The 144179-nt window shown below is 42.2% G+C and overlaps 1 protein-coding gene across 4 annotated transcripts; it reads left to right on the top strand.

Annotated features, from left to right (window-relative positions):
- The first annotated feature begins 24014 nt into the window (after nt 1-24014).
- On the top strand, nt 24015-143168 carry WASF3 (WASP family member 3). 4 transcript variants are annotated; one of them, XM_058277031.1, is made up of 10 exons: nt 24015-24156; nt 79219-79298; nt 108112-108254; nt 119657-119791; nt 121928-122081; nt 125513-125630; nt 130095-130270; nt 134276-134506; nt 136486-136853; nt 140026-143168. In XM_058277031.1, exons 3-10 carry the CDS (start codon nt 108122-108124, stop codon nt 140181-140183), a joined length of 1473 nt encoding a protein of 490 aa, XP_058133014.1. In that variant the 5' UTR covers nt 24015-24156; nt 79219-79298; nt 108112-108121; the 3' UTR covers nt 140184-143168. The 4 variants fall into 4 exon arrangements, with proteins under 4 accessions (XP_058133014.1, XP_058133017.1, XP_058133018.1 ...); XM_058277034.1 differs by lacking the exon at nt 130095-130270 and adding an exon at nt 133284-133450 and having other exon boundaries at nt 24030-24156; XM_058277035.1 differs by lacking the exon at nt 130095-130270 and adding an exon at nt 133284-133450 and having other exon boundaries at nt 24031-24156; nt 79219-79279.
- Nucleotides 143169-144179: the final 1011 nt, after the last annotated feature.

Here is a 144179-nt window from a genome sequence, read left to right as displayed (position 1 = left end):
GCCGCGATCGCATTATTACCCCAAACACAAACCCTCCTACAGCTAAAGACATGCAACCTAGGAAATACTTTTCTTCCAACAGACTTCGCATGCCCTAGTCTCAGAAAATGTGAATAGACTGCGAGGAGATTTCTTGGTTATTCAGTGGACTCTCACTCTCTTTTCTTTAACTATGAAGTCACAGGCTTAACCTGTCACACCCAATGAGTCATCAGGAACTATGCCTGCTTTACTTCAACTGCTCCCCATCCGCTTCTGAATTTGGACCAGCCCTTCACAGTACCACCCAACCGCCTTTTCTGCCTCAGCGCCTGTAGTTTCCCTGTGTTTTCTTTCCCGCTTCACCTGCTGTTTCCCCTGCCTTGCCATTGGGCCCGGCTGGGTGGTACGGAGGTATCCACCTCAGAAGAATGCCCCCGGGGCCGAGGATGTGAGCCTGTTTGCAAGCAGGACCTTTGCCGATGCTGTGATTATTTAAGATGTGCTCTCATTGGTGAACAGGATCTTCTAATTTGGATGAGGCCGTAATGAGTTCACACGAAGGAGGCCTCCTGAGCAGAGGAAGGCAGGCTTAGTCAGAAGAAACCAGAAACCAGGAGAAGCTGGAAGTCAAGGCAGCCCGAGAGGAGAGAGAGATCGCCGGGTGGCAGAGGTCTGTGTCCACCACGTGCTACCAGACCTGGGAGAAAGCATGGCCTTATCGAGCCTTCAGAGCTCGGAGATGATAAATGCTTGTTTAAGGCAACCACTGAGCGGTCTTTGTCAGAGCAGTCCTGGCAAACTGAGACGAGAGGACATGAGCCGGGACTGAGAGCTGCAGCGAGGTTCCCCACGGAAGGGCTTGGCCCAGGTAGGTGGGGAGGGAAATCCCCTGGGGCAGGATGTGCGCCTGCAGAGCCGGGAGCAGACCTGCCTGTCCAGGTGGGGGGAGTGGTGCACAGAGATTGAAGGAGGTGGGACCTCAGTAGGGAGCTGTGGTCCAGGCACCACGACCCTAGAAGGACCGATAATAAGTAAACCTCCTCGGGCAGTGGGGACGAGGGAGAACCGCCGCGTCCCTGCCCAAGTCCTGCGCCACTGCAGTTTAGGGCTCCCCGGTCCCGGGGCAGGAGGCTCAGCCTGGGAGTGGTGGAGCAGCCCTGGTGTAGGCACAGGTCCTGGCCGCCTCGCCCTCCACCCTGCTGGCCCACGGGGGAGGCAAGGCCACCCGTCTGCACCGGCTGCCACCCCATCTCGTGAGGCTCGGGCCTGGTGCTGCTTTCCCGCACCCCACTTCCTCACTCCCGGGGTTCCCTCGGATGGCCTTGGCCTTGGCCCTGCCGCCCCCCACACTGTGCGCCCCCACACTGTGCACCGTTCTTCTATCCCAGGGTCAGCCCTTGGCCCAGCCCTCCTCGGCTCCTGCCGTCAGCTTGGCATTGGAGGGGCTTTGCCACGCACCCTCCCACCCCCTCTGCACCAGGCTGCCCCCGTCAGCCCCTGGCCGAGGCCCCTGTTTCTGCTCCTCCTTGATCCTCTCAGTTCCGGGTCCTCCCTCCTTGGTTCAAACCCCAAACACATCCTTCCTCACAACCGCCCCCACCTGCTGGCCTCTGGCCTCTTGTCACCACTGCCTATCAGCAGGGACACAATTTAAAACCAGGCCAGAGATAAATATTTATTACCATGGAAAGATGTGTGCGTTAGTGCTAAGTGAAAAAAGAAAAGCCGATTGCAGAATAGTTGGTAGGTGTTAATCCCATTTTTATTTAGAAATGCGTGCAAAATCTGCACAGAAAAGGGCTGGTAGGATACTCAGCAGTAGGTTTCGTGGTTGTCTCGGTTCTTCTTTTTGCTTATATCTATCTCATGATTCTTCTATAGCAAACGTAGAATTTTTGAAATAATGAAAACGATAAAAAGATATTGCTATGTTTTACAACTGAAAGAAACGGGCCTGTCTTCATTTCCTAGGGCTGCTGTACCAAATCACCACAAATTGGGTAGCTTCAAACAACAGCAATTTATTGCCTCCTAGTTCTGCAGGCAGGCAGTCCAAGGTCATGGTGTGGGCAGGCCATGCTGGGGGGGAGGGTCTCTTCCTTGCCTTTTCCAGGGCTGCGGCCCCAGGAGTTCCTTGACTTACGGAGGGTCCCTCCAGCCTCTGCCTCCACCTCCATGTGGCCTTCTTCTCGAGGTGTCCCTCAGGGTTGAATGCTCCTCTCCTTTCTCTGATGAAGACACCACTCACCGACTGAGGACCAGCCTACATCAGAGTCATTTCTTTAAAGGCAGGATTCCTCTTGCATTTTTTGAATGTAACATTTAAAAAAAAAATAAAGAGAGAAACAAATAAAAAAAATAAAGACAGGAAGATTTCCTCTCATGGTCCTTACTGAATTGCATCTGCCAAGACCCTATTTCCAAATAAGGTGACATTGGGAGGTTCTGGGTGGACCTGAACTTTGGTGGGGGAGGGGAGCTACCGTGCAACACGCTGCACACGTGAGATAACTCCAAGGGTCCGGTTCTCCAAAAATAAGGCAGAAGGCCAAAGGACAGTGCTGGTTCAAGGGCAGTCTGATCAGCAGCAAGATGACGCAACCTAGGCAGGCCCAAGGCGTCGGGCCAAGCCCCAAGAGAGGGCAAGGAAGTACTGAAGACTGCAACTGGAAGCGGCTTCCCTGGGATGGCATCCTGGCCTGCCTCTCAGTAGCGTGAAGCTCTGGCCAGGTGCCTTACCCTCCTGTGCCTTGTTTTTCTGATCTGAAAAAAATGGGGTTAGATTATTGATGGATAACCTCATGGGAATATTTTGAGGGTAGGTGTGGCTCGACTGGTTGGGTGCCTGCCTACCACGTAGCAGTTCCTGGGTTTGGGTCCCAGTGCCTCCTGGGGAAGATAAGCAGGCACCACACCTGCTGCAATGAGCAGATGCTACAAGCCAGCAGACGCCACAAGCCAACAGACACCGCAACCCGCAGGGAGTGGATGTGGCTCAGGCCATTGGGCACTTGCCTCCTACATGGGAGGTCCTGGGTTCAGTTCTTCCTGGAGAAGGCAAGCAAACAATGAGCTGATAGATGAGAGAACCATCTGGGGGAATGGGGGGGGGGTAAATAAATAGTAATAAAGTAAATAAACCTTTTTTTAAAAACTGGTATATTATGTAACAAGCCCTTCAAATGATACCCAGTACACAGTAGGTGTTCAGTAAATAAATATTAGCTATTATGGGAAAGAAGGCAGGCAGAGCTGGGTAGAACCCCACCTGCTTCCTTTAATAATATCCTTAGCCCCCGTTTGTGCCACTTCTTTCTCTATCCCTGAAGTCTCTTCGGCTCCATCTCAGATGCTGCATCCTATCTCAAGCCTTCCTCTTCCAGCCGGAAGAAAGGGCGTCCTCTCTCTCCTCTGAATCCACCTGCCCCTCTGCACGATTTCCCCAGCCCCGCCTGGACCCCGCCGCTCTAACAGCTTTATTCTCCCCTTGGCAGTGCACACGGAGGGACATGGAGGGAGGCCTTACACACTAACTACACGTTCATGATTTGAGTTGAATTGCATGGGTCAAAGATGACGCATTGACCTTGCAGAAATGCTAACCAAAATCTTCACCTGGGCACCTGTAAAGTCCCGAGACTGACAGAATTGTATTTAAGTCGTCACTTCACACATCCAAGGAAGTTTCATTGCATGCTTCCAATTATGATCTTCGGTCACAAAAGGCTTAATGTGGCCAAGAACATTTGCACCTTTGTTATTTGCAAACTGCGTTATCTGTCAGATGGCAGGTTGTTTGAGTAAGCGGGTCCCTGGCCACAGGCTGGCAAATACCTCTAATGGCCTCTAAATGCCAGCCAGTGAGGGCACCTCATTCCCAACCAGTTCTAAGGGGAGAAATTGCACAAGGCACTGCTGTTGGACTGGAGTCAGCAGCACTATTTTTGGCGAAGGAAAAATGCTAAACTTGCTAGAGTTTTGTTTTATATTTACTCCTACATGTCTTGGCAAATAAGCTATAAATCGTTTGTTATTCTCCATCCAGACCATACTTCCTTTTCAAATGTTTTTGTATTACATTTGCCAGAGAGCCACAGAATCTTAATTGTGGTACTGCATCAAAATCTGTCAGGAAGAGGTGGCTACGGGACTGAGCATCTATTTGCATCTGGCTATGTGTTAGCCACATACTGTGAAGTGACATATCTAAGAAGTAGATTTCTATGTCACAAACCTAACAGATTCAGTTGGGACTAAGCAGCACTCTGAGTCACCCTGTGCCCAATGCCCACTGTAAATTCAGTAGCACCTGTTGTTCCGGGCATAAATAGATGCTCAAGAAATACTGATGGATTGCATTGTGACATTCTTCAATGTCATGCTTTGAAAGGCAGTGAATGAGCACACGGAATTAGCGCCTGCTTGTAAGGAGCTGACAGTTTTAAAGGAACAAAGGATTCATGGGCAGAGTAGAGAAGCTGGGTTGGAAAAGCTGAGAAAATGAAAACATGACGGAGAGTAGTGCAGGGTTTGGACCGTGGTGTCCTGTCAGCGTCCTGTGGCCATGACCTGAGCCCGACTTTCTTTAAGGCATTGCTGAGCCCAGGGTGGGGGGATGTGGCGGAGGTAGTGGGAGTGTCTGCCCTAGCTTTGACCCCGGATCTTTGATTCTCTGGAAACATTCCTGCTTTTCTCCTGGCTCTTGGAACTTCCTCTCCCTGTGGGAGGTAGCTAAGCCTAGAGGGATGGAGAGCGGTCTGCTTAAATTGAAAACAAACTAACATCTGGGGAACAAGAGGGGCCAAAATGGGCAAAGTTATTGGAAATGGAAGTTTATTGTTTCTTGATTCAGAAAGACTTTTGGCTTTCATTTATAACTTTTAAGATACAGTAGACGTTGGGATAATTCTAAAAGGGGAAGTGAATTCGTTTTGAATAATTGGAAGAGAACTATTGCTATTCCTGCTGTGGCATGTGGGGAGGGGATGGCAGGGTCGTCAGTCACGTCTACCTTGAATTTCAGAACTAACTCTAGGGGCCAGTTCTAGGGGAAGGAAGAGAGGAGGAAGGATGGACAAACAGCCGGAAGATGAGACACAGCTAAATAAGCGTAATTCCTCGGCTGCCCCGAGCCCAAAAGCCTCCATTGCCTTTTCAGGTCTTGGAGAACAGATTCTTGTTTGCTCCTGGATGCCTGTGGCTGGCACATTTATGACACCTGCCTGAAGGTTCTCTCTTTACCTTTCAAACAACGAGAATTACAGAATGACTGCAGCACTGTTAGTGAAGAAGTGTCTTCTTCCCAGCCTAGCTGAGCTCGACCCCCTCCCCTGATCTCCACTCGCTTTAGCAGGACGTCACTGCAGTCATCAATAAGTCATTAGCTGCAGCTATATTTAAACCTGCAAGAATCAATCTCTGCCATCCCAGCGATGGTTATTGAGATGGAGGGGGTTCCTCAAAAAATCCTTAAAAAGCAACGATTCTAGGACCCGAGGGTGGGGACTTGCACTCCCCTCAACCCCAAGTCTGATGGGGTCCCCGGGGCAGGGATGTGCTCTCCCCCCCACCCTCGTCTTAGGCTGCCTGTCGTGGTGAGGGTTTTACAAGCAGGGCTGTGTCATATCCTTCATGTGTACTGGGGCAGATCCAAGATTAGGAACCACTACAAATGCAATAGAAGCCCAAGTCAGTGGCTTCAAGGCCAGGTCGACTTTATTAATGATGCTATAGCTTCTGGGTGTGTTTGTAGCTAAGTATTGGCCATGACTTCAAGGCACTCATTTTGGGTGTTTCAGAAAGGTCCTGTTAGAGAGAGATGGCACCTGCAAGGGTGGAACAGAAGAGCGTGTAACGAAGGAATGATTGACAGAGGTGTGGGCCAGCTGAAGGGAGCCGAGGGGGCCGGTGAAAATCGGGGGCTAGCAATGGTGGGGAGCCTTTCACTCACCTGCACTAAGGGACAAGGGGAGAGGACAGAGGACTGCCCCTTGGAGAATGGTGGCTGGACAGGAACTCCGCCATAGGGACCGGGTTGGCGTCTCCCTCGCCTCCTGCCCACTTCACTCCTGCCGGTGCCTCCCATTGCCTGAAGCCATCAGGAAACTGGGGATAAGGGCCCCAGCATGGAGTCCCAGGCTACAGGCAGAGGGTAGGCTGGGGATGGGGTGGGGGAGCAAGGAGAATGATGGGCGCAGGGAAGCTCGTGCAGAGTGGTCGCTGCCCCCCGGAAGGCCCACCCAGAGCGCCAACACACACAGGCTCTCCCCACCCACACCGCCTCTGTTTCTCTGCTTTCCACTTCTCTCACTTTAGCTACTTTAAAGCATTCTCAACCGCTCAGATTTTCTTGTTTCTTCAGTGTGACTTTGGGGTTTTTCATTACTGCAGTTTCTTCATTGTTTTTTTTAAATGAAACAACCACTTAAAGCCCCTGGTACTTATTCTTGGGTGCTCTTGCCCCTAACTTGGGCCCCCAATCTTCTCCATGCTCCTCTTTAGCCTTGATTTAAGTCCATGCCAGGCTGCTCCGGGGCAGTGCAATTCCAGGTCAGTCTGCTCTACGTACATAAGACAGGAAGAGGAAAAGAAGGGGGAGAAAGAAGTTTCCTATGGAGACCAAGATGGAGAAATGAAGGGTCCATTAAAGAATAGCAGGTTAATAGGGAGGAGGAGGCCAAAGTTGGCAGAAAAAATTGATCAGTCACCAAAGCAGAAAGCAGTGCTGCCTGGACCAGTTTTTCCATATGGCACAAAATCTCACTCATTGGGAAGGATGGATGGAAGGATGGAAGGATGGAAGGATAGAAGGAAGGAAGGATGAATGGAAGGATAGATGGAAGGAAGGATAGGTGATGGGTGGAAGAATGGATGGATGGTTAGACAGATGGAAGGTAGGAAGGATGGATGGACAGATGGACAGATGGAAGGAGACTTTTATGCTCATTCATGCTTTCACATAATAGCTCTGCTCCAGTAACAACATTATGATTTCAGAGGCACTGAAAGAATTTGTAAGAAACCTAAGTTAAGTTTAGGGAAGAAATCCTCACAGGAGCACCTGGGAACTGTTCTTCCAAATAATCTAGTTGTCAAGCCTGCATGGGAGGATGCAAGAAGGGGGTGCATAATATTAAGTATGGATACATGGGAAGGGGATGTAGCTCAAGCAATTGGGCTCCCATCTAACATATGGGAGGGCCAGGGTTCAATTCCCGGGACCTCATGGTAAAGGAAAGCTGATCCTTGCAGTGAGCTGGCCTGAGCAGAGAGCTGGCCCTTGTGGAAAGCTGGCCCACACGGTGAGCTGGCTTGAGCAGACTGCTGGCCCGAATGAAGTGCTGGCCCAAGCAGAGTGCAGATCCGTGCTGGCCCATGCAGGAGTGCTGGCCCACATGGCAAGCTGGCCTGATCAGAGAGCTGGCACAGCAAGATGATGCAACAAAAAGAGGCACAGAGGAGAGACAATAAGAGATGCAGCAGACTAGGGAGCTGAGGTGGCACAAGAGATGGAGCAACTCTCTCCCACTCTGGACGGTCCCAGGATCAGTTACTGGTGCTGCCTAAAGAAAAGACAAGCAGACACAGAAGAATGCACAGTGAATGGACACAGAGAGCAAACAACAGTGGGGAGAGAAAGGAGTAAATAAATAAATAAACCTTAATAAATAAATCAATCTTAAAAAAAGAATGGATATAAAAATATAAGGTGAATTTTAGCTCTTGATATTCCTTTCAAAATGAGAACCATAAATAGTCTTACCCATTCTTAAGCCTTTGACTTTCATAAAGAACTCTTATCTAAGTTCATAAGATGCATAGTAAGATCCAAGCCTTGAATGGGTATTTTGCCCAGAATTAGGAGCAATTTTAAAAATGGTCTTGATGAAGAGGCTTCCCAGTCATTGTCACACAAAATCTCACTCACTGGGAAGGTGTCCAAGGGGCCGGGAACCACAGGCATGCCTCCTCGTATTATTAAGAGTCAGGCAAAGCTCAGTCTCATCCACGACACCAAAACATGACCACTAATAATAGAAACTGAGTCACGATCCTATTAGTTTTAACATGAGCAAGGAAGTATCATAATACAATTTGTTGTTTTTCCCTTCATGGACTATAAAAAAAGAATTGAAGAGTAAGAATCTGCCAGTGTTTACACTACCTTTTAGTGTTCAGCCAATGAGGAAACTGAATCTATTTGGCAAAGATGTCATGATGGGGGCTGTGGACTCTGTCGGACTGAGCAGGCGAATGAGGTCTCCTAAGCCTGCCAAGGTGAGGAACAGGCTCTGGGTCAGCGGCTTCCCACCACACTGTAGACACCCAGTGAAGCTGCACATGCCCTGCCTGTTTTCCTTTCTCAAGGATGACCCTGACTATGCACGAATGCCACCCAGGATCTGCTTAGTAGTATGCCTTCCACTGACAGGTGTGCATAACTGAAGGACATTTTCTGAGGCTGAAGCTGGCTTACTTGAATTCAAGAGCTGAGCCACCTCTCATTTCAGCTACCAGCCAAAAAGGGTAGTGATTGTCACGGGCAGGAGATACCAAGTAGGAGACAAAGGGCATCTGGCTGTTTGGAGAACCAGGTTGTTCTTTGCTTCCTTGACTATCCACCAAGCATGATGGGATCAACAGTGTGGGAACTCAGATGCAGCCCAGGATTTTGTTAAGATCTCCACTTGCTGCCAATTTTCTTTCATTTGCTTCCATTTTAACGAAGAAGTTGGTGCACCTCAAAATTATTTTAAGGCATGTTATGGCTTTGACTTATGTGGTTTTCATTGTCCCTTTTCATATTTTTAATTTGCCTTCTCTTTCTCTAATTTTCAGAATGCTTAGATTAATTTTCTTTAAAATTGTTTTACTTGCAATTCTTACTTTTCAATTTTGTTTTTACTTTTGACTTGCTAGTCTCTATAGTGCCTTCTAATTTTATATTTTCATTTTGGTTTCTATAATTTTACCTTTTATATTCCTGTACTTAATCGTTTATCCCTTTTATTTTTGTTCTAATTTTCATCTGTTTCTGGATTTTTATCCCTTTTAGCCTAAATTGTACTTATCCTTTTTCTATTTTATCATTTAAAATTTTTGAAATTTTTGTAACTTTCAATCTTGATGTGCTTTAATACATTCTCATACTTAAAATGTTTAATTGCTACTTTAAGTAATTTAATTGGTTAGTCTTCACTTTTAAGATTTGTTTTCCTCTCAAGTGACTACCCTCCCTTTTCTTTCTTTTCTCCTAGATTTTATTTGTGATTTAATTTTAGGGATACTTCATAGTTTAGGATTTTATCTGGGGGCCAGGTAGGAAATGCACATATGTGACTTGGGCCAGATAGAAGGCAATAAGGGAATGGGTGTCCAGGGCCACCTGGAGACAGCGTGACCTGCCTAGAAGATCCAATTAAGAAAAAAACAAAGTGAAATAAACCCTTGAAGCAGAAACCTAGGATATAAAGTGGGTGTTACCAGGGATAATTTCTGGGTAGGATTATAGTTTGTTTTTCCCTGTGCTCTTCCATAGTTTCAAAATCTTGTACAAATGTATTGCTTTTGTAATAAGGGGGAGAGAGGGCAAAAACCAAAATTGAACAAGAGAACGACAAAAGCACTGTGCCAGGCAGACAACACACATCTGCTGGCTGGATATGGCCTGAAGGCTTTCAGTAAACCTCAATTTATTTTCATAATGGGGGGAAAGAAGCTTATGTCGCAAAGAGAAGTTGAGGCATTGCTCTCCACTGCTCTCCCTGCAGTCACCCTCTCCATCAAGCTTCTTCATTTCCTTTCAAGGCCAGCTCTTCCCAAAGCTTCACTTGTCAGGTTTCAATGCTCTATTAGCAAAACTACTCATCAGCTAACCTTAATAAGCACTTACTACATGCCAGATGCCTCTCTTTCTTCTGAGCAACTGAATTCTTCCTATTTATTGGACACTGTGAGTCATGTTGCTGATTCTTTCCATCCTAGGGTTGGCAGCTAAGAGGCTCAAAGCCAAATAGGGGAATCTACCTTAAGCACCACTCCTGATCTCAGCACTAGCTCCCATTTGTTCAACCCACATTCGTTCCTTCTCTGATTTCCTCCATAATTTGCCATCCTCTCTTATTGAATATATTTTATGAGAAACTTTAAATCTTTTTTGGCATAACAAAGGGAATAATTAAATTGTCTAAATCCATCTGCTTTGTTTTGGCTCCCCTCTTCTGGCTCATTTCAGTATAACTCCACACCTCTCTCCTGCCCCCACCAAAACACACACACGTGGACAAACACACCATATAGATCCTTTTCCTGGAGCTATCCAGAGCTAATGGTGATAGTTATACTTACCTAAATTCACCCGGCCTTCTCAGGACTTTGCATTTGCTCTGAACTCTGTCCAGAGTTGACTCTTTGCTTGACTTTACTGATTCCTACCCATTCAGAGATAACTTTCTTAAAAAATCTTTTATTGTAAGAACATGTATCAACTCAAAATTTCCTATTCTAACCATTTCCGGTGTAAAACTCAGTGATATTACTTATATTCACAATATTGTGCTACCATCACCACCACCCATTACCCACCCTTTTTCATCACAGAAACTCCGCCCCTAGTAAGCAATAACTCCACATTCCCCCACTGCCAGACTCTTGATAACCTTTGATCTACTTTCTGTCTCCATGACTTTACTTATTCTAGGTATTTCATATAAGTAAGATAATGTAATCTGTGTCTTTTTGTGTCTGGCTTATACACTCACTTTGATGTCTTAAAGTTTATCCGTGTTGTTGCATGCATGAGAACTTCATCTATTTTTAAGGATGAACATTATTCCCTTGTGTGGTGTAGTAGTTTGAGTCTTTTATGGTTCCTAGGAAATTATGTTCTTAAGGTAATCCATTCCCGTGGGTGTGAACCTAGTGTGGAAGGGACCTTTAGATTAGACTCAGTAAGGGCACTGCTCTTGTGATGAGATTGTTTCAGTAGGACACGGCCCAGAGTGGGGCTTAATCCTCTTACTGGAATCCTTTATAAACTGGAGTTACAGGAAGAGAGGAGGCGGCAGGGAAAGAGAGAAAGCCATCGGAGCAGAGAGCATGCCATGCGAGCAGGAAATCAACGGAACCAGGAGAGAGGAAGCCAGAAGCTGGAAGCAACGAGGCCTGGAGGAGAAAGCAGAGACCGGCAGATGTCACCACGTGCCTGATGGCCCACAGTGACAGCTGGGGGAGAAAGCGTCTCCTGATGATGCCTTGATCTGAACACTTTCACGGCCTCAGAGCATAAGCTTTTAAACTAATAAATCCCCATCGTAAAAGCCAGTCTATTTCTAGTATTTTGCCTGGCAGCCTTTAGCAAACTAAAACATATGGATATATCACATTTTGTTTACCAAGTCACCTAAGGGACAGTCGGGTTGCTTCCACCTTTTGGCTATTGTGAAGAGTGCTGCTATGAACACAGTGTACACGTTACTTTTGAGTCACCGCCTTGAGACACCTTCCTTTCCTACCTTTCTACTTAAGATGCTTCTCTCTGCTCTCATTAGCCTTCGTAGTAGTGTATCCTAATTGTCATAGTCTGTTTCACTTGCTCTTCTCCACTAAATTGTGAGTTCTTTGGTGGCTGGGACTTTTTATTTTTTGACTGTGCCTATTAAGTATTAGTAAAATGCTCCCTGGGTACTTGTGTGTACTGAAGTGAGGGACAAGCATAGAATAGAAACCAGTGAGAGCCCACTGAGAGACAGGAACCTTTGTTTGGGTGAATTAGCATATTCTATGTAGATTTTTATCTGATCATCTAATTATGCACCACTGCCAACTTAGATAATTTGGTTTCCCCTGGAGAGCAAGTTTTCATTCTATTAATATCTGTGTTTTAGATTTTTAGGCTTGATACGGTTTGGCCCTTAATGATTTCTATAGAGAGATACAGTTCATGGTTTCAGATTTTAATAGCAAACTTTTGCACAAATGCAGTTTTGACTTGACACGTCTATCTTTTCATTTATACAACATCCAATACATTTCCTTAGCATTCACCATCAAACTCAGGATGTTTTCCTTCAAATTTGCTCTTCCCCACACTCTGCCCATCTGAAATAACATCCTCCTCCTCCCCAGAAGCCTGAAACCTTGAAATAATCTCAGTTTAATCACTGTCCCCTGTTCTGGTCAATGGCCAAATCCACGGACCTCTGTCCCAAGGACAGGTCCCACACCTGCCCTTTTCTTTCCGCGCTCTTGGCTACTTTTTCAACGTGGGTCTTCATTTCTTGTCACTTATCATGAGAACGCATCTTCTTGTTTCCTATCACTTTTCTCCAAACCAGCCTACACACAGAGCACTTCATTTCACTCTTCTTCATGGAGCTGGATCCAACTGAAGGGCTTACATGCACTTGGTAGAGTGGACTCACCGTCTTTGATGGCCCCTCACTGTCTATGCAATAAAGTCAGAATTTTCTAGCAAGACACTAATGGCCCTGCACAGTTAAGTCCTAACCTTGTTCTCTAGTTTCTCCCCAACTTCCCAACTTCTCCCCACCTATTTCTCGTGCTGGACTGCCCTTCTCCAGCTAGCTCTACTTGTCAAAATCACATCACTCCTAACCTAAATGTTACCTCTGCCATTCTTCCGCGTGGGTATCTGTTATGACAGATCACTTGGCATGATACTATTTAGTCTTCTATGAATTTCCATAGAGGGAGACAGTTCATGTTGTTTCTCTCTCTGTGATGCTCCAATGGAATTTAATTTATTATCAACCTGTCTGCTAGAAGTTGCCTAACAATCACCGCATTTGAATAGATGTGTGAGCTTCCCCTCTCATGCTGCATGATGGCAGGAGAAACTGCACACAGGTGGGAATCCTAGCAGCGAGCAGTCTGTCTCTCCTTCAATAAATGCTTATTGAATACAGTTAGTGCTTCGTAACAACTAAGAAATCTTTATTTTCTCTTATGGGTAGTGAAAGCTAGTTGGTGTGACATGGGAACCACAGGAACGAATTCAGCACAGTCTTTTCCAATGTGAATGACTGTGTCTGGGAATTAAGGCAATGAGGAAGGGTTTTGGGATCTGTTCAACTAAAAATCCTCTGTGACCCCAGATGAATCATTTACCTTCCTGTGTGTTAGACCACTCATCTGTCAAATATCCTGTCTTCAGCGGCTTTTCAATGGGCTTATCCTTTTTTTGTAAGGAAAAGGCAATATTTTAAAACATCCAAATCTGTTAAAATCTTTAAATCTTACCGAAAAAAAGCCATTGCAGAAATAACCTATATATAAAAGGGCTTGCAATGGTTAACTAGTGAAAACCCCAGGCCCTCATGGTCAAGGTGAGGTCTGATAATGAAGGCATGTTTTCTAGGTAGCATCCATCTGGGAGGTATTTTCTTCTTGCCAGAAGCCCAGGTGGCTCATATAACTGCACCTCACCACAGAGCAGAGATAACAGCCAAGCCTGGGCAACTGCAGCAGGTAATTTTGCAGACTATGCATTGCAAGAGAGTATTGTACATTTCTTTCAGGAGCAAATTAGGAGCAGTAATCACCCAAGCAATGAAATGAAGCTCCGTAGTTTTAATATCTGAATGTGGAGCTCTTGCTCTCCAATTTTTGTAATAATATGAAAACCAGGTTCAAGTGGCTCTAAAACCAGCTTAGGTCCAAGATGAGGATGAACAAATTTGAGGAAGGTCTATATGGAACCAGGAAAAGGTCTTTGCCCTCAGAGTAAAAAGCTTGATTTTTAAAAAACAATTCCTTATTGGAATACGTAGGACCATCCTATACTCTGTTCACTGTTTCAATATGTATAGTGAACTTCAGTTCACTTTCGAGCTTTAATTCGGTTATTTCCAGGTAACCCTTTTGTGTCATTTAACTTAAAAAAAAATTTCTTCAGCTGGCAAGGGGAATGCATCCAGTGGATCAACAAGTGCCATCTGGGGAGAAAGAGGAGTAAAGAAGAAGCATTAATTTTCACTGAATGCTGGCAATTGTACAGCTATTTTTATGCTCATTTTGAGTTAGGGAACTGGGGTCTCCGAGACATGGTTACTTTCCCAAGCAAGCAGTGGATCTGGAGTTTAAACCCTGATTGGTTTAACTCAAGACCTTGTGTTCTGTTTGTCCCATCCCCCTGCCTCCCAAGGTTCTGGGGCCCAGGGTAGGCAGGAAACAAATAATATCTAATTATGGCCTCTGCTTCTCTTGCTATTACACATTCAGCAGCCAGGTAATTTCATATCTAGGCATTCTCCAGTCCCCCACCTCAGCCAGGTAGAAATGTGCCTTTGTTGGATAATGATCAAGAGATGCTGATAAGGTTGGTGGAGCTAGGGCTGGTGAGGGCATAGGTGGCTTACACAGTCCAATGGACACAGAGCTACCCACGCTGGTAGGTTAAGAGCCACCTGCAACACTTCAGTCTTTCTGATGCTGTCACCATCAGTTTCATGGCCTTCGTGGGGCATGGAAGTCTCTTTTCCATGTATTCACTGCTGATATTTCTAGGACTGATGCCGCGGAGCCTGGCTTAGTTTCCCGGCTGGGATGACAAACACTACACAATGGGTTGGGGTAACAGCAGGAAGTGATTGGCCCACAGTTTCAGAGTCCAGAAGGCTAGCTTCCTCCCGCGGTTGCTAGCATCCTGGCTGGCCAGCAGTCCTTGGATTCCATGGCCTTCCTGTCACATCGTGATATCTTTCTCTTCTGGTTCTGCCAACTTCCAGCTTCTCCTCCATGTGGCTTTCTCTTCACAAAGTCTCTGGTAATAGGATTAAGGTCCTAACCTCATTCAGTTGGGCCATACCTAATTAAAAAGGACATTTCAAAAGATCCTATTTACAACGGACTCACACCCATAGGCATGGATTAAGATTAAGAACGTGGTTTTTTTTTGCGGGGGGGGGGGGGGGTGTACATAATTCAACCTACCACAGAGCCCTCCTGTTTCTGAGTTCTATTTGGATTGCTCAGATATTAGTTATTTCTATGACATTGTGAAAATTTATTCCACACATATTATATGTGTTAGGGGCTTGGGATTCATGATGAATAAGAAATAGTCTGTGCCCTCAAGGAATTCCCTATTTGGTGGGGGACAAGGAAATAAATACAGTAGAAAGACATATGAAGACAAACTGGGAAGTGAAACTATCTCTATTTGCAGATGATATGATCTTATATAGAGAAAGCCCACAATTGTGTTCCTATACACCAGTAATGAAAAATTCAGAGAGGAAATTAAGAAAAAATTCCATTTACAATAACAACTAAAGAATAAAATGGCAAGGAATAAGTTTAACTTAGGATACAAAAGACTTGTATACATAAAACTATAAAACACTGCTAAAAGAAATTAAAGTAGACCAAAATAAGGGCAAGACTACCCATGTTCATAGACTAGACGAGTTAGTGTTGTTAATATGTCAAAATTACCTAAAGCAATATGCAAATTCAATGCAATCCCTATTAAAGTTCCAGTAGCTTTTTTGGGCCAAAATGGAAAAATCAATCCTCAAATTTATACGGAACTGCAAGGGACCCAAGTAGCCAAAAACAATCTTGAAATAAGAATAGGGTTGGAGGACTCACACTTCCTAATTTCAAATAGTATCACAAGGCAACAGTAATCAAATCAATGTGTTACTGGCACAAAAATAGACAAATGGGTAAGTGTACGAGAATTGAAAACCGAGAAATAGACCCACATGTCTATGGTCAATTGATTTTAGGCAAGTGTGCTAAGTACATGCAATAGGGAAAGAATAGTCTTCAACAAATGGTATTGGGCAAACTGAATATCCGCACACAGAATAATGAAGTTTGACCTGTACCTCACACCATATGGATCCAGGACTTAAATATAAGAGCTAAAACTGTAAAACTCTTGGAAGATAACAGAGGGGCATATGTTCAGGACCTGGGATTCAACTATGGATTTTTAGATATGACACCAAAAGCATGAGCAACAAAAGAAACAATTGATCCATTTGATTTCACCAAAATTAAACTCTCATGCATCAAAGGAAATTATTAAGAAAGAGAAAAGACAATCTACACAAAGGAAGAAAATAATTTCAAATCATATATTGACTAAAGGTTTAATATCCAGAATATATATGTATATATGTATATATATATAGCTCCTAAAAAAAAAACCTCCTACAACTCAACAACAAAAAGACAAACAACCTAATTACAAAAACTGGCAAAAGACTTGAACAGATATTTATTCAAAGAAGAGATACAAATGGCCAATGAGTACATGAAAAGATCCTCTACATCGTTAGCCATTAGAGAAATGCTAATTACAACCACAATAGATACCACTTCACACCTTCAAGGATAACTATTATTAAAAGAACAGAAAATTCTTTTAATTTTCCAGAAATTCTCTGGTGAGGATGCAGAGAAATTGGAACTCGAGTGCATTATTGGTGGGAATGTAAAATGTTGTAGTCACTGTGGAAAGCAATATGTTGGTTCCTCAAAAAGTTAAATATTGGCAATTCCATTTCCAAGTATACACCCAAAGAGAGTGAAAATATGGTTATAAACAGATACTTGTATAGCAATGTTCATAGCAGCATTATCCACAACAATAAAAGCTGGAAACAACCCAATGCCCATCGATAGATGAATAAATGAACAAAATGTGGTACATACATACAATAGAGTATTATTTGGCCATAAGAAAAAAATAAAGTAGTGAGACATGCTGCAATATGGAAGAACCTTGAAACAAGCAAGACACATGACAAAAATTGTATGATATCACTTATAAGAAATGACTAGAAATTAGTAAATCACAGAGATAAAAGGTAGATTAGAAGTTACCGGTAGACTAAGGGGAGAAGGAGAAGAGAGAATGTGTGTTTGTTTGTTTTGTTGTTATTGTTGTTGTTGTTGCTAAAGGCATGTAAAGGCATACAAGGAGAGAAAAGAGGTTGTCACAAAAAATCTGTGCCCAGGAAGGCTCCAGAGAGAGATGACATTTGAGCTGGAGTTTGAAAGTTGAGTTTCCCCGGTAAGGAAGGGCAGGAAGGGAGAGTGGTCAGTGGTGCTTTAGGAAATCTGGGTGGAGCTGGCTTATTATGAGCTTTATTCGATTTATCCTGTAGATAGTGGGAGCTTCAGAAGACTTTTGAGCAGGCAAGAGTTGCATTCAGAAGTATATTTTTAAAATTGCTCATAGCAATACAATGATGAAGGACTAAAGGGTAACGAAAGCAAGGGAAATGGATAGGAATATCATCACAGCACAGCTAAATGATGATAGTGACCTCAACTTGGTTGGTGGCAATGGGAAAGGAGGGGAGGGGATGGATTTGGAGGAAGTATCATATGTGGGTTTCCCTTAATATTGGCTCTATCTCACTTTCAAGAATAGCAATTTTTATGGCAATAGTGATTCATGGGAGAAAGAGTTTGCTCATGAAAATACTGCTGGCCTTGATTTGGTAACTTTGGGTAAATAACATAATTTCTCTGAGCCTTATCTGCAAAATGGGTATAACACCACATATTCAGAAAATGCTATAAAGTTTTAATAATGTATCAAGTACAACATACTGCACATAGTGAATTCTCAATACATGTTATTTTCACCTTCCTGTAATTTTCTTCACCTAAAAACAAGCTTAAGGGAAACGGACTTGGCCCAGTGGTTAGGGCGTCCGTCTACCACATGGGAGGTCTGCGGTTCAAACCCCAGGCCTCCTTGACCTGTGTGGAGCTGGTCCATGCACAGTGCTGATGCACGCAAGGAGTGTCCTGCCACGCAGGGGTGTCCCCTCATAGGGGAGCCCCACGCGCAAGGAGTGCACCCCGTAAGGAGAGCTGTCCAGTGCGAAAGAAAGTGCAGCCTGCCCAGGAATGGCGCCGCACACACTTCCCGTGCCGCTGATGACAACAGAAGCGGACAAAGAAACAAGATGCAGCAAACAGACACAGAGAACAGAGAACCGGGGGAGGGGGGGAATTAAATAAATAAATAAATCTTTAAACAACAACAACAACAACAAAAAAAACAAGCTTAAGATCATTATACTGCCCTGCTCTTATAAGAAAATTGAGATAATATTCACATTTAAGAAATGGTTCTTTTATTTTAAGATTTTTTTTCCCTCCCTACCCCCACCCTGCTGTTTTTGCTATCTGTGTCCATTCGCTGTGTGATCTTCTGTATCTGTTTCTCCTTTTTGTCTTCTCTTCTCATCTTTTCCCTCTAGGAGTCACCAGGATTTGATCCTGGGGTCCTCTGACATGGAGAGAGGTTCGTTCCCTGTCAATTGCGCCACCTCAGTTTCTGGTCTCTGCTATGCTTCACTTTGACTCTCCCCTTTGTCTCTCTTTTATTGCATCATCATCTTGCTGCATGACTCACTTGCATGGGCACTGACTCACTGCATGGGCACTGGCTCACCACACGGGCATTCATGTGGGCACTTGGCTCACTGCATGGGCCCTCGGCTCACCATGTGGGCACTGACTCACCATGCAGGCATGCTTTCTCTTCTTTTTCACCAGCAGGTCCCAGGGATCGAACCTGCGTCCTCCCATATGGTAGGTGGAGGCCTTATCACTTGAGCCACAGCTGCTTCCCAGAAATGGTTCTTCATGTTTCTGGGGAAAATTTTATTCTTGTGAGATGTGGGTATGTGTTTGTGTGTGCTTATTTCAACCCTAATGTCAAGATAAAATTAGATGCTATCCTTCAAAAGAGTAAATGAAGTGTGTTTACAAAGATTTATCCATGTGCTAAATTAGTTCTTGAGAACTGAGATGGTTGTAGTCATTATTTCACTTCATTCTGAGAACAAGTACAAATGAACGCGTCAAAAGTGATGGCAATTATTATGCTTTTATAATTTGATTTCTTGCATATTCTAATTATATCCTTTTAATTAGTAACCACTCTTTGTTCTTTAGCTTCCCCAAAGTGAGACTGAACTCAGTTCCTAATGCAAACCAGTTTGTATTTTTTATGTGAGATGACATGCTATTAAGTGAAAAGAATGACAATTGTTTTTCCACTAATGACTTAGTAATGACAAAAGAGAACTTGAGCAAATCACTGAGCAAATATCTCATTTATAAAGTCTCTTGAAAAAGTCACTGTGTGATCACTATCAGTTTTAAAGTAAAGATGACACTAAATCTGCCTATGTGTTAACTTTGGAAATTTACCCAAGATTTTTACCAAGCCAGGGAAAAGAAAAACAAAAATGGTATTTTTCATAAAGTTGTGAAGATTTTTTTTTTTTAAGAGGTACTGGGGATTGAACCAGGACCTAGTACTTGGAAGCAGGTGCTCAACCACTGAGCTACAGCCACTCTCCAGTGAGAGTTGGTTTTTCCCTCTGTTTATTTTGTTTTTAGGAGTTACCAGGGATTGAACCCAGGACCTATTACATGGGAAGTGGGTGCTCAACCACTTGAGCTACATCTGCTGCCTGAAGATCTTATTTAGGAATGTGCTTGAGAGTTCACTCAGTTGTGATGGTAACACTAGACAGTGTAGATTTAACTCACTCAGGCACCCAGGACCAGCTACCCCCACGCCCGGTGCTTTAGACATGGGATTTCATAGAACACTGATGATCACCTTGTGTCTTCAGCATTCCCTTTAGTGTGATGCCCTATCACCACCCCCTCTGCTCCCCAGTTCAATTTCACTAATTCAATATGATATCAGTTCAGGAGCTAAGGGCACTGTATGTCAGAATGGTAACTATTTACATGAAAAAAAAAATAGGGAGTAATGAGGTAGCTAGTAGTTGGAGGTAGCTAATCTCCATATTTCCATGTTATAGGCTCTGCAAGTTTCATATACTAGAAAAATCAAGAAAGTTTTGCTCTTGGAGCACAAAGTGAGGGTAAAGTGTCTTGGGATCTGCAATTTGCTTTCAAGTGGTTCAGTAAGGAAAAAGTATGTGTATACAGATAGAGAGAGGGAGACTGTGATGGAGCAAATATGGCAGTATGTAGACAGTTGGTGAATTTGGGTAAAAGGCAAATAGGTGTTTATTGTACTATTCCTTCAACTTTTACAAAAGTCCCCCTCCCCATGGCTCTCTCTTCTGTCTGCTCATTGTTTCTGCTATTTGCACTCATTGCCTGCTAATTGTGTCCACTTGTCTTCTTTAGGAGTCACCAGGAACTGAAACTGGGACCTCCCACGTGGGAGGTGGGCGCCCAATCGCTTGAGCCACTTCCGCTCCCTGCTATATGAGTCTGTTCATTGCTCATTGTCTGCTTGTCTTTGTGTCTGCTCATCTTCTGTAGGAGGTACCAGGAACGGAATCCAGGTATTACCATGTGGGAGGCGGGCACCCAACTGCTTGAGCCACATTCGCTCCCTCAACTTTTCTTTATATTTGAAATTCTTCATTGTAAAAAGTTGAGGGAAAAACTCCCTAAAACAACAACAACAAAAGTATATGAGATAAATAACATTTCAAGCTTTACCATTAGTTTAAGGGCAATTGAATTTGTGGATGATTGTATTACAGGTCCATAAATAAAGCAAAGTGACCCCTATCAAAAATAAAAGGAAAATTTTCTCTTCTTTATGTTAACTATGATTCTTGTTGGTTTTTAAAAATGATTAATATACTTTTTAGTACAGTTTTAGTTCATAGAATAATTGAACAGATAATACATAGAGTTTCATATACCCACCCAGCACCTGTCCATAGTTTCTCCTATAACTTATTGCATCAATGTTGTACATTTGTTACAAAGAATGGACCACTATTGACACATTACTATTAACTAAAGCACGGGGTTTACATTAAGTTTCATTTTTTGTGTTTTACAGTTCTACAGGTTTTGTAAAAATGTATAATGTCATGTATCCACCATTACAATATCATATCACACAGACTAGTTTCACTGTCCTAAAATTGCCCTGTGCTCCACCTACTCATCCCATCACCACAACCCTTTCCACCCCAGCTGAACTCCCGACAACCAGTCATGTCTTTATTGTCTCTACAGTTTTGCTTTTTCCAGAATGTCATATACTTGGAATTGTACAGTATGTAGCGTTTTTAGACCAGCTTCATCCATTTAGCAATATACATTTAAGGTTCCTCCATGTCTTTTTGCAGCTTGATAGCTCTTATCTTTCTGTTACGGAATAATACTCCATTGTATGGCTATACCACAGTTTGTTTATCCATTCACCTATCAAAGGACATCTTGGTTACCTCTGGTTTGGGGAAACTATGAGTATACCTGCTATGAATACTTACATGCAGGTTTTTGAGGGGACATTTGTTTTCAACTCGTTTTGATTGCTGGGCTGAATGTTAAAGCTACATTTAGCTTTGTAAGATGCTGCCAGCGCATCTTCTGGAGTGACTGTACCATTTTGCATTCCCACCGGCAGCAAATGAGTGTTCCTGTTTCTCCGCATCTGTTTGGTATTGTCAGGTTTTGGGATTTTTAGTTATGCTAAAAGATGTTGTTTTAATTTGCAATTCCCAAATGAACAGGATATTGAGCATCTTAAATGATCTTTATATATTCCTTGGTGAAGTATCTGTTCAGATGATTTGCCCATCTTTTTATTGGAGTTGTTTGTTTCCTGGTTGTTTAATTTTAAGAGTGACTTTTTAAAAAGTGGATCTTCTCCTGAATAGAGGACTCAATCATGTGTTCATTTATTCTGCAGCTCTTGCAGACCCTGCTACCGTCACATGCAATATCTGCATTTCCCTTCTTCTCCCTTCCTAAGGGAACTTTGACCTTGTTCAAAACAACTTCCCAGCTCAACATACTATTTCAGACTCCTTTGCACTTAGGGGTGGGCATGTGACAGTTCTAGCCAAAAAGAAGCAAATAGAGGTGCTGGTTGGGGTTTCCCAGAAAGACTGATAAAGGGGCAGACTCCCTTGGCCTTCACCTCTTTGATCTTTTGCCCTTTACCCAGCCCCTACCCCTTTCCCAAAAGTGATGCAATGTCCAGAAGGACATCTTCTAGGGACGAAGACAGTCACATGTGAAGACCAGTAGCGCCAATGGACAGAAGGTGCCTGAGACACGATGACGTCATGGAGATCCTGCAGAACCCCTGGGGCGGTCTCCAGACTTCCTGTTATGTGATAGGAGCTCCGATCTGGTAAGCCACCATAATCGAGTTTCTGTTAGAGGCATCCAGTTCACACCCTGATTCAGCAACATTTTTCAGGCATCTCTTAAGCGTGAGGTATCCTGGTGGGCTCTAGCCACTTAAGAAGACTGCCCTGGGCAATTTTTATTTAAAGGACTGATTAACAGAAACACTCTATTTGAAAGAACCTCTTTAGATTATGGACACAAAACTACGGGTCCAGTTATATTTACTACAAATTCATGGACTAGGCATTGTGGGGGGAGAATACAGGGATATAAAATAAGGACCTTAATCTCATGGAACCTGCAACCTACTCAGAGAGCTATGATGACCTATCTGACACCACCCTGAACACTCCAGGACAGCGCAATTAAGGGACAAGAGTGGGTATAATTTAAGTGTAGCCAAGTAGGAGATTGTAGAAGGCAGGGGCCAGTGAAGATGGAGGAGCCAGGGAAATGTGATCAGCAATGCTGCAAACACATTCTGGGTATCCTGCACTTCCATACCACTGAGTTCTAAATCAATGACCTAAATATAGACATGCACTCTGTTCCCCTGGGTAAGTGAAGTCTATGCGAAGGAAAGTGATTTTCATTTGACTGTCAGTTCAGTTTTAGATTAAGCTGAACTTAATCACTCTAGTATCCATACTTGAAATACAGGGAAACGGTGGTCATTCACTAAACCCCTGTTTATCTCACTAAATACATATGCTATAATTATAATATAATTACAATATAACATGTTGACATGATATGGAAAATGAGTGCATTATGGCAAATGAGTACATGGCATCTTAAAATAGAGCTTTTAAAATCCTTTGGAAGTTATGCAGGTTAATAGATTTAACACTTCATGAAGAAGGATGTATGATTTTTAGTTTGAATTTCTGTTGCTGTAAACTTCACTAGCATTGATAACTGCTACTCACTTTTCTTAGCTTTTAATTGCTAACGATTACTACTTGGACCAGATGTTATCACACATCTGGAAATTCAAGAGCAAGGTAAGCCTGAATTAGTTTGTCTTAGACTCTTTATTGGGATTTGAACTTTTTTTTCCCTAAAATTTTTCTACCGTAAAGATAAAATTCAGTGCTCTTATTTGCAAATCAAAAAGAATAATCCTTTTTAAACCCCTTTCTTTCAAGACCTAAGAGCACGTATTTCGTTTCTTTTCTCTTTCATTTTTCTGTTCCTTAACCTTTCTTTTTCTTTTCTCGGGTTTATTCAAACCTGACTTAACGACTACTCCCCTGCTGCGTTCCATTGTGAAAGGTCTTAGGTAGGGAGTTTCAGTGACAGCCTATCTTTAACAGGCATTGTGTGGATTTTCTTACATCTGGAGGGGAGAGAGATTGGAGACAGGTTGAAGGCAAAGGGATGATTCTGGAGAGGGAGAAGATAAGATTTTGTTGGCAGAATGTTAACGGATTTGAGAGGAGAGGAAAACCGACCCATGATGTGGGTATAACTGTCTCAGGGTGGCCTCGACCCTCGTCCCTGCACGCCTGACACTGTCCAGCCAGGAAGACCGCTCTCTCCAAGACCCTTCAAAACCCAGGTAAGATCAGTGCAAACTCAAGGCGTCGGCAGGAGGGACACGGCAACCCAAGGCGACCCTAGGACCCTGGATAAACTCGGCACAAGTGTCCCTCCCGCGCACTCAGCAAGTCTCCGGCCACAGCCTCCTGCCCAACCGGGGGCGGGTGACCCGGCGCGAGGGCCGCCTCCTCCGCAGTCCCCGCCCCCTCGGGCCGACGCCGGGCGCCTCTGCCCGGCGCCCCATTGGCCGACGCGCTCGCCAATCGTAGGGAGGCGGCCCGACGACTGGGCTCCGGTTGGCGGAGCCGGCCCCGCGCCCCTTCCCCCGCCGGCCCCGCCCACCCGGGTGGGGGCGTGGCCGCGGCCGAGACCCGGCCGGGGGCGGCGTCGCGGGCGCCGCTGCGTGCGGTGCGGGCGGGCGCCGCTGACCATGAGCTCCTGGAGCGGCGGGGCGCGGCGCGGCGCGGGCAGCCGAGCCCGGGGCCGGTGAGTGCGCGCTGCGGGCGGCCGGCGGGCGCGCTGGGCCTGTCGCGCTCCCCTGCGGGGCTCCGCGCCCGGCGGCCGCGGGGAGGGCGCGAGCGGTCCCGGCTCCCCGCCCGCCCCGCGGCCAAGTGAAGTTGCCGCATCGGGCCGGGCGCGCGCGCCCCGGGGCGCGGGGCCCACGCGGGCCGCCTCCTCGCGCCGAGCCCTGCAGCGCGGCCGCCGCCTTTCCCGGCCCCCCGCGCCCCTGGGGCTGCCCGCGGCCGCCCGGCCGGCCCTTCTCCCCACAGGGTTCCCGCCTTCCGGGCCCCCGCTCCCCGGCCCCCGGGCCCCCGATCCCCGCGCTCTCGGGCCCGCTCCTCGCGTCGACCGTCCGCCAGCCCGGCCAGTGGCGCGGGGCCTCCGCGCGCCCCATGCTCGGCAGACCCGAGCCCCCCGCGTCGGGACCTTCACCTTCCCCCGGGACCCTCGTGCCCTCCTCCCCTCCTTCTGGCCGCTCGCTCGGCGGCGCCGCTGATCCCCGCCTCGGGTCCGGCCCTCTCCGCGCCCTGCGTCCCCGCTCCGCGCCCCTCGCCCCGGCCCCGTGCGGCCCCCGCCCCCGGGCTGCGGGGCTGAGCGCAGGGAAGGGGGTTGGGGCCGCCGCAAGTCGCGCGTCGCGGGGTGGGAGGCGAGGGCTGCGCGCCGGGCTGCTGCGCGTGGATGGTTAATCCCCGGGAGACTTTCTCTGCGGGGCGAGGGACCCGCAACCTCCACGCGGGGTCTCCACCGGATGAAATCTTTCCTCTCCGTCTGTGGTACCTGCGGGCAATGGCGCTTTCTCCTCTCTGCTAGGCAGAGTTCCTCATCCAGAGTAGAGTTCTTGATTATTAAGAAACTATGCGATAGATTTAGGTGAATGCGAACATCTCATTTTCTTAGCTATTATTGGGTGGAATAGGAATGCTGTCTGCTTGGGGATTGATTTTAAATTGGTAGTTTACTACCAGCAATCATTTTTGAGTTTTTAAAAACTGAAAATTAGAAAGGCCAGTTTTTGCTTTGATGCTCTCAGAATCAAATGCATCATGGGTCATGAAATTTAACTTTTAATATTCGTAATCCGTGTTTGGTAAGAGGAGGAGTTAAGGTTTTTGAAATATCTCTGCATCCTTAGGTTTGTCCAAAGCTAGGTTTAAAAATGTCAATTTTCTATATGAAAACCAAGCTCAACATGTTATAATTGACTTATTTTTCTGTTACTTATAGGACATTCTACCGAACGTTGGTTGCTTCTTTTTGTATGTGTGCTAGTAATGAAACACTGCAGTATTACTTAAAAGCTAGTCCTTTTATCTATTTGAGAGGTCACACACAAGAAAGAAACTTGACCTTTCCCATAGGCAGTTCTTATTGTGTCTTGTCCTTTCTCCCATGATTCTAGTATCTTCAGCAAAGTACTCATTTTTCTTCATTTTTAAAGATCTCAGTTTATACTCACATCATTTGTGTCTTTTTAGATGTTTAAAGCTCTCTAGCTTGAAAAGTTTGGCTGACTTCATATATTTGTGGTCTGATCTGTATTTGTTTTTACTGAAAACAGTGGAAAGAATTCTAGAACTACCTATGTACCAAAATTGTTCTTGCACTTTCACTTGCTGACATGAAATTGCTTTATAGAATTGTTTTACCTATTTGCTAAAAATTTATGACCTCGGAGTCAATGATGTGCTACGCCAAGTAGACCCTTTTTTTAAGAGTCTGAAAATAGAGGTGGAGAACCCTTTGCTAAGTGGTCATGCCATCGTTCTAGCCCTCATCTATTGTCAGAGTGTCTTTGTAGAAATACTTTACAGTTCCCATGGAAACCTGCATGCGGCAAATATGGTATATAATTCTTATTGGAATGTTGTGATTAAAATGATTGCATCTTATAAGTATTAGAAGAATTGTCCCTGCCGGTGGGCCAGTACTAGTGGTCTTCTAGAGATCCAAAACTTTCTTTGAAGGATTTTCACAGGTTATGTTTTCCACTTAGTTTGCTTTGGGAGTGGCCCTGTATTGCTATGCAGACCTCCAAATACCAACTTCTTTTTGCAGTCCTTCTTTCCTTAGTACTTCATGTGCCTTTTTAGTGTCAGGTCTTTCTTCATCATTTCCTAGGCAGTTGTCTCCTTTCTTGAGATCTGCTTTTGGTCATTTGGAACCAAATGTGGCTTGCATTTTGCAGCATTGTGCTTTACCTGTGGCTTAACTTTATTTACACCAGAGCATTTTACACTAGTACTTCAGGAGTATTTTTTATCAGTACCATATAAATAATGTACATTATAAAGCAAATTTAATATCAACATAGATAGAAGTCTTAAGTCTTATTTCCCTCCCATATTCCCACCCTAGTCCTGTTTTTCTCTCCAGAGGGAACTACACCTAATAATATAGGATATAGTATTACAGATTTTTTAAAAATGCCTTTTTATTCAGAAACCATTTACCGAATGTCTCCTAGCTACTGGGCACTACTGGGGTTGTAGAAGTAGGAGATGCGAGCTTTCAAGATGTTGGTAATCTACTGAGACAGCCAATTCCTGTGCAGTGTGATAAGCAGGAGGATCGAGGCAGTGATGGGTGTGGGACATCGCAGACTGCTGCGACTGGAGACCTCATGCCGACATTGACTTTGGTCCTTCAGGGTGTTCTGGAGGTGGTACTAGGTGGATGTGTGCTGGGGGTCCAGAGCGCCTGTCAGCCGGGATGAGCTGCCTGTTCAGGCTGGTCTCAGCAGTGCTCGCCACTGGTTACCGGGCAGTGCGGCCAGTGCGTTCAAGGCGGCCAGCCCCAAGGCGTGGAAGGACCACAGAACCCGAGCTGTGGACGCTTCAGAGCTGTAACAGGTCCCCCAGAGGAACTCCGTAAGAAGGAACTGGTCAAAGTCTGGGTTGAGGAGAGTGTGCAGAGGCTTGTAAGGGGAGTTCATCATAGGAACTGAAAGCAAAATCGAGAGCAAGTGCAGCTTAAGTGGCTAAAAATGACACCAGAGACCTGGAGGCCATGCCGTGTACGGGCTTGTGATTCCTCTTACAAGACATTTGTACTTAACTCTGGGGCTCTAGGAAACCGGTGGAGAATGCTGAGCAGAAGAGTGACATGATCGGCCCTTTGAGAATGGAATAAGATGGGGCAAGGCTGCAAGGAGGGAAGTTTTGGGGTAAAACTGATAGGAGGTGGTCATTGGCTAGGTGGGGGAGGGGAGACAGGAAAGGGAGGGGTTCAGCAGTTCAGGCCCTGGTGACTCAAGGGGTCATCACCTAGAAAACAGCAGCAGCCACCTGAGGGGAAATACCATGGGCTCTGCCTGGACTTGTTAAGCTGTAGGCGCCTGTGGGGCGCCGTGTCCAGTTGGATGTGTTAGGGCTGGATATCTCGCGACCCTGGGGTAGAACAAGTCTGAGAGTTCTTGGTACCACAGCTCCCAAACTGTGACTGAGGCACTGCCAAGAACTCCAAGGGGGTGCTACAGGATGTTTTAGCTTGTTGAGGGAACCTGGCAATGCTTACCAGCTGTGAGCCCTTCAGTAGCTGTACCCTTAGACTGTGTAGGCTCCTCTAAGGGACATTATCTCATAAAGGTGGCTTCTTGGTGGTTGCACTAGGTGAAGATCAGAGGAACAGGACCGAGGGAGCTGGGGTCCGGTCTGATTCCAGGGTTTGAGAAGCTGTGGTGCTCAACTGGTGCACACATACTCTTCGTGTGAGGGGCAAGATCGTCTTCCCTCAACTTCGGTGTACTTTCTTCAGAACGATACTAAGTTGTAAGGACCAAACACTTGAGTCCTTTGAATTTAGCGAAATTTCTCTTGGCCTGAAACACCAAGGATGCCTTGAACAGATTAAGTTTGGGAACCTTTACCTTTGCTTACAGCTGTTCATGGGAAGCTGTGGGAGTAGATATGGCTATTCAAGAAACAGCTACAGAGCTAGAAGAGGGTGGGTGCAGAGGAGAGGTCGCTGGAATTACAAGGAAAAATAGGCTGAAGCTGGTGCTGGTGGGGATGTGGGACAGACGCCCACCACACACGGTGCCTCAGGAGCCACGGTGCAGGAGCCGTGGTGCAGGAGAGGAAAGGGTCAGCAGCGCCAAGTGCAGCCGACCCGGCCGGAAGAAATGCAGGAACTGCGCCAGGTGCAGAGGTGCGGCGGGAGCGAGAGGGCCTCCTTTCTCAAGGCATGCTTTTCTTAGAACTGGGTTCCTCCTGGGGTGGCTTCTGCTCTGTTCACGCATTGCCTTCTAGGTCCTGTGTCCCCTTCTAGATCACATTCTGTCTTTGATCAAGACCAGGTTTGTGGCCTGCCCTCTCCAGGGGGTCTCAAGTTAGGGTCTTAGTGGTTGTCTTGAGGTTAGAACAATTCCTTCCTCGGATCTCACTCTTAATCTTTGGAACCTACCTTGTGTGTTTCCTCTCCTGACCTAGCCTGTTCTTTCTCAGGTTATTAGCTCTCTTCTTCCCTTGCCTGCCAACACCCCTTTAAAAATTTTTTTATTTTCAACATCCCAAGGTGAATTCTCGTCTTTCAGGTCACGGGAGCTTCTATGGCCCTGGCGGAGCTCAGCATCTGGGGTCAGTTCTCAGGTTTTTGCTTTTTAAAATTTTCCATTGGGCCTCTGCTAGGGTGCCCTTGACCTCCTGGAGCAGCGGCCTTGAGATTCATCTTCCGTTGCGTTGTATTTTCTTGGGCTTTTTCAGTATTTTATTTTATGTTAATTTTCTTGTTTGCTTTTCTGTTTTGCTTTGTTGTTGCTTTTCATGTGCTTTGTACACAGTGGGTGCTTGGTGCTTCGCATGCATGTTCCAGCTGTGTAAAATGGCCTCTTAAGCCTCGTGGGCATGTGAAGACTGGTGTCGGTTGTGACCTCAGCTGCCAGTGCTCACACCCCCACTTGGTCATTGAGTCCTTCTGGCAAGTGAAAGCTAGTTGGTTTTTAAAAGTTGTGCTTTGATCTGGACATGCTGAGAGTTCTGTTATTTGTTTGCCATTGTTGCGTTTTGGAACGTCTCCTGGCATCCTTTCGTTGTAGTGCTGCACATGAACAGCTCAGTGAAATTATATTGCAGTATCAAAGTATTGATGTGATCGAATGTGAATTAGAATCCATGGGGTCATATTTCATCAGCTAAATGGATGAGATGGTACATTTTTTGTACAAGGCAGATATGCTAATATTTTTTCATTGACTGAAAATGTCATGTGTTGTTTCACAACCATATATTGAGTAGGATGCTTCACTACTGTGTAGTGTTAAAAATGTGGTATGAGTCATTTTTGCCCTACTAATATCACATATTTCTCAGCCATCTATCTATCTATCTATCTATCTATCTGTCTGTCTGTCTGTCTGTCTGTCTGTCTGTCTGTCTGTCTATCTATCTATCTATCTATCTATGTGCCTGACTGGTTTGTGACTTTTGCCTGTTTTATTCAGTTCTGCATTAGGTAGGTTATTACCTTGGCAGATTTCGGCTCTGAATTGACCTAGTAACTCTTTGCTGGGCCACATTTTATTGAAAGTTGAATATTAATGCTTATGGAGATACTCACGGATTTAAATTGCTTCCTGTGGTGCATGGTAGGAACAATGTCTAAAATCTTTGTCAGGGAAGCGGACTTGGCTCAGTGGTTAGGGCGTCTGTCTACCATATGGGAGGTCCGCAGTTCAAACCCCGGGCCTCCTTGACCCTGTGGAACTGGCCCACGCACAGTGCTGATGAGCGCAAGGAGTGCCCTGCCATGCAGGGGTGTCCCCTCGTAGGGGAGCCCCATGTGCAAGGAGTGTGCCCCATAAGGAGAGCTGCCCAGCGCGAAAGAAAGTGCAGCCTGCCCAGGAATGGCCCTGCACACATGGAGAACTGACGCAGCAAGATGATGCAACAAAAAGAAACAGATTCCCGTGTTGCTGACAACAACAGAAGCAGTCAAAGAAGAACATGCAGCAAAATGGACACAGAGAATAGACAACTGGGGCTGGGGTGGGGGGTGGAAGGGGAGAGAAATAAATAAAATAAATCTTTAAAAAAAAAAAAAACTTAGGCCGTAAAGTATCTAGTCCATATCAAGGAACAACATTAACCAGAAAGGTGGCCAGTAGGGAGGGAGCAATTTATGCTTGTATTTGCATCATACTCAGCTCAAAATCATTGCACAGCTCAGAATAAGAAAGAAAGCTTACACTACAGATAACACTGTTTCCAAAGACTACTGAAATGTGAATTGTTCAAGATATTCCATGGCAAAAAGAGGATTATTAAAATGTCACTCCTTTTTAAAAGTTGGCATTGCAATATAGAATGGTTACAAGGCTTATCAATGATGAAGAAGTTCTTACTTGAGCCATAATTAAAATTTTCATAGCTTCTGTGTTTATTTGTCCATTGACTCATGTAGGCTAATTAAAAAGTTCTTACATTTCTGACATGTCCAGATCATTTCATATCTCCCCTCAAAAAAAAAGAAAAATCATCTTCTGGAAGCTGTGAAACCTCAAGATAGTATTCGAACGAATTGTAGAGTATAAGGATTAGGCATTGAACAGTCTCAAACAGAATTTTTCTTTTAAGTTATGTTTGTGGTTACTTCTTACCAGACAGAAACTCAGAAATTTGTGCTTTTATTTCTTAGGTTATCTAATGATTGTCAAATTTTATTTGAGACAAAATATATTGCCTTGCCTTTTAATATTTGCTCAGCATTCTTTCTCTTTTTGGACCTTAATATAACAGATCAGCTTGTATTAATATATAAATGAAAGTTAAAATTAGAGTTTTGGTTTAAAAGGAATATGTACTTTATCCAAATTTTAACTGTCTGATAGGCTTATGGTTTTATTTAACAAAAACAGTTGATGTTTATCTCGTTTAACATTAAAGATTTGAATGAACTTATAGGAAATACTCGTAACAGTAAAGCTAAATCTAACTAATGAGAATCAAAATTAGGAAAATTACTTGTCAGGGTAATATGAGGATCAGGAAGTAAAAAAAAAAATAGAATGTATACTTTCAATACTATTCAAGTCATCAAGGTCAGACAAAATTTTGGTGACTCAACATAATTAACATTTATTTTCTTGCTTAGGCCAAAATCTAGTGTCATTGGTCATGGTGGGGTGGCCTTCCCCATGGTAATTCAGGGAGTCAGGCTTTTTTCCACCTGTGACTCAGCCATCCTCTAGATCCTTGGCACCTGCTTAGTTCAGGGAGGGGGGGGTGAGGGAGGGGAGGGAGGGGGGGGAAGAGAGTGAAATGGAAGGTTTTTGGGGGCCTGCACACTTTTCATTGCTCTGGCTGTATGCCGTCATGGTGCCGCTTACTGTAACTTTAGGCTAGGAAATGTAGTCCACCTCTGGATCCAGGAGGAAGAGCAGGCTGTCTAGGAATTTAGCTGAGCATCCTAGTGGCCAAAGTGAAAGGGAGGCAGCATCCTCAAATCTGTACTGCAATTTTCATCATCCATAAAAAATATACCAGTTTCCTTTCCTTAATATGTTCCCTGATTTTGCACTTAAAGCTTTGTTTAGTCTACATTCAAAGATGTAGTAGGTGACAGTGATACCCTTGAAGCACATAAAATAATGTTTCCTTTTAAAGCTGATTATGGTAATATCCTTAGATGAAGTGAAATGCAACTTAATAAAAGCAGTTCTGCAGATGGTTATACAAACATGGGTTAATGTGCTTTCTGATGGTGAGAATGAGCACATTGTGTATCCTTCAAATGATAATTCAAGAATATAACTTATCTCAAATGGACTTTTGATAAATGCTATATAGAAAATAGTTTGAAGCTATCATTTCTAAATAGCTTGGAGTGCCAGCATTTTATGTTGTTAATTAAAGGTAGCTCAGTATACTTTGGAGTTCAAGAACAGAGAGATGGTTGATTAATGAATAGTCAATATAGTGCATGCCAACTGTGTTTTAAAACAGGGTTGGTATACTGCAGCCTGTGGACCAAATCTCACCTGTTGCCTGACTTTGTAAAGACAATTTTATTGGAACACAGACATACCCATTCATTGATGTCTCATCTGTGGCTGCTTTCGTGCTCCAAGGCAGAATTGAATTAAGTAGTTGGGACTGAGACTGTCTAGCTTACAAAAGTATAAAATATTTACTACCTGGTCCTCACAATAAAAGTTTCCTGATCCCTGTTCTAGAGGACGAATACTGTTATGGAGCTTACACTCTAATGGTGGAAAAGGATAATAAAAAACCAACATGTATCTATCTAATATACAGTGATAATGATTATTAAGAAAAATAAAGTATGTAAGGGGTTAGAGTTCCAGGGACTGCTATTTTGCTGGGATGGTAAGGAAGGTCTCTCTGAGAAGGTGACTTTTGAGTGGGGATTGAATGAAGGTGAAGGAATGAGCCAGCCAGCAAATATTTTGGGAAAGAGCCTTACAAGGGGAGGAACAGCAAGTGCAAAGTCCCTTGGCATGCTCAAGTATCAGCATGGGGGGACAGTGTTGTTTGTGTGTTAGTGTGAGTGTGTGTCACAGACCTAATTAGGGGCACTTTGGATTTCATTCTGAGTTAGATGAAAACTGATGCATGATTTTGATCAGGAGAATATCATTTGACCTCAATTTTTTTTTTTTAATTAAAATTATTGTGGTAAAGTTTTATAATTTGTCATTTTAACCATTTTTCATTGTATTGGTCAGTGGCATTAATTACATTTGCAATATTGTGCAGCCATCATCACTATTTCCAAAACCGTTTTTCACCACTCCAGACAGCTCTGTACCATTTAATCAGTAACTCCGTACCCACCCTCTGACCCCCTAATCCCTGATACCCTGCAGTCTTGTCTCATTGAATTTGCCTATTCTAGATATTTCATGTAAGTCTAATCATACAATATTTGTCCTTTTGTGACTAGCTTATTTCACTCAGCTTAATGTTTTCAAAGTTCGTTCATGTTGTGACATGTATTGAAACAAAGATTATTGATTTTTGTATGTTAATTCTGTCATGGTTTGAATTGTTTTTTATCATTAATTCTTGGGATTGTTCAGATTTTCTATGATGTCATCAACCAAGAGATAATTTTCTTTATTCTTTTCCATTGCTTGTGCTTTTGTTTTCTTTTGTTTGATTGCATTGATGAATACCTCCAGAACAGTAGTACGTAGTACAGCAATAGTGAGCATCCTTGCCTTCCTTATTCCTGACTTGAGTTTTTTCCTTCTAGTTGATTTTTTTTGTTTTGTTTTTTTGTTTTTGCATTGTGGTCAGAGGGTATTATTTGTAGTGCTTCTATTCTATGAACATCTTAATGATTTATTTGTGTCTTATATATGATACATTTTAGCTAATGTTTAATATGCTCTTGAGATGAAGGTATATTCTCTACTATCAGTGTGTAATATTCAATATATATCCAACAAAACCTACCTTATGGATTATATTGTTCAGATCACATATCTTTTTTTCTTTTTATATCTAAATATTTGTTCTAGTGATTACTTTTGAATTACTAACCTTTTAAACTGCCCTTAACTCCTTCCCATTTTTACCTTATCCTTTTAGTATCTTGTATGTGAGTTTTAAATGGTATCCTTTGATTTTCATCTCTTGCCCATATGATAGTAAGTGATCTTTTTCTATTTTCTCTGTGATCTTGTTTTCTCCTTCCTTCTCCTCCCATTATTTGAGTTGCATTTTTTGTTTATGTTCCATTCTTCTATCCATGACTCCAGTCCTTAGTCATAGTTTTACAATTTAAATACATAGAATGTTCACCTCTCCATCAGTCCTTTTAAGATTCTTCAGTCATCCTTTAATTAGAAACAGTTTAAGCCCTAATATATCTATTGAATGTAATGAGTTAATGTCTTCCTATGTACCTTACAAAAGGAATTTTCAGAGCTTTTTTGGTTTTGGAATTACAGATAAAGGACTTTATTACTGTTCCCATTTGGAAGATGAGGAAACAAGGACCCACAGTAGCAGGGGACAAGGCCAGGACTTGACCTGGCACTCTGACCTCAGGACCCGTTATCCTGTGCTGCCTCCTAGGGGAGTCTCCACAGCTGAGACAGTTTCCTGTGTGTTTTAAATGGTATAAGTTGTGTGCCATCCTTGGAAGAATTAAGAAGTAGTCATTCAGATAATTTTATGTGTCCATGGTTCAGATGATGACCTTCATTAAAAAGGTGATCGGAATGCTCAGGAAGAACATATATGTGTTCTGAGATCTTGTATAGTCACGTTTTTTCTTATGGTCTTAAGAGTTGAATGGCTGGATAAAAAAAATCCTTGGATTTACTTTTCTCAAGTTTCTTTTTTTTTTTTTTTAAAGATTTATTTATTTATTTATTTAATTCACCCCCCCCCCCCCCCCCCCCCCGGTTGTCTGTTCTTGGTGTCTATTTTGCTGCGTCTTGTTTCTTTGTCCGCTTCTGTTGTCGTCAGCGGCACGGGAAGTGTGGGCGGCGCCATTCCTGGGCAGGCTGCTCTTTCTTTTCACGCTGGGCGGCTTTCCTCACGGGCGCACTCCTTGCGCGTGGGGCTCCCCCACGCGGGGGACACCCTTGCGTGGCACTGCACTCCTTGCGCGCATCAGCGCTGCGCATGGCCAGCTCCACACGGGTCAAGGAGGCCCGGGGTTTGAACCGCGGACCTCCCATATGGTAGACGGACGCCCTAACCACTGGGCCAAAGTCCGTTTCCCATTTCTCAAGTTTCTTGAAAATGATTTTCAACTTTTTTCTTGCTTTGTATATTGTTTTGAGAAGTCTGATGCCAATCTGATTTTCTTTTCTTTGTAGGTTATCTCATCTTTTAGCCCAGAGGCCCTGAAGGTATTTTCTGTCTGATATTTTCACTAGGCTCCATCTTGGAATTTTTGTTCTTGGCCAGGTTTTCCTGATTGACTCTTTCAATGTGTAGATTCAGGTCCTTTATTTTCAGAAAGTTTTCTTGGATTATAATTTAAATATTCTATTTCAGTGTTTTGAATATCTTCTTCAAGAGTTTTAAATAAATGCCTTGAACAAACATGTATCTCCAGTTATACATGTTTGACCTTCTTTGTCTGTTTTCTGTTTCAATCACTTCCTCTCTATCCCTTCATACTACTACTTTCATTCTCTCTCTCTCTTTTGCTTGTTCTTCTGCTTGAGGTGTGGCATGGGCTTTGAAATTTTTAAATGAACTCCAGGTGACTCTAATAGTAGACAAGGTTGGGAACTTTACTGGGAGTTTGGACAAATGTTAGAGAGGTCCTGTGTACTCTTTGTCTATCTTCCCCCAATGGTAGCATCTTACAAGACTAATACAATATCAAAACCAGGAAGTTGACCTTGAAACCATCTCTAGACCTAATTCGTATTTCACTGGTTTTACGAGCACTCACTTTTGGTTGCTTTAATTGATTTTTGTATGTTGATTTATACCATTGACCTTGTTGAACTTGGCTTTTAGTTATAGGAGTTTTGTTGTGGATTCCTTAGGATTTTCTACCTATAGGATCATGACGTGTACTCGTCATGAAATTGATCAGCAAGACAGTTTTATTTCTTTCTTTACATCTGGATGCCTTTAATTTTCCTACTTACCACTTACATCCCTCCCTTCCTTCTTTCAATGGGTGGAACCTCCAGTACAGTGTTGAATAGAAGAGGTGAGAGGGGGCATTCTTGTCTTATTCCTGATTTTAGGGGGAAAGTCATTCAGTCTTTCATAATTAAGTATGTTAGTTGTTTCTTATGCCCTTTGTCAGTCTGAAGAAATTTCCTTCTACTCTTAATTTGTTAGTTTTTAATCACAAATGGATGTTGAATTTTATGAAATGTGTTTCTGAATATTGAGAATGTAATGTGGATTTGTCTTTTGTTCTAGTAACATGATACATTAATTGATTTTTGGAGATTAAGCCAGTAAAATCCCACTAGTTCATGGTGTATAATCCTTTTTATATGTTGCTTGACTTGGTTTGTTAATATTTTTTCGAGGATTTTTGCATTTATATTCATAATGGATATTGTTCTATAGTTTTATTAGGATGTTTTTGTCTGACTTTGGTATAATCCTATGCAAATAATTCTACGTAGAATTATTTGGAAAGTGTTTCCTTTGTTTTCTGAAAGTGTTTGTAAAGGATTGGTATTATTTCTTCTTTAACTATTTTACGGAGTTCACCTGTGAAGCCTTTTGGGCCTAGGCTGCCTTTGTGAGAAGATTTTAAATTTCTTAAGATGTGACAGGTTTATCTAGCTTTTTTCTTTCTTTAGTAAGTTTTGCTTATATGTGTCTTTCTAGGAATTTATCCCTTTCATCTCTTGTTTGATTTTTTATTGCCATAAATTTGTTCATTGTATTTCCTTATTACCCTTTTAAAATATTTTTAGGGTTGGTTGGTGATTGGTCTCACTTTCAATTCCTCGTTGTGCTAATTTGTGTCGTCTTTCTTTTTTTCCTTGGTTAGTTTAGCTAAAAGTTTGTCAATATTGTGGATATCCTACCATCTGGGTAGGATTTAAGCTCAAAATTGTTTAAAAAAGAAAGAGAGAGAAAAAAAAGACAATGTCTTCGGGTGCCTTTTAAACTGTAGAATTTTAGACTGATAATTGTCTGTCTAGGACAGGCTTTTGAATGTGAAACTGATATTTAGTCCCTTTCGAGACAACAAGAGGGAAAGGAGCTAGATAAAACACAGAAGTAAATAATCAAGCCAGAGAAGGGGAAGAGTGGTGATGAGGAATTATAAGCAAACTATTTAATTATAATATGTTTTTAGCTTGCCTTTAACTGAGTAGTTATTTCAGATGCTAGCTCAATAAAACTCAAATATTTTAGTGTTCCATGGATTATATAGGTGGGTTGTCTGGTCCAAACAAATGTTAAATCGAGGTGCCAAGATAGGAAATAAGGCAGAAAATAACAATTCTCTTTTACTGACGGGATATTTACATTTTGGGTTGTTTTGTAGATATGACAAAAACCTCACATACATTGTCACCTTGTCTAGGTTACCATTATTTTTGTCTCAGTGATTCCTGAATGGAAAGAAAAAAAACCTAGATAAAGGTGATTCTTTCTGCAACTTCTCGCACCCCCACCCCTTCTGTGCCCAATCTCACTGTTTACAGACATGATACACACCCTAGACACCCCTTTTCTACCAGGGAACACTGATTATGCATGGGTGTCAGAAATGGTAAACTGACAACTGAAACCAATGAATGAGCCCAGAAAGAATGCAACTGAATCATGCTGAAAAATAGATGATTTCTAGGTTGAATGTGTTTCTGAAACCTGTGATGTTGAAAATTGGAGATGTCTGCCTTTCCATGGATTATGGCAATTCATACTGTGTATTTTTGGCTTTCTAATATATGAGATTTCATTAAAAATAACCCCTTAAACTTTTCATTTTAGAAGAGTCTTAGGAGAGATTCTTATTAAAATGAACGTGTCCAAAGGTTGGCTCTTGTGCTTTTCTCTTCTCAGAACTGCTGCAGCATAATGCAGCTTAAAAGTGTGTGCGGGTTTCTGTTTCTATCAAGATGTTCATATCTTTTTCAGAAACATCTGAAGGAATACCAGTGAATGGTGCTACACTTTTAGTGGGTTTTGTACAAAATTGGCCAAGTGTTAGATTCACATTCTCTTTTAGACCCAGTTAGCATTCAGATATTCTTTCTGAAGTGTTGGATTTCATATATTGTCTTTTGTTGCTTGCTGATTTCTTTTTCAGACTAATTCTAATGTCAACTTAAAATTGTTTCTGCTAATTTTGGAATTTCCTTTCTTTTTTTAAAAACTTTTTGTTTCATTTGCAGGCGTCGATCTTTGATAAAATGAAGAAGTCACATCTGGATGGATGGAATGTGATTTCTATTCATAAATTGACTCGAATCCAATTTATCTGAGTCTCTTTGTTAAAGTACTAAAATCAGTAATAAGATTCAGCAAATTTCACTTAAATTTAAGTTAACAGTTTCAGGAATGGTAGGGAAGTGAACAGTCAACTAGTTAAATCGCTTTTCTTCCTTTTGTAGTGGAATGGGTAGAAAGAAATCCACAAAGGTTTGAGGTAACTAAAGCTTTTTGATCTATTTCCCTTGCCTCTATTCTAGATGCTAATCTTTGGGTTTACACTTCTATGCTTTCTCTCTGGTGTAGATTATTGAAGTTAATACTGGCATAGTACTATATGTTTTCTTTTAGTCACTAATATTTTCTTGTTGCCAGACTTAAGCTGCTTCAGTTAGCTTTAGTTTTCTTTCCAGTAGGATTTCCTTTCCTTTTTGTTTTTGATTCTCTTTCTCTTTCTCTCAGGGTCTTGTTACCCTGAGTTTTACTCACCTGAAAAAGCTGGTAATTACTCCTTTTGTAAGGAGAATAAGGAAGGAACTTCATAGGGTCATGTCGCTTTCCTGACGTCTTAGAAGGAAGCAATAGGAGCTCAGTTCACTCTAGATGTCAAGAAGGGACATGGTCAGGAGCAGTTGTGAAGTTTGAAGCAAATTAGGAGAGAGAAATGAATTGGAAGCCTTCTACCTTGTTTCATCCAGAGTCACTCCCTTTTAGCTATTTGCCCTTCTGGTTAAGTTTTTATTTTAAAAAAAATTTCTGCCGTTAAAAATAAGTTAGAGGGAAGCAGATGTGGCTCAGGCGACTGGGCTCCTGCCTACCACATGGGAGGTTGCTGGTTTGGTTCCTGGTGCCTCCTAAAGAAGACAGTGAACTGGCACGACGGGCAGGTGTGGCAGGCTAACACAAGAGACAGGAAAAGAAAAGAACATAAGGGGAAACAGCAAAGCAGGGAGCAGAGGTTCCCAGTGCCTCCTAAAGAAGACAGCGAGCTGATGTGATGGGTAGGTGTGGCAAGCTGACGCAACAAGATGATGCAACAAGAGACTTGGGGAGGAAAAACAGAATGAGAGACACAACAAAGTAGGAAGCAGAGTTGGCTCAATGATTAGACCCCTCCCTCCCACATCGTAGGTCCCAGGTTCCATTCCCGGTGCCTCCTGCAGAAACAAGGAAGACGAACAGGCTCAGCAAGTGAAAAACAACAAGAGGGTGGGGAGAAATAAATAAAGTAAGTCTTAAATAAAAAGTTAGAAAAACCACTGCTTTTGTAGGTAAGCCTCCAAAATAGATATGGTACCAATGGAGACAATCAGAACCTCATGGCTTGTTGTTTTTAATTATTAATAGCACCCACTAGAATCTCTTTCCATGACAGTCATTTACTATTATAAAGTAGGCTTTGATGGCAGCAGAAGAGAAGGGGCCATTTGGAATATTAAAGAAGCAGAAAAATGTAGGTGGGAATTCTTCAGCCATTGCTCTAGATTTAGGATATTGGCTGATACTGCTTTCTGGTCTTAGCATTAGGAAGAAAGGCACTTTCTTTGAGTAGTTGATAGATTTGTGGCTTATGGACATTGAATTCTTTAATCCACCAGATTCACCTTTAGAATTTCTTGAATCAAATTTGTTGTTCACCTGAAGCAATTACATAAGAGGATCTAAAGGGATGCCTTTTTTTTTGCCTGCCTCTCATTTCTCATTCTTTTGGTGCTTCTATTCCTTTTTTTTCTCTTTCATCTACTTCTAGTAAGTGTTATCTTGCCTTTTGGAACACAGTGAGATGAACATAAATGCAATCGTGTGGCTGGTGGTCATTCAGAAAGCATCCTGGTCATGAGCAGGGCTGTGGGGCCAGTTGGATTAGGGTTCAAATTTTGGCTCTGCCATTTATTATGTGTGTGATATGGGGGGGCATTTCTTAACTTTGCTGAACCTTGATTTCCTCCTCTGAAAAGAATACTAACCCACAGGGTTGATAAGTAAGGAGAAAATGAGAGCATGTAAATAAAGAAAGTTGCCCAGTAACTGGCAAAGAACAGCAGCAGTAGCAAGGAAATCCCCAAGAATCCCTCAGCTGTCTGTCCATATTTTGAGACCACACTTTGGAACAGAGGGGCCAAAACGACCTGGATGTCTTTGTCAACTATTAATATATATGCTAATAGAGTAGATACTTGGAGGAATGGTTAGTAAATAAGAAAGTTGACAACAAGCACCTCTGTGGATGTTTAAGTGGGACAAAAAGAAATTTATGCTATGGTAGCAATTCGAAGCCTGATTCTTAGTGAAAAGAGAGTGACAACTATGGTATAGTGCTTGGGCAGAATTAGTGAGGGTGATATAAACTGCTCTTAAGAGCACATGCTGTATTGTGGTACTTGAAAAAATCCAGTATAGCTTAAATATTGAGGCATTGTACTGAACCTTTGTAACCAAGGGTTCAGAATTACATAGATACCTTTATATTTAAAAAAAATATATATATAGCAAAAGGTTAACATCCATGTATTTAGCCTAGATCTGCTATTATGAATGGTCATTCTTTTTTTTTTTTTAAAGATTTATTTATTTATTTAATTCCTTCCCCTCCCCCGGTTGTCTGTTCTCGGTGTCTATTTGCTGCGTCTTGTTTCTTTGTCCGCTTCTGTTGTTGTCAGTGGCACGGGAAGTGTGGGTGGCGCCATTCCTGGGCAGGCTGCATTTCCTTTTGTGCTGAGCAGCTCTCCTTACGGGGCGCACTCCTTGCGCGTGGGGCTCCCCTACGCGGGGGACACCCCTGCGTGGCAGGGCAGTCCTTGCGCGCATCAGCACTGCGCATGGGCCAGCTCCACACGGGTCAAGGAGGCCCGGGGTTTGAACCCTGGACCTCCCACGTGGTAGACGGACGCCCTAACCACTGGGCCAAGTCTGCTTCCCTGAATGGTCATTCTTAAACAGGTCTCATCCCTGTTTATGGTTGCACAAAACTTAGCCTCTCCCTTGCGTAGAACCAGTCCACCCCTCCTATTTGATATCCATACAGAAAACCTCCTGACTGACCTCTGCTCTGTACTTTGCTATCCCAGAAACTTGATCTCTGATAAGGATTGTAACTGCCCCTGGTTTGGTACCCACCCCACCACCTTCAGCCCCTTAATGCTTATTAATGAAGGAACCTGTGTCCAGCTCCCCACCGTGTAATTCATTAGCATCCTGATGGTATAAGAGATCAGAATTTCCTCGGTTGGGAGAGGCTGATTTGAGATTGTACATTTCTGGTCTCCTGCCGGCGAATAAATCCTCCTTTCCTTCCTAGCCTTGCCTGGCACGTCTGTTTCCTCTGCTGCGCTGAGCGAAGGAACCCGGCTGCGGATCACCCCACCCCTCTTCTTTATAGCGATTGTGCTGTTAAGTGTCGTGAGAGGAAAATTGCACCAGACAACAGGAAAAAGGCAGGGATGCCTTTATTCAACGCTACATGCAGTGGAGAGACGAGAGGCCAGAAAGCTGTCGTGACAGGGGAGAGAGGGCTCAACTCCACTGCATTAGAGGGCAGGAGGCTTTTTAAGGACGGGGTGAGCTAATGAAGCCTCTGGAGCGGGAGGTGGAGCAGTGTTGAAGCCAGGGGAGAATGTTCCTTCCAGATTCTCTAGGGCCAAGTGAGGGCGGTCAGGAGCAGGAGTCAGGAAGAAGCCCGTGTAAAGCTTGGCCGAGCCGTGGGTGGGGCGCTTTCTAAACTGCACTGTTTTCCAGGACCCCAGGGTTCAGGTGGAGTTCAGCACTGTCAGTGTCTTTAATGACACGGTCTTATTTGATGTTCACAGTAACCCTGTAAGGTAGCTGCTATTCCAAAGAGCCTGGCTTGTGCGGGGCAAGTTCTAAAGGTGATAGTGAAGGATCAGAAAAAGGAGAGTTATTTTCCTTCAATGGGTGAGACACAAAGTTTCCCATGGGCACACGCAGAAAGTGAATGGTAGAGCTGGTTCTGGAATTACTGATTCTGGTGTAGGGCTCTTTTACTATGTATTGTTATTCTATCTTTGCTCAAAACAGGAGTACTTAAAGGTGAAGAGAAGATGGTCTTTATTCCAAGTAGGCAGAGGTGGGGACTAAGCAGACCTCAGGGCTCCTTCTGCCCCAGCACGAGCTCTTTTCTGTCAGGTGGTGCTCTGTCACGGAAAAATCTTGAATTCACTGAGAATTATTTATTTTTCAAATTATGAACGTGATGGTCGTTTGTTCCTTGTTATTTCTTTGGACAGTTTTTCAGGGAGGTTGCGCTGAACATACTTTATGATAATGTTTAGACTTCCTTTACATGACCCTTCTTGACTGTCCCTTTCCCACTTCTTCAAGCCTTGACAGGCTTTTGCAGTCACTGTAGCTTTTTTATAGTTCTTGTGATTGGGAAGCTGAATAAAGACCACTTGAGCTTTCTAAACTAGCTACAGCAAACAGGAATCACATGTACGGTCACCACTTAAGTAGCCCTGAATGCTTTGGAAGGCAGAAACCAGATGGGTGAACCAACGAGGTCCACGCAAACGTTCTGAAAAAACTCAGTCAAGTCTACTTTTGGGTTCGTGTGTTGAGTGTGTAACCGCCTATAAAATACAGCATTTTTGTCTTAGGTTAATTAAATGCTCAACTTTGAAGTGATACCTACCCTTCCCCCCCCTGAAAAGGACACACATGGTTTTGCAGGATTGTGGACATCAAACATTGTAACAAGAACACTTCCTTCCAAATGCCTCTTTTTCTCTCTCATCATAGATTGCTCATTTAATTGCAAGGAACCAGTTAACAATGATGGAGCCTTGTTCTCCCACTTTTTCTTGAGGGCTCAGGATTTTTAAAATATTTACTATGAAAAATCCTTTGACTCTGGCAAATGAGAAAGTATCTTATCGTTATTAATTCTGAGAAATATTTGTCAAGATCCTTCTCCAGAGTGTTATTTTTCAAGTGAAAGTGAGATTTTAATTCTAGTTCTGTGCAGTGAATGTAGTTTTGGAACACTAGTGATAGGATCTGGAATTAAGGATACAGGACTGTTGTATCCTCATCTATAGATGTGATAGATTTTCTGCAGTGTATTCTGGTTGCTAACCAGTGGAATTATCACAGAAATTTACTAAGGATGGTTAATTGGAATTGACTTTTGATTTCAGTAATTTCTTCTTAATCACTAGATAAAAGGACGATTTGCCCTGCATTCAGTTTTCTTGAAATGAAAATAAAGAACTTATAAAATATTCCTGTTTTATATTCTGTTATCTAGGAAACATTTATAGGCATTAAAGAAATGTGTGAGATAATTATTCAGGAATTTTAGTCGCTAATAATGGTGTGTTGAGAGTTTGGAACCTATTGCCAAATTAGCATTGCCCTGGAGATCATCTTACAGTAGAAAGTCATAATTGTCAATTCTTTATAAATTAAAAAAATGAAAATGGTTACTTCCTCTGCTAGTTCTAATAGCTCATGCTAACTAACCAAGGGATTAGAATAGTATGGGTAATAACTAGCATTCCGTCCTCTTGAAAAAAAGAGTACGGGTGGCACATTTCATCCTCTGAATCAGAGCTTTTGTAACAAAATATGCAATAGAATTTTCCCAAGCAACAGCAGGAAAAGCGAAAAGGAAGACAAACTTAAGGAAAATGGCCTGAAATAAAGAAAACCATTTCTTAATCATAATAAATGATATTTCTATGTCAAAAAAGGAAGAACAAATTGACGAGAACTTGGAGAAGTACGAGATATGGGTAAAGGGAGAAAATCCAAGGCAAAAGAATTATGGTTTTGGGATCCAGGTCATAACTAAAGATGCAAGTGTCATTGGCCACTGGTGGCCTTAGCCTGTGACTAGAACACCCGCTCAGGGCCGCTGTGCTGCTACGGGGTGCTTTCATGGTTTGGGCGAGTCGGTGAGGCGGTTAGATATGGTGTGCTCCTGTAACGTCAGACAGCTGGTATAAATGCCCGCCCTCTGGAGTTGTGCCTTGTTCGGCTATGGGAGCACGGAAGCATGGCTGTCCCAAGTGGACCATCTTCCATCTTCCCCGCTGGTCTGTTTGACTTAAGAAGAAGTTAGAGTGCTCCTCTTTAAGAAAGAGACTGGTCCTTCTCTGTCACAGAGTTTGACCTGATACCTTCCATAGGAAAGGTGTTCAGTCATGTCCTTGTTCTCAACTTGGCAAGCATTCCCTGCTTTTCCACATGTTGACAGAGCAAGCTTGTTTGGAAAACCTGTTGGCCTCTTATTGCTTTACTATGCATATGCTCTGCTGATATTAAGCCACCACCCCAAAATGCGTTGTGGAAAGACCTTTCCTTATTGCATGGCTGACAGGTTCTCATCTGCTGGGAGATAATAGCTGGGGATGGTGCTTTACAAAACTCGCTTCTGAGGGGCCTAGGCAAGAAAGAAAGGTTCGAGAGTGTTACCCTGGATTCTGTTTGATTGCTTGATTTTCATTTTTTTTTTTAAAACTAACTTCCAACGATTTGGGATTGCATGGAATTTAGGACTGCTGGATTTGAAAGTCAAAGAACCAGGATTTGTGTTCTGATTAGGAGGAGCCTCACTTAACACGTCATCTTGACTTTGTCATATTCTCTGTGGAGAAGAAATATTTCAGTTTTTTTTGCAAGTAGTTTTATGGCTGACTTCAGTTTTTTTCCAGTGTGCTTTGAAAGGTCCTCTCCTCTCCAAGATTATTTAAAAAAATTCTTCCATGTTTCTTTTAGACCTTGAATTTTTAATTTTGTATATTTTTGCTCCATTTGGAGCTTCTTTTGGTATAAGGGGTTTGATTACCACAAGCCCATCCGACAGGCTACAGCATTTAATGAATAATCCTTCTTATCCCAGTGATTTGAAATACCACCTTCATCATACGCTAAGCGCCTGTATTTGTATTAGTTTCTGCATTTTCTAATTGATTCCATTAGCACTATTTTAATTCTTGTAGCTTTATAATGTTTTAATATTTCATTCCTCTTTTCTAGAACTGTCTTGTATCCTTGCTTGTTTTTCTGTAAAAACTTTAAAATCAGCTTGTCTGGTTCCTAAGAGAACTGATGGGAATATTTAAGAAAAACCATCCCTATATGATGAATGGCATTTTGGATTCTTAGAGCACTTTTCAGTATTACTGATTTGGAGACTTGGGTTTTAGACCTTGTTCTGACATTAACAGGCTCTGAAATAAAATTAGATTAATGTTTTGCTATTTTATAGATGTTTGTAGGTGCTTTTAAAGAATTTTCACATACTTTTTGTCTTTATTTTTTCAGTCATTAGACTGATATTTTCAGAATCCTCAAATTTTTTTTTAGTATAGTAGAGGAATCCTCATGCAAAAACTGGAAACAACTGAATTTAAAGGTTCTCTAACCTCTTTTTTAGTTTTAAAATTCAATTCTAAATAAATAAAAGGTGGTATATCTGCACTCAAATCAAGTATTGAGTTTAAGTCTCTGTAGCCACTGAAAGGGCTATGCCACCAAGAGAAACTACAGAACTGGTTCTTGGCAAGATCATTTGTCTGTTTCTTTCTTTTCCTCTGTAGCCATTTGGTGTTTTGAAAAGAAGCATATTGTCTAGATTTTCGAAGTACTCCGAAAACAGGCTGAGGGAGTACTTTATTTTTGAAGCATGTAACGTGATTGTGTCTTCAGCAGAATTAAGTGCTGTGAAAGCTTGATTTCTTTGTGTTGCTGACTGTTAAGATTGAAGTAAGTGTGTATTTATCTTCTCTCCCTTCTGAGTGTTCATTGTTAGGTGGAGTGAGAGCACGGGACAGAATGATTAGTTTGTGGGAGAAGCTGGAGTAATTTTCAAAAGTAAAACTTTTTATTTTGACAGGCAAATGACATCTCTTGTTTTCATAATTCTGTAACCGAAATTGGGTATAGATCAGAGGGTAATGGAACAATGAGAAAAAACTGGCATTCTTCAGTAGATGTATATCCATCATCAATAAATTAAATGAAGAGTTTTTATAAATCACATATCAAAATTTTTCTTGCCCCTTTTAGAAAATCACTTTGAGGGTTCATTGATTTTAAGATTGCTATATGACTTAAAAAAACAAAACAATCTCTAAAAATTTTACTAGAGATCCTTTCATCCCATCAAGCTAATATTTTGAAGTAAGGGGTGAGGTTTGGAAATGGTTGCGACTAGATATACCAGATTCAATGTATTTAAGAAATAATAATGGTCTTAAACTGGAATAAACATGGTTCTCAGATAAGCTGACATAAATTGCCATTATTGAAATTAGGAAGCTAGAGAAAGGAGTTTATGGAAAACAGGAATATTAGTAGAAAATAACCCTAGGATATAAATTTGAAAACCTCAAAGTGAAAAGTCAGTTTATTGAATGCTCAAATACTGTTTATTTGTGTGTTAAATAGAGATAGAAACCACAGAACATGGGCTCCTTCAGCACAGAGCTGAGGTGAGTTTTGTATCTCCTCCCCTCAAAGAACAGACTGGACTGGACCAGGATCACAGAGTCCCAGCTCCACATTCCTGGGTGGGAGGCTCGGACCGGCCTGTTGGGGTGGTGTCTGTCTGTGGTGATGGTGAGTGGGTGAGTGGGGTGGGTCACGAAGTAGCGACTCTCGGCTTACAAGGGGCATTAGCTCCTAATGTTTCAGTTCAACCATTCAGGGCGCAGAAGTTGGCCTAACATTTTCAGATGCCATCACCAGTTACATTTTGGGAAATATATTTATTTTTTCCACTATCTTAATTTGTTCTTGACCCTTTGAAGTCTTGGGAAGCTTACTTTAGGTTCCACCAGTAAAGTCTGAGTGTCTTGGTCAGTTTATCCATATCCTGGCCAAGACCGGGATTTTTATAGGTTTTACGTTCGCTAGTTGGAAACAGCGTCCCGATGCAGCTTCAGTGCATTTCTTTAATAATTTTTCACATCTGCTTTTCTAATATCACTCAGTGGATCATTACTGGGAAATCTGCTTTCTGAGAATATGTGTTTGGGAAGAGTTTCACCGTGTTCTATCAGCCAGCAAATTACCTCAGGACTGGACTGGAGTGGGTGAATGCCTGCGAGGCTTGCAGAGGGAAGCGACGGCCGCGGGGGCTGAGCAGGGTGGCGGTGAGAAGCCTGGTGATGGGCAGGCTGCCGACCTGCTGGAGAATCCTGCCTGCTGTGGCCTCGGCGGGAGAGGCATTGGCATGCGTGGCCTCGCTGCTCTAACGTTAGGTCAGTGTTTGGAATGCAATAGGTGTCCCATACTTTTAGCCTTATTTTGTGTATATCTAGTATTTAACTCTTGCCTTTAGTTATTTCTTCAAAACACAGCAGTGTGGCACATTTACGTGTGTTTAAAGGAACCATTTCTCCTGACATTTTTAGGTTAGTGTAGGTTGCCTCAACCTCTGAGAGAATGTTAGATGCTCTGCTTCGCAGTGTAGGTTCAGCTTGGCTGGCCCTGACTTTGGATTTTAACATCACTGAACCCTGTAGTCGTGCCTCTGGCATTGAATTAAAGCCAGGGCAGTCCCATCGCAGCCGTTTTCACCCTCCTTTTATCTCTGGTGTCTTGATGGGATTCGTGCCAGTCCTCAGGAAGGTTTCTCTCATAAGCTCGCCTGCAGGACTGAAACAGGAGCACACGTGATTTTCCTTTTGGATGTGTCACTTTCCCCTTCCCCTTTGAAACCACTCCCTTCAGGAAAGCGGACACTGCGGGCTCCCCTCTGCATAGCAGTCTAACCGCTTTTCTCGTTGATACGCTCTGTCAGCCTCAGTTTGCAGGGCGTCGCTGGGGTGCTGTTGGTTTGAGGCCTGGAGGCTTTGATTTCCATCCTGTTCATTTCTTGTCCAGGACGCGCTCTCTGCTGAGAAGACCCCCTCCCCCCATTTTATCCTACTCTGGAGAAAAGGGTGAAATTCCTGGTAACCGCTTTTACTCGTTTTTGAACTAATAAGGTTGCCCTCTCTTATTGTCTGTAGAAAGATGTAGTATCTTTTGCTTCAGTAATTTTTAAAGAAGTTTGACCTTTTTCTTTTTTGTTCGAGGCTAAAACTAAAGGAAGGCATAAGGTGGAAAATTGTTTGTTCTCTAAAAATCTTCCCTTCCACGGATGTCATCTTCAAATGTGATTCTTAAACCATGAAGATCCCTTACACATTTAGTCACAGAAAATTACCTGGTTGAGATCTAAGCACAGAAAGAGCTAGATGAGATCACTAGAGGAGATTACCAAGGGAGAGATGAGAAAAGGTCCAAAGAAATATATCCCACATTTGATAATCTGATAATTTTCTTGTGTATTTATTTAGAAAGTAACTTTTCATTCCTTTGCACAGCCATGTGCCAGGCGCTGCTGTGGGGTCCAGGAATTCATCAGTGAACACAATATTGACAAACCCTTGCCATCGTAGAGCTGACATTTAATGGAGAAAATAGGCATTAAAGGAGATTAGTTATATTTATAGCACAGTATGGTAGAAGATCATAGGTGGTAGGTGCTACGGAGCAAATCATTGAAGAAAGGTAAGGAGATGTAGGAATTGCAGTTGTAATTGGGGTGGAGGTCAGAGCTGAGATTTGAAGGAGGGGTGTTAGACTGACCACCAGGGAAGAACATTCTAGGAGAGACATAGCAAGAGCACAGGCCACCTGGCAGGGTGTGGGAAGAACAACAGGGAGGAGGCCATTGTGGACTAGAGTAGAATGAAGGAAACAGAGAGAGGGATGAGGACAGAGAAGGAAGGGTGGGGAAGGAGGCAGATGATGCAGTTCTTGTAGATCATTGTAAGGGTTTTGGCTTTTACCCTGAGTGAGACAACCAAATGTGAAAAGGTTTGCAGTGGAGGAGAGACCTGACCTGACTTCTCTGGCTTTCCTTTGAGAATGGGCTGTTGGGGAGCTAGGGTAGAGGTAGACCAGGTGGGAGACGGTGGTGGCTTGGGTTTGGATGGGAGCTGTTGTGGTAGAGAACTGGTCTGATTCTGGTGTATTTAAGAAAATAGAACTGCCATGAGGATGTGCTGTTTGGTCCGATATGAGGTACTCGAGGAAGAGAAGTTCAGGGTGGCCAAGGGTTTATGACCTGAACAACTGCAAATAGGACTTGCTGTTAACTGAGGGGTAAGGCAGTTGAAGATAGGAGTTCAGTGCTGAGCACTTTAAATTTGGGGTGCTTGTTAGACATCCAGGCGAAGGTGTTGAGTTTGCTGTTGGGGGTAAATTCTGAAGTCCAGGGATGTCATCGGGGCTGGAGATATAAGCTTGGGAGGTGCTGGTGAAGATGTGGGTGGTATTTAAAACCGTGAGACTGGATGAGATAGGAGGGGAGTATGGGCAGAGATGAATAAGGTCCAAGGGCTGCATTGTTGACCCTTCAAGTCCAAAGGTTCAGAAACAGCTGGATGGTGGTGACTTTGGCATTGGTTACTCCTGGAAGTTCTTCCTTCTATACCTGGTTCTTTGTTACATATTAATCCCAATGTGTTCAGTTGTTATTTCAAAACGGATACCTGACAGAAGGAAATTTAGGGAGTCCTTCAAAAGGAGCTAAAAAGAAACGATATTTCCTCTCCTGTTTTCTAAATCAGAGTGATTCTAGATGGTTCTGGGCTTTGCTTTGGTCTCTGTGCTAGTAAACCTTAATATATATTACATTATTATGTAATATATGTTATAATTTTAATCAAGTTTATGAAGTTACCAACTTCTGCAAAGTGCTTTAACTAATCTCTAATAATAAAATATCTCATTCTGACAGTGATTTAAAAAAAGATTAATAATTTGCACCATATTTAAGTTTTAGGAAATACTTTCATTATACTAGGTATGTTTTTCTTTTTTTTTTTTTTTTTTGGTGGGGGTGGGGGTGAATTCCAGTAGTTTTCTTTATGGAATTATATGGTATTTTTACTTTATAATGTTTTCTCATTTTCTCTGCCTCTGTAGAATGACATTCTTGTCAGCTGTTTGCTCTAGGATAATTTTTTTGATAATTTTTTAAAAGCGTGTGTGTTAAGCATAGATTACTTATTTTCAGTGATTTTCTTCAGTCTTGTTTTTTTTTTTTTTACAAATATTTAACCAATCTGACATTTGTCATTGTAGGAATTCCTTAAGGTTCTCCAGTGTTTTGAGTACTGTTTCTAGGGCATGTAACCTCAGAGGAGTCTTTGCCGTGTAATATTGGTTTTATGAATGAATGAATGAATTTAGTTGAGTGTGTGTGTGTGTGTGCGCGTGTGTATGTGTGAGAGAGAGAGAAAGAGAGAGATTGGGGATAGTAGAGGCTACTCTTTATTGAAAATGGAGAGGGAAAAAAATACGATCTTAGCTTGTATCTGGAGAAGTTGTGGAAGGTCTGCCTCACCAGTACACTGATGGGCAAACCATAATGGGTCCAGATGCTTTCCATTTATAATTCCACCTTTATTTTTCTAGGCCATTTACTAAGGCACCCAAAATTTGCTTTGTTTTAAATTTTTTTATTTTGTTACTTTTTACTATTAATCTTGTGGTTTATTTCTCCAGTCAATTTTAGGTATTATATAGTTGATAATATTCTTTCATTATATCACCTTTTAAATTTGCTTTATTTATTTAAAGATTTATTTTCTTTATATCTCCCCACCCCTTTGTTGTTGTTATTGTTTTTGTGTGTGTGTGCATGTGCTCCACAGTCTGCTTGTTTTCACTTTTTTCTTTTTTTTCTCAGGAGGGATCGGGAACCGAACCTGGGACCTCCCATGTGGGAATGACGTGCTCAATCATTTCAGCCACCTCAACTCCCTACTTGCTTGTGTTGTCATCTTGTCACATAGTCACCTTGTTGTGTCATCATCTTGTTGCATCATCTTGTTGTGTCAGCTTGCCGTACCAGCCCCTCGCATCAGCTTGCTGGTTTGCTCATCTTCTTTTGGAGGCACTGGGAACAGAACCCAGGACCTCCCATGTGATAGGCAGGCATGCAAGGGCTTGAACCACATCTGCTTTCCTAAAATTTGGTTTATGTTTAGTTTTAGTTAAGATTCTCTTGCAGATTTATTTATCCTTTCGGGCACTTTCCAGTAGCATCCAAGCTCCATGAAAGCAAAGAATTGTTTGCCTTTTACTGCACTTTATTCCCAGTACCTAGGACACTTCTTAAAAATTGTAGGTTTCCAGTAAATGATTTTCAGCAAATCAGTACTGTAGATATTATTTTGTATACATTTCCATTTAATGACAAGAATTTTATCACATTCTTGAAAACTTCTAAAATACAACATAGATGGTTGCATAATTATTTTATAGATGTATTATAATTTAATTCTGTAGTTTGGCATGTTTAGTTGCTTCTGTCTTTTATTATTATAAACAACACTGAGGGGAACATCTTTACACATAAATCTTTGCATGTGTGCTTATTCGTATAGCATATATTACTAGAAGAATTATTAAGTGAATAGATTTAAATAATTTAAGGCTCTTAACATACACTGACAACAAAATGAAGACAATTTATTCTTCCATTTGCATTTTAAGAGTTCTTTTCTCCTGGAATTTGATCCCCAGTCCTACTACTTCTCATTTTGTGTTCATTCCCTTTGATAATCCATCTATTTCTATTGTATTCTATTATTTCATTTACAACAAACTTGATGATTTATGAGCTCTTACTCCAGGCTGTAACTCTGTATTTACTAGATATCTGGAGGTTCCCTATGTGCCTCCAATTCATCTCTGAAAGTGTAATTACTACCTTTGCATCAAAACCTGCCCCCTGCTGCTCTATTCCAGACCTCAGTAGGGATACATGAAGGCAAAGTCTTTTTGGCACCCACGTTGGACATAATGTGGGAGTGATTCTCAGTTCTTCCCTTTTCTTTTAAATTCCTCTTTACTAGCTGCCGCCTTTGCTTAGGCTCAGGACCCTATCCCTCCTATGATGTCACGTTCCTCTAATACATCATCTGTGCTGCCAAAGTTACCTCCCTAAGATGCCAGGCTCTTACTACTTACCTATTACATTAAATTCCTTCAAATTCTCCCAGTTGCTTATAGAATGGCATTTGGGTTTGGGTTCTTTAATAGAGACTCTTTATGCTCTGCCTGCCCATTCCTTAACCTGTACTTTATCATTTCCAAGGGATTTTCCTCCTCCTTATTGGGTATCGGGAACCCTTGGAAGTCCACAAATATACCTTTCTCTTTTATACCTCTGTGGCTCTGCTTGGGCTAGTCTCTGCCTAGAAACCATCCCTCGCTTATTCACCTAGTATTCATCTTTCAAATTCAGCTCTGGGAAGACTTTTTTTACTTATCCTTTCACAGTGATGACAGCTTCTTTTTCTGTGCACTCTCTGCGGTGTATAAGTACTTTAGTGATAGGATCTTCACTTTAATCTGTTGTATTTATTTATAGGTTTGTATCCTAGGCTGTATGATTGAGTCTTATTTATCTTTGATCCCAGGGCACTTAAGAAGAGACTACTGAAGAAAAGATAATTGACAAATATCTGGAAATATCTTTATTTTCCCTTCCTTTTAAAAATTAAACCTTTTATTTTCAAATAATCATAACCTCTTTGGAAGTTGCAAAACAATTACCACCCAGTTTCTACCATTGGTGACATCTTATTTAGCTAATAGTACGATATCAAAAACCAGAAAATTGACATTGGTATGTTACTGTTAAGTACAGACCTTATTCATTATTCACTGTACTTTAAACTGTATTTGTGTGTGTTGTGCATGTATTTGTGTAAAGTTCTATGTAATTTAATCCCATGTAGATTTGTGTAATCACCACTACAAGCAAGATACAGCAATACTGTTCTACCACTGCAAAAGGCCCCCCTTGTGCTATTTCTTTGTATGCTCAGCCACCCTACCCCCTCTGCCTGTACACAGGCAACCCACTAATCTGTTCTCCATTCCCATAGTTTTGCCATTTTGAGAATGTTATACAAATAGAATTGTAGTTTTACTTTTTTTTCATTAAGCATGATGTCCTTCAACTTATTCCAGGTTGGAGTATGCATTGGGATGAGTTCATTCCTTTTCTTTGTTGAGTAGTATTCCATTTTGTGGCTATATCAGAGTTTGTTCAGTCATCCACCCAAACAACATTTAGGTTATTCTCAGTATTTTACTACAATAAATAAAGCTGCTGTGACTCTTGTGCATGGGTTTTTATATGAACATAAATTTTCCTTTTTTGGCAACAAAGGCCCACAGGTGCTATATAATACTTTTTTATGACAAGTGTGTGTATACTTTTGTAAGAAACTGCCAGACTGTTTCTCAGAGTGGCTGTACCATTTTACATTCCCACTAACAATGTATGAGATCCAGTTTTTCCACATTCTCACCATACATTTGGTATGATCACTACTTTTTATTTTAACTATTCTAATAGGTGTTGCATTTCTGGTTTCTTTGCATCATACCAGCTAATGATGTTGACCATATTTTTGTCTGTTTGCCATTGTATCTCCTCTTTGCTGAAGTGTCTCTTCCTGCCTTTTCCTTTTTATAATTGGCTTGTTTGCTTTTTTTTTTTTAACTGCTGAGTTTTGAGAGTTCTTTGTGTGATCTTCTTAGTATGTATCAGGAGGGAGAGACCTTTGTTGGATATTTTGTTTGCACATATTTTCTCCCATTCTATAACTTGCTTTTCATCCTCTTCATAGGGTCTTTTACAGCTCAAATGTATTTAATTTTGAGGCTTTTGTTTTTGAAAGATTTTTTTGCTAGATAAGGAATTCTGTCTTTATAGGTTTTCCCCTCAGCACTGTAAACATGGCAGTCTATTGTATTCTTTGTTTTTGATGAAAAGTTAGCCTTAAATGTTCTTAGTGCTGTTCCCTATATGTAATAAGTGTCTTTTTTCCTCTTGTTGCTTTTAATATTTTCTCTTTATCTTAGGCTTTCAACACTTTGACTATGATGTGTCTAAATATGGTTTTCATTGTTTTTATCTACTTGGATTTGTGGGTTGATGTACTTCATCAAATTAGGAAACTTCTCAGGCATTATTTCATCAAGTATTTCATCTCTTCTCTCCTTTTTTCGGGGGGCAGACTCCATCTACACATATATTAGGCCATTTGACATTCTCCCACAGATCTTAGGCACTTTCATTGTTTTTTCCATTCTTTTTTCTCTTCAATTCATGGAACTACCTTCTGCTATGTCTAGTTTGCTGTTAAGCTCATTGAATGAGTTCATCTAGTCCTGAAGTTGTAATTTTTATTTCTAGCCACTTTATTTGGTTTAGTTCCTATTTTATTTCTCTGAAATTCTTCATCTTATTATGTTGATATGCTCACCTTTCCTACTTTATCCTTAAGTACATTTATTATAGTTTTATCTACTGGTCTACCTCTTGACTGTTTTTTTCTCATTTTATTTTATGGACCATGTTCTCCTCATGCCTTATACTTTAATTGTATGCCAGACTTTGTGTTTAAAAGAACAGTAAGGACTAGGTAATAACTACCCCAGAAAAGGGCCTCTGTCTGTTCTTTTCTCAGGCTGCTAAAGTGGGAAACGTTATTGAGTCAATCATCTAGAGCTGAGCTGGGTCTGGACTTTGGACTTTGTAGCAACATTATTTAGACTGAGTTCACCACTAACTCCAAATATTTTGGGTATGGGGCCAGGACTTTGTTTTCAGCAGGGATTCTGATCTGAGTACTGGCAAGACCTTGGAGGTCTGTTTATGCTTTAGAGGCAAGCTGCCAGATTTCTGAACAGTAGGAGCTCTCTCTTTGCTTTAAAGCTCAGCTGCTAGTGTTTTTGGACACTGGTGAGTTCTCTTTACCCTTTCAGCCACTAGCAGTCTGTTCCTCAGGAGAACTCTCTTTGTCATGCTGTTCCATTGAGGGATTTCTCTCAGCTCTCCTGCTTCTCTCCTGTCCTCAGGCAGGCTGTTCTGCACGTAGGGAAGTGGGCTCCCCTGCCCCAGCTCCATCTCTTAATAGCTTATTCTTGTAATATCAATATTTGGTAAAGGTCCATGGGGAAAAACTGGCAGGTGGATGTGGACTTGCTGTGTACATGGGGCTCCTGAGAATTCTAACACATTATATTAGCTTACATAAACGATTAAAAATTTGCTAACAGTTGGTATCTTCTTACCCTTATCTATGGCAGATTCTTACTCTTCTTGTGACTCTGCCAAGCATGGAAACAGCTGTGGATCTCTTCTCTAGGGCCTGTCACTATCTGGTATTTAGGGCCTTTAGGCTTCTTTGTCTTCTGAGCTTTCTACTGGCTTACAAAAAAAGCAAACTTGGGTTTTATAGCTTTATCTAGCTTTTCTCATTGTTAGAGAAATTTGCTTCATTAATTTTTCCCTCTGGCATAAATATGTTTAACTGTTTATTAATGTAGCATTGATGCTATCTACATTAATTTCTGTTTAACCTGATACCTAAGCAGTGGCCTCCAAAACTTTTTAGGTACGTACCTCATCATTAAAAAATGAACACAAACTCCCAGAATATGAATATCTTAGAAATTACAGACATATGCATTTCATTGAAATATTTTCCATTGTAAAGCACATTAAAATTTAAGCATTATACAATTGATAAAAATTAAATCATTGTATTTTCATCTAATGCTGCATCACTGATAATGGATATAAATGCTATTCCAATTCATAGTCTTGATGATTTTAAAAGCTTTTAAAAAAAAAATTTAATTTCTTGTAAACCCGTTTAGACTGTGATTGTTTTTAACTCCTTTACATGACAAACGGTTCTTACTTAGAGAAGTGTCAGCTTTGCCATTTTCTTGTTAACTTATTCTTGTAATATCAATATTATCTTTTTTTAAACAAATCAATTTTATTGATACATATTTATAAAGCAATAATTCATCCAAAGGGTGCAATCTCTGGTATTTGGTATAATCAAATAGTTGTGCATTCATCATGTCAGTCATTTCAAAAATAATAAAAAGCAGAAAAACAAACTAGAAAATTCCTCACTTCTCAATCTCTGTGTGCTTCCCCCATAGTACATAGCTGGTGTTTCTGGCTCTTTGATCCAAAGTGTATAATCAGTGGCTTTTAGTATAATCACAATGTTGTACATTCATCATCTCAAAAATTTTAGAGGGAAGCTGATGTAGCTCAGGTGACTGAGGTCCTTCCTACCACATGGGAGGTCCATGGTTCGTTTGGTTCCTGGTACTTCTAAAGAAGACAGCAAGCTGGCATGACAGGCAGGTGCAGCAAGCTGACGTGACAAGATGATGCAATAAGAGACATAACAAAAACGTAATGAGAGGAGACACAAAAAGCAGGGAGCATAGGATCCTGGTGCTTCCTAAAGAAAAAAAAAAAGCAAGACAGCAAGCTGACACAGTGAGCAGGTGCAGCAAGCTAATGCAAGAAGAGACACAGAAGAAAAATCATAATGAGAGACCCAATAAATCAGGGAGTGGAGACGGCTCAAGCAATTAGGTGCCTCCCTCCCACATTGGAGGTCCTGAAATCAGTTCCTAAAGATACAACAAGTACAAATGAGGGGGTGGGGAGAAATAAATAAAATCTTAAAAAAAATTTTTTCTTAGAAAGTTTCATTACTCCAAAAAGAAAAACTCTACACCCCTTAACATTCCTTCCTCAGATCTATATAACCACTAATCTCACTTCATCTTTATAAATTGATTTTTTTTTATATTCCACATAAGTAGAATCATACAATATGTAGTACTCTGTATCTGGTCTCTTTCACTTAGTATAATGGTTTTTTTGGTCTGATATTAACATTTTATAGCATTAACTTATGTTTGTTCAGGTTCAAAGAAAATCAGTCTTATATATGCATTTCTACCCACACTCATATTTCACATAATATATTTAGTTCATAATAGGGCAATTGTACAGTATTTGTCCTTTCGTGTCTGGGTTGCTTCACTCAACATAATGTCCTCCAGCTTCATCCATGTCATCATCTATTTCACAAATTCATTTCTTCTTACCACTGCATAATATTTCATTGTATGTATACCCCACAATTTGTTTAATCATCAGTTGATGGACACTTGGATTGCTTCCCACTTTTGACTGTCATGAGTAATGCTGCTGTGAACATCCTTGTGTAGATATCTATTCGCGTCACTGCTCTCAGTTCTTCTGGGTATACCTCGCAGTGGTATTGCTGGGTCCCATGGCAAGTCTATATTCAACTTTGTTAGGAGCTGCCCAACAGTCCTCCACAGTGGCTGTACCATTCTACATTCCCACCAACAGTGAATAAGCTTTCCTTTCTCTCCACATCTGCTCCAACATTTATGGTTTTCTGACTTTTTAATAGTGACCAGCCTAACAGGCGTGAAATGATATCTCATTGTAGTTTTGGTTTGCATTTCCATGATCGTTAGTGATGTTGAACATTTTTTTCATGTGTTTTTTCACTATTTGTATTTCTTTGGAGAGTTGTCTTTTCAAGTCTTTTGCCCATTAAAAAAATTTTTTATTGAAATATATCACCCACACACAAACATACATAAACAATTCGTGTATAGTAATACTTGTGAACTTACAAAAGAAACATATAACATCATACAGGACTCTCATAACTCACCTACCACCAACACCTTACATTGTTGTTAAACCTTTTTAACTAATGATTAAAGAGCATTGTCAAAATATTACTAACAAAAGTATTTTCCCCCAACCCTCCATATTATTATTATCTTTATGTCACTTATATATGAACATACATAAACAAGTGTATAGTAAAAGTTGTGAACTTACAAAGAAAACATGCATAGCATCATATAGGGGTCCCATATATCAGCCCTCCACCAACACCTTGTATTGTCCTGAGATGTTTGTTACAAATTATGTAAGACTGTCAAAATCTTACTAATTATAGCCCTTATCTTACATTTGGTGTGTTTCCCCCCCAACACACCTTATTATTATTTTTTAAATATATTTTTTTATGACAGAAGTTGTAAACTTGTAAAGCAATCATGTACATATGTAGAGTTCTCAAGCAACACCCCTCTGTCAGCACACCACACTGTGGTGGAACATTTGTTACAGATAAGATAATATCATCTGATTGTTACCATGTCCATAGTATACATTTGGCTCCCATTTTCCATACTGCCCCATCATCAACCCAGTACATCCTTGGCATAGATTCAAGAATGTTATATTATTACTGCTAACCACAGTCCACAGGTCATTCCAGTTGTATTTTTCCCATGCGTTCCCAACATCTTGCAGTAGTGATATACATTTGCTCTAGCTCACAAAAGGCACTCTTGCATTTGTACCATCAACCACAATTCTCATCCACCTCCTCGTTCACTGTGCTATTCAGTTCCTAGATCATTCTCTAGCATTCTGTCAGTTGGCATCTACATCCCCAGACTACCACTTCCAGCCACATCCCCATTTGTAAACTAGATAGTACTATTTTTACCATCTATTCTCTACATTTCCACACCTTTACAGTAAAGCCAATCAAAACCTCTACATACGTTAAACATGAGTAGTCCATCTCAGTCCTTCCCTAATCTCCATTAAGAATCCACCACCTATCACTAGGTTTTGAAGATATTTTCCTACAATTTCTTCTAGACGTTTTATGGTTCTTTTTTTTTATTTTTAGGTTTTTCATCCATTTTGAGTTAATTTTTGGATAAGGTATGAGGTAGAGGTCCTCTTTTCTTCTGTTGGCTATAGATATCCAGTTCTTTCAGCACCATTTTGCTGAGCGGAGTGTTCTGCCTGAGCTGTGTGGGTTTGACAGGCTAGTCAAACATCACTTGACCATATATGTGAGGGTCTGTTTCTGAACCATCAATTTGGTTCCATTGGTCTATGTGTCTGTCTTTATGCCAGTACCATGCTGTTTTTACCACTATAGCTTGGTAGTATGATTTTTAAGTCCTGAGATGAGGGTTCACTTTTCCTTTTGTGATGTTTCTGGCTATTCAGGACCCTTTAACCTTCCAAATAAATTTGCTGATTTTGTTTTCAATTTTTTTTTAAGCTGATGGAATTTTTGTCTGGCTTGCATTGAATCTGTATATCGATTTGTGTAGTGACATTTTGATGATATTTAGTCTTCCAATCCATGAGCATGGAATGTTCTTCCAGTTATTTAGGACTTTTTTGATTTCTTTTAACATTGGGTTGCAGTTTTCTGAATACAATTGTTTTACATTGCTGGTTAAGTTTATTCCTGATAACTTGAGTTTTATCTGTTATATTTTATTTTCACCACTCTTTTGACACTTTTAGTTACTTTTATTGATAAAATCTTCATTACTAGACTCTCTTCCAGGCCTCTCTCTCCTGTCTTTTTTTTTCAGGCTCCAGCACACCCTTTAGTATTTACTGAAAATCTGGTCTCTTGCTTAGAAATTCTCTCTGTTTCTGTTTATCTGTGAATATTCTAATCTCACCCTCATTTTTGAAAGACAGTCTTGCTGGATGTAAAATTCTTGGCTGGAATTTTTTTCTCTCGTAGTATCTTAAATATATCACACCACTGTCTTCTTGCATTCATGGTTTCTGGTGAGAAATCAGCACTTAATCTTATTGGGTATCCCTTATATGCTATGCATTGCTTTTCTCTTGAAAATTCTGTTCTCAGAATTCTCTCTTTGCCTTTGGCATTTGACATTCTGATGAGTATGTGTCTCAAAGTTGGTCTATTTGGATTTTTTTGGATGCTTTTGCCCATTTTTTAATAGAATACTTTGGCTTTTTATTTCTGAGTTGTATGATCTCTTTATATATCATGGATATTAAATAAATCCTCTTCAGACACATGATTGCCAAATATTTTCTCCCATGGAGTTGGCTGACTGCCTTTTCACCCTTTTGACAAAATCCTTTGTGGTGTAGAAGTTGAATTTTGAGGAGGTCCCATTTACCTCTTTTTTCTTTTGTTGCTCACGCTTTGGGCATAAGGTTTAAAATATTATCTTTTATAAAAATTTGTTTTTGGTAGTGTCATATTTATAACACAAAATGTCCCATCATAACCATTTTTAAGTGTATAATTCAGTGACATTAATTACAGTCACACTATAGTTTCGTCACCACCATCTTCTACCAAAATTTTTTCATCACCCTAAATAAGAACTTTGTATCAGTATTATCTTCAATCCTTTTGTTTTTTTCCCAGGAATCTTTTTTGCATCACTGTTCCTCGTGGTTTGTAATTCCACTAGCCTGGTCCTCGTAGAGTGCACTGTGCAGTGTGCCTTCTCCTGCTCAGTGCCCCTGGCGCTGGATGTGGGGCTGCCCTTCAGGGTTGCTTGATGCCTGTGTGATGTGGATGCTGACCTGTGGCCCATAGGAGGATGATGTCTTATATGTTAAACATGAGCAAAACTTGTTTTCCTTTCTTTCTCCTTGTCGGTGTGCCTCCCTCTTCCCCCATTGTTGCACTGCACCTGGGAATACCATTGTCCTAGAGAACTGAGCCAGTTGTTCATGTTTATATACTTTGGGAACAAGTCCTCCTCTCACATTCTCTGAGATTTCATTGCTTTGGCTCAGCTAACTCTGTTGCTGGCTCTGGAGAGTAGCATGACCGACTCTGGCAGTTCAGCAGCATTGAGGTTGCTGCCTTCCTAAGTTCTGGTGCAAACTGTGCCCAAGAAACATTATAGAGTGAAATTTAGTCATCTCCACATGTCCACAAAGTGGACAACACATTTCCAAAGGCATTATCCACTCTAAAGGGACTGGGCGGTCAAACCTTGCCTTTGCCCATTGGAAGCTTTGTGTTAATATTCAGTTGCCGACTGTCCAAAAACAACTCTTCAGACTCTGAAAATTAAATGATGTGATATACGCGAAAGTATATAGTAGACTTCCTGAAGCTTGAACGGCTTTCCTAGGATTACTGTAGAGAAGTTTTGAGATACACTTCCCGTAGTGGAATGGGCTAAGGTGAGTGGAATGGGGACCTGAGAGATTTCTGTTTCTGGAATCAACTTTACTGTGAAGTTATTATTTAATTTCAAATGAGAAAAAGCTGTACAGTGTTTTTGTTTTTCCAAAAACACAGTCTTCGGAAACAGATTTTCTAGGTTTCAGTCCCAGCTCAGTGACATACTATGTGGCGTTAGGTAAGACATTTCTTTGTGCCCTCGTTTCCTCATGTTTTAGTTTGCTAAAGGCTGCCAAGGCAATATACCAGAAATGGGTTGGCTTTTACTGTGGGGACTTATTAACCTATAAGAGTCCAGTTCGTAGGCTGAGAACAATGTCCAAATCTAGGCATCAGGTGAAGCTCTGCCTGCGCACACAGCAGCTGGTGGTCCTGCACTCTTATCACATGGCCCGGCACAGTGGCCGTGTTTTCCAGTCTCTGCCTTCTCCTCTAGGCTCTGTTGATTCCAGCTTCTTGCTCTTGGCTTTCTCTCTCAGCTACTGTGGGTTCCTCTCCGAGCTCCTGGGTGTTTACTCTCTGCCTGTCTCTTTAAATTTATCCCATTTATAAAGGACCCCAGTGAGAGGACGAAGACCCACCCTGGACTATCCCTTACTGAAGTAACCTAATAAAAAACCCTTCACTGAATCTAATCCAAAGTTCCCACCTACAGCAGGCTCCCACCCACAGGAATGGATTAGCCCCAGTGACACACATATGGTCTCAAACTGCCATACATCATCTGTACAATGGGGATAAGAACAGCACCTGCCTCAGAGGGTCCTTGGGAGGGTTAGGCGAGAGACATTTTCCTGTGAAGCACTTAGGAAGAGCCTGGCTCGGCTTTGCAGGCTCACTGACGGTGCTTCTTGTTGTTTTCCTTTCCCAGTGACATTCTATTGGGGCAGGTCCAGTCCTGGGTAGCTCTTCTGCCCAGCGGGAATTAAGAACACAAACCCAGATGCTAAAAGGAGTTTAAAATGGGAAATCTGACGGCATGCCCTGGAGCTGTGGCACTCTCTCTCTGTGTCGGCTCGTGTTGGAGGCCAGCAATTTCAGCTCTTTTTCCATGGCATCGTCTCTGAGGCCCCAGTAGGGGAAGAACAGGAGCCTCCACTCTGCCTTCCTTGTCACCCCCGAGGTGCCCAGTGCCACCCATCTGGTGGGTCTCAGTTCTCCATTTGCCACCCCCTCCTCATGTTCAGCTTTCCTCCTTTTTGTTCATTGTTGTAGTGACGCTGTATGCAGTGAAGGAGGTTGCTTCTTTTGGGGCAGGGTAGAGAAGGTCAATAGAAGTTTCTCTCCAATGGAGATGCTTGTTGTATAAATAGGGCAGCCCGTGATGTGTGGAAATGGCATGATTTTGTTAGTTTAATTATGATGCCTTTTCATTATTTTATTTTATTTTATAATTATTCATTTGTTTTCTTTCAAATGGATCTTTTAAATTGCCAGCCACTTTTTTTAATCTTATAAACATTCAAGGAGTCATTAGTTTTACTAATAAGTATTGAGATGGCAAAAATGGTACTTAATGTTTACATATTCCTAATACCTGGTGATCAATACACATCCTTAGTGTCTAAATGATATAGTATTTATCTTTAGTAGATTTCCATGGATTTCACTTATACCACTATTTTTGGGAGAGGGGGTAGGTAAAAAAATTGTATATGAAACTTCCTTAACCACTTCATTTTCCTCAGTTTACCTTTTATGTGTGGAATCCTACAGTCATTTAATCATTATCCCCATGCTGAAAGCTTCTGTAGGGGTGAGGTCTGCCTTGGGGACAGTGGGCTGTTCTAGAGCTTGAAAGAAGAAGGCTCTCACCGTATCCGGGTGGACTGTGGAGAGAATAGGAGCAGAATCTGGGTCTTGAGATCTTGAAGTTCTAGTTTGTGCCTTCAGAATTAATGGGATCAGCTTGCATCCTATGCAGAATTCAGACTACTCTCAGAAAGCTAAAGCTGCCAGCTTGTGACGCTTGTGCTCTTCTGCCTTTTTGTTCTGACATCAGAGTGCATGCCTTGCATTTAGTAGTAGAGGAATCGTAGCATATTTATTAAATGCCGCTGCCACCTTGCTGTGCTTTTGCACAGAACAGCTCATCAGAGCTCATCAGCCCTCATCTTTGCCCTTCAGGGGTTGGTATTATTAACCTTATTTTATAGATGGGGAGACTGGGGCCCAGACTCACTTTCCCAAGGCCCAGAGCTCCTAGCAGATCCGGCTGGGAACTCAGGCCTCTGACACCCAAGCCCCGGTTCTTTTCCCATTTACCATGCAGCTGCCTGTACTCAGAAAAGGACACCACTAATTAAATAGTGATTGCTACTTAATTAATAGAGACTGAATTTAGTGCTAGAAATATTTTCAGTAGTAAGCAGTAATTCTAGGTGACTGAAATTTCATATTCATTTCTGGGTGGTGATAAATTTTCCCCTCGTTTTGGCTCTCCTCCACGGTGGTAATCTTGCAGAGTGATGGTGAGCTGTTTCGTTTCCTGATTGCTTCAGATATAGTGTATGTTAGAGTTTTAACTGCAGGCTCGCAGGGTTGACTGCAGACATGTAAACTGCTCCTGCTGTGCTTGTCATTGTCTGAGCACACAGGGTTCCCTGCAGGGGGATGTTTATGGGCCCATTTGTTATACTGGCTGCTGCTATACGTTATCCTCGGGGAGAAAAAATGGCTAAAGTTACTTGAATTCCACATGAACTCTTTATGTCAGGTTTAGTATTACTTAGCTAGTTTTGAGATATATTTTGATTCTGGAATATGTAAAAATTATTGTAATAATGGGGGAAAAAACCCCTCTGCACTGTGGTATTTACATCTGCTATTCCAGTGGATAATGTGCAGCTTTCTTAGGTATTTTTGTTCACTTACCTAATAATTTTATTTGTCCATATTTAAAACTCAATGTGTTTAATGAAACTAAACGGTAATCCTAAGTTGGTTATGATCTGATCCGTTGGTGTCCAGCAGGATGTTGATTGCTGACTGTGTTATTTAACCTAGAATATGTTTGAAGAGGGAAGAGAGGAGGGTCATAGGAGATAAGAAAAAGGTATGGAGAAGTAGCTCCAGAAATAGCTTTGGAGATGCAGAATACCAGGTATGAGCAGAAGGTAAAAAAGAAGAGAATATCTGTCCCTGGGCCAGTTGTGGAATGCTCAGTGGCTCCCCGTTTGGGGCCTGGGTGGCACCCAGGGTAGCTCGATGTGAGGACAGGATAGAAAGTCAGGAATGCAAGTGCCAAGGTGAGACTGGAAATTACAGGTTAAACATCCCAGCACCTGAACAGAAACCAGGTGGATATTCAGGAATCAAGGCAGGTCAAACAGGGACCTGAAAACACAGCTAACCAGGGATAAGGTGAACAGGTGATCCAGGACCAACTTGCAGGCAGAAGCTGGGGGCAGGCTGTTGGTGCGGGAGAAAGGCAGTGACTCGGACCCAGTGAAAGATGCAGGCAACAGTGGCCACGGTTACCATCCTGACTCTTTTATACATATTTAGGAGGGCTGCTGAGGCGATGCTAAGCTGGTTGGCACTGGGAAGGTGGGAGTGACGCTAGGGATGATGCCGTGGACTGCTGAAGTTAGGAAGTGAGGGACAGTTGTCTGTGACAGGTGGCATAAAAGTTCCAGGCATACCTCAGAGATGTTGTGGGCACAGTTCACCCCCGCAGTAAGTGAGTCCCACAGACTTTTTGGTTTCCCAGTGTGTATAAAAGTTATGTTTACACTATACTGTAATCTATTAAGTGTGCAATAGCATAATGTTTAAAAAAACCAAAACAATGTACCTGCCTTCATTAAAATGTGACACTGACTCAAGGGAAGCAAGCACATGGTGTTGGAAAAAATGTTGCCAGCAGAAACGCTGTGTGCAGCGTTGCCACAAACCTTCAATTTGTAAAAAATACGTCATCTGTGAAGTGCAGTAAAGTGCATTAAAACAGGGTATGCCTGTCATTTAGTGTATGCCCATTATGTACGTGGTTTTATTCTAGATCTTAAGGATTAAAGAAATACAAGATACAGTTCTCACCCTCAAGGGGCATCTAGTTGAGTTGCGAAGCCAGAGCTTCCGCACCAGAAGATGAGCAACGGTGGAGAGGAGCATGCTGCGTCTCGCTAAATGCTGGTGGGAGAAAGTGATCAGATGGGGTTGGCTGGTCCAGAAAGCATCATTAGAGGGAGGCACAGAAGAAGCCGAGTTAGGGACCAAATGAGGGACGAAAGGTGAGAAGGCTGTGGGTTGAATGCCTTTCCCACCTTCACTTGCTGTGTGATTTTTCAGTCATTTCATCTCTTTGAGCCTGTTTCCTAATTTGTAAGATTATTAAAGTAATTCCTACCTGCCTGTGTCAGGGATGTTGTGGAGATTAAAGGAGTTGATTTATGTGAAAGCCCTTTGTAAACTGCACAGTGGATTCACAGGTAAATTGTTATTAATATTTGCCATTTGCAGTTGAGAGCCTGTTGGATAACAGCTTTGTTTTGGTTCATTCGTCATATGTAAATGAGATTGTACTCTTGCAATCAAAGGCATTTCATGAAGGCCATGATTGGTAAAAAGGGAAGGAGCCAAGAGCCTTATTTTCAAGTAAGGTTAGTACATACCTGAGATTTCACGTACATACTTATAAAAATGCACTGTTAGTATCAGACATTAACCTTTAATGTGCAGCTGAAGTGTTTTACATTTTTTGTAAATAAAAAAAATTATTTGAAGAATAAGTTACTGAGCTGTGAAAAGAAATGAGAGTCCATTTAGAAGCAAAATTACATGGAGTTTCTCATTCTACATTCAAAAACAGACTATTTTTAGCATCTCTTTGAATCAGTGATGAATTTCAGTTAAGGATTCAGCAATTAAAGCAGAGAAAAATAGAAAGTAGTTTAGGCAAGAAAATACTTTCCCTTAGGCTGGATCTGTTTCAAGGCTTAAACTATTATCTCCAAGGCTTCTAGAATCACAGGGTTGATAATCTCTGTGGAATCTGAATGGCAGGAAAAGGGCCAGGAGACAGGGGAAGGACAGTGTGTCCCACTTTATGAAAACGAGGGAAATTTGTAAAAGATTCTGCGATTCCTGTTTCTGGATTCCTTGACAGATAAGTCTGTCGCACCTAGGTTTCCTGGATAATTCTGGATCAGACGACCTGCTTTCCTGTGTTGAAGCTGCTTACCGCCTGCGGTTCACTCTCTCCGGCCAGCAGGAGCTCGGCTCCGTCCCTTGCCCCTGCTCCAGCCCTGTCTTTCTCCACTTCTCAAGCAGCTGAGTACTGCCAGAGGAGTCTGCGTAATGGTGCCTGTTGATCCCATTACACATTTGTAAATGGTTTTTCTTTTTCTTTTTCTTCTGCTTGCTCTTCATCAGCAACCTCTCCTCAAGCTGGAGACCTTACCTTATCGTGAGCAGTGATTGGTACTTTATCTTTTTATTTCCATTGCAGAACAGCTCATTAAGTGTTAGGTTGAATGGAAACTGCAGAAAAGTTCATTAAGTGTTAGGTTGAATGGAAACAGCTGGAACTCCAGTTCTCAGGCTCTTTGCCTCTGTGGAGCCAGCACCCAGAGCAGCCCCTGCTGTGAGTTCCCCAGCACGAGGCCAGTCCAGCTGCTCCTGTCCAGGCACGTCAGGAAGAGGCACTGTGTTTTTTTTTTTTTTTTTTTTAACCCTAGGCACTCAGAAAATTCACTTATTTGACAAATGTTTTTCGAGTGTTGTCTAGGCCAATCATTGTGCCAGGTGCTAGGAATTAAAAACAAAAGGAAAATATTTGTTAGTGTGAAAAGCCTGAGGTGTACAGGCCTGCAGCCAGGGCCATTCTTCTCACCTGTGAACCCAGAGCTCAACAGTGACCTGCCGAGAAGCATCACACCAGAAGGTGACCCGATGTCCCTTTGAAAACCAATTGTGTCTACAAATTTCTGACCATTTTCAACTTGTAAATTCTTTGATCTCTAGCAGTTCAGTCCTTTTTGTTGTGGCAGTGAATGACTAGGCAAATTTAAAAATTAAACTAAATTAAATTAAAATTAAACCAGACGTCTTAGAACAACTCAGTTCTAGGTATTTGTGTGCTCATTTATTTGTTAATTATTGGTTTTGTTCTGGATCAAAGATTGATTGAGAAGTTTGTCTTCGTTTGCCAGGCTGCTACAACAAATACCACACAGTGAGTTGGCATAAGCAACGGGAATTTCTTGGCTCACAGTTTTGAGGCTAGGAGGAGTCCAAAATCAAGGCACTTGGAAGGCAAGGCTTCCTGCCCTAAGTCTGTAACTTATGGTGCTGGCTGCCCGCCATCTGGAGCGTCCTGGGCTTGTGTCTCTGCCTGGCATCACATGGTAAAGTCTTTTCCCTTCTCTTTTGGGTACCATTGACTACCAGCTGTGGCACCTCTCCATGGCTTTTCCTTACTGTGTCTTAATTTCTTGTGCTTATAAAGGACTCCTGGAATCCAGAATAAGCCTCAACCTCATTCATTTGGGCCCCACTCTAATTTAAAATAACATCTTCAGGAGATTTTAACTATAAGAGGATCACACCTCCAGGAATGTGGATTAAGATTAGGAACATGTCTTTGTTGGGTACATAATCGGTTTACCACCCTGGGGATGCTGAAGTGCATCTGAAGCTCTCCCATCCCTGGGGGGTTTCACACTGTTACTAGTGTGGTAATGGTAGTAATGGGTGCTTTTCATTGTTTGCTTATTGTGTGCAAAGGCCAGGTTTTGTTTCATTCCCACAATCTCATCTTTACAGTTAGGAAAATTAAGTTTAGATGAAGGGTGCAGGGTTTTACCCGTGCTCCTGGAACCCACTGGGAGGCAGTGTTCTGTCCTCATGGTGGCCAGAAAAGGGATACAGCTCTGCCAGGAGAGTTACACCGCGCTTTGGGTAAAAGTGACCCATGAGCTGTGTCCCATAGTCAGAAAGGGGGATCCAGCAGAAATGGAGTGGGATTAGAGATTTGAGGAGTGGTGGGAGGGCACTGGAAAGGGGCCGTTTCCTGGGAACCTCGACTTGGCTGCACTGCACGTGGTGGGAATGTCAAGCCAGTCCAGCATGCATCGACTGGGAGAGCCCAGCCGTCCTAAGGGAAGGGGCGACCGTGTCCGGGAGACGAGAGCTCGCTGTCGGCTGTGTCTGGGGTGTATGGTTCTGAGCACCCCGGAAGGACAGGCTGGAGAGGATTGGGGATCGCTGAAAGGTGTGGGAGCGTTTAGCCCTGCCTTCAGATGCTTGGGAGCTTGTGAAATGGAAAGGATATGGTAAATTCTGTTTGGTTTCAATGGGCAGAGCACAGAGCCTTGGTTTAAAGTTATAAGGGTGTAACTTTAACGAAAAACCCTATTTCACAGTGTTCCTCCATCAGTGGGGTTACAAACTCAAGAACTCGCTCTCCTCGAGTTCTGCTTCTAGCGGAAGCTCAGGGGCTCGCAGTGGGAGATGGCTTAGCCCCCTCAGGTGTTTGGGCTCTGTGAGTTTCTTACAGCCCTTTTGGAGAGGGCAGGTGCACACTATTTCAGGGGCAGGCGCTCCACCTGGGAACTTTTTGCCCTGTTATTAGATAAGAAAATATTTAGATGGTGATAAATTTACCTTTGTATGAACTTTGCATGCTCTATGCATCTCAGAGGACGGTAGTCAATCTCTTGGTGTTACTTTGTTCCACATGCAAATTTTAAATCTTGCTGACCGCAGCTGGAACTAATCTTGTCTTCTCCCTTGGCGTTTTCCATGGCTGTATGGTGCTCTTGCTTCTTAGCACTCTCTCACCTGTGGTGGGATGTCTAGTTGCATGTAGCTTCACCCTCTTTGTCTGATTCATGTTTATATTCCTAATCTATAGCAGGAGGCCAATAAAAGTTTGAACGAATTGATGTGGTCCCAGAGCTCAATCTGGGCTGTTAATTCCCTGGTCGAGGGCTGTTAGCTCAAAGGTATGGGCCGGTCAGTGATCTCTGCAAAGTCATATTAGACCAGGAATCGATGACTCTTTCTTCATACTTTACTAGGCAGTTCTTGCTGCTTAAAACGTAAGAGGGCGAAAATGTTTTATGTCCTTTTTCTTAAGGTTAGTGATCAGTGATTTCTGAATGAATAAATTATTCAAACTGGGAGAATTTCTCCTTATACTCTTAGAGTATGATTAGTGTTTTTATTATTAAAAATATCAAAATAGTTCATTCCTTATTAAAATGAAAGTGTATCTAGCTGAGAGTGTGATACACATAGATGTTTTACTTAGAGCACTTCCTTCTGCTGCATGTATCACGTTTATTTATGAGTGTTTTCTCTTCCCCACCCACTAAAGCTTTCTGAGGGCAAGGACCTTGTCTTATTACTCAGCCTGGTTTTTGCCTCACCTTCTATATTAAGAGCTCATTTATATATTGAATTGAATTATGGGGCCAGCTAAATGTGTTTGTTGATAGTGGCTCTGCTTTGAAAGATGTAGGACTGTTCTGGAAATGGGGACTTGAAACTTATGGAATTAAAGCTCAGATAACCAACCTGAGTCACCAAAGAGAGCTGTTTATTTTGCTGTTAGATGCATGCTTCTTCCTAAAAATACTCATATTATGCATTCTTATGAGAAACGTTTCTCTGAAGCTAATAGTGGGAACATACTCCAAAGGGCCTATTAATCTGTGAATAGAAATGTATGTATGAATAGTTAAGAACATTGGTGAGGTGATCTCAAAGATGGATGTGGAAAGAGGACTTTAGAATTTGATCCTGGTTAAGGAGGAAGCACTAGGAAATGAAGTGGGGGAAACAGAGGTGTCATCTGAAACGTATGTGTGTTCTATGTATGCCAGCTTCTGATTTCTGGGAAGCTGGAATTTGGAGGCTTAAGAGAGATGGCCAGGACCAAAATAGTAAACCAGTCCTAATACAATCAGATTAGGATAATATCGGCAGATCAATGAGTCATTTAGATACAACCTGTTCTCAGGTGAAACAGTTTCATATCACAGAATTATTTATTTTATATTGACTTTGGATGCCATGGGTAACTAAGATTAAAGGGCTTATTACTACAGAAAACTTTATTATTATTGACCTTTCAAATTGCCCTATGGAACAAAATTGGATATTTCATGAGATAAATTCAGTCATGTCTCTCATCAGAGGAATGTAAACTAAATGTAAATTGAACTGCTTAGATGGTGAATCTAATTTAGTTCTGTAATGTATTAGAAATGTCCTGAACTCCCTTTTTTTTTTAAAAGATTTTTAAAAATTTATTTCTCTCCCCTTCCCCCCCACCCCAGTTGTCTGTTCTCTGTGTCTATTTGCTGCGTCTTCTTTGTCCGCTTCTGTTGTTGTCAGCGGCATAGGAAACTGTGTTTTTCTTTTTGTTGCATCATCTTGTTGTGTCAGCTCTCCGTGTGTGCGGCACCATTCCTGGGCAGGCTGCACTTTCTTTCGCGCTGGGTGGCTCTCCTTATGGGGCGCACCCCTACGTGGGGACAACCCTGCGTGGCAGGGCCCTCCTTGTGCACATCAGCACTGTGCATGGGTCAGCTCCACACGGGTCAAGGAGGCCCTGGGTTTGAATGTGGTAGGTACCTCCCATGTGGTAGGTGAATGCCCTAACCACTGGGCCAAGTCCGCTGCCCTGTATTGAACTCTTGTTGCTGTTCATGTTAAGGCTGTATGATCCTCCCTCCCCCCCACCCCTTATTTTTTGGTAAAAGCCTATTTTCCTAGATGATCATTCATCTGGCTTGATTATCCTTGGTTTGTGATTATTCCTTAAATTGTGACTTGCCATGGTATTACGATACAGTTTTTCTTTTGCCTTTTTTTTTTTTTAACTGAATGACACAAGGACTTTTAATGTAGTTGTGTCATTTTAAGAATGAGACTGAAACCTGGAGGCAGCATGAATGCATTTTGATGCTGCCATGCTAAGCGTGTTGTTTGGAACCCAAACCCTGCTGCTAAAACAAATACCCTGAAATGAGTTGGTTTAACCAGCTGGAACTTACTGGCTTACAGGTTTGAGGCCAGGAAAAGCCTGAACCGGGAGCACCAGCGAGCCAATGCTTTCTCCCTGAGGACTGGCGTGCTGGGCCGTCGGTCCTTGGTCCTCGGCTTTTCAGTCACCTGGCAGTGCACGTGGCGGTGTCTTCTTTCTCCTCTGCTTCTGTTGACTTCCGGCTTCTTCCTGTGCCGTCTTTCTCTGTGTCCAGCTTCCTCGGCTCATAAGGACTGCAGCCGTATAGGATTAAGGCCACCCCATTCCTGGTGGGCGCATCTGAACTAATGATAAGCCTTTTAGGGGAAACATGCTTCTAGGAGGAGGAGTGGTCCTTAAAGGTCGCTGGGTTTGTCCCTCTCTGCACTGATTTGTTCAGTCAGCAAATGCATGAGCGTCTGTATGCTTTTCACCTTAATATTTCTTTTCTCAGAGAGTGCTTCTTACCTTCAAGCCAGTACCTCAAGCCCGAAACCTTAACACTGCCCTGACCATTCCAGAAGCTATTAGTTGTTGCTATTTAAAGGAACACAAAATGAAATAAAACAAAAAACCCGGCTCCTCAGTCATGCTAGCCGGGTTTTCAGGTCCTGAGAGCCACGCGGGCGCAGGCTGCAGGCTGGCAGTGGAGCTGAGGAGCACTTCCTCCCCGCAGGAAGCCCCCCGCCGCCGCCTCGCAGGTGCCTGGACTCGGGCTCTCAGAGCCCCTTTCCCACCACTTGGGCCACAAGTCCCACGTCGTCCACGTTTGTTCCCGTTAAAAACTTGAACCCTGTCTTGGCTTAGGTCTTCATCATCTTTCATCCAAATCAGGGCTTCTTAACCTTTTTTCTTCCACGGACCCCTTCTCCAGTCAGGTGAAAACCACGGACCCCTCAGCAGGTGCTCACTAGACTGTGGATTATTTGAATTTAGAGGCGGCGGAGTGGCGGTCGTGGGCAGCCCCGCAGCCCTGCCCGCGTGGAGCCGCCCTCCGGGCCACAGGCCGATCGCCCAGGCCTGTTCTTGACATCGTGAATCCTCTTTGTAGCCCTGGCTCTTCTGGGGTTCCCCATGCAAACGCCAGAGGGACTGGTTATCCCGCTGGCTCCCTGCTGGGCCCCGCAGCATTCCCCAGGGGCAAGTCCTTCCTTCCAAACAGGCTGCGCCCCGGGCACACCTCACAAAGTGCCCTGCTCCCCCGCCAGGGAGCGCTGCCACCGCACGCCTCCTCCCCCAGCCCTGCCGGGCCGCCGTGTGCCCGTGCAAAGCGCCTACCCCAGGGAGCCCGCGCACGGCGGGGCATGCGCACACGCAGCCCCTGCTGGCAGCCCTCGCACGTCATCCCCCACACCACGGGGGTGCAGCGGAACCCGTGCCGGCCTCGCTGTGCCCTGCGCCATCCCCGCCCGGGGGCAGCGGGGTCACCAGGGGCGTGGCGGCTGGGACCGGCCATGCCAGCAGGCCCCCGCCTGGTCACTGTGCCCAGTACCAGGCCCCTGGAAAACCCACTTAGCTACCTGCCCCCGCCGGGATGGCCCTGCCGAGGTCCGAGGAGGGGGCTGCGCAGTCACATCACGGAGGTTTCCCGGCTGGCGCCGCGGGCCTTGCGCCTCCAGCCAGGACTCCGCTCACTGCTCGCCACATTACCAGACACTAGGACTTCTGGCCCACAGGCCTCCGTGACCTTGTCCTCAGCTCACTCTGGGTGGGTCTGACAGCAAATCCTGTTTTGAGTGTACTGCCTGGAAAGTGTTTAGCTAACTATAGTGATAAAAAGGGGGTATTAATCTACTCTGAGACCCAGTTGCACTTTAAAACACCACACAAAGAAGCAAAGCTCACTTAGTCTACCTGTGGTGACTGATGCAAAACCATCGTAGGCAAAATCCAAAGGAATGGAAAAGTATTTTACAACTTGTATCACTAATGCACTGTTGTAATGTGCGCAGTCTTTAAATTATAAGAGGAAAGTGAAGTTTTTCATAGAGCATCTGAAATGACCTAGATGATTTTACAACCCCTTGGGGTTGATGTGAGTTGCCAGTTAGAAACTTGGACTTCTGGTTTCAGTGATCTGTTTCTTCCCATGACTGCTCTGGGAGAGGGTGGGGCTGCAGCTGCTCTGGGCAGCAGGTCAGCGGACGCCGCCACCCCTTCCTTTCCAGGTGGGTGCCGGGGCGGGTGCACCATGGACCTTCTTACTAGACTTGTGTGGCAGGGACAGTTAGGGTAGGAAATGGTTGTGTATTACAAAACAGCTTTCATTGCTATATAAGTTTTCATTACAAATCTATTACAACTTAGAGATGATATTTTATATATCTTCATTGGGGAAATCCTATGTAGACTAAATGAATGTCCTGCAATGGGTGATAATATGAAAGAAAAAGCCACACCTGGAGGAGGTATTGGCCTCTGATTTATTTAGCTTAGGAGATCATTCCTTTTTTTTTTTTTCCTGATACATGTTTTGAGTTTGCTGAAAGCATATATAGGCACCACTGTCCCTCCCCTCCCTGCCCCAAAGAAGGGCAAACATTTCAGCTGTGTGTTATGAAGCAAGTTGTGTATTTAAGAATTATTAAGAGGGAACAAAACTTTATTAAAAAAAAAAAAATCACACCCAGACCAACTCATCCTCACAAGAATAATGTCTTTTTTGAATTTCAGTTGAAGCTCATGGACTCCTTAAAGAACCCCTGATCTAGATTAAGGCCCGGGCATTAATGGTCCTGAGGCCCCTTCCCCGCGGCCCCCTGCGTTCTCTCAGCGCCTTGCTTGCCCCTCTGTGAGTGCCTTGAGCACGCTGACTGTACCTGCCTGTTGGTCTGGCTTTCCTTCTGTTGGGCCGAGCCATTCCTGGGGCTGAGGATTGAGCCTTGGTCCTTCCAGGGTAGGGACACAAGTGCCTGACTCCAGGAAGCACTGTCAGTAGGTGCTAACTGAGCAGATCGATGGACTGATGGGCTGCTGAAGGAGGCTGTCTTGGGTTGCCTTCCGAGGGCTGGGGTGATTTAGATACCGGCCAGGTAAGCCATTCCGGGCAGAGGGAGCTCCAGGGCCACAGCCCAGAGGTAGGAAGTTATAGGAGGGTGCTCCTAGACTGGGTGTAGCCGGAGGACATTACCAGCACCACTCGGAGCTGAGCCATGGCGCAGAAACAGGGTTTAGATTACGGTGGTGCAGGTAAACAGGCTCCACTGTGGGTGCTGATAGGACGTCTCCCGACAGAGGTGCCAAAGATGGGCTTTCCCCTGTAGAAGTGGACTACACACATAGCTTCTCAGAGGCAGCTCATTCTTCAAGATCTTAGTGGACCCTACTTGTGTTAGAAATGCTAGGAGCTCAGTTGGGAAAGAAAAATACGCACGTACCTGTCCAAAAGGGGGCAGGCTGACATGGCTGTTAAGAAGTGTGACTTTGAGTCAGACTTATCCTGACCTTGCCTCTTCCTAAGCTGTTGTGATCCTGTAAAAGTCACCTTCTTTTTTTTTTTAAATTGATGTGCAGTCCATATATATATATATATATACACATACATACATATATATGTATATATTTCTAAAAATTCTTTTTTATTTTTATTTTTCTTAAAGAGCCCATCTTTTTTTTTTTAAGATTTATTTATTTCTCTCCCCTTCCCCCCCAGCCCCTCCCCCCACCCCAGTTGTCTGTTCTCTGTGACTATTTGCTGCATGTTCTTCTTTGTCCGCTTCTGTTGTTGTCAGTGGCACGGGAATCTGTGTTTCTTTTTGTTGCGTCATCTTGTTGTGTCAGCTCTCCGTGTGTGCGGCACCATTCCTGGGCAGGCTGCATTTTCTTTCACGCCGGCGGCTCTCCTTACAGGGTGCACTCCTTGCACTCCTTGTGCCCCGTGGGGCTCCCCTACGCGGGGGCACCCCTGCGTGGCACGGCACTCCTTGCACACATCAGCACTGCGCATGGGCCAGCTCCACATGGGTCAAGGAGGCCCAGGGTTTGAACCTCGGACCTCCCATATGGTAGACGGATGCCCTAACCACTGGGCCAAGTCCACTTCCCCAAAGAGCCCATCTTGATTACCATAGCTTGAAGGTAAATCTCAAAGTCGGCCAAGTCCACTTCCCCAAAGAACCCATCTTGATTACCATAGCTTGAAGGTAAATCTCAAAGTCAGGTACTATAAGTCCCTCAAATTTGTCTATTTGAAGATTGCTTTGACATTATAAGTCCTTTGTATTTCCATATAAATTTTAGAATGGGTTTGTCAATTTCTACCAAAAAAAAAAGCCTGTTGGGATTTTGATTAGCATTGCATTGAATCTGTAGTTCAATTTGAGGAATATTGACATCTTAACAATATTAAGCTTTCCAGTCTATGAGAATGGTATATCTCCATTTCTTCAGGTCATCTTTTCTCTAAGCAATGTTTCATAGTTTTCAGAATATAGGGATGAAGTATTCTTAAGTATATTGTTTTTTTTTTTTAATGCAACTGTAAATGGAACTTTTATCTTTTTTTTAAAGATACATGGACCACACAAAATGTTACATTAAAAAATATGAGGTTCCCATATACCCCCGCTCCCTCCACCCTACTCCTCCCACATCAACAACCTCTTTCATCAGTGTGGCACATTCTTCGCATTTGGTGAATACATTTTGGAACACTGCTAAACAGCATGGATTATAGTTTACGTTGTAGTTTACACTCTCTCCCAGTCCATTCAGTGGGTTATGGCAGGATATATGATGTCCTGCATCTGTCCCGGCAGTATCATTCAGGACAACTCCAAGTCCTGAAAATGCCGGCATATCACACCTCTTCTTCTCTCTCCCTGCCCTCAGCAACTCCCATGGCCACTGTCTCCACATCAATGATACAGTTTCTTCCATTGTTAGAGTCACAGTAATTCTAAAGTAGAATACTAGTAAGTCCAGTCTAATCCATATTTTATTCCTCCATCCTGAGGACTCTGGGATGGCGATGTCTACTCTACCTCTAAATTGAGGGAAGGCTTAGATCCCACATGGCTGATGGATGGGATTCTTCTGCTTGAAATTGTAGACTCTCTTGGTGCCCTGGTGTGGTGGTTGACCATCCTCACCTCCCTTTTAGCTGACCTGGGTAAGTCCAACAAACCGGAGAGTAGGTGTTAAAACTCTGCTGAGACTCAGGGCCCAGGTGGCACATGGATAGTCCAGAGATTCAAGTCTCCTGAGCGCTCACCAACCCCAGTGCCAACCACAGGTTCAGTAAAAGTGACAGAAGAGGCATGTATAGAGAAGTCACATATGAGTCCAACTCCATCATATTCAGGAGCACAAATCCCACTGTAGGGCGTATTGGCAAGGCACTGAGCTCCAGCACCATCTGCCATGACCATAGGACCTGGGTGTCTCCATAGCTCTCAGGAGCACCACTACCTTGGTTGTATCTGCTTTGGGTGTCTCTGAGATTCTGATGACCTCCTGACTCATTTTGAAGTCAGGCAAAGAAACTCATTTATCTTTACCATATCCCCCTTTTATTCAAGGTCTTTTTTCTAGTTGCATCACCAGCTGGTGCTTGGTAGTAATCCCTTGGCACCAGGGAGGCTCATCTCTGAGAGTCATGTCCCATGCTTGGGGGACAGGTAATGCATTTACATGCTGAGTTTGACTTAGAGAGTGGTCACAGTTGAGCACATGGAGGCTTTCAGGAGATAACTCTTAGGCACTCTGCAGCTCTAGACCAAGTTGAAATTTCAAGCACACAGGCTCATAAGCACAGTCATCAGTATTAAGGGCCCATCATTTGACCATCCTTCTTCACTGGTCTTTGCCCTTGCACTTATATATATATTTTAAATATTTATTTTTACTTATTTACTTCTCTCCACCCCCTTGTTGTTTACACTTGCTATGTCTGTTGTCTTCTTTGTTTCTTTAGGAGGCACTGGGAACTGAACCCAGGACCTCTGATGTGGGAGGGGGGTACTAATCGCTTGAGCCACCTCCGTTCCCTCCTTTGTTGTGTCTCTCAATGTGTTTTTCTTCTTGTGTGTCTTCTTGCATCCTTGTTGCATCAGCTTGCTACGCTTGCCCATCACATCAACTCACTGTTTTGTTCACCTTCTTTAGGAGGCACTGGGCACCTCTCCTCCCTGCTTTGCTGTTTCTATCATTATGTTCTTCCTCTTGTGTCATCTTGTTATGTCAGCTTGCCATGCCTGCCCATCACACCAGCTCACTGTCTTCTTTAGGAGGCACCGGGAACCAAACCATGGACTTCCCATGTGGTAGGTGGGAGCCCAGTGGCTTGAGTCCCATCCACTTCCTGGAAAGTCACCTTCTGAACTTCAGTTTTGTTAAGTTTTAGACAGAGATACTATCTACCTTATGAGGATTAAATTAAATGTATGCTTAATTCTGAGTAAAGCATTTACCAAATGATAACTATAGCAAAAATAATAGTTCCTAGCCTTTCACAGAAATGGGAAAATTAGTAATTGTATATCCTAAAGAATCCCTAAACACGAATGGTTGAGAAAACACCTTATGATATCAGACCCTTTCCTTGACATATGCGTAGTGAGCTAGATATCAGTCCTCTCTAAAGTAAAGTGTGTAGTGCTGGTTACTTTCAAAGTCATGGAAGTAAGGTAGTCTGGTAGAGGTAAAATTTGGCTTGGATAATCTAAAACCCAGGGATAATTTTCTGTATTTGGAGATTAGGTGACCCCTTATGCCAGTTATAGAAGAAAATCTCAATTTTTCTTTTTCCTTTGCATAATCGACAGCATGCTGTACAGCTCTTCCCAAGGAAGAGAGAGAAAATTATGCCCTGCTTTCCATTTTAAATAAGCAAAATAGTAGGACATGTATAAACTGAGTATAACTGAATAATACTCCTATATTTTCTAATGCTTTCAAAAGCATGGCAGCAGCCTTACCTGTGTAGCTTCTCAAAACCTTGGCCTACATACACTTTGTATGTGACCAGATGGTTCTTTTTAGTAGCCTGGAGATTGCTTTTCTTCTGTCGTGAAAATGGCAGAAATCTACCTTTCATTTAAATTACAATAAGCCAGGTTTTTATCACTGACAGGAAGAACAATATGTTTTCTAAAGTTATAAATGAAAAACCTTTAACATGGACACGTTTATGTAGGTTTTCTTCATTCTTTTTCTTCATCTTTCCTTTCTGTGGCCTTTTCCCTGAAAAGGTCTTTGTCTTCACCCGGCTCCTTGCAGTCCACACAACAGGAGCAGACCTGGTGGCGCTGTGGGCCAGCCTCTAACTTCCCTGATGCTAAAGATCTTGGCTGCCTTTTAGAGACAGTAGTTTTTTAAGGCAGTCGGAAATTTTTAGGGACTTAATTTATTCAGAAACACATTTCTTTTAGTGGTTATATATCCCACAATAAAAGTACATGGCAAAATGCAAATGTCCAGTTGAACAAATATTTAGTGAGCATTTATTATGATAAGTTTTTCTTTGGGGTGGTAAGGATATAGAGAAATAAACTAAGCTACCTGTCTTTGGATACACAGAGCCTAATGGGGGAAGCTGATGCCTTTTTTTTTTTTAGGTACTGGGGCAGGGATTGAATCCTGGACCTTGTAAATGGGAAGCTGGTGCTCAACCACTGAGTCACATCAGCTCCCCACATTGTATTTTAATGTACTTAAGACTATGTACATAAAGTTGAAGGATTAAACGAAGTACAGAGTGAAGGACAGGTTATTTCTCACCAAATCAGAGCTTCAAAAATAATGTATTCCCATCTCCTTAAGATAATTAAAGGAGGACTTCTTGATTAGAGAATAGACTAATATTTTTAAGACACTTTTCTTTGCCTGTGCTTTTCAAGGACACCATGGTTGACTTTCATAAGTATCATAAATATCATGTCTATTTTATAATGAAGTATTGTAGAAAAAATTAATATAAATGCTCTTTTATCTGGTATAGTTCTTATATGAATGGCCTGTACTAGATTTAATTCATTCTGTATATAGTAACAAAATCTAAAATGTATGTGTCATCATTGAATAAATGGACAAAGTAGTTAACTTGAATATGCCTATAATGTACTTTTTTGCTTTTCTGCCTTTTGGCTATTATTTACTATGATTCCTTGAAGATTATTTCAGAACTTATTCTAGGGTAGTAGTTAGAATTATAGAGGAATTCACATACTTTATTAGCTCCTTGCTTACACTAATTAAAAACTAGTTTTGGGATGAGAACTCTCGTGATGAAATCATTGAAATGTGGAACTTAAAGACTTGAATGCACTTTTCTAACCAATATTTTTTTTTCTTTTTGTTTTAATTATGGTAGCTGTTACTGCGGATATCTGAATCAAAGTAGCGATGCTAACTGAGGAAAATTTCTGCAACCTGTAAGTCAAAGATTATACGGTAAGAGTGTGCCTTTTATCACTCAAAGTTGTTTAATTTCTATAATGTTATAGTTTGGAATTATAGTTTCAAATAAAATAGTAGAAACCTGCATATGTAAATATAAACAGCAGATTCTATTTTAGAGCTGTAGATCCTAATCAACAGTTCAAGACTTTCAAAGAGAATAAAATGAAACATTAATTTCATATTAATTTTTTGTGTGAAAAAATATTTGACTAGCTAGTTTATGATTTATTAAACTGAGCTCTCATTTTTCCTCCCTGTATTTTTGCCCATTTGCTTTTTTATTTACTTTTGTCCAACCAGTTCCTTATTATCTAAATCTTCCTAATGAATGAGTATGGGATGTCAACATCATAAAACTCACACTTAGTTGGTTTTATGATAACTTACTCTGAACTGAGGTGATAGTGATTCCAACAGTGGTTGGAATGAGATTTTGAATTATTTGTGGATTTAAATGATCTATATTTCTCTATCTTTGAGGGATAATTGATTAGTAAAGAGACAGGGGAGACTAGTAGAACAAGTAATTCCTTTGACCTTCACTTTCCTTGTGCAAAATGCTCTCTTTCACCTATTTCATAGAGTTGTACAAATCAAATGAGATGGTTTATGTAGAGTTGTCCCTCTTTCTTTTTCCCTTTTTATTTTTGGTGGGAAGAGGAAATAGCAAAATTCGTTTAGTTTTGAGATGATATGGAGAGTATGCAAAGTAGAGGAAAGGATACTATACCAAAAGCTGGAAGACTTGATCTTGATCTTGACTTTGGGCATATCATTATGTTAATTTACCACAGGAAAATTGAATTTCATTCCTGTACCTTAATTTTACAAATAATTTTTGAGGAATATATCCCTTTTCTGACCACAGTGGAATTAAGCTAGAAATCTCTATCACATATTTAGAAAATCCCTATATACTTGGAAATTAAATGTCACATTCTAAAAAAACAACAACTGGATCAAAGAAGAGGTCAAAGGGAAATTAGAAAATATTTTTAATTGAATGAAAATGAAAACACAGCTTATCAAAATTTATGGTATGTACCTAAAGATGTACTTCAGTGGGGGAATTTATAGTGGTAAATATTTATGATAGGAAACAAAGGTTTTGAAAGAGTAATCCAAACTTTTACCTTAAGGAATCAGAAAAAGAAGAACAAATTAAACCCAGTAAAAGCAGAGGAATGAGATAATAAAGATATGAGTAGAAATCAATGAAATTGAAAACAGAAAAACAAAATGAAAAAATCAATAAGCCCAAAACTTAAAAAAAAAAAAAACAATGAAATTGATTCATTCATAGCTTGGCTAATTAGGAAGACAAAACAAAACAAAAGGCATGAGAGAAATTCCTAATACCAGATAAGGGGCCATATTCTACAGATATGAATGTAAAAGGATAATAAAAGCAATATTCTAAACCACTTTATGTCATACATTTGATAACTTAGGTAAATGGACAAATTCCATGAAAGACACAAAACTGTCATACCTCACTCAAGAAGAAATGGATAACCTGAATAATTTATCTATTAAAGAAATTGAATTTCCCACAAAGAAAACTCCCAAGCCCATTGACCTTACTGGTCAATTCTACCAGTCTATTAAATAAGAAATAATACTCAGTCCACAAAACTCTTTGAGAAAATAGAAGGGAAGGAATGCTTATTTTATGAGGCTCATATTAACAGACAAAGATATTATCTAAGAAAATATTAGCAAATTGAATCCAGTATATAAAAAAAGAATAATATATCATGCAGAAGTGTCATTTATTCCAGGAATACACTTGAAAACCAATGTAATTTACAGTATCAGCAGATGAAACAACAGCATATAAATGAACTCATACATCTCCATAGATTCAGGAAAGTATTTAACAGTATTTGTCCTTCATTCATGATAAAGACTCTCAGAAAAATAGGAATAGAAGGAAAACTCTCAGAAATGTAGGCATCTAAGGGAGCACCCCCAACTTGATAAAAGGTATCTAAGAAAAAACTCATAGCTAATATCATAATTATTGGTGAAAGGCTAGGTGTTTTCCCCTAAGATCCAGAACAGGGCAGGGGATGTCACTCTCACCGTTCCTGTTGAAATATGTTCTGAGGTTCCAGCCCGTGAAGTAAGGCAAGAAAAGGAAATGAGAGGACGTATAGATAGGGAAAGAAGGAGTCGGTCACATTCAGCATTCTCATAGCAAGGGAGCCTGACAAATGTCGGTTTTAGACTTCCATCCTCTGTGGTACAGGGAGATGGGAATAAATGTCGAATGTCCGCACACAGTATCTACTACACTTTGGTTTTGGGGGTTATGATCTAAAATAATAAAAACACCATTTATATCACTTGTGTGTTTTAAGTTTCTGTTTTCTTTAAAGTTAAAAGTCTGTTGGGAAAGTTTTAGTTCAGCATTTTCTTGTTTTTGCTGATATAACCAGGAAAGCTGCATGTGGTACTAAATGTTGTGTTATGTGTTGGTTTAAGCTTTATTAAATAGCTTCTGATTTTTTAAATTTAAAGCAAAGGCCCATCTGAAACAATGTGTGTTAGAGTTCTCCAGAGAAACAAAACTGGCAAGATATATATGGGTGTAAATATTTTACAGTTTATTATAGGAAATGGTTCCCATTCGTGGGGGTTGGCAAGTCTGAATTCTTTAGGGCCGGCCACAAGCTGGGACTGCTGATGAAGGTTTTGATGACTTCTCCAGGAGAATCTGGCTGGGTGAAATAGAGATAGAAATTCTTTTTTTCTGATAGCTGAATTCATCAGTTTTCCCTTTAAGGTCTTCAACTGATTGGCTGATTCTTTTCTCATTGCTGAAGGCAGTCTCCTTTGTTGATTGTAGATGTCATCAGCCATGGATTCATTCAACTGACTAATGATTTAAATTCATGAAATACCTTCACAGTAACAGTCAGGCCAGTGCGTGCTTAACCAAACTGGACACCATAACTCAGCCAGTCTGACAGGTGAAGTTAACCACCTCACAATGTTTAGATGGCCTCCTAAATTCTAAGAGGGCAAACAAAATTATTATTTGTTAGACACATTATAGCTATCATGTAGCTTTGGATGAGTTAAAAGTAAATTGAGATTTTTAATATAACAGTATGAGCCGATATGCCTATTGATTTCTGTTCAATAATTTTCACATATTTGGTTATTTTTATGATGAGTGACAGTTTAGAGAAAAGGTCATGGGCATGGAAGTTGAGGAAATCTTAAATTACAGATCCAGCTCTTGTTGATAGTTAAGTCACGAGGCAGTGGCTTCATGTGGTTTTGCCAGAATCCTTTCTAAGTCCCTTGCAATGAAAGCGTTTCAGAGCCTGAGTAGGGTGCTTCCAAATTTAAGTGACTGTATTGTTAAACAATTGTGTGCATTTCTGTTGCAATGGCGTGTTACTGAACATACCGGTGGTGCATTTGGTGCTGAGTACTGGGTATGGCAGAGTGATGTAGTTGAGGCAGTGTGGTCTTAGGAGTTGTCTTAGTTTGGCAGAACAGCTGTGACAGATATCACAGTGGTTGGCTAAAGCAAGAGGAATTATCATCTCATGGTTTTGAGGACCAGAAGTCCAACATCCAGGTGTCGGCAAGGTTTGCTTTCTCCCGGGGTGTGTAGCATCCCGGCAGTCCTCTGTCATGTGACACTTGCTCTGCTTGCATCTCTCTTCTGGTCACTGCTGACTTCTGGCTTTTCTATCTTTGTCTCTGACTACTGGCTTTTTTTTTTTTTTTTTTTTTGAGGTCTCCAGTAACACAGATTAAGGCCCACCTTGATTCAGTTTGACCACGTCTTCTCAGATCCTTTTAGAGAGTGATAAATTCATTGTCTTCAAAGGACCCTGTTTACAATGGGTCCACATGCACAGGAAGATTAAGATTAAGAACATGTCTTTTGTTGGGGTACCACAGGAGTTTAAATAGATAATCTTGGGTTCAAATCCTAAAAACATACAGGTTTAAACCTCTGAATCCAGGGAAGCGGACGTGGCCAAATGGATAGGGCGTCCGTCTACCACATGGGAGGTCCAAGGTTCAAACCCCGGGCCTCCTTGACCCGTGTGGAGCTGGCCCATGCGCAGTGCTGATGCGCGCAAGGAGTGCCCTGCCACGCAGGGGTGTCCCCCACGTAGGGGAGTCCCACGCGCAAGGAGTGCACCCCATAAGGAGAGCTGCCCAGCACGAAAAAGTGCAGCCTGCCCGAGAATGGTGCCGCTCTGCACACATGGAGAGCTGACACAACAAGATGATGCAACAAAAAGAAACAGATTCCCTGTGCCGCTGATACGGATGGGAGCTGTCACAGAAGATCACACAGCGAATGGACACAGGGAGCAGACAACTTGGGGGAAAGGGGAAGGGGGAAAAAAAAAGCCTCTGAATCCACTTAGATCCTTGAGCCTCAGTTTCCTCATCTGTAAAAGGAAGGTAATCTAAGGAGCTGTGGGAAGCATTAGGAATAGCACACAAAGCATCTTGCGGACTGCAGACACTGAAATGGTGAGCCAGCAGCGGAGCTTTGATGCAGAAACATTTTAAGACTGACATCTCACGGAACTGGCTTTGAGTGTAAGTTCTTAGAAAAGGCATGAAAAGACACACAAGGGTGTTGGCAAGGCTATTTCTATAGGTGTTGGGAGGGTGGATGACTATTTTTTCTTTTTCCTTGTAAACAGGGATTGTTCGTGTAATAAAGTATACATATAAATGTAAGGAAATATTGCAGAAAATAGAAGTTCTTATATTTGTTAATGTCATTTTGGGTAGGTTACTTAACCTTCTTGAGCCCTGGTTTCTTTATCTGTTAAATGGGGTGGGGGTGATGGTGGAATATAATAATCTTTGAAGTTGTAGTGAGACTCAGATGACATGTATGTAAAATGCCTAGCTCTTCAATTTCCCATCATTTAATCTGTTTACCACCATGACCTTTGGGACTTTGTGTTTGTTTCCTTGTGGGGTTTTTTAATTGTTTTTCTGTATAAAGTTACCTAGGAATCTTGACTGGTCATTTTTGGTGGTGATCATGGTTTACTTGTTGAAATATCTGTTCAGAAGAATGGAGCTATTTGGATGTCAGCCATGGATGTTTTGAGGCCAATTTTGAGATATTTTACTTATTTCTCTTCCTACTTTCCTGGCTCAGACAACTGGAAATTTTTAACTAGAATAACCATTTAATTTATCTTTTGTAAGCGTAGTTTCTAGTTGCTAGAAATATTGCCATCAAGATGTTTTTGTTTTTTGTTTTCTATATGGCTGTGTCATTGTCTTCTTGGTGTGTCGCTTCACGTCATGGGGACCTGCACCTCTCCGCGCCGGTCTGGGATGCTTTTTTTCTTCTTTTAGCAGGAGGTGCTGGGGAATGAACCCAGGTCCTCCATATGGTGAACAGGAGCTCAATTGCTTGAGCCACATCCGCTTCCCAAGATGTTTCTTGTTTTAAGAAACCAAGGTTAGTGGCACGTAAACCGGGGAGCAGTTGGATTACACAGCTTTACTGCTGTTTTAACCATATCCTATTTTATGAGGTCCATTGATATGAAATTGCCAATGTTTGAACAACAAACATGCCAATTTTATATGATTCAACTTGTTAATTTAGGGTATGGTGACAGTGATTTTCTTACACAATTGACAAATCATCTAATTTTGTATTTTATCACTTATTGTTTCCCTTAGGAATTTAAATTTGTTTTTAATATATCTTGGGTTTTCCTTTGTAATTTTTTGGAAACTGCCAGTCTCAAATAACTGATAGAGATGACTAAGGAAGAGAAAAATCTCTTCAATCTAAACAAATCTAAATAAATCAATCAAAAATCTAAACAAAAGGAGATGCTAACTAATTTTCATAATACTTTTAATTTATGGCTAACTAAATTAATAAGAAAAGAAAAGAAAAAACAAGAAACAAAAAAACAAGTAACAAAACAGTTGAAATTTTTGAGAATTGAATCTTGAGGGGTCATAGGTAATAACAGATACTGAGTACATAAAGAATTTCTTGTATTCTTTCAATAAATCATATTTCAGAAAGTCATATCTCTGTAGCAAGTGAAATACACTTAATAGTTTTAGCTTCTGAGTGCTTATTGATGCATTTTATGTTTTGAGAATAATGCAGCTTTAGCTAAATTTAAAATTTTGTTTGTAAAATTTTTGTAGGTGATGATTTTATGGTACCTTAAATACAGTGCTAACAGTTTTTTTGCTTTTATTTAAAGGGCATTGACTTAACACTTAATATGGGTTAAATAAAATGATCACAATATTGCATAAAGAGCTTATGAGCTTTTCATAGTCATCACAACGGTATTTTAGCATGGCCGTGGTGCTGATGAATGGCTTCTTCCTCTTCCTACCCAATTAGAGTGAAAAGAGAGGCAGTTAAATACTTTAAATTCATCAGGTAGCATTTATGGTTTTTTTCCCTTTTATTAGAGAATTTGTAGGTTTATAGAACAATCATGCATAAAATACAAGATTCCCATATACCACCCACCACCAGTACCTTGCATTGCTGTGGAACTTTTGTTATGATTGATGATAGCACTTTTTATAATTGTACTATTAATTAAAGACCGCGGTTTAACTTAGGGTTCACCGTTTCTATAGTACAGTTCCATGGATTAAAAAAAAAAATTATTCTGCTACCATATATACAGTTTAACAATTCTGCATTTACTCTTATTCGGATATATATATCAGTGCTGTTAATTGCATTCACAATGTTGTGCTACTATCACCACCCCATCTGTTACCAAAACATTTCCATTATTCCTACTAGAAACCCTGTACATTTTAAGCCTTAACATCCTATTCCCTTTTTCTACACTGCCCCCTGGTAACCTCTATTCTAGTTTCTGACTCTGTGAGTTTGTTTACTCTAATTGTTTTAAATCAGTGAGATCATTAAAAATATTTGACCTTTTGTCTCTGGCTTATTTCATTCACCTTGATGTCTTCAGGTTTCATCCATATTGTTGCATGTATTGGAACTTCATTCTTTTTTTTACAGCTGAATTCTATTCCATTGTATGGATAGACCCTGTTTTGTTTAACCATTCATCAGTTGATGGACACTTGGGTTGCTTCATTTTTTGGCTATTGTGAATAATATTGCTGTGAACTTTGGTGTGCTAATAACTGTTTGAGTCCCTGCTTTCCTTTTTTTGGGCATTTACCTAGCGGTGGGATTGCCAGGTCACATAGGTAGTTCTATACTTAGCTTTCTGAGAAACCACGAAACTTCTTTCACAGCAGCTGTACCATTTTATATTCCCACCAGCAATGAGTACGTATTTCTCTTTCTCGGCATCCTCTCCAACACTTACGTTTTTTACATGATAGCCATTCTAAGAGATGTAAAATGGTATCTCATTGTGGTTTTGGTTTGCATTTCCCTCATGGCTAATGATGTTAAACACCTTTTCATGTGCTTTCAGGTCATTTGTGTATCTTTTTTGGAGAGATTTTGGTTCAAGTCTTTTGCCCATTTTTAAATTGGGTTGTTTGTCTTTTTGTTGTTAAAGAATTTCTGTATATATGCTGGATATTAATCCTTTATCAAATATGTGACTTCCAAATATTTTCTGCCCTTGTGTAAATTATTGTTTTACTTTCATGATAAAGTCTTTTGAGGCCCAAAAGTTTTTAATTTAGATGAGGTCCCATTTATCTATTTTTTTCTTTTGTTGTTTGTGCTTTGGGTGTAAAGTCTAAGAAACCATCGTCTAATATGAGGTCCTGAAGATGCTTCCATAATGTTTTCTTCTTAGAGCTTGGTAATTCTAGCTCTTACATTAAGGCCTTCATTTCATTTTGAGTTGACTTTTGTATATATGGTGTGAGGTGGAGGTGTAGGAGTTCTCCTAGTTTTTTTGTTTTTTCAATTGGAGATCAATTTGTTGAAGAAACTTCTTTCCCATTCAAGTGTTCTTCACTACCTTGTCAAAAATCAATTGACCATAAATGTGAGGATTGATTTCTGAACTTAAGTATGTCCTTGTGCGAGTTCCATGCTATTTTGATTACTGTGGCTTTATAAGAAGTTTTAAGATCAGGAAGCGTGAATCCTCCAACTTCGTTCTACGTTTTCAGGATGGCTTTAACTATTTAGGGCCCCTTACCCTTTGATATAAATTTGTTGATTGGCTTTTCCATTTCTGCAAAAAATTTTAAAATTTTGCTTGGGATTGCATTGAATCTATTCATTGCTTTGGGTAGTATTGGCTTTTTAACAATATTTAGTCTTTCAGACCATGAACACAGACCATTTATTTTCCCTTGTATGTAACATGTTGCTTTTCTCTTGAAGCTTTTAGAACTTTCTTCTTGTCTTTTGCACGGGGTGTATTTTTCTCATTTTTATCCTGTTTAGTGTTCTCTAGCTTCTTGGATGTATATATTCTCATATTCTGCTAAGTTTGGAAGTTCTCTGTCATTATTTCTTTGATTATTCCTTCTGCCCCTTTCTCTCCTTCTTCTAGGACTCCCATAGGTGTATATTGGTGCACTTGATGGTCTCCTATAGCTATTTTTGTTTTTAATATATTTTTTTCTGTCTTCTCAGCCTGACTCATTTCAAGTGTCTTGACTTCAAATTCACTGATTCCTTCTTCTGCCAGCTCCATTCTGCTCTAGAAACCCTCCCTGGGCTTTTTTAAAAATTTCAGTTATTCTGATCTTCAGCTCCAGTACTATTTGGTTCCTTTTTAAAATTTCTTTTTTTATGTTTATGCTCATATTATTCATTCATTGTTTCCTGATAATCTGTAGTTCTGTTTCTCTACTTCCCATCATCTCCTTAAGCATTTTTAATATCATTTTAAAAATACTTTCTTTGGTATGTCCATGTTCTCGTCTTCTTCAGTGGTTTCTTTCTACATTTTTATCCTCTTCCTTTGCCTAGGACATCATTTCCTGTTTTTTTGTCTTGTACTCTTGTACACTGTACATTTTAATAATTTAAAATGTTCACTCTGGGATTTATTCCCTGGGATGTGTTTTGTGGTTTTGTAACCAGCTGGTCATAAGACAAAGATTTTCTTGAGCTTCAGCCCTCCTAGCAGGAAGGTCTTCTAAAGGCAAATGCACTATGCACAGTTTTGTCTGGAAGGCAAATTCTGGGAAGGAGGGTCACCCTGGGGAGAATTTTCCCAGTTCCATCTTTCCCAGCCAAAACCTGACCAGGGTCTCGGGAAGCAGGTGCTGACAGGCTCCAAAGTATCCTGTGGAGTGGGTCAGGAAGGGTGCTAAAAATTTCTCCAAAGGCTCCCTAAAGCTGAGCTTTCCTGACCTGCTCCCAAATGCAGCCCTTCCGCTAGCTGTCCCCTGCATGCCTGTGTGAATGCTGCATCCTAATTCTCCACCTTAAATTCACCTCCTTCGCCAGGAGGCCCTGGGAATCAAACCCTGGACCTCCCATATGGTAGATGGGAGCCCATTTGCTTGAGCCACGTCCGCTTCCTCATATATACTTAATGCATTGCTTTTAATAGTTGTCTTTCCTCTATTGTTAGACATCTGCAGCTGTTCACTATGGCAAACAGTGCTGCAGTAAGCATTCTTGTACACAAATGAGAGTGTTTTTCTCAGAATAGTAAGTGGAAATGGTAGGTCCTGGTATGCATGCTCTTAGCTTTATTTGGTATAGCCCTTTGGAAGGGCAATTTTGTTCCAATTTACAAGTTTATGCAACCTTTGCAGTACCTGACAGAACCAAACTTGAATTTTTGCCTGTCTGCCACAGTGAATAGCATTTCATCATTGTTTTCATCTCCTGATTTCTGACAAGGCAGGCATCTTTTTACCTCTTGGTGGTTGCATTTCTCTTACATGATGGCTGTATCTTTCCAGTAGGATTTCCAGCCACACGCGTATGACCACTACTCTCCTTGTCTTGTTTCAGGGCCATGGCATCTTCCTTCGCTCTGGTCCTGCTGTCTTTCAACTTTGGGAGGCTTCTTTCATTTTACTCTTTTTTTGGGGGTGGGGTAGGATCATTTTGGAAGCTCTAGACTAGGTAACTAGGTATTCGCTTTATTCTCCTCACTTAAATTCGTTTATTTCCTCAGTCCTCCAGTTCAAATTATATAGCTTTTGAAATGATTTTCTATAAATGAGCTAAAACACACATGTGTATTATGTACACACATACGCATCCTAGTTTGTATAAATGTCACATTTTAGTTGAGAAATAAACTTAGTATGTGCTAAGGCCTAAAAAGAGTAAACTACATCTAATCCCAATCCGAGGAAGTGGAGACAGTTCTTTTTCCTTGTGTCAGAGACTATGTTGAGTTATAGTTTTCCTTGGCTTATTCACACACAACACCACTTCTGTCTCCAACTAGGCATATACTCACCTGAGAGTCTTATGGACACAACCTCCTGGCAGATACAAAGTGAGATTTGTTACCAGGTATCATACTAAATTATGGTCCGCAGTGACCTGGCCAGAATGCTTTCCTGGCCTGGGAGGTAGGATATGAGATAAATATCTCTGTCCATTCAAAGGTTACTCAAAGCCCAGTCATGCCACAAAAAGCCATGTACATCGAGAGTACAACGCAAAGTAAGCTTTCGCACACAGTCGACAACAGGGAAGGATTGAGGTCGAGGGGCCAGGCAAATCAGCTACTTGGTAAGATAATACACTTTTTTAAGACAAGTAGAGTTTAGGAGATATAGACCAATCCCTTCCTTTTAAAAAGCCGTAAAAGTCAGAGCCTACCACTCAAGGCAGATGGTCAGGTGCTTTGACCAGTAAACATGGGGAGGGGCTGTGGGGATGAAGGGAAGGAGAATACACAGAAGTCAGGGACCACCTGGATACTGAGGCAGACAGTTTTCTCCAGCTCGGCTGCCTTTCTGCCCTGGTGAGACAGAGTGAAGGAGCCTGGGCTTACGGATGGAGGTGTGGTGGGCAGAGCACTGCAGAAGGCAGGGGTGGAGATTCTCGTGTCTGCTTGGCCCTGAGCAAATCTCCGTGATTGTCTGGGTCTTGGTCTCTGACTGTAAAATGAAGACCGTGTCTAGATCTCCAAGGTTCTATTTATCTAAAATAAGTTATTTTATTAAATAGCTGGTTTTGTCTGGCTGGTCAAAACAGGGAAGGAAAATAATTCCTAGTGAAAGCATCTCTGAGATTCCTGGGTTAGTAACTGGATCAGAATAAAATATTTACAGACAACAAAGGAATTTAAAGCAGATATAGGTTCAAATATAATATGTATTCTGTAATCCCAAGTTTGCTGACTGTTTGGTTATATGGACATACCAAGCATACCATAAGGGGACTTGGAAATAAAATATGAATATATTTTAAAAATGTCTCACATTTAATTGGAGCATAGTAATTTATTTAAATTGAAAAAAAAAAATCCAAACTAAGGTGGACATAACCCACACAGAGCATAAAAATCAATCTAAAATGGAGACCTAGAAACGGTGGTAAGTTCTAGAGGAGAGCCCCTGTGATACCCAGGAGAGGAGGACTGGGAAAAGAGCTGGAGGGATCATTCTTTACTTGGTGATTGTTCTTTACCAAGTTTCCCACTTTGATTCTCTGTATTCCCACTCGTGATAGATATTTCTTCACTTTTACTTGCTGAGGTTTCTTCCCACAGCAGAGACTACAAGATAGGAGCCAAGGGTCTAGACCTTGGCGGAGAGAAATCTTGACCTGGAAATCCAATCTCTGCCTTCTCAGAACCAGGTACTAGGTTTCACCTGAAGTGTCTTTAGGTGCCACTGTGTGACCCACAAAAGACAAATGATCACTTCTTATCCCAGAAATGCCTCCAAAAATAGGAACATGACAAAAGTGTCCCATATAGCATTATGTTATTACACAGTCATAAATCTGCTTTTTTCTAGGCTATTTATGATTAAATTGTTGAGGGTATTTATTTAGAAAAGACCCACTGATTTTTAAAAAGTAATGGAGAGCTACTTCTAAGCTGTGAATAAATGCTCCATTCTTCCACTCACAGACATTGAGCAGCTTCTGTGTGCCAGGTGAAGTGCTGCAGGGACTGCTGTGCACAATTGTCCTGCCCCACTTTCCAAAAACAGAGTTTTTCTAGTGGTCTTTTAATTTTCCAGGCATGAAAACTCTACTGTTGGTAGTTGACCAAAAGCAAACTCACTAGTAAGTCCAAGCTGTACCTCAGACATCTGTTCTGTCTGTCTGTTTCCAAATCGCTCCTACATTTTCCTTAATCTGTATTGTGGCTTTATTTATGTCTGTCTCTCACCAAGTCATTAATTCCTTAAGAAAAGGAATTTTGCTTTGTTATTTTTCTGTTTACTTTTTTGCATTTCTCCTGGCCAGAGCATTAAAAAAAAACCTCACTATATGTTCAGAGAGTGAGTGAATCCAATGTGGTAGTTTCTGAAAGCCAAGCTGAAAGAAATGAAGCATACCATAGCTGGAAGGAAACTGAGAGAACAAGTCTGCTTTTCAAAAGAAGAAACTGTGGCCCACCTTGATGAAGAAACTGTCACAGGAGCATGCAGCATTAGTGGCAGAACTGAGACTAGAACCCACACTGCTCATTTCCTAATCCAGTACTGGGTTCATGATGTCGTCTTGTCTGTCATCATACAGAAGCACACAGACTGTGCTTTAAAAAACAAAATGCAAACATTTATCACAGTGAAATACCATTGATTAAATACTATGCAGTCTTTCTGCCCCCCTGAAATCACCGCTTTTATCTTATGCTTAACTAAAAAGAGGAGGTAAGCTAGTCTGGCTCTGGAAGGTGTGTAATAGATTAGGAGTTAGGAACCTCAGGCTCTTCCTTTAGCTGTGGACATATAATACTAGTAAATCTCTTTTGGGAAATGTCAGCAGGCACTCGACTACTAGCAGGGTGACATAAATCTGAGCTAAGCAGACAGAACTCATGTCCTACTAAATAAAAAGGGAGCAGGGAGTGAGGTGAAGCCAGAGGAAGGGCTTGGGCTGCATCATGCTCTTTGAACACGGGGAGGGGACCTCTTTTGCTCATATCACTTTTATGCTGAGGGGCAAAAGTCTACACAAGTAGACCTGATCAAAAAGCCAAACACCAGCAGTATACACACATTAGTTGTGGACATGTAATATAGCCGTTACCGCATGATGTAGCTCTGCAATGCACTGCATTCATAATTACCTGGCATACACCAATCAGAGCAAAGGTTACCAGCCCATCAAGAATAGAAAGGGCAGAATCATTAACTCTGTCAGGTTCTACAAACTGTCGATGCTCCCCAAACTCACCGGATGGTCTTTTTGGCTGCCTAGAAGAGAAAGAAGCCGTATCACAAAATCTGTTCAGTCAATTTTGTGCACTTAACTAGTACACCCAGTAATATAGTTTAAAATATGTAGTAAGGACTTAGTGACATTAATATAAGTTGTTGTGAATCCCATCAGCCCTTTCTGCAATTGCAGTAGAAACTGGTAATGATCACAGTTGTGGATTTCAATTTAATTACAGTATGTTCTATACGTGAAAGCTATTGTCTGTCCTAGCATGGTAGAATAATTGTTTCTTTCCAAAATAGTTTACTCCTTTGGAGGTCATCACACACAAATACTTAGAGCACACTCAGATGTTCATTTATCAAGATTGTCAGGTTACTGTCTTTTTATCTTTGTGGATATAGTTAGCAGTTTAAAATCTTAACTAGAGAAGATGCTAATATGCTGTTCTTGTTCTTACTGTGATGATGAAGAGCATCTCTTCAGTTGGAATGTAAAACATAACAAGAGAACAAAGCTTTCATCGTATCAAAGAGGCAAAGCCAGTGATTCCACAAGAAAATAGTAACTTTCTTGAATTCCAAATAGTGAAGAACCCCTGAGGAGAAGCAGCATACTTGAGTAGTTTCACATTTAGCAGAACACAGAAGAAGCAAATTATCACCAAAGAACTGCATAAGAAGAAATCAGCTGCAATTTTAATGAGTTTGAAAGGTTGGATGTGGGTTAGCACATCACTTTAGAATACTGGGAGCACTACATAGGAGAGTTTGCACTCACAGCTCTTTGCCACAGCACTGGGTGCTTCTAAGAAAGTTTCAGGACAAGTCTAGGGTCTAGACAGAGCCCCCCTTGATGTCACAGCCATGTTGGAAGTGACCAGTTGCTAGTCTGGGAGAGGCACAGTGCTTCCCTGGCCCTGCTCACATATGAAATGAAAGTTTCTAGGGACAGGAAATGGGCAAGCTCCACTCCACAGGGCCTAGACAAAGACTTTTGACTTCTGGCATGGGGGTAGGAAATCCTTCTTCTTGTCCTCTGGAACCAGAGAAGCTCCTCTGCTTCTGGAGTGAAGGATAGTAGCAAAAGCAGGACATCCTCTTGGGTCTGTGACTTTTCACTAATATAAAGCAAAGACCTGCTTCTTCTGGGGCAAGGGACAATTCTCTCATGCCTGTACAAATACAAGGCAGAATTTAGCTTCCATGGGGAAGAGAGGCATAAATGCTGAAAAGGTCCCATTCTGAGGCCCAGGTGGAGAGCTCTTTCCTAAATTTAGACTGGACCAGCAAAACTGAGAACTTTCCCTGATTGTACAATGAGCCTAACACCTAGTAAAAAGTAATGGCAGTCATCTGCTAGAATGGTTGAGTGTAGAGGGAGAGCACCTTTATGATGCAAATTTGAAGCGACTGTTGAAAGCTTGGAGTGGATCAGGAGCTCTGAGAAAAATCTTCTGACATTCCCAAACCCCACACTAAGCCCATTGCTAGTAGATTTTGATGCTTTTGATGTATTGAAAAACAGTAGCCACAAACCTATCTCAGCAATTGAAATTGACTCAATCCCTCATAGTAATGGCCCTATCAAAGACCTTGCAACCCCATTTCCAGATATAAACACTGTTGTCTGCTGTCTCTGCTATTCTATCAGTAAAAAGTTATGAGGAAAAAAAACACGGTGAGGGAGGGGATGCAAAAAAGAATGACTCATTGTCAAGAGATAAAGCAATCAACAGAAACAGACAGAGATAACCTAAGTGTGGGAATTATCAGACAAGAATTTTAAAATAATGATGAGTGTGTTAATGTATCTAGTGGAAAAGTGAATAATATGTATGAGCCTAGGGGAATCTCAGCAGAGAGAAGGAAACTTTTTTTTAATAAAAGAGTTAAATGGAAAATGCTGGAAATGTAAAACATGGTACATCAGAATTGTCAGCAGATTGGACATAGCTGAGTAAAGAATCAACTCTTTGAAGCTAAATCAATAGAACATAAAAAACATAAAATGAAGCATAAATAGAAGAAAGAAAATGGAACATGAAAAAGAAGAGGAAGGGAGACAGAAAAAGAGGGACCATCCAAGAGCTGTGGAACAGTATCAGTAGTCCAACATACATATATTTGGAAACCCAGAAGGAAAAGAGAGAGCATATTAGGCAGAAGTGCTTAAAGGGATAATCGCTGAGAATTTTCCAAATGTTCCAAAGACAAGAAAACACAGATCCAAGAATCTCAGCTAACTCCAACTAGGATTTAAAAATGGGGAACCACTCCCCCAAATTCTAGAAATGCTAAACCAAGGTACTCAAATACCAAAGGTAAAGAGAAGGTTCTTACAGGAATCCAGAGTAAAAAGAAACATTACAAATCCGGATGCAAAGATAAGAATAACGGCAGACTTGTCAGAGACTATGAAAGTTGCCAGACAGTGGGCGTGACATCAGAAAGAACCAAAATACCTCCTACCTTCCCCTGCCCACCCCCAGACGCTGTCAATTCATAGTGCTATAACCAGAAATAAAGACAAAATGAAGACTTTTATAGACAGACAAAAGCTGAACAAATTCATGCCAGGACATCTGCACTCTAAGGAGTGTTAAAGAAAGTTCTGCAAGAGAATGAGTTCCAGATGAAACTTTGGATCTACACAGAGAAATGAAAAGACCCTGAAATGGTAAAAATGAGGATAAATATAAAAGTCATAGTTTTCTTTACTTTTAATACTACATTGAGGGTTTGTAGCATAAGAAGTAAAATAAATGACAAATGACAGCATGAGAGAGAGAAGGAAATAGAAATATACTATTCTAAAGTTCTAAGATTTTCATACTGAGCATGAAGCAGACTATGATAAGTTAGAGATATATAATATAAGCCCTAAAGCAAGCATTAAAAGAAGTGAGGGTTAGTGGCTGTGGCTCAATTAGTTGGGTCCCCATCTACCTGGGTTCACATCCCGGGGCCTCCTTGTGAAGGCAGGCTCGCCCACATGCTGCAGAGCACCTGGCCCTCAGGCACTGCAGAGCGCTGACTCAGCAAGGTGATGCAACAAAAGAGGGAGACAAGCAAGAACACAGAGGAGCGTGCGACGAATGGACACAGAGAAGAGACAGCAAGTAAGCCGCAAGGGAGGAGGGGAAATAAAATAAATAAATACACAGAAGAATGCACAGCGAATGGACACAGCGTGGACAGCATGCAAAAAGCCACAAGGGAGGGGGATTGAAAAAAAAGTGAATAAGCCAATAGTGGAGATAAAATGGCATTATCAAGCACAGTTAATCTATAAGAAGCCAGGAAAAGAGGCAAAAGAGCAAAAAACAAATGAGACAAATAGATAACTATTAGCAAGATATGGACAGTTTAAATCCATCCATTTGATAATTACATTCAATGTAAATGGTCTAAACACCTCCAGTTAAAAGTCAGAGATTATCAGGTTGGATAAAAAGCAAGACCTAATCCAATGCTGTCTAAAATAAACCCACTTTAAATATAAAGGTACACAGATCGGTTAAAATAATAGGAAATATATATACTCTGTGAACACTAATTTAAAAAAGAAGTAATGTGGGATGCAGATGTGGCTCAACTGATTGAGCGTCCGCCTACCATATAGGAGGTCCAGGGTTCAATACCCAGGGGCTCCTGGCCCATGTGGTGAGCTGGCCCATGCGCAGTGCTGCCATGCACAAGGAGTGCCATGCCATGCAGGGCTGTCCCCTGCGTAGGGGAGCCCCATACGTAAGGAGTGAGCCCTGCACGAAGAAAGCATAACCTGCCCAGGAGTGGCACTGCACACACGGAGAGCTGATGCAGCAAGATGACGCAACAAAAAGAGACACAGATTCCGAGTAGTGCCTGACAAGAATACAAGTGAACACAGAACACACAGCGAATGGACCACAGAGCAAAAAACGGGGGGTGGGGGTGGGGTGGGGGCAAGAGGAGAGAAGTAAATAAAAGTAAATCTTTTTTTTTTTTTTTAAAGTAATGACTACATCAATATCAAAGTAGACTTTCGGACAAGAATTATACAAGGGTATAAATGGGACTACACATAAAGATTAAGGAGGCCATTTTACCAAGAAAGCATGGTAATCTTAAATGTATATGTATTCGACAATAGACCATCAGAAAACATAGACAGGGGAGCGGATGTGGCTCAAGTGGTTTAGCGCCTGGTTCCCACATGATAGGTCCTGGGTTCACTTCCCAGTGCCTCCTAAAAAAAAAAAAAAAAAAAAACAAGCAACAGGCAAACAAAAAATCGAACTCAGCAGAGCCGATGTGGCTCAGTGGTTGAATGAGCAGCTTCAGCACCCTCTCTCAATAATTCATAGAAAAGGTATACGGAAAACAGGGAAGGTGGTGGAAGAGTTAGACAGCATTATCAGTCAATACAGCAGAAGATGCATGCCTTGGAAGTGCATGTTGAACACTCACCAAGACAAATGGGGGTGGATGGGCGGTCGGCCTCCTTGAGGAACAGGACCACGTCGGGCCCAGTGTTGGCCTGGCGCTGACAAGCTGGACGTGCAGGGTCCAGGGCAGCAGGGGTGATGGTGAGTGGGGCCTCCTGCTTTCACCCATGGGCCCCTCGGCCCATGCCTCCTCCTCCTTGGAGAAACACACCCCAGTAGAGGGCTGATACCCGCCTCCCGAGGGATGGCCCCGCGTCTTTCTGCCTTGAGAAGGCTGTTCCAGTGTGGAGTGGATGCCAGGTGGTCTGATGTGTGCTACCACATGCCATGGCGGTGCCCGCTCCTAATCCTCCTTCACCGTACTGTGGGCCCTGCCAGATGGAGTGAGGCACAGGAATCCGTGCCTGTGGCCCAGGCCTGCCACACCCCGTCCCGGCCACATGGTGACCAAGGCTCTGGGGGGCTGGACAGGTGTGGCCCGCAGAATTGTAAGGATGGCTCCCCAAGATTCTGGCCCCACCTGCTTAGCAAACCCTGTTGCAGGCACTGCTGCAGAGCAATTTTACAGTGGTCTGTGCAATCCCAACTCTGTTGACCTTGGAACACTGAGCTTATCTGGGTGGACCTGCTCTAACTGCAGCATCCTTTAAAAAGGAAGATCTTTCTCTGGATGGTGGCTGAAGGGGAGACAGAGACTCAAAACACAAGAAGCATTTGAGTTGCTGTTCCTGGCTTTGCAGATGGAGGGAAACGCAAGCCAAGGAATGCACGTGGCCTCTAGAAATTGTGACAACTGCCAGCTGACAGGAGAAGGAAATAGGACATTTGTTCTGCAGCTGCGTGGAACTGAGTCCTGCCAACAGTTGAATGCGCCTGCATGCAGACACGAGTTTACCCAGCAGGCCTGAGTCTGCTGGCCTTAGAAAGGCTTCCTTGCAGTGGGTGGCCCTGGTTGGCATCCGGGAAGTTGGATGTAGGGAGGATTCCCCCCATTTCCTGGTAATACGGCTCGTGGTGCCTGAACTGCCTGTGCAGATAATATGGTTTATGCGGGACCTCTTCTCTCCCTCTCGGAGCCTGGAGTTTTGGAATGTGTCAGACACATGATGCTCATGTGGCCAGCCCTCAATAAAAGCCCTGGGCATGGAGTCTCTAGTGAACGTCCCTGATGGAGATCGTTTCACAGGTATTGTCACAACTTGTTGGGAGAATTAGGCGTGCCCTGTGTTACTCCACTGGGAGAAGCCCCTGGAAGCTCACGCCAGGTTTCCTCCAGAATCCGCCCCACACGCCTTTTCCCTTTGCCCCTTGTTCACTGTGTCTGTTCACCTGACAAGCTTTAGTCGTGAGTGTGACTACGTGCTGGAGTCCACGAGCCCTCCTAGTGAATCATCAGGCCTGGGTGTACCCCAGAGCGCCCCTTCGCCAACCCAGGCTGGAAGCGGATTCTCCCCCAGTGGCTGCAGAAAAGAGCCCCAGCTGGCCAGTACCTGGATGCCAGCCTTGGGAGACCCCTGCTGCCCTGGACCCTGACATGCAGAGCTGAGAGCACACATGCAGTGGGAGACGCTGCTAAGCGTGTGGTGATAGGTTACGGCAGCAAGAGAAGAGGAACCCAAAGGCAAGCCCGTATTTTGATTAGGGCTCAGTCCCCGTGGGGGTGGACGGGCGGTCAGCCTCCTTGAGGAACAGGACCACGTCGGGCCCAGTGTTGGCCTGGCGCTGACAAGCTGGACATGCAGGGGCAGAGGAGCCGCTTCCGCTGTGGCGAGTGGAGTGCCTGCTGCTGGTGCACATCTGCCTTCCCTCGGCCTCCCTGAGGCTCGGGTCATTTGCCCATTGGGCCAGTTCCCGGGTGGCCGGTGATGCAGGCTGGCTGGTTTTGTCACCCTTGCTGTTCGGTGCCTCTTCCATGGTGCCTTACTTTTTGTGGAGCGTAAGTTAGTATGTGATACAAAAATCTTCACTTTTCACCCATTCCCTAATTCCCGTCCACACACCCTATATTTGTCAGCCAAAGGGGGTGCTGATGCGAAGTACTGGAACTGTCGGCTTTTATAAAGGGTATTTATTTGGGGTAGAAGCTTAAAGTCACAAGGCCCTAAAGAGTTCAACTCAAGGTACCAGAGAGGTGCTTTCTCACCCAAAGTCTTTTGCCACAAGTTGGCGCAAGATGGAGGGCGACGTCTGCGAGGCTTCAGCCTTCCGCTTTCCTCTTGAGGCTCTGGTCCCAGCTTCTGTTCTCAGCTGCAGGATGGCATAAGGCTGTCTCTCTCTCCGGGGCTTGTTTCTTTCTGAGCTCAGCTGCTCTGTTCTCTTCACAAGGTGAGCTGTCTTCCTGGGGCTGCGGGATCCTCTGTATCCTCTCTGTGTATTTACTTCTGTGTGAGAGGCTGTTTCATCAGCCCACCAAGGGGCTGGGACTCAAGGCTTTTGCACTCCAGTGACGTGGTTGAATCAAAGCCCTCATCTTAACACAGTTTAATCAGAGGTCTCAGCTGAATCTAACACAGTCAAAGCGTCATCACACCCAGAGGAACCGGCCAGTTTACAAACATAATCCATCTCTCTCTTTGGAATTCAGAAATAGTATCAAACTGCTCCATGGCCTTATCCCAGGCCTCCTTATCTGTGATCTGCCAGTTCTTTTCCTTCCAGTCCCCTGTCCGAGCGTGCAGGATGGTGACCGCTGCCCAGGTATTGCTACATATTTGCACTTCAGTCTATTTCTCTCTACACATAAAGTGGGACGAATTGGGCGGAACTCAGAACTCTGCCTTTTGGAAAGGTTTCTCCATTCCACTGACTGACGGCCGCCCGAAAGGCTGTTGTAGTGCAGTGAGGTATGCGCTACGTACCTCAGAAGAAATCCCAAACCTGTGGGTGTGAACCCATGGAAAGCAGCATCTTCTGAATCTGTTACTTTAGTTAAGGTGTAGCCCGCTGAGTAAGGATGAGTCTCAATCCTCATTATCCCTGGGGACATAATAAAGAGAAAGCCATGGGGAAAAGCCACAAACAATCAGCGGACACCCAGAGGAGAAGGGAGAGGACATTGCCACGTGATAGAACAACCAAGGAGGCCAGCACGCCAGTGACCCCTGGGGGAAGCAGCCTTCTAGCCTCTGCGACGGAGCCGATGCGTTCCTGTTGTTAGCCAGCCCATGGCGCGGTGTTGGTCATAGCAGCCTGGAGACGAAGACGCAGCCACGGTCCATCTCGGCTTGCCCCTGCTTACCGAGCTGACCCACCTGTGCCCGTAGCTGGTGCTTCCCCTCCTCCATCAGCTGGGTGTGCAGGACTGCCCATGTGGCTAGAGGTATGACCCAGCGGGGAGTGCTCTGCACCCATGGCAGGTGGGTGACGTGATCGCAGTCTGGGCTCTCTGCTTAGCAGCTATTTGCACCCCCTGGGTGTGCTCCAGCCTGGCCACGGGTGTACCGTATCATCTCACGGGGGCTAGTGCTGGTTTGGCTTAATAACTTGGCTGGCACGCTCAGTTCTCTGCCGGGAACCTTGAACAGGAGGACCCAGTAACACCAAGAGCTTTCATCAAAGGGCATATACTCTGCTGTGGATGGCACAGCCTCAGTCTAGAAGCCCAGGTGCCTGCATTTGGTTCTTCCATGGGGGCATGCCGTGCCCACACTGCATTTTATCCACCCCAGCTCCTCTGTGCCACCCAGTGCCCCTTGGATCCTGCGGCCTATGTGGCTGGGCTGCTTGCACCACAGCCTGCACCGGCTCCAGCGCCCTCCCTCCCCGGCCCCAGGTTGGCAGCCTTCCATGTCACCTGGTATTTGGGCCAGAGCAGTATTCCTAGGTGTGCTGCCCCCAGAACCCATGCCAACAAGTACTGTGCTTCCTTCTTTGTAGGAGGGGACACGAGATGCAGCCGTTTGTCTTGTTCTCAGGAGGACATCTCACCGTGCCTCCTGACCACCGGATCCCTTAAAACTTCACTCTGGTCTCCAGACCCTGGCTCATCAGGTTTATCTCCCATAGATTGGAGCCTGTTGATCTTAGCAGGGCCTGCAGTGCACCAGCCACCCCTCCTCGCTCTGTCCAGCCAGCACCTTGTTGTCACTCCCTTTCCCCGCTTGCCAGGCCCAGTGGATTCTGCTGGGAATTATCACTCGTTACTGACGTGGCACCCAGGCAGAGGAGTGCAGGCGGCTGCTGCAGGGGCACCTGTTGCCTTGTGAGGGAGCCTTCTGCAGCATCTTCCAGTTCAGCGGTGTGCTAGCCCAGAGCGTCCTGGGGGAGGCGGGGGGTTGTAAGGAGGTGTTTGCCTGCAGCATCATCAGGGACATCCATCTAGAAGCCCTCATCCAGTTTTCAGGCCCCAGGTTCTCTCTTTACACAGTATACCTGCTTTGGGTGAGACTCAGATGTTTGGAGAAGTGTAACTCACAGGCAGGTCGTCAGCCCATGGTGAGAGGGCGCCTGCCTCCGATGAGGTGGTCGCGAGGCACCACACCTCCCCCTGGCTCCGTTGTTCTCACGCGGCTGCTCACCACTTGTTACGGGCTCCATCTCCATCGTCTTGGGCAGGCATCAGAGCGACTTTGCAGTAGGAACCAGTCACCTCTGCTGGTTTTTTACGCGTTCTTCCTTTGAATTTTCCACACGTCTGCACCATTGCACTTGCCACAGCACCTCCCGCCACTGGACATTTTCCCAGGTCACTACCAGTGAAATCTTCGGCACCTCAGCACAACCTGTGCCACCCATGCCCTGCCCGTCACTTAGGACCACGTCCTTTTCACCTGCCGAGGGGATGTGAGCAAGCCCCCAGTCCCCATCTACCACCTGTTTTCTCAGACAATCTGGGTGCCGCTTGTGTCAGCCCCAGTGCTCCAGAAGCAGACGCCAAGCCAGGTTCCTGGGTGAGGTTTTATGAGGGGGAAATGCCTGTGTGAGAGGAAGTAGGGAGGGCACAGCAGGCCTCTGTCCTCAGGGAGGTCCACACGGCCTTGGGGAGTCCTTGTCTTTCTCTGTAGTCCTCTCTTTCTCCGAGGTATTTTATTCTGCTTTCTTGCTCTGACTGGTCAGTCTCCGGTTCACGAGGAGGGGCTGTCCGTTTCTGTGGGTGTCTTAGTGCCACCTCCAGACTCCTAGGGAAAGACTCTGGCCCAGGTCCAGCTGTGTCTTGCAGTCCAGTTCACAGTTCCGCGACCAAGGCCGTCTCCTCTAATTGAGATGTTTCCACGAAAGGTGGACAAAACCACAGGCAACCCCGACACGCCCTGTAGTCTAATCTTTAAATGTTTGGTTAGGAATCTACTTTTACTCAGCACATAGAAGAATGGTTAGGGCAGTGGTAGTTCTTCCACTAAAAGTATCTGCTTAAGTGTTCCATTGGTGACTACTTGGATTAGTTCATTATACGTTTGTTTTTGTCATTGAGAAGCCTTTTTGGAGTAATGGTTGACTGGACATTTTCTCCCTTACCTCTTCCTAGCCCTTTTTAGTTTATTCAAAACCAGATTAGTGTCAGATAAGATAAACGCTGCATACCTCTGTTAGAGTACTTCACACTGAATTAGAAAGCCATAAAAGTCATTGCTGGGTGATTAGAACTTCTAAAAAGGAGCTTCAAAACCCTTTTTCCACAATTGCAAAGACAGCCTCTGTTGTCTTCTGTATTTAGACAAGGGTAGAAGCTCCTGAATGTGTGCTGATAGCAGTGAGGGCTGCGATTAATATGTCAGCGCCTACGTGGTGGAGCAACCGTGGTGGAGCAACCGTCTAAGTGCCCAAGGGAAATGTGTGTTTACGCATGCGGGTATAAGGTCAGCAGCTCTCTTGAATGTATAGGTTGTGCCGAGGACTGTGAAAGGCATTATGGGGGGAACAAATTGAACCTGTAGACTCTGTCCCTAAATTCAGGCAGTTTACAGTCTCAGGAGAAAAGACAGCCGTCAATTCCAGCCCCATCCCAGCACGTAGACTCACAAGCGGCTGGGAACACGTGGACAGCCCACACGCCCCTCTTCTGAGTCCTTCCCAGGCAGACCTCCCTGTGTAGGCTCAAGCCTTCTCTTGTGACCTCGTAACATCTTTAGCCTCCAGGTCTGTGAGCTGCCCAGTGCCTCCGTATCACCCAGGAACAGCTTAGCTCTGGTGCAGGGAAGGGGGTATCTTTATAAAACCAAGGGCCTTCAGCAGGGGAGGACTGGGGCGTCAGAGAAGAATCGGAGCTCTTCTGGTGGAGACAGCCAGCCAAGGCATGTGTGGGTTTCCAAGACTGGGAGGATTTGGACTTCTGGAATGACTGACAGGGACAGACATTCTCTGTGTGGCAACAGCCTGAGCCTGCTCTTAGATATGCTCCAATGCAGGCATATGGATAATCAGGACTAATTCAGTGCAAGGAAAGAAAGGAGGAAGGGGAGCTTTAGGCATGTTGGTGGCACTTCTATGTGATCTGTGTGCAATTAGGGTTCTGTGTATTAGAACAATTATAGATCCAAATAAATGCAGGTGGAAAGATGGGGAGATGCTTTATACTGACAAGTTTCTAGGCATGTCAAAGATTTAAAATACAGGAAAAGAGTGACACTTCATCCTGAATAAATAAATCCACAGTGAACGTAGAAGGGGAGAGCATATAATGCACAATCATCATTCAGCTCCTAAATCTTATGCCTATCTAAAACTCTCATTTAATTGAGTCAAAGACTTTTAGAAATTACCCTTTTGAGAAATTACTTGGAAAAAGAATTCCTGCTTGGGCCAGTTTCACAAAACAGCACCACAAGCTGACTGCCGATGAATTCAGAATCTTGGAGTGCATTTGTTCCTTAACTTAGTCATGTTGTCCTCAGGAGCTTTGCTGACCCCCCCTTTTCTCCCTCTTCTATGTGCCTCTTTATGGGCATCATTTTTTTGTGTGGCTTAATTTCCTTCCAGTTTCTATGGGATTGTTCCCTGCTGATCAGTTTACATTATTTTTCTTTCCCATACTTTATGCTTCTATTAAATTTTTCTTCTAAAGATTTATTTTATTTCTCTCCCCTTCTCCCCACACCCTGGTTGTCTGTTCTCTGTGTCTGTTTGTTGCGTCTTCTTTGTTGCTTCTGTTGTCAGTGGCATGGGAATCTGTTTCTTTTTGTTGCGTCATCTTGTTGTGTCAGCTCTCCGTGTGGGCAGCACCATTCCTGAGCAGGCTGCACTTTATTTCGCACTGGGCGGCTCTCCTTATGGGTGCACTCCTTGCACGTGAGGCTCCCCTACGCGGGAGACACCCATGTGTGGCAGGGCACTCCTTGTGCGCATCAGCACTGCACATGGGCCAGCTCCACACGGGTCAGGAGGCCTGGGGTTTGAACCACGGACCTCCCATGTGGTAGACGGACGCCCTAACCACTGGGCCAAGTCCGCCACCCTATTAAATTTTATTAATGTTTTTTTTTCCTTATGAGGAAGTCTAGTTTCTAGTTTATTTAATTGTCATTGGTTACTGTGATGTTTTGAAATTGCATGTACCCCAGAAAAACATGGTCTTAAATTGAATCCATTCCTGTGGGAGGCAGCCTGTGGTAAGTAGGACCTTTGGACGAGACTGCTTCAGTTAAGGTGTGACCCAGCTCATTCAGGATGGGTCTTAATCCTAGTGCTGGAGTCGTTTATAAGTGGAATGACTACCAGAGGGAGAGGGAGGGGGCGAGAAGGTGTGCAGGCCGTGGAAACAGGAAACTGCAATCCACAAAACCAGGAAGAGAAGAGAGAAACCAGCAGTTGCTGCCGTGTGTCTTCTCATGTGGCAGAGGAGCCAAGGCTCTGGCATCCTGTCTTTGGGAAGAAAGGACTGCCTGATGATGCTTTGCTTGGCCTCAAAACTAAGCTAATAAATTCCATTACCATTTTGTGGTATTGCTTTAAGCAGCCTCGGAAAGGAAAACAAGTTACTGTCCTGTTGCTCTAATTCTAATTCTAATTCTAATTCTCCCAGAAAGAAATGCCAACTCACAATAAACCTTTTACATTTTTGCTCAGAGCTATGTATCTAGACTTTTCATATTTCAGCACTCTTTGGGAAGGTACTTTTTCCACTACATAATTTTTATGTAAATATTGCTGTTTATTTTCTGTGGTTAGTTCTTCTCTTCAATCAGTGAATGGTTCTTGTTTTATTCTTATAATCAGAAAAACATTAGTCAGCCACATTGAGTGCTTACAATGTATGCCAGGTGCTATTCTAAGTGATTCATGAATGTAGTAATTTACTAAATCCTCAAGTGAGGTAAGTACTGTTATTACACCATTTTATAGGGAGAAAACTGAGGCACAGAGTAGTGAGGGAATTTGCTGTAAGCAGGCAGTACACCTCAGTGAATGGATGGGGTAGTATTTGTGATGAAATACAGCCAATAAGCTCAACCACCACTTTAATGCACACGTGATAGAGTAGATAAAATATTGACTCATACAATGGCCCTTTTCATTTCTGTCCTCCACGTTTGTCCTCCAGTTCGTTCTCCACATTCCGTCTCCCCAGGACCTTGTGTGAAGTCCTGCACATTTCAGTTCAGTATCACGTCCACACAAGGGCTGCCAGGACTCCTCCGATGGGCCCGTGCCCCGCCTTTCCCTTGCAGCCTTACGTTGCACTGATCACAGGTGGATGTGCGCTCTTAGCATGCAGTTTGATCAGTCTGCCCTCCCACGGGACTAAAGCTCCCTTAGGGTCTGCTTTCACCCACCGTTAAGTCCTGATCACCTCCCACACTACCTGGGGTGTGGTGAGGTGTTCAGTAAGTATTTATTAAATGAATGAACAGAGAGGTTATAAAAAAAGAAGGACGAAGCAAAAGATTTATTATATGCTTACCATATTCCAGCTTTATATACAGTACACCAGCCAATCATTGTATTGGTTAGAAATAAGTTATATTTATTTATTTATTATTTTTAACCCCCCCCAAGATGGCTCCCTTGTCTGTCTGCCTGTTGTTTCCACTCATTGTCTGCTTGTTGTATTTGCTTGTTTTTGTCTGCTTGTCTTCTTCAGGGAGCATCAGGAACCAAACCCAGGACCTCCCATGTGGGAGGCAGATGCCCAACTGCTTGAGTCACATACTCTTCCTGCTCGTTGCATCAGCTCATTTTCTTTAGGAGGCACTGGGAATTGAACTAGGGAGCTTCCATGTGGGAGGCAGATGCCCAACTGCTTGAGCCACATCTGCTCCCCAATAAGTTTCATTTTAAGCAACAGAAAACCCAACTATAGTGGCTTACACAGATAGGATATTAGTTGTTTCAAATAGCAAGAATCCCAGAGTACGCACCGTGGGGCAGGTTTGACTGCCAAAAGATGCCGTCTGGGTCCCGGGTGGAGGGTCCTTTCTGCCCCACCATCCCTGGAGTGCCACTCTCCTTGCCTCCTGTCTTACTGTAGGCAGGAAGTGAGAAGAATGAAAAAATGAGAATTCTCCTTACAAGGCTTTGTCCTTTGTTGGGGAAAAGAAGCTCTCCCCAGGACGTCCACTGATACCTTATAGGCCAGATCTGTATTCTTGACCATTCTTATCACCAAAGCAAGCAGAACAAGACGCTGAGTTTTGTGCTCTGCAGGCCCTGTGGGAAGGCAGGCAAGGAGAAGGTGGCCAGGAGTGGGTGCTGAATGCACCATTCTGCAGCCTCAGAGTCTAGCACTGTGCCTGGCATACAGCTGGCACTGCATAAAGGGTTATTTATCTCCCTCTGAGGGAGATGAGACCACCTTCCTTTCGTAGGTGTAACGGCTGAGGCTTAGGAAAGTTCTCATTTCCTTGATGTCATGAGCTAGTCAACAGTAAAGCTGAGATTCAAATTTAGGCCTTTCTGATTGACCAGGACACACTCTCATCTACAAGGGAAACCTCCGACCTGACTGGCAGCAAGGCTGGCACTGTGGAGAGCCTGTCAATTGCCAGGATACCCTGTTCATTGGGTTTTGTAGGGTTGTATGAGTAGCAGGTTTGCTGTGTGAGTAGCAGGTTTGGAATTCTTCATGCCTCTTTAAAAACACTAAGATTTTATTTTATTTCTAATTATTTCTATTTTTATTCAAGATGTACTTTTAGAGGAGGGAGGTGAGGGGGATGCCCAGGAAGGACAGCTGTCCTGGAGAGTGTGGTGCTCCTTGACTGTTCCTGGTTAAGCGTAGGCACTGGAAGCGGCTGAAGCGTGGGCTTGGGCAGGGTTATGGCGGTGAGCAGGGCTGTGGGGTGAGCTGCCGGCCCTTTCGGAGGGCAAGTGTCTGGATCTATAAATCTTTTCTTTTCCAAATTGGCATCACGTTCGCCAGTGAGGAATGTTCCAGTCCCCCTGGATGGGGGGTGAAAAGCAGGCTGCCCGTGTCCAGGGCCGGTCGGGAAGTCCCTAGGTTGTGTGCTGGGGAGGGGTCCGTCCGTCTCACGTACGGCATGGACTTTGATTTAAAACCCTGCCTCCAGGACGCTTCCGGCCCTGTCCTTCACTAGCTTGCGGACTTGCTGCCCATCCAGATTCTCTGACTCACCTTTTCCAGAGAGGAAGGGCAGCCCAGGAAGGGAGAGGAATGGAATATTAAAAGCCCATCCTCCTTCTTTCTTGGGAAGCACCCTCCTCTCCTGGATGCCTGGCGCTTGCTGTTCCCCAGGCTAGGATGGGCAAGTTCTTGGGTGCACATGGGCTTACTTCCCGCCTCCCCACTTTCAGTTCAGCTCGTGGCCTCCTTTGTATCTTAATTTAGTTTAAGCTCTGGCCACAATTTTGTGGCTCTTGTACTCTCTCCTGTTCTTAGTGCTTGTGGGCCTTTTCTGTCCATAATTGTCATTTTTATTTTTCGTGGAGAGATAGGGAAAGTCAAAATGCATGTCTTCATTTTGTCACGTTTAACTGAAACCTCTGCATACCTTATTTTCCTATAAAAGTAGGATTGTCCTATGTATATGTCTTTGAAATCTGTATAATGTATTAAGCAACCCAATAGTTGTTGCACATTTAGCTGAACCTTCACATGTAAAAATGATAGAACAATGGGAAAGAGCCACTCACTTTTCAAGAGAGTGAAATCTCTAGAATTGTTAAGAAATGAACATGCACTTTTAAAAACCTGCCTTTTCGATCTCCAGGTTGTGAGCCATGCCCTTGGTAAAGAGGAGCATCGAGCCCCGGCACCTGTGCCGTGGAGCTTTGCCAGAAGGAATCACCAGCGAACTCGAATGCGTGACCAACAGCACTCTAGCTGCCGTCATACGCCAGCTGAGCAGCCTGAGTAAGTTGTCTCGTTTCCAGAACACCTCTCTCCAGGTGGCTGGTGACTCATTAGTTTAGTATTAGGGCATTGATTTCAGTTAATCTGTTACACAGTTGTCCAAAGAAGAGACCAAGGCTTTGAAGGAACCACCTGCCACCACCTGCTCTCCTGCCCCCTTTTTTGCAGTATGAGCTCTTCTCTTGCACCTTGTCTGGTTTTCTGATAACCAATTTATGTGATTAATAGTGAATGCTAACATTGACCGACTCACAAATTATTACATAAAAATGTCTTTGTTTTTTTAAAAAATCTTCTTAAAATGTAGGTAAAATAATTGGTAAATTTTTAACTTTACTGAATTATTGAAATGAACCGATTAGTATTATTTTTAATGTACTAACAGAATGCAGGTGTTATACTTGTAACAGGTATGCCTGGGATATAGTAAGTGCTCAATAGATACTTGTTGATTGAATGAAATTCAAAATGAAACAGAGTAAATTTTAAAAGCAGTGAGATTTGCTGATTTTATCCTATTGAAAGAAATGGAGGGATCGACTTCCAAATTGAGGCCAACAGAGAAGTTGATTGTTAAATATACAAAGTACCATGTGTGTATTTATATACAGATTTATGATAAATGCAAGCATAAGGATGAAAAGGCTTTCTATTATATTTTTGGATTAATATTAAATACCCAAGTAATATTCTGTTTTTTAAGTCTCGAATATGCATGAATATGCTTTTTCCTTCCAATCTTTTTGAAGTTAGATTATTTTTCCCCTAACTTTTACATTTATAGAGTATTCCTGTTTTCTCACTTCATCCCACTCCTTTGCAATTTAGATGGTTTGCTCTGCATTTTGGGTGACAGGTTTTCACAGTTAAATTTTTCAGAAACCCTTAACTAGAAAATCTTCCATGAAGTTTCACATACTGATAGCCTCAAATGTGGAAGGGTCTTTTTCAAAAAAACTCAAATACTTGTACTTATGTAAAAAAGAACATTGCTAACTATATCGTTCCTTGAAAGAATTGTGCTTTATTGTTACTGATATATTTTTAGTATCTGTAGTCACTGATTAAGGCAGAAGTTAACGGGAAATTACTTTAAATATCTTTTAAAATAGATTTCTTCTGAAATCTGAACTAATGACAAATTGAATTTTGGTAGTGGTCATTGATAAAATATACTAATTTATATAATTATAGGAAGAAACCTTGTAAATTATTGATGGGTAAAAATGTTCCTGTTTGTGTTCATATATTTCTTTAAAAACACTTCAATCTCTTGTTTTTGTAGCTGAAATGTCTATTGGCATAAAGCATAAGTGATGAAAACCAACATAAACTGTTAAAATTTCAGTATCAAACTGCATATCATGCTGTATCATTCAGTGTCATGTTGTGTTAGATGTGCTCATGGCACCTGCTCGTCTGCATCTTCGTGAGGGAACTCAGCCCCCTCGTGCCAGGCAGAATAATGCCCCCCCCCCCAGTATGTCCCCGTCCTCCTCCTCGGAACCTGTTGACTTGTTATGTTACGTGGCAAGGGGGAGTTAAGGTTGCTAATCAGTCGACTCTGAGAGAAGGAGGTTACCCTGGGTTATCTGGCTGGGCCAGTGTAATCCCAGGGGTCCTTTAAACATAGAAGAGGGTGGCAGAAGAGTTGGCGGCAGGGTGATGTGATGTGAGGAAGCTCGACTGGCCACAGCCAGCTCTGAAGATGGAGGAGAAGGCCGTGAGCCGAGGGGTGTGGGCAGCCCCTAGAAGGCCAGGGAGGAGCTTTTCCCTAGGGCCTCCAGAAGGAGCCCAGCCTTGCCGACACCCTGAGTTTAGCCCGGTGAGACCCATTTTGACGTTTGACCTCCAGAACCGTAAGGTAATACATTTGTGTTGTTTTCACCCACTAATTTGTGTCCACTTGTTACAGCAGCAGTAGGAAACGAATACACTACCGTGGCCTTCCTTATATTTTGCACCACACAGTCCACCCCGGCTTCGTGATTGAACTAGGGGTGGGAACCCCTCTGAACAGTGAGGCCGCCTCAGTGGCACTCAGCCCTGGCCCTACATTAGAATCACTAGGGGTGCTTTAAAACATGATGTGAGGCCTCACCCCAGAGGTGGTGATTAGAATACGCAACCGGAGATGGGAGCTGCTGAATTAGATACCTGCATATTGGGTTTGAAAAGGATGGGCCGGATCAGCCAGATTGTTCCAGGCACCTAAGTTAAGACACAGTAAGTCTGCTCGTTTCCTAGGGTGCCTGCTCTGAAGTGTTATACAGGGCAGAAGACGCCACAACAGCCACCTGCCAGGCAGAGCCGGGAAGGGGCCGGAGCAGAAGTCAGAGAAAGGCAGAGGGAAGGGACGTACAGAGAGAAGCAGGAGCCTAACGGGCACGAGACCAGGCCACCCAGCACGATGCAGAGGGCAGCCGGTCCCCCGAGTGCCAGGACGGCCTTCCTGTTCCCGCCCACGGTCCTCAGGCGTCCGGAGACCCCCTCCCCTCTCTTCTGCGGCACCTTGAGTGCGTCCGGGGCTTGCAGTCCAGAGAGCCTCCCGGAGGAGTGCAGCGGTGTCCACGTCGAGGGCGTGGTTGTTACAGGCTGAGATTCTGGCTGGTGGCAGACTAGCAACGTGCGGACTACTAGTGATTGATTTATTAGGACTTACTCACTTAGTACCCCCTGTAGGGACCACATCCGGCAAATAAAATTGATTTGGTGTTTAATTAGCAGTTAAAAACATATAATCGACATCCATGTTGACATAAAATAGGAATACAGAGAGGTTGTCACAACCTGCTGCAGTAAACAGTAGAATTTAATAAATATCCACGTTTTGGGTGAATCTTCAGTTTTTTGTGGTTTCCCACTGGCTATAAATAAATGATAGGAGTGCAAATATTTTATTCTTTAAAATTAGGACAAATAAGAGAATTTAAAGAATGTTTTATGTTATTGTCTAATATTGTAAGCATTGATCAAATATTTTTAAAGTATCGTTTTAGGAGTGCATGAATCTGTCATATTAAGGCTTTCTTTTAATTAGTATTAATTCCTATGATCACTTCAAAAACAATCTTTTTTGAAACTCCCTTGAGTACCGTTCAGAAAGTTCAAAGTAGAACAGACCATCTTACTCCTCCCCATCTCGCTGCCGGCTCCCAGCACCCCTCACCTCCACGCAGCACGCTCCACGTCAGAAACTCACCTCCAGGAGCAGATGGGGATAGATGATGTAGGATCTTGTGAACTTCCCTTAGGCAGACCACCAAGAGGCTAGACGTTGTCCACAGGTGTCATCTTGGGGAATCCCAATGGTAACTTAACGAATTTGCCTGGAATCACACCAGTCTTGCCCCCAGGGTGGCCATACCTGCCTGAGCAGCAGGCACACCTGCCCTGGGAGAGCAACTGGGGCCACTCAGGGTGACTTGTTGTCTGGTTGGTCTAGGGAAGAAAAAACAGGCCAGGACCAGAAAGAATTTCTTTGGCCATTTCTGAAAAGGAAGTCAGGAAATTGAGACCTTGCTTTACCAAATTCTTATCACATCTCAAGGGCAGTTCAGGGTCATGAAGATATGAATGACTTTGCGTAAACTAGTCATGGAATCTGGTCCGAGATAACAATAGACGGCTGAACCCTATGCAGCTCTGCATAAATTTTGGAAAATGTATAGGTTTTTACCAATTGCTGTTCCCCCGTCACATTCAAATTAGACTTAACATCAAAGGTCAGAAATTTTGTCAGCATTAGATTTTATCAATTTTTTTTTTAGGGAGGCGAAAGCTTTTCAGTGAGAATGTATTGATCGTTGGTATTGAGTTAAGGAATAGTTAGAAATGAAAGTGAGGAAATTTGTAACAGCTTGATAGTGAAAGGAAAAGGATAAAAAAAATTTCAAAGCTTAATCCAATAAAATAAAAAATTAGGGTCTTTAGTAATTTCAGAGTTTTTGCTTTGAGTGTTACTGACTTCTAATATGAGTGAGCCAGGGGAGATTAAGGCCACTTGCTAAAACAGTTTTGGTAATAATGTGTTACTTGGTTTTCTAGCTAGGGAATATTGATTTCATTTTTCAAATAATGACAGTTTAATGCATCAATTAACATTAAATCAGGGGTGCTTTTTCATTTTCCTTCATTAACAATCTGAGTGCTCTTGTTCCTATCAGCTAGTTGCTCAATTAAAATTACAGTATCATGCAATCAAGTTCCTACTGACATTATAATGTAATTTTAATATAATTTGCTTCAAAAAGGAGATGGCGACATAGGTCATTTGTGCTAAGGATAACACAAGTCCTTTTTAATATCTCATTGCTGCTGCTTTGTGCTTTGTTCTTATGATAAAAGCTATCTTTTCCTTTCCCTCTAAAAACTTTGAGGAAAGACTTTAAAGGTTTCAAACTTTTTTTTCTAAAGCCTTACCATGATCACTCTGATGCCAGGTATATTATTGTGCTTATCAGCAGCCTGAAGTAGTATTCTTTATTAAAACATGACCTTTTATGGAATTAGACATTCTTTACTCCAGTCTCTAGTATTCTTTTGCACACAATTTCCAGAATTTTAAAAAAATAATGAGGCAGGTCAAAAGGACGAAAATATGACCCAGGATCAAGAGAAAAAAAAAAGTCAGTAAAAGCAGAATCCACCTATCACCCAAATTTTGGAATTAGCTGGATCAATACTTGAAAATAACTATGAAAAACATATCGAAAGACATAGTGGAAAGGTGAACAACCAGTGCGAAGAGGTGGAAATTTCAGCAAAAAAAACCCTATTTTTTTTAAATGCTAAAAAAGAAAAATACAGTATCAGAAATAAAGAATTCAGTCAGCGAGCCTAACAGCAGCCTGGACAAAGCAGAAGAAATGATCAGTGAGCATGGAGACAAATCAATAGCAATGACCCAAACTGAAACACAAAGAAAAAAATTTTAAAAAAGTAAAAACCAAACTGAGAACAGCATCCAAAATAAGGGACAATATTAAATGGTCTAACATATGTAACTGGAGTCCCAGCAGAAGAGGAGAGGGAGAATAGGGGAGAAGAAATAATGCAAGAAATAATGGATAAGCTTTGAATATTGCTGATTGATACTAATCCATAGTTCCAAGTAGTTCAGCAAATTCCAGGAAATATAAAGTAAACAACATCCAGGCATATCATAGTAAAACTGCTAAAACCAAACCAAAAATAAATAGCCACAAAATATTAAGTTTGAAAGGATTTGTATGTCTTAGAGTGTGACAATGAGGTGATTATGATGATGGTAAATATTTGGTTAATTCCCAAATATTAGAAAATTAAGTATTATCTTTTTAAGAAATCCTTAGGTGAAAGAAGGAATCAAAAGGGAAATTAGAAAAAATTTCAAACTATATAGTAATGAACATACAAAATGTCAATGTATTTTGAGATACAGTTAAAGAAATGTTTAGAGGAACATTGGAACTTTAAATACTTACATTAGAAAAGAAGATAGGTTTAAAACTGTGACCTCATTCCTCAGGTGAACCCTCAATGTTGCTCAACAATTCTGTGTTTCCTTTGTTTATTAATTTTCTGCTCTTGGAATGTCTATTTCATACCTTTTCCTTCCAGTTTTTCAGATCTCCCCATCCTGAGCAGATAACCTTACTTCTTATTTCATTAGTAAAAAACAGGCAATTGGAGGAGAACCAAACACCCCCCATTCTGCCAAATCCACCACTAACATACCTCCAGCTCATCTTCCTTTAAAATTGAGGAACTGTTGGTGTCTTTATATAAAGCCATCTCTTCTACTTGAGCACTGGATCCCATACCCTGAGTTCACTCCAGGACAATATTTACCTTCTTTCTTCTCTACATCATCTCCCTTCAAATACCATCAAATACCAAAATATTGAGAGGTCTCCCAACTTCTATAAACCCTCTTTATTTTTTTATTTTTAGATTTATTCTTTATTTATTTCTCTGCCCTCCTTCCCCTCCCCAGTTGTCTGCTCTCTGTGTCCATTTGCTGCGTGTTCTTCTGTGTCCGCTTGCATTCTTGTTAGCAGCACTGAGAACCTATGTCTCTTTTTGTTGCATCATCTTGCTGCATCAGCTCTTTGTGTGTGTGTTGCCACTCCTGGGTTGGCTGTGCTTTTTTGCACAGGGTGGCTCTCCATGCAGGGCACACTCCTTGCACGTGGGACTGCCCTACGCAGAGGACACCACTGTGTGGCATGGCACTCCTTGCGCACATTAGCACTGCACGTGGGCCAGCTCACCACGTGGGTCAGGAGGCCCAGGGTTTGAACCCTGGACTCCCATATGGTAGGTGGATGCTCTATCAGTTGAGCCATTAGACCTCAGATCATCCTGTACCAATCACCCCATTTCTTTGACCCACCCCTCTTCACAGCAAGCTACCTTGAAAGAACTTTCTCTGTTCACGTCTCACTGCTTTTTCCTTCTCTCATTGTTTCTCTCTCTTTTTTTAAAAGTTTTATTTGTTTATTTATTTCTCTCCCCTCCCCCCCACCCTGGTTGTCCATTCTCTGTGTCTATTTGCTGCATCTTCTTTGTCCGCTTCTGTTGTTGTCAGCGGCATGGGAATCTTTGTCTCTTTGTTGCGTCATCTTGTTGTGTCAACTCTCCGTGTGTGCGGCACCATTCCTGGACAGGCTGCACTTTCTTTCATGCTGGGCGGCTCTCCTTACGGTACGCACTCCTTGCGTGTGGGGCTCCCCTACGCGGGGGACACCCCTGTGTGGCAGGGTACTCCTTGCGCGCATCAGCACTGCACATGGGCCAGCTGCACATGGGTCAAGGAGGCCCAGGGTTGGAACCATGGACCTCCCATGTGGTAGACGGATGCCCTAACCTCCAGGCCAAGTCCGCCACCTCGTTGTCTCTTTTTCAGCTTTTTGTCCTGCTCTTTCTAGTGAAACTGTGCTTGTCAAGGTAACAAATGCCTCCAACATTGCTAAATACAATGGCCAGTCTCCATCCTGTTACTTGATCTAGTATCATTTCACTCAGTTGATAACGTCCTCCTTCTGGAGAGCCTGTCTTCTTCCCCTGGCTTCTGGGCCACTGTCTGCTGGGCCACCATGCTTTGGGATTAGTCTTCTTCGATGGTCTTCCCAACCTCTAAGTGTTGGAATGCTCCAGGGCTCAGTCAGAAAACTCTTCTGTCCCATGATTTTGAAATACTGTCGTTATGCTGATGACTTCCCAATTTGTGTCATCAGTTCTGACCTCTCCCCTAGACTTCAGATTTGTGAATCCAGCTGGCTACTCGATAGCTTCAGTTGGATTTCTAATAGGCATCCCAACTGAACATGTCTAAAACTAAATTTAGGATTTCTTTCATTTCTCTTCCCCAACCCCCTTTATCTGTCTTGGGAAATGGGAACTCCACTAGTTACTTTTGATTTCTCTCTTCTTTCATCCCATGCATCCAGTCCAATAGCAGATGAGGTCAACCATCTTCAAAGTCTATGCCAAACTCACCTATTATTAGCACCTTCCTGCTACCACTCTAGCTACCACCATCTCTCCTAACCACCACCACCCCTCGCTTTCAGCCTAGCCGCTCCCACCCGCAACGTGAAGGATAGTAATCTCTCTGTCCCCTTCTTCCACTCGCCCTGTCACTCACCGCGCTGCAGCCATATTGGCCTCGGTGAGGTCGCGCACACACGCTGCCTTCCTCCTGGAAGGTCCTTCCCCGTATGTTTGTACTGTTCCCCCTCTCACTTCAGTCAGTTTGCCTGATAAGGTGCCTAAATATCACCTTGTCTAGAGGCTTTTCTTGATTGGCATATTTTAAATGCCACCCGTTTTCTGCCAGGCTCTGCTTTATTTTTCTTCATAGCACTTCTCACCACCTGACATTTAGTTTATTGTGTATTTCCCTCAACCATGATACAAACTTAACCAGAGCAGGGACTTTGGTTGTGTTCACTCCTGTATGTCTTCAGCTAGAGCAACTCCTGGCACACAGTGACTACCTGATAAATATTTGCTGGATACAGTGAATATGCTTAATAAGTAATATCTATTATTTTTGCTCTTATAACATGCTCAGAAAGAGTACTATAAAGAAGTGTACACATAACTATGTACTCTAGTTAACTGTGGGTGACACTTTACGTTTTATTTTTCTGGGTTTTCCAAAGTTTCTATTATTATTTATTACTCTTTTATAATCACAAGGACATTTCAGAGACTCAGAATGTATACTTCCTGGTTTGACTTTTACACAGGCTTGTAAACAGGTCAAAGACAAAATAAATACTTCAGAATGTTAGCAGTAGAGATCTTTGATTGGACTTTGGGCCATTTTTTCCTATTGCTTATTTTTCTCTATTGTCTAAATTCCCTACAAGTATGGAGTACTTTCATAGTAGAAAATCAAACCTTAAGAAGAAACAAACAAACTTAGGGCCTAATAGTTACGACTTGTTATTTTATGTAAGTCACTAGCTACTGGGTTTTAGTACAGACCCTGTAATAAAGTTTTGTTTTTGGTTTTTTTTTTACTTTTTATTTGGGAATGATTTCAGGTTTACAAAACAGTCAAGAACCGTACAAAGAACGTCCATAAACTTTCTCCCAGATTTCCCACATATTATTTTACCATGTTTTCTTCTCAAAGACTGCCCTCTTCTCTCTGTCCCTTTTTTCATCTCTCCTCGGCTCCCTCCTCTGGCCCCTCCCACCCCCCCGCCTCCCCTTCCATCCACATATATGTGTGTCTATGTATATATGAAATTCTCTGTTTATAGTCTTCTTTAATCTGGAACAGTTCCTCAGTCTTTCTTTGGCTTTTATGGCCTTGACACTTTTATAGGTACCAGCCATTTATTTTGTTGAGTTGTTAGTATTTTTGGTTTGGGCTTTCTGATGTTTCCTCCTGATTAGATTTGGGATAGTGGCAGGACTATCAGAGTGATGGCATGTCCTTCTCAGTGCTTTATATCACCTACCACATTTACTATCTGCCTACCACATTCCTGGAGATGGTAGCTTTGATTCCTTGATTAAGGTTTTGTAGGCGGGTTTCTCTAGTGTAAAGTTTCTGTTTTCCCTGTATGATTAATAAGTATCTTATGGAGAGATACTTTGAGACTATGTAAATATCCTGTTTCTTATCACACTTTTACCCACTAGTCCCAAGAATCCATTAGGCCCCTGTGTCCTATTGACATATCCCCATTACTCTTTGAGTATTTCTTTATTTTCTAGTACGAGCAAGGTATTCTAAACTCATTTTGTACTTCTCCATCTGCAGCCCTGGAAGCTGTCATTTTTCCAAGGAGCCCTGGTTCCTTTTACTGGAGAATGAAAAAACCAAAATATTGAAAACCCAAGATCTAGGTGCTAGGTTGTGTAAATTAAAATGTTTGAAGAACCTCGTTTTGACAAGTTTCTTATTCCCCAGAAGGACTCATATCAGACAGTTTCTAACAAATCTTCACTTTGGAATACAGTAGAAAATCCGTGCATTATTATTTATGCTCTGGCAATTTGGTGGCATCATCTTAGCTTCACATACTTGGGCACAGGTTCATAATGGTACTGATAAATCCAGACGTGGAACTTTTATTAGTAAAGAATGATTAAATTTCCTTACCTCAATATGGTCTTTAATGCAGTTCAGAATTATTTTAGTTTAGCTGTTAATGGAGTTGCCATTGAATGAGTGAGTAAAATTCAGCTTTTCAAATAACTTGCTGTTTGCAACACTGAATGCTGTAATTGCAGCACTTTATTCATGTTCATCGGAAAATACAGTTCTTCCGTTTTCTTCTCTTTAGTCATTTGTCAGCTTTTGGCAGCTGGTGAAAGATTAATTATGCAGTTCTTTTATTTCCTTTTTATAAGTCAAGAACTGCAAGTGGAAAAGTTGCACGTTTTTCAAACGTTAAGGTTAAGGGTTAAGGTTGAAGATAGAGGGCATGTGGTATGTGTCCTTTTCAGCTAGTTATAGCATCTAGCAGAGCGTACATTGTTCTCAACAGTTGTCGCTTTGCTTTAAGAATGCTGATGTATCTTTTGCAAAAGACTCTGGTTGCACTCCCGTTATTTTTGGTAATACTTGCAGTTCCTGTTAATTTGATTTCTGCGTAGCTGAAAGGGAAGGGATGGGAGTCCTGGAGTTGTTCTGGAATATTTTCTTCAAATCTATGAATGGTAAAGTAGAGAAACAATAATCAGTTGGTTTCATTTTGACCACATCAGACATTCAGAGCAAACAATTGAACTTGTCTGTGAAGCATTTGGGTGCTATGTACACATCCCCCAGCTGAATGTAGGACAATCTGAAAGTGGGTTTCATAAAACACAAGTTCTGAAAGGTGTTTTTAGGTATGTCTAGGCACAGTCAGTTTGAAAAGCATGCTATAGTAGTTGCCTCTCTTGCAGATTTCCAGTGCTTGTTAGCATATTACAGATTCAAGAAACCCCAAGGGAGAGAGAAAGGGAGCACTGTGCATGTTGCAAAGCACTATGAAAACCAAAAGGGTGATTCTTGCTACAATTAAGTTCTCTTCAAGGAAGGGTCAGGTTCTCTTTCTCATTTGAGTGATAAATTGACAGAAAACCCAATTATAAAAGAGGTGTTAGGTACCCCCGTCAGAGGTGTGCAGTTGCCTGTGTGTCTTGCTCATGTGGAATAGACAGTTACTAAATATTTGTTGAATGAATAAAGGAATAGGGTTATGATCCGAAAATTCAATGTAAGTCAATATTTATTCCTGTCTTGCTTTGTTAAATTTTCAGAAACTTCATTAATTACATTTTAAGAAAAGTAAGAGTTGTATCTAGAACATAGAGTCATTGTACTGAAAATTAACTCAAAATTCAAAATAGTGATTTTTATAGAGTGATAGAAGTCTGCATTATATGCCGAAGATTTCTAAATATTTATTAGAAAAGTGTAAAGCCATTTATTAGGAAAGTGTTAGTTACAATATGACATCTAATGTTTCCAGTTGTGAATATTGAGGTAAAACCTTAAATTTTAAAAACCAACATGATTTATTGAATTATTTTGGGAACTAAAAGGAAAGTTTTATTTCTGAGACTATATTTATATTTAAAGCCTGCAAATGGCAAGGTAAGTTTTTTTTCTTCAAAAGTTTCATTTAATTGCCAACAACTTGTGTGATGGTTGACGTAGCAATTAAATAAAGATTCTAAACTAGAGTATTTTAAAATTCTACAACTCTGGGTCAGTTTTGCATTTGTATGCATACTCCTAATACATTTTAGAAAGTTCTTAAAGGCCTTTGAAAGTGAAGCTTTATTTTAATCGTCATTTGCACAAAATCGCGTGTGTTGACACTAATAAGGCATTGGTGTGAATGCGGGAAGGTTGCTTCGGCACTTCTTGGCAGATGGCCTTCTCAGTTCCTTTCCTTCTGTAGGCAAACATGCCGAAGACATATTTGGTGAGTTGTTTAATGAGGCTAACAACTTCTACATGAGAGCGAATTCTCTTCAAGACAGAATCGATCGCCTCGCTGTCAAAGTTACCCAGCTGGATTCAACTGTGGAAGAGGGTAGGTAATTGCATGAAAGCAACGAGCTAGAAGTGATGTTGACAAGACTGTAGTAATTAATTGCAGTGTAATTACTGCTTTTTCCTTGAGTGGTGTGCTGGCATTTCAGCTTGTCTTCACAGAACAGCACGCAATATTGGGTGGGTTAGTGCTTCTCAGAGTCATAGCTTGTCCACCTCATACCCCACCCTCTCTTTTAAAAAATTACAAATAGAGTATTTGTGTTAAAGGATTCTTCAACTGTATTTGGTATAGAAGTCCTAAATTAGGTCACCAGTAGTTATTTTAAAAGCACATTCTTACCTAAACGCCCAGAACCCCCTCAAAGTCTTGGTCTAGGGAAGAGGCAGGGCCACACGTGGTCGAGTGGGCCGTGCTGCGGGGGAAAGGCGCCCTGGGTTCTCGTGCTGCGGCTGAAGGGCTGTGGGGCCTCCTGTGATTCTGCTCATGTAAATATTTTATGAAACTTCTCCGAAACAGCATTTACTGAAGGCCTAAAATTTAGGCAGGATTTAAAAATAACACGAATATTGACTGTTGCTAACTGTAATTTTGACAGTATGCCCTGAAATTGTAGCAGGGTTAACAACATTAAAAACTGTCAATAATGCCTTTCTTAAAAGTTCACTCTCAGTATATTTGGGATGAAAGACTAAGATTAGACTGAAAACAAATCAGTTAAAATGTATAAGCCATATATCACTTCAAATACGCATCAAGAAAAATACTTCAATTTTCTTTGCCTTTATATAGTATTTATAATTTCTCTTACTTTAGAAAGACCCTAACATCTCGTTTTTCTACTACACTTAGTTTCATTTTTTCAAGAGTACTTATTGAATTCACCCCTCTTCATTTTTAAAAGATGTATTTGCCTCATGTATGTGTCTTTTTCAGAAGTTAAAATTAGTGAATTAGAAATTTTATCTCAATAAAACTTTAAAAATCTGTAGGTATTTAATAAAATGTAGAATATTGAAGCTGTAGTATCCATTATGAACATTCTTAACAATTTTTCCAATAAGTAGGAAGCTAAAAACATGTTCCTTTTAATCTGATTTTTAAATTTTTTTATTTAAAAACTTAAAATTTGTGTGGCTGCTTGATCTATTCAGATAAGGAACCCTCACCATCCTAAATTAACCATAAGCTTTTCAAATTGGTATCACGCGTTTTTTTGTTTGTTTTTAATATTTATTCATCTTCCTTCTGTCTTTTAGCTGGCTCTTGCACTTGGACTGCTAGTGATAAACCTTACACTGGAAGAGGTTACTCTGTAGATTAAATTTTATGCAATTTTGCAGTATATGTTATATCTTTAAAATCCCTTTCCAGTCAAGAGTACACTTTCTTTCTTTCCTCAGCATGGATGATTTAGTGGAAAAGTCCCTCCACTAGAAGGCAGGAAATGGCATCCTATTTGGGGCCTGCCTCTTTTTTACTGGGTGATCTTGGAAAGGTCTCTCAGCATCCCTGAATCTCAGCTTCCTGGGCGAGTGGGTTGACACTAGCAGTTTGCCCACCTTAAAGAGTTTGTGTAAAAATCAGCTGAATTAATACACAAAAGGTCAAGTGTTGTGCAAATGTGAGGAATTAGTGTGCCCAGCCCTAATTTGTGACTCCTTAGTGTAGCTTTACAACACAGATCATGCAGCTTATTTCTAGGACACACATCTGCTAAAAGGTTTCACAGCTTTCCCTAATGTTAGTATCAGAGTAGCATTATTTACATGTATGTGTTTTTAGCATAAATATTTCTCACATGTCTTATAGTTGATCTGTTATTAACCATTTGGACAATATCCTTTTCTAAGCTACCAAAGTCTATGTATTTACATGCCTTTATATTCATAACTGTATTACTTTATTTGTTCTGAGAAGTGATATTTAAAAAATAATGCTCTAATATTAGGTTCAATTAAATAGAAGAGAGATATGATTTTAACTTCGTTTCATAGAGGTAGCTGTTATAAGAGGAAAGGAACGCATATACTACTCAAGCATGGTTTTAAATGGACAGTAAAAATATTTGTGGCTATATTAGGAGACATTTATGATGGTGAATCAAATTATACTTACATCTAAACACAAACTATTTCCATATGACTCATCTCGGGGGACTTTTCTCTTAAACAGTGTCACTACAGGATATCAACATGAAAAAAGCATTCAAAAGTTCCACAGTACAGGACCAGCAGGTGGTTTCAAAGAACAGCATTCCCAATCCTGTGGCTGACATTTATAACCAGAGTGATAAGCCACCTCCGTTGAATATTCTTACACCGTACAGGTATGGAGCATTTGTTCCCAGAGCCTTGTCAGACTAGCAGATGTGACCGAGGTGGGCAGTGCTGTGAAAGTACTGGTGGATTGTGTAGAAACATCCTTCCTTGAATGTTTCATGTGGTTTAAAATTAAGAGTTTTTTCAAACTTTGAAAATAATAATCGGATTATATCCAATAAAATTAGTCATTGGTGCGTAATTATTAAAGTTCCTGTATTTCAAAATGTAGACAACCTACAAGAGACATGTGCATTCTTATTTTAGCTTTTAAATGAAGGCGTCTTAATCAGAAGGGCTACATGACATAATATTGTGTGTGGCAGTGGCTGTGTTGTTCTTATATTCAAACGCAATTTCAAAGGCACTGCATAATTCATTTATAATGCAGCGAAGTACCTGTCTCAGCATTTCAGCACCGCAGGGAGAGATTTGTTATTTAATTGAGGGGGAAAAAAAAGCATTCTGCAGGGTTAGGAGTTTTTAAGAGAAAATATATAGTAAAAAAAAATTAGCCTGTTATTGTAAAATAGTATAGCACATCATCAGGACCAAATTTCCAAGAAAAAGAATGGAAAGTGAACAGTGCAAAAAATTAATAGTAAGGAATGAACTAAAGCTGCTTTTTAAAAAAAACACCCCTTCTTCTCCCGCTACATCACTGCCTTCTTTGCCTTTTTTTCTGTCCACCTTCTTTTCTACCTCCCTTTTTGTGTACTTTCTCGTTTCTCCTCAGTACATGTTTTGTTACTTTCCCCACCGCCTGTCCCGTGTCTGTTCATCCCTTCAACCCTAATGAGCCCAGATGTGCTGGGGAATGGTCCTTACCGCCCCCCCGGCTCAGCCAGGTTGGATGAAGTTCCTTTGGAGCCTGGCAGGACTCAGAGGCCTGAGCTTCTGCCTTCTAGAATCCTGCGAGTTCTTCCGTTCTGCTGCTTGCTGCCTTCTTGCTACTCCAGCTCTTGTTGGCCATCTGGTTATTCTCAAGGATGACCCAGAGTTTTTCTTCACCCAAATTCCTGTCCCTTCTCAGGGTCTACAAAGAGACATTAGGAGCTACCCTAAAACAGCACACTAGCAAAGCAGCGGTTAGAGCTGCAACCCTTTCTGCAATGCCAGAGAGCATGACAGGCTTTCCCATGGAAACTGACGGGAGAGAACCAGGGGTCCCATCTTTATATGAAACAAGCATTCTCTTCTGGAGGTCTTAGCATACTCACTGTGAATGATATACAGGAAGCCTAATGTTTTAACTTGTGATTTTCCTTTTTTTCAGTAGGTATTTTTCTGGAGTAATTGCAGTTTTACTTAGTATTGTGAGCCAAAAGTGCTTGCTTATTAAAAGTGTCCCATTTGCTGTTACCAAGAAACGTCACTTAACAATTCTTTTCCAAAGGGAAAAAAAAACAGAAAACCCAATGAACCATTATAGTTGAGTAATCAAGGTCATGATAGAATATTTGTGTTTATGGTGGTTTAAAAATTTTAATTGCATGGAAATGCACTGACTCTCATATAAACACACACACACCATATATACTATAAATGAGTGTGTAGTGATCTATGGGTGTGTGTATTCTGTTTTATAGAAAATAAAAATATCTTTGACTAGAAAAGTGTGTTTAAGAATAGTGCCAGGAAGCAGATGTGGTTCAAGTGATTGAGCTCCCACCTACCACATAGGAGGGCCTGGGTTCAGTTCCCAGTGCTTCCTGGAGAAGACAAGCAAGACAGTGAGCTGTTGTGGTAAGCTAATGCAACAAGATGATGCAACAAGGAGACACAAAGAGGAAACACAAGGAGAGAGACAAGAAAGCAGGGAGCAGAGGTCTCAAGCTATTGTGCTCCTCTCTCCCACATGGGAGGTCCAAGGTTCGGTTCACAGAGTCTTCTGAAGACAAGACAGGCAGGCACAGGGAACACACAACAAATGGACACAGAGAGCAGACAATGGGAGGCGGGAGTGTGGTAAATAAATAAAATAAATCTTTTTTTTTTTTTTTAAACGAATAATGCCAACACCGATCTACTTTTAGTTAGTAGTTATATTTTGGATATATAAAAAAACATTTTCTTTTGCAGTAGAACATAAGCTTGATACTGTTACAGTATAAGAAGTAAAAAAGTGAAAATTAAATCTTTAGTTATGTACACAGGTTAACTGTTTACTTATATGATACTCTACTTTCATTAAAGCTATTAACTATTTTTTCAGTATGCACTTCATATATCTTAAACTTTGTAGCAAGTTCCTGCTCCATCAACAGTTTTGCTATACATTTACCTAAACTTAAGGCCTAGCATCATAGGGAAACAAATGTTATTTTCATAATAATGGTAATTACAGATACCTGTAATGCAGGTTGCTTTATAATTAGGAAACTAGGAAAAGAGCAGGGAAGATTTTAAGTTAATCAAAAAAGTTAAACTATATAGTGAGTTGTACTGGTTTTATTAGAGACTTCCAGACAAATAGCATGCATAGGAGAATGAGTTTGATGATAGGAAACTTACCAGAAGAAACTTTAAAAATGCTTAGGTTTTCTTCTCCTGAGTAGTTAGCTTTATTTAACTTATTTGGGGGTAAACTCTTCCTTTATTTAACTGACTTAGCTTCCTCTCTGTGCCTGGAATGACTTATTAAAATACTAATTTGAAATGCAAATGTTCTGTTTCTTGTTGGTAATCCACAGGCCAAATACTTGTAAAAACATTAGTAAAATAGAGTGTTTACTTTGTGTCAAGATGTTTTGAGCTTTAGTATTGATTTATACTATGACCTTGGATTCATATTGGCTACATTATTATTTTTATTTTAAACAAAATATAAGTTATACAAAGACTTGGAATCTTTTTTAGTCCATGGTAATTGGTAAAATGTAATGGCTATAGGGGAATGATATTTATTTGTGAGTTACTTCCACTTTGAGCATACATTGATGATAGTTGATGATATGTATGTATGTGTGGATATTTTGCTCTCTTTCTAATTGAATTTATGGATGTTGGCCAAAACTGATAGAGAAAGACCAGGTACTTATTAATTTTTGTCCTAATAATATTAAAGCTCCAGAGTAGAAGTGGATGTATATGTAATATGAAACCATCCATCTCTAGGTATAACCCCTCTATTGGAATAAACAAATCATTTCCTGAAATAATTGAGTTGCCATTTATGAACCATGTTGAAATTTTGAGCAGTTTTCTGTTGTAATTATAAACTACAGAAGTACTTTTTACTTAATTGTTCCTTAACAGGTTGCTGTTCTTGGGTATTTGCACATTTTTTCAAACAAGGAAATCTGAGATTTAGTAATGTATAAGATTGTTTGAATGCCATGTAGATCATTGCATGATTTAAAATAAAATTAATATCAGACCCTGTATGGAAATACCTCACAACCTCTCTGTTTCTGTCTTGTACTACATTGATTTACAGAGATGATAAGAAGGATGGGCTGAAATTTTACACCGATCCTTCCTATTTCTTTGACCTTTGGAAAGAAAAAATGCTACAAGACACAGAAGACAAAAGAAAAGAGAAAAGGCGACAAAAGGTAAATAGCTAAAGCATGAAAAACCTGCATATAAATGAATAAACAGGATTCTTAAAGCAAAATCAATAATTCTTTATTTAAATGCTTGAGATACGGGATTTAGTGCTGAAGTTTTTTCAGAGGTTATGTATTTTACATGAAGATCTTAACAGTTTAGTTTAACACAGTAATATAAGTTTTCAGTACTATTGATTAGCTCTCTAATAGTTTCTTTCCTTCAACAAAAGTAGTGGCTGAAAATTTCACTTTTGTTTGTAAGCATGCATTGTAACTTTTATCTTTCTGCTCTAAAATTTCATAAAGCAGCCTACCATTCTATATCAGATAGAATCATTTGTTTTTGTCTTTTTTAATGTTCATATTTGTTGAGTTGTCACTTAGCTGTAATAATACTGTATTAGGGCTGTCCAATGAAACAAAATCAGCAGTATACATATACATACACAGACAGAGAGATTGGGCTATTATATGAATTTGGCTCACTGGACTGTGGAGGCCAGTAAGTCCTATTTGTAGGACTGATAAAGGTGATTCTGAAGTCTGGCAAGTCTTTATTGAACCTGGCTGGTTGAAGCTGTGAGGCAGAAATTATTCTTTCAGATCTCTGAAATCTTCATTTCTGACTTTTAAGATCTCCAGCTGATTGGATGAGGGCACTCCCCACATTGCTGAGTGACACCTTTGTTGATTGTAGATGCAATCAGATGTAGAAACAGTCAACTGTTCTTAGATGCCCGTCCACCTAAGAAATACCTTCACAGTGAATCAGGCCAATGCTTGCTATTGGGTACTGTCACCTAGCCAAGTTAACACTTGAAATGGGCCATCACAAAGACCTTATGAGATGTTCATATTGAATGGAAAAGCAAATATGATCTGCATGGCTAGGGGATACTGTTTGCTAAAAATGAAATGTCCTTCACATGTCCTACTCTACAAGCACTCTTGGAAGGACACACTGCTCTGGTTAGGTTAAGGGAATTCTGTTTTAAAAATTGTCCCTTTGGGGCCCAGAATTTAGATGTAAGGCAAGTATTTGCTGAGATTTTTATATGCAGGCTGTGTTTAAAAAGCACCTACCCAGTTGCCTTAGCAAACATTGGAGTGCTTTGGTTAAGAGAAATGCTCGACATTTTGTGAGTTGATGGCTCTCAGGTTTGGATTTTAGGTGGATTTGCCCAGTAGGAGTCACACTTGGGGCTGGGGAGAAGTTCTGGGCTTTTTCCCAGCTCTTCATTTACGTTGTTTATATGATGTTTAAGAGGGCCTCTTTGAATCTTTTTCATTTCTAAAAAAAGCTTTGAAAAATAGTACATGCAAACAATTTGCAGGGTGCAGGTATAAGATATTACCACTGGATTTTAGGAAAGGATTCAAAGGATATGATGAGTCATGTACTGTCTTTGGGCTGGCAAGTTGGGGAGGTGTAAGAAAATTTGGAAAGCTTGAAATTGCTGAGTTCAACAATGTATCCAAGTGAAGAAAAGATAGTAATCTCTTGAATGGAAAAGAAACTTAAAGGTATGCTTGGCTTAATCCCCATACCTTTTTTTAGAAATAGGAAAGAAAACCAGAGCTTTAAAGAGTACTTTTCTTCACTACTTTCTTGACCAATTAAAAAGCTTTTTAGGTTACCCTTTTGGCAAAAATCTCAGTTTTTTCCCTGTGTCTTTGAGGGAAAACAGCCTAATCTGCAATTATTGTGTCTTCGGAATCAATTTGTCATTTCCTTTGCTGTTTTGTCTCGTTCCACATTCCTCAAACATAAAATTCTGATTAAGAATTTATTTGTTCCGCTTATTCATTTATATAATAATTCTTTTTTGAATGTCTTCTAAATGCTGGATAAATGGTGATGAGAAAGATAGGATTCTCACCCTCATGAATATTTCAGTTCAGTGGGGAAACAAACAATTCCCCAAATAAATGTGTAGGTGAGTGTTGTGCAGGAAAGGTCAGGGGGCTGTGAATGAGATGGATGCGGTGGGGGATGCAGAGATGTGCTGCTTGCACTGGCATCCAAGAGATGGATCGAGGAAGGAAGTGGGGCGGGGGGTGGCCGGAGTCCAGGCCTCTACCTTGTGGGGGGCTAAAGTGCTGGAGGGCAGCTGTGGTGGGGCGCTGCCGAAGCGGGAAGCATTCTAAGATGTAAGGTCACCTGGGGTAGGAAACCACTTGGCATGTCCTGGGATTTTTATGGAGGTCATCAAGCTGGGGTATAGGTTCATCATTGTCAGCGTTGTGTCATATTTGGCTCGTCTGTGTGTGTATGTGTGTATACATGTTGATGGCAGATTTGGGGGCTCAATCATTGGAAGAGAAGCTGTAGATGTCATAACACTCAACCCCTCAGATGTCAGCATACATTTCTTAAAAGTAAGGTGATAGTTATTAATTTATTTCAGTGGTTTTTAATTAAAATGCATATTGAAATCACATTGAAATCAAATTTATACAAACAATACATGCTGGTTGTAAATGTTCAAGTAACTCTGAAGGAAATAAAGACACTGGTCTCCCCAGGAGTTAACCTCTGTTAACAGTTTGATGTGGATCTTTTTAGATCTTTAAAGCATGCATAAATATACATTTTACAATATATTTTTATATAAATAGAATTGTACAACCCTAGATTGAGGGGCATATATAGAGACATCATTAAAAATCTACTCCATTCTTTCAAACAGTTGTGTAGTATTCCAAAGTACAGGTGTCTCATACCCTATTTACCCATGACCTATTAATGAATGTTTAGGTTGTTTCTAATTTCTGCTTTTACAACTCTTTAGTGGGCATCCTTGCCCTGATGTGGTTCGCTCCCTTGCAGATAATTCTTCAGGGTAATTGCCTCGAAGTCGAATTGCTACATCAAAGAGAATATGAGATTTAAATTTTGATAGACACAATCCTATTGTTCCCACCAAAAAAGACTGAACCAGTTTATGCTCCTAACACACCTCTTCCAGTATGGATTTTGTGTGTTTGTGAGCCAAACCCAAAAAAAATCTAGTTTGTATTACACATCTTATAATATCCTTATTAATGATTTGTACATCTTCTGTAAATTTGATGTTCACATCCTGTGCCAGCCCATGACCAAAGCCTCCTGAATATCTCTTCAAAGAGTCCAGTTCTGTCTTCACCACTACCCTTGAGCCACCTACCTTCCTCTCTCTTAGACCATCTTAGGAGCTTTCTAACCAGCCCTCTTTCCCCTTTTAAGCCAGTCTCAACCTAAATGTTTTCAAATGCTTTCCTCATTATGCCAGCCTCTACTTTCCCATCTTGTTAAATATTCTTCAGGGGTTTCCCATTGCTCATGGGATGAAGAATACAATTTTAACACGGCCCTTGAGCCTTGTCTACCTGTCAGATCTTATCTTGGGCCCTCCCGGCTGCTTACCACTGACCTTTCATTTCTCCTGCAGCCGTCCCCTCCCTCCTCGGCAGAGCCTTCGCACGTTCTGCCCCAGTTCCTGGCACGCACCTGGCCCCTTCTCCTTTGCAGAAGTGATGTCCAGTCACAGTTCCATAATTATACATTTATTTGTTTGATCTTGTGAGCTTCCCCCTGTAGACTGCGAGCTCCACGAGGGCAGAGATCATGGCCTTTTTTTGTTTGCCATTTGTATCAGCAGTGCCTAGCTCTTGCTCCGTCAACCCTGGTTGTGGATTTGGTTGTACAGTCAGCATTTATTGTATGTGTGGTATCTGTAAAACAGCGTGTTGAGATGCTCTAAGAGGCACATTGGAAATAAAGGCACATCGTTCTTGTCCTTAAATAGCATACTGTCTTATGAGGCAGCAGGAAAAGCATTTAAACATACATAGAAATAACTGTCCTCGCCTTTAAAGAAGTACATATGTATGCAGGTCCTGAATATTCATTAAATATGTTTTTACTGTACTTCTGCTGGCTAAGTAGGGCTGGAGCAAGAATGGTTTTTTGTCTGCAGGAAGGTAAGTGTTTTTGTTTTGTGTGAAGGGTTAGCCTAAATATCCTATAATATTTAGAAACTGAGACTAGGACATTTGAAGTATTCTCTTTAGAAGGTAATTGCACGTTAACAGAATTGTGCAGTGGTGGAGAATGATTTCTTTATATGGCGTCATCAGATATTTCACCTGTATAGTGTAAATCTAAAAGGTATAGTACATTTAGAACAAGCTAAAAGCCCAGTAAAGCGACAGCTCTTTACCAAAAATGATAGTAAGCCACTCTTTGGTAGTTGTAGCACAGTAACTTTTTATTTATTTACGTTAACTGGGTAAATATCAGTTCCTTTCTGTTGGTCTGCTGGGGAAGAGGGTTCGTATGCTGCTTTAGCATTTAACAGTAGGGTAATAAAACGTGATTGTCTTGTCTGCATATCGGGCTTGTTTCTGTGCATTCTAATTGCATTAACCGGCTGTTTTCCTCTCCCTTCTGTCTCGGCATGCTTTCTTTCTTTCCCTGGACGCCAGGAGCAAAAGCGTGTAGATGGCACAACCCGTGAGGTGAAAAAGGTTAGAAAAGCCAGGAACAGGCGCCAGGAGTGGAATATGATGGCATATGACAAGGAGCTTAGACCTGACAACAGGTTGTCTCAGAGCGTGTACCATGGAGCGTCTTCCGAGGGATCGCTGTCCCCAGACACTAGGTGTGTGTGTGTCCCGGCTCCTACCCACAGTGCTTTGGGCTGCCCTCGCTTTTATCGTCAGCTGGAAATGCAGCAGCGGCTTTGGTGCTTAAATTGTGGCCCACGGCATGTTTCAGAACTTTCCGTAAAAATTAACTTTACATGTTTTGACTTTGAAATAATGCTTTAAGACAGCTTTATTTTACATTGGGTGCCTTTGTGTGGTTTCTAATCTAACTGACTAAAATTTGTTTTTCAGTTAATCTAGATCTATTATGTTTAACATCAATTCTGAATTTTGGGATAGTAACCGGTAATGACTGAAAATTTTTATTTTAATAATCATTTAATTCTTTCCCTTTATGGTTTTGTTTCTAAGCTTGGCATGTTGAATTTTCTTTGTCACTCGGAATCTAAAAATGGTTAGTAGGTGGTGATTAATGTGATTGAGGAAGAATGTCATTGTTCTTTTTGATAACGCTTCCAAAAAAGTTAGGAACAAAAGAGAATTCTTTCTGTTCAGGTAATTAATCTAATGTATTCTGATTTCAGGAGAAGAATGCTGTTGGAGTTTGTATAAAACATTTATTAGCATTTGAGTAAACATGTTCCTCGCAGGCGTGGTTGATATGGTCACTGAGTCGCATTTGTCCCTGAAGGTCTTCACCGGATCACAGGAACCCAAGAGTCGATTTTGAACTTTTAGCTTTCATTTCCTGTTTTTGCTTTTGTAAAAGTTACAGTCTTCCTTTTATATAAACTCTCAGAGTCTTCCATCAGCATTTAAAAATTTGAATAGAGAATTAGTGCAGTGCACCATTCAGTCACATTTCAATGTCAGTGACAACCTGGACCTCTTTTTATATTTGTATCCATTTTTGTTTTGTTCCTCTTTTTACCTTTCCAACCCCAGTATTTCATACCAGACTCTGACCTATAGAAGGTGTGTATTAAATATTTGCTGAATTAAAGCCTTCTTTGTATTTACAGGGCCCTTAAATCTTCCTACCCCAGGAGACCTGGTACTGATAGGAGAGGAAGCAAGTTACATGCTGTTAACTGTTAAATATCGGAGAATTATTGGAGCTTCAGCTGAGTTCTAGCCTCAAGCTTGTCATAATGTCAATTTTTTTCTATACAAAGTGAGAATGATGATACAATTCTGGAGGCAGCGTCAGTACTTGAACTAAATAGTTCTCATGATGTCAGTTTCCTTTTTTCTCCCCCAACTAATTTGTGATTGCTTATTCTTGCAAACCATATACTTTATATTCACCCCATATATACTGTTATATTCTAACAGATTCCAGATGGAAAAAATGATGGATTGTTTTTGTTCCTTGATAGAATGATTGATAATCATTCTAGCATCTGAGATTAGTTTTTTCTTATTTTTTCAAAAATCTAATGGAAGTATGAGTTTTATTTCTTCAGAACTTCATTTTATCTCAGACTATTCCAGTGGCCTCTCATTATAGACACATATCAGAAATTACCAGATGAATAGATTATAATTCATCATTGTGTACTGGGATAAGTATTAATTATATCCCTTTAAATTAAATTAAATTTTAATTAAAAATTTTTAAAACTTTTAAAATAAACTTAAAATTAATGAAGACTTTATTTTCATTTAACTGAAGTGTCACTTTTTTTATTATAAAATAACAATGTTTATTGTATTTGGAAATTATAGAAAGTAATGGTAAAATCTCCATCATCCTCCTCCCAGAGAAAACCACTCTTGGTATTTTAGTGTGTTTTCCTTTAGTTTCGTTTTTCGTATGTGCATGCTTTTTCTTTTACAAAAGTAGAACCATACTACATGTTTTTTATCTTGTGACTTTTTACCTTCTATCTCATCTCAAGTATTGTTCAGAAATTGGGTTTTTAATGGTGCATCTTCTCCTCTGGAGGTAGCCAAGGTAAATTTGAGGAAACTTTAAATATCAAGTTTCACAGCCTTTCAACCCAGTCCACATAAAGTGATCAGAAATGTTTGCTTTCTCAGTAAGATAGTTAGGATCGGTTTCTTTCCAGTGCAGCTGCGGGTGAGAATCGAGGAACTGCTTGCCTGCCCTGTACAGCTCTTGACTCAGGAAACAGACTGCCCTCGTTTGGTTGCCGTCCTCCTCGAGCTCTGTTGCAGTCTCCAGCTCTCCCGGCCTGTCTACCCACAAGCTTCTGGGGTTATTCGATTGTACCACTGATTCTCAGCGCTCTGCTTCTCCCTGTTTCGCTGTCGTCTTGCCCCTCCAGTTCTCTTCTCCCTCACAGAGGACCACCTGCAGGCCCCTCCCTCGTCTCCCTGTTGGCAGAGTTCTGCCCACCCCTGGGTGGTGGCGTCTCCCAGCAGCTGCCATGCTCTTCCCTCTGCCCCTTGCCCCCACCCCCTTGTACGTAGTCGTTCACTCCAGCGGACGTCCTTCATCCATGCCCTGACCCCTGGCAGTCTCCTGCTTTGGTTTTATGCTTTAAAAATCCATTGCCTAGTGCTTTGCTTCCTCCTCCCTGTACTTTTTTTCGGTTTCCTTTTGTCCCTGTATCATAGAGCTGTCTCATAGGGAGTGCCCGCTCGGTTATGCTGGCACATACAGTTTCCTGCCCTTCATCTCCTTAGAACCACTCTGTGGTTTTGCTAGAGGACTTAGTTTCCTTCAAAACCTTGTACATCCTTAGTGACACATGGTCTCACACACAGTCATGACAGCCAGAGTTTTTATATTTACATTTTTAAAGTACACTAAATCTAAATGCCAGTCAGGTTCTTCCCACGTTAAAAATACATTTAACTCATTTGCTTGAACTCTTTGCACAGCTCAGAAGACATAATCATATGCACACCGTAATCTAGAAAATGTACTGTCGTGAGGGAGAAAATCGTGCATAGCGATCTGTTCTCATTTACGAAGATTATGGTGCCGTGTGATGCGTTGGCTCAGGAAAGCGGCTGTGGGAAATCCCAAGATTCAAAATTCTGTTTGTCTCCAGTGCCCTTCCACATCCCCAATGTATTTCTGCCTGTTTTCTTCAGAGAGAGAAACACAAGCTGAATCCTAACAGAAACCAGCAAATAAATGTGAGAAAAGTGAGGACCAGAAAAGAAGAGTGGGAGAGAAGGAAAATGGGCATTGAGTTTATGAGTGACGCAAAGAGGCTGGAGCAGGCAGGGAGCGCGAAAGAGGACAGGATGCCCAAAGGGTTTGTCGTTTTGCTTTCTTGGGGTGCCCCACCTCAGGCTGCCCGCCTTGCTTCCATTATATGAGGACATGCCTCCCTGTACTGACTCCATGTGTCCCGTCACCAGCGCCAGGCTGCACGACCGCTTGTCACTAACTCCACCTGGCGCAGCCCCCAGCTCTAGTCCTTCTCCGCAGCCCCCCTCAGGCTTAGCTCACACTCTGCCTCCTCCACGTGCAACTAATAAAGTATTGTCTTCCTTCCAGATTTTCATTCTCAACTCTGTATTCAAAGGAGAAAAAGAATGCCTTTATACTGCATCACATGGCTTCTTTCTCTTAGAGTTAAATACATTTCTCCTGTTCGAGAAAACTGCGGTTCACTCTATCGCGTTCTTGATTTCTTTCTCTCTTCTTAATGTTAATATTTATCCCTTTCACCTGCCATTTTATAATTCCTAATTATGTGCTGTCAGTTTCATTGCCACTGAAATCTTGAGTCTACGCTAGATGCTGTTTTTAAAATGAATGGAATTTGTCTTGTAGCCTTCTCTTTTATACTGAAATATCGTGAAAATGGGGCCCTGCTGTTTCCTGCTTGCCAACCTGCCTGACTTTTTTAAAGCTGCGAATCTGAATCCATGTAACACTGGGGCTTGCTGCTGGAATAGTAATTGTGCCGCTGCTCTGGGGCTCTACAGGGGCTATATGTACTCGGTAACAAAGAGAAAAAAATGTGTGATTTCTGTGCCTTAGCAATGTCATGATTCAGACATACCCTGTGCCTGCGAGGGGAACTGTTTTCAACCTTATTTAAATCCTCCTACCCCCCTTCCTTTGACTCTAGATCGCACACGTCCGATGTCACAGACTACTCTTACCCGGCCACTCCGAACCACTCTCTGCACCCGCAGCCGGCGACCCCTTCTTATGCGGCCGGCGGCGAAGCGCCGCCACACGGGGCGGCGACCCAGGCCCCTGAGCAGGAGTACAGGCCGCCCCCGGGCTCCGCCAGGCACCCGGCCCTCAACAGGCCGCAGCAGCCGCCGCCGCCGCCCCCCCAGGCGGCCGACTTCGGGTGAGTGGCCGTGCCTGCGGGCCACGGGCCCTCTGTGTGTGGCAGGGGAATTCTAACCGAATTGGGTGCTTTGCAGGCCAAGATGCAGCCAGGACTTAACTGGATGTGGCAAATTCCATGTCCACTCAAGGAGGCGCAGTCTTAGGCTCCACCTCCCCCTCCCCGTCCCATTAGTAAAGATAAATCTCAGGGCTGCCTCTGCGTCCGCATAGACACGCTCCTTGTACACACGTACTCAGGTATACCAGTATTCCTCCGCTGCCATTGTTGAACCACTCTGTGATCCAAAACTTCCTGAAAAGTGAAGCCCAATATAATGCCAGGTTCTCTTAATAGTAAAATGGAATATAGCGATGAATTTAAAGGTTAGATATAGAATATATATTAATTTGGAGAAGTTCTACATCCTATCTTTTTCTTTTCTTTTTTCTAATTATTAAGCTTATCTTCACAAGAGTTTCAGATCACAGTAATTCATATATACAATATACAGTACTCCCACATATCCAGTATAAAACTTTTTCCCTTCCACAGCAATAATCTTTTAACATATTCATACCATATTTACTGAAACTGATGTGCAGATATTGAGACAATAGCTTTCAAACAAGGTAACATTTGTGTTTACATTGTGGTTTATACTTTAGGCTATACAGTTTTCTAAATTTTTAGTTATCCTATGTTTTACATTATGGTTTACATTATTTGTCTGTCGTCCCCTATATGTTTTTGGTGTAATATTACATGTTTTATATCCATCCTTGCGTACTCCTGTGAAACACTTCTATTGCCCTCACAGTTAACGTTGATTCCATCTATTCAATACCTCTTTCCCCCTCCCCTTAGGGCCCACAGTGACAGTCAATCTCCATTTCTTGAAGAGCCATGTTCAGAGATACTTGCAACAGTGTTGAGGGCTTGACATGCTCAGCTGCCCTAATGCCCTGGGAGCCACCCTTTCTCTTGAGAGATACAGTTCCCTCTATTTGATGGCCTCAGTCCTCCCCAGGATGTGGGTCCACCTTCACTCTCATTATATGGGTCTCTACCCAATGATATAACCCACTCTGGCAAAATGACCATTCACATATTCCCTAGGAGTCTATCCTGCATCATATTATCCCCTTTAAGTATCTTAAACAGGTAACTTTCCTAATTATATTTTGAAAAGGTTTTCTCAGCATTATACTCTCTACGCACCTTATTTTAATAAGATATCCCGAGCTCTCTCTGTTGTGGCTTAACCCTCTTTGAAAGAGTTGAGTCCTCAGAGGGGCTGCCTGGAAGAGGTGGTACACGCCTTGGCTAGCGCATGTGTTCTTCAGCCCAGAGCCAGCTTGCTGCTCTCCACATGTTTGTCCCTCAGCTCCCAGAGGTGTTTTCGCCCTGACCATGTGGTCATCTCCGGTTCTCCTGAAGTCAGGATCCCTCAATGTTTTTCAGCCAGGCAGGGGTCCATGGCCGTGGTCAGGCTGGCTTGGGGAACCCTCAGCTAAGGAGGACTCAGCACATTTCTTGGCTGTAGGACCTTCCAAAGCTTCTGATGTTCTAATGGGCATTGTGGACATGGGGTGTTTCGGCAGGGTCAGGGTAGAGGCTACAGAGTTTTCTGAACTGGGCTGACCACAGACCCCTTGTAAGAGGAGTTTGTGAACCGCCCGGTTTTGAGGATGCCTGGTGTAAAGGTTGAGGTTGCATTTGTATTCCTCTCACCGCTGTATCAGCGACTCACAGAAAACTGCTGGACTTTTTGAATGGTCACCTTTTGGTGCATGTCAGTAGGAGATGTTGAATTCGATCTTACTGGATAACGTGGAACTGTGAAAATAACTGACCGAGAATGCGAGGTTTACATCCTGTGATGACTGAAATTCAGATGGCACTGCATTTGCTGGGGGGACCTTTATGTTCAGCTTAAGAGCCCCGCAGGATGCGCCCCGTGTTGTCCTCGTTGACTCTGTGTTTCCTCTTTTTCTTAGGATGCTCCCGGCGCAGATCATTGAATATTACAGCCCGTCAGGACCACCCCCTCCACCACCGCCTCCCATGATCCCTTCAGCACAAACTGCGTTTGTTAGTCCTCTCCAGATGCCCATGCCGCCGTCCTTCCCCGCGTCCGCTGGCCCCACGTACACGGCCCCCGCTCACCCCCCCGCCTCTGGGCTGGTGGTCACGGCCCCGCCCCCACCAGGCCCACCCCCGCCCCCGCCGGGTCCTCCTGGGGTGGGCTCCTCTCTTTCGTCCTCCCCTCTGCACGCCCCCCCTGTCGCCGAGGCCAAGCGACCAGAAGCTGCACAGCCACCTGTAAGCGATGCTCGGAGCGATCTCCTTGCTGCCATTCGAATGGGTGAGTGGGACCCCCAGACCCAAGAGCTTCCTTTCCGAAAGACATTCCTTCACAGCTCCTTCCAGCTGCAGCTGCCGCTGCGTCGCACGACCCCGCCACAACAAACCACGCTTTACAGAAGGTTAAAGGAGCCTTCTTTTATTAACAAAAATGTGTTTATGCCAGCGCAAGGTAAACACACTATGACGAAGACCTTAGAACTCAGGAAGTCTACCTGGTGAGAAACCAGGTAACAGAAACAGCAGTTAATGGTTCCTTCCTCTGCCTTCTCCTCTAAGGGTAGAAGGGTAAATGAAAGAAAATCTTCTCAGATCAATGGCTTATTTGCAAAATAAAGTAAAGCCTAGGTATGTCTCGGACTTGCCCTGCTTTTAGTGTGATGATCTAAGCCAGTAGTTTTTCAATATTTCTTTAGCCACAGAACCCTTTTCGTCAGGTGGGAATCCTGCACCGGCCCCTGGTGTGGAAAACAAGAGTAGACTTCCTCTGGTTGAAGCAGGGTTGGGGGCCTGGAGCCACACCCGTTTGGGCCTGCCCTAAGCTTCCACCTTCACGTTGAATTCTCCACCCCACGCCAGGTAGACTAAGCCCGGGGCCATGCCCAGGTGGGCTGAAGGTCACTGACAGGACGTGGAAATATCCCAAGAGCTCCTCATCCCGTGAGGCGCTACCCAGCCTGTTGGTCACAGGTCAGTTGCTTTGACATGGAAATGACCGAGAGAAGGTCGGCTCGGTCCCCACGCAGCCTCAGAGGTGTCCTTCCAGGGGAAGGCACCATGCACCAGGCCTCAGCGTGCCCTCCTCCAGCACCAGAGCTCTTAGCACGCTGTGAACGTCATCACCCAGGTTTTGTCAAGAAAAGCCCCAGAGCTATAATGCCTCATGGATTCCAAATTTGGGGTCATCGTAAGGCTGTGTTGGGTTTGTTTCTTACACCTTGTTGTGGACCGAATCCTATAACCACAGAGGACATGTGCAGGTCTTAATCCACTCCTGTGGGTTTGACCCCATCTGTAGCAGGACTTTGAAGATGACATTGTTAGTTAAGGTGGCCAAACGGAAGCGAGGTGGGCCTTTATCTGTATGCCTGAAGGCGGTACAGAGAGTGGAGATTCAGAGAAAGCCACAGGAAGCGGAGGCTGGAGAACAGGCAGGAGGTGGTGAAGGACACCGCCAAGTGGCAGGAAGCACAGATGCCTGCCAAGGAACCCCAGAGATTGCAACAAGCCAGCGCCAGATGCATGGCCCTGCTGACACTCGACTCTGGCCTTCAGAGCCGGGAGACCATGAACATTTGTGGCTTAAGCCACCCCGTCGTGTGTTACTTTGGTATAGAAGCTGCAGCAAACTGAGATGCACCTACATGGAGTTGAAACATAAGCTGAAACTACTCAGGAAGGAACAGCAGACAAATCTGGATTGAGGAGTATTCTGCAAAATAGCTACCTATATTCTGCAAAAATGTCCAAGATTGAAAAACTGCTCCAGATTAAAGGACATTAATTAAAGGGATAGGACAACTAATGCCAAAGAGACCTGATAACTAATGTAACAGGCATCGCATTAATTAGGTCCTGAACCTGCGGAAATTTTTTTTTTTTTTCCATTCTCTATATTCTGATGGCAAAACTTGAATAAGGTCTATGGAATAGAAAGTAAAATTGCATCTATGTTAATTTTCTGATTTGTGTCATTGTTTTTTAGGAGATACACATGAAGTATTTTAGGTGTTATTTTAGTTTGTTAAAGCTGCTGGAAGCAAAATACCAGAAGTCAGTTGGCTTTTACAATAGGGGTTTATTAGGGTACATTTTCTGAGGCCGTGAAAATGTCCAATCAAGGCATCAGCAGAGAAACTCCCACTAGAGGGCGGCTGCTGGCAGATCCTGGGCTCCTGGCAGACCCTGGGCTCCTGCCACATGGCCACCATTGGGTGGCCCACCTCTGCTTGCTTCTTCGGGCTCAGTTGTTCCCTGGCTCAGCTGTGGGCACTCAGGCACGGGGCTGTCTCTTCCTGGACCTCCTCTTTTCAGCCTTGACTGCTCTGCTGATTCCAGCCTCTCAGCCCCTCCAGGCTCCTCAGCTCCTCTCTCCCTTGGAGGGTAAAGTGGCAGCTGACTTTATCTGTGCATGTCTGCTCCAGGCCTCAGGTTAGTAAGACTCCAGAAGAGGGCGAGGACCAGCCTGGGTCGTGCCTCGCCACCCTCCGCCCGAGCCCTGGAGCTGTCTAATCCAAAGGGATCCAGTCACCAGGTCCCAGAACTGCATGTGGAGCAGTCAGCAGGCCCGACACCCACGGGGATGGGCTAGTTCTAGGAACACGATATTTTCTGGGATTCACAGAAAACTTCAAACTGTCACAGGGTGTAAAGGAACATTATCTAAAACTTAGATGGCACAGAAGGAAATGTATGTGTATGTGTAAGAATGATAAAGAGAAAAATTGATAAAATAGCTGGTGTCAAAATGTTATCAGTTGGGGGATCTGAAAGTGCAGTATATGGGAATGTTTTTTTCTACTAGTCTTATAACTCTTCTATAAATCTGAAATTTCTTCAAAATAAAAAGTAAAAAGAGTTGATACACATTGCATCATCAAAAATGGTATTTTGTTAACTAAGAGAGAGTAGACATATACCTTTTATCCATCTTCAACAAGAATTATTGAGACAAGGCGTTCTCAGTCACCTCAGCTGAGCAGAGACTGCTGGTGTGAGCGCTGGTTCCCATGCCCCTGGATCACAGGCTGCCGAGTACGATGCTCTGTGGTGACAAAACGAGAACGTGCCACACCTGCATGCTCCAATCTGGTAGCCCCAGCCACAGAGAAATTTAAAGGGCCCATGGGGCCGGTGACTCCCTTGCTGGGCAGTGCAGCTTTAGAATCTTCCTCAGTGGTGTCTATGATGCCACTACTTTTTTTTGTATTTTTAAGACATTATTTCATTATGTAAAAAAAGCGATGATTTTGCATTCATATTCCTTTTTTCGTCATGAACCTTCTAATAGTTCCCGAATTCCCCTCCCCCCCCCCCCCACCCCCCCGCGATTTCCAAAAATTATCCTTAGTGTCCTTTGGGGAAAAATGGTCAAATAGACATATTGGTCTGTTTTTTTAAACATGTGGAACCTGCAAAGGGGTTTAAATCTCTACTATTTACTGTATCTCTAGGAATCCAGCTGAAAAAGGTGCAAGAGCAGCGCGAGCAAGAGGCCAAGCGGGAGCCTGTCGGGAACGACGTGGCCACGATTCTTTCCCGGCGCATTGCTGTCGAGTACAGCGATTCTGACGATGACTCAGAGTTTGACGAAAACGACTGGTCAGATTGAGCGGCACCCACGGTCCGCCACGTGCAGGTGGCCCTGTGGCAGTGCCGGCTGCCAGCCAGAACTCCGTGAGCTGGAAGTGTGTTGAAAACTCGAAGTGGTCTCAACACTTAAATAGTAGTATTATAATCCTGTAGCTTAGCAACTTTTGTATTAATAATGTGATATTGCTTCTGCACATCCAAAACTTCTGGGTTTTTTCAGTATTTACTGTGTAATACTTAAGTGCCACTAAACATAGCAAATCGTGCTGCACATCAAGAAATACGCTGTAATTATTGCATTGTCCTGGAAACAACATTTTGCTTTCTTCTTGGCCATGAAAGTATTTAGTGCAGTTTGAGTTTACTCTTACTGATTATTATAATTCTGCAGACTTGCTGTGTGTTTGTGAAGCTGCTTGGTTGTTAGGTCTTTGCAGGATTAACGACTGTGTGTCAGAGTGATGTCTTCCGAGCCATAAGTGATATTGTTTTACGTTTTTAAAAAATGTTTTTCAGAAGATGTTTGGTCCCAGAGGGAAAGATTGAACAAGTGAGGAGAGGCAAATGTTTCTGCTTTCAGTTTCTTGGCTTGGTTGCCTCCAAGTGAATTTGTATGTTCCGTTGAATAATTTTAACTTCCTTTGCACGTTCTTATAAATTGTGACATTGGATGGGTCCCTTTATAGGCAGGATTCCGCGGTAATTTTCCTTCACCCTTTAGGCATTGACCTAAATGTTTGTTGATTTCTGTGGAAGGGGTCAGCAGCTCAGTAGTACTGAAAAAAACGGGTCCTTTTTGCCTTCAGGGACATTGGGGATGATATTCAAAATATTTGAAGACCATTCCAGCTTGCACCCCCGGCGCCGAGCACACACAGGCATCAAGTAGCCGGAGGCCCTGACAGGAGGTACATGCTGCAGAGAATGCTCAAGGTGCCTCCTCCTCTTGGTCTGAATTTGGAAACATAGGTTCAAGTGAAAGTTGGTGTGACAGCTGTCCACTTTTCATGGTACTGTGGTCAGATTAGGGACCAGTAACCCACAAGCAGGGCCTTTGCCCTGGCCTAGAAGCACACAGTTCTTTTGTCTCAGATTGTCTTTGGCAGGTTCAGTTTTAAAAAGTACCTCACAAAAGCACCTGGCTGAGCCCTGCAGCTGTAGCAGATCTTCCTGCCACCCTTCTCCCACCGGGGGATTTAGAGACAAGCCCTTGGCAAACTCATGAATCAGCTTCTATTTTGCAATTCTGCGTGAAGGGTAACTGCTTGTTCAGAATCAGTAAATGCCCATGCTTTGATTGTGAATATGACTGCACAAAACACCTTACTCACCAAGGAATTGCTACTCCCAGACCCCATTTCCAACAGATAACTTGTTACTAGAGACTGTCAGTTACAGTGAAGGAAAGAAGACTTAGTTAAAAACAGTTATTTGGGTTGATGGTAAATGCAAACGGGATCACAAAAGGGGTTTTTGTTGGTTGAGGTCTCCTTGGGAAATCGGCCGGCCCCTGAATCCCGTCCAGTTTGAGTGCTGACGCAGCTCGTGGGCAGGCTTCTTAGAAAGCTGGGGTATGGGTTGTAGTCACTGAGATTTTGAAACTCAGAAAACCTAATGTCTCCGTCCCCTTTCCAAGACCATGCTTATACTGCTTATCTGTGTCTTTTTAGCTCTACTAGCTTTTTAGGCACATGCTTCTTGAGTTTCTGTTCTTAGAGCTAGGCACCATTTGACTGGTCGCCATCATTTTCTAGAATATAAGTAATAGGTAACAATTTTTTTTTAAATTTCTCTCTTCCTTTTTTTCTTAATGTAGAGGCCTACTGTGTTGGCATTATTCTTGGGACTTGACCACTTTTAGTTTTATTTTATGTTTATTATTATATTTTGTCTTTATTACATTTTGTCTTAGGAGTTACCTGGAACTTTCTAGAACTTATATTCAGTAACGCTTCTGTGTTCTTTAAGGCCCTTTTGTACTCAGGATGGAAGAACATATTAAAGCTACTACCCATGTCATGATTTCTTCTATTTATATCTTATTACAATAAAGTGATTGGCACATTATTCCTAAATATTCATAAGCCTGTTAATTATTTGTTGCCTTCCTATAGTTTAACCAACAAAGTAATTTCAACTTGATTTTAGGCCTAGTGAAAAAGCTTTGCCCTGTGTGTTATGCAGTTTTTAAAAAGAGTGGGAAATGAATCCAGTTTAGGTTATTTTGGGAGTATTTTTCTCAGCAAAATGGATTTATTCTAAAATTTAAATCCAGATGTTTCCTAAATTGTGCTACTGCATGAAAAGTGAAGTTTTTGAATACTCAAAAAGTATTTACCAAAATAAATGGAGAAAAAATTTGAAAGCATATTCCACATCTACTAATGTATGTTTGAAAGGGCAGTTATAAACAGTAGGGTTATATTAAATTGTCTCCAGTTTTATTTCCCTTCATGTATTTTAATTTAACTTCTCATCAGCCTTTTCCTTATAGCATAGACTTAGGCAGAGGAGGTGAAATGATTTCTTGGTATCACACATTAGCTGCACCCACATGATGTGGCTGAGCAGTACAGTGTGATTTTGCAGTGTTAAGCCCAAACCATAAGATTTGGTACACTTACATTTTTCTTAAGTAAGGATGTGGTTAACGAATTAACATTTTCATTTCAGTAAAATTTTACAGCTTCAGTATCTTTTCTGAGCACCAAGTGGCTAGGTTGTGTGAAAGTTTTGTAATAATATACAACTGAAATACATGATACATTTTAATCCATTCAAGACTAGTGGGAATGTATCAGCCAGAGTAGCAAATAATTTTTGTTCTCTAAATCAAAGTACCTGTCATCTTCCAGTATTACCAATGCTGTTGTAAATTGAATTTAAAGTGGTATTTAAAAGAAAACAATTAACTTCTGTTAAACAATTTTTATCTGTTTGTATTATCTTACAGTGGATTATGAACAAGTAACATCTAAATAAAATTACACTTTCAATCCTAAAAGTTTTTGTTTATTTTTGACAGTTTTATATGTTTGACCTGTTTTTTGGGAGATGTCAAAAAACAGGGTTTGAGTCGGGTTTTAATCTGACATTTACCTTATTAGATAACAGAAGATACTTCTCTGATTTTCATTTAAATTTCTGCATAATTTTTGTGTAACTGTGAATTCAAATTGAATTCCAGGGAGAGCCTGATAGAGAAAAACCCCAGCAGTCTGGGAGCAGGAAGGACCTGCTCAGAGGAGAGCAGTGGGAGCAACGAGGAGGAGGCAAGGAACTTGCTCAGAGGAGAGCAGTGGGAGCAACAAGGAAGCAAGGAACCTGCTCAGAGGAGAGTGGTGGGAGCAAGGAGGAAGCAAGAAACCTGCAGAAGGCAAGTAATCTGCTCAGAGGAGTGGCAGGAGCAAGGAGGAGGCAAGGAACCTGCTCGGAGGAGAGTGATGGGAGCAAGGAAGAGACAAGGAACCTGCTCAGAGGAGAGCTGCAGGAGCAAGGAGGCAAGGAACCTGCTCGGAGGCGAGCAGCCTACCATGCTTACTCTCTGTTATGAGAGAGACTGATACTCAGTTGCATTTGTTGTTTACAGGATGCTTTTACATAATCCTTAAAATAATGCTCTAAAATATGCATTCTCTATTTCATATATGAGAAAATAGGGTGACTTGGATTTGCCTGCATGAGGCCCCTGGTAGATGTAAAACTCACTCCTGGGGAAGAGGGGCGGGAGGGTGGCGTGCCCCATTCGGGACAGCCAGGGGAGCTAAGCGCCCAGCGCTGCATGCCTGCTCTGCTCTGAAGTGGGTCCTGGGGCACTGGCCCAGCTTTTTGTGCTCCCCGCCCCCCCGCCCCCCCCACACACACTGTGTTGCAGGTACCTCCGTCATCTCGTATCACTGGGCGCCTCTGCACAACCCCAGTCTCCTGCCAGCAGCTCATGGGACAATTAGATGAATGGAAGTATTTCCAAGTTAACTTCTTTCACCAAATAGTAAATTGGGTGCAACTTTTAAAA

This window comes from Dasypus novemcinctus, chromosome 15 (genome assembly GCF_030445035.2).
Source record: "Dasypus novemcinctus isolate mDasNov1 chromosome 15, mDasNov1.1.hap2, whole genome shotgun sequence".
NCBI lineage: Eukaryota > Metazoa > Chordata > Mammalia > Cingulata > Dasypodidae > Dasypus > Dasypus novemcinctus.
This window is presented reverse-complemented; position numbering and strand designations above follow the sequence as displayed.

Excerpts from the sequence above, each read along its gene's own strand:
- WASF3 (XM_058277031.1), top strand. The coding sequence starts at position 108,122 with ATGCCCTTGGTAAAGAGGAGCATCGAGCCCCGGCACCTGTGCCGTGGA. Across the intron at positions 119,792-121,927 it reads GGATTCAACTGTGGAAGAGG|TGTCACTACAGGATATCAAC; the intron begins GTAGGTAATTGC and ends TCTCTTAAACAG. Across the intron at positions 136,854-140,025 it reads CCTTGCTGCCATTCGAATGG|GAATCCAGCTGAAAAAGGTG; the intron begins GTGAGTGGGACC and ends CTGTATCTCTAG.